At 41.4% G+C, this 125,807-nt stretch overlaps 2 protein-coding genes across 6 annotated transcripts in view; both read right to left on the bottom strand.

Annotated features, from left to right (window-relative positions):
• LOC125447175 (paired box protein Pax-6-like) overlaps window positions 1-44,623 on the bottom strand; it is a 79,305-nt gene extending 34,682 nt beyond the window's left edge. For 2 of the 5 annotated variants that reach the window (XM_048521368.2, XM_048521367.2), the window contains exon 1: window positions 44,087-44,140. In XM_048521368.2, coding sequence (XP_048377325.1) covers window positions 44,087-44,104 — 18 coding nt within the window. In that variant the 5' untranslated portion in view covers window positions 44,105-44,140. Of the gene's footprint in view, window positions 1-3,430; window positions 3,600-44,086; window positions 44,141-44,329; window positions 44,393-44,461 lie in introns of those variants that run through there. The other 3 variants (XM_048521370.2, XM_059640759.1, XM_048521371.2) reach the window with 3 other exon arrangements.
• Window positions 44,624-70,517: 25,894 nt separating this feature from the next.
• On the bottom strand, window positions 70,518-115,451 carry LOC125446947 (F-box only protein 47-like). Its single transcript, XM_059640832.1, has 10 exons — window positions 115,247-115,451; window positions 114,243-114,404; window positions 111,393-111,469; window positions 100,340-100,417; window positions 97,310-97,418; window positions 87,032-87,214; window positions 85,867-86,010; window positions 84,646-84,788; window positions 83,699-83,858; window positions 70,518-70,630 (listed from the first exon to the last, which is right to left on the bottom strand). The coding sequence occupies exons 1-10, from the start codon at window positions 115,449-115,451 to the stop codon at window positions 70,518-70,520; spliced, it is 1,374 nt and encodes a 457-aa protein (XP_059496815.1).
• Between the last annotated feature and the right edge of the window lie 10,356 nt (window positions 115,452-125,807).

Below are 125,807 nucleotides of genomic sequence, written 5' to 3' on the forward strand. Positions count from 1 at the left end.
TGTCAGTAAAAAAATCCCCACTTCTGACCTGTGATGGAGGGAAGGTCAATGCTGAAGCAGTGAAGGCTTGTAGCTAAATTAACTGAACTCCCAATAACTATAGAGATAACAAGGTGTAGAGCTGGATGAACACAGCAGGCCAAGCAGCATCAGAGGAGCAGGAAAGCTGACGTTTTGGGCCTAGACCCTTCTTCAGAAATGGGGGAGGGGGAGGGGGAGGGGTTTCTGAAATAAATAGGGAGAGGGGGGAGGCTGATAGAAGATGGATAAGGGAGAAGATAGGTGAAGAGCACACAGACAGGTCAAAGAGGCGGGGATGGCGCCAGTAAAGGTGAGTATAGGTGGGGAGTTAGGAAGGGGATAAGTCAGTCCAGGGAGGACGGACAGGTCAAGGGGGTGGGATGAGGCTAGTAGGTAGGAGATGGGGATGGGGCTTGAGGTGGTAGGAGGGGATAGGTGGGAGGAAGGACAGGTTATGGAGGCGGGGACAAGCTGGGCTGGTTTTGGGATGTGGTAGGGGGTGGGCAGATTTTGAAGCTTGTGAAATCCCAATAAGTACGGCTATGTTTACGTCTCCTAGTACCACTCCACCTAGTGGAGATTTTTACCTCTGCTGCTCATTGACTCTAGTTTTGCTAGGGTTCTTTGAGGCTACACTCAGTCAAATGTTACCCTGATGTCAGAGGTGGTCATCCTTACTTCCTTTCTCAAATTCAGGTATTGTCCATGTTTTGACCAAGTGATGGGGTGAGGGACTGAGTGGGCCTGACACAACCCACATGAGACATCAGTCAGCAGTCATCGTTGTGCAAGTGCTGCTTAATAGAACTGTCAACGACGCCTTCTATTACTGATTGTTAAGAGTAAACAGAAGGAGCGGATTTTTCCTGCTTTTTATGCATAGGATATACCTGGGTAATTGTCCACACTGCTGGGTAGATGCCAGTGTTGTAATTGTACAGGAACAGCTTAGCTAGAGACAAGGCTAGTTCTGGGACACAAGTCTTCGATACTATTGCTGAATGTTATCAGGCCCATGGCATTTGCAGTGTCCAGTATTTTCAGACATTTCACAACAATCACATTGATCAATATCTGCTATTTGTGATACTAGGGATTTCAGGAGGAGGCCGAGATGGATCATCTACTCATCACTTCTAGCTGAATATATATCCAAATGCTTCAGCCTTTCTTTTGCACTGATTTGCTGTTCCTCCATATTTAAAGATTTGAGTTGCCTCCTTCCGCAGTGAGGCTAGAACGTGTGAGGACGACAGACTTTTCTTCTCTAAAGGGCAATGGGTAGGCAATGTCTACTGGAATTATCACTCATTTATTAATCCAGAAACTCAATTAATGTTCTGTGAACTTGGGTTCAAATCCCACCAAAGCAAATGGTGGAATTTGAATTGAATAAAGAATCTAGAATTAAGAATCTAATGATGATCATGAAACCGTTGTTGGAAAAATCCATCTGGTTCACTCCTATCCTTTAGGGAAAGCAATCTGCCATCCTTACCCAATCTAGTCTACATATAACTCCAAACCCACAGCAATATTGTTGACTGTTAACTGCCTGCTGGGTAATAAATGCTAGCCTAGCCAGAAGGAATAAATAGTGAATTAGATGGGACTACAACAGTTTCATCGTCAGATGATTATTTTTAATTCCAGTCTTTAATTTATTGAATTTGTCCGTATATTTGCAATGTTGGGATTTGAACTCATAACCCCAGAGTGTTACTTTGGAGTTCTAGTCCACAGTGCCACCACCTCTCACTCACATGTTTGCTATTACAATATACAGTCAGCTATACTTTTGGTTACAAAGGGTACATTGTTCCCTGGCTCTTTGATCAATGACAGGACTTAAAGGATTGAATGATACATGGTTAAGGTCAAAGTCAGTATTCCCTCCATCAACTGGTATTTTTGATTTAACCACTCCACCCCTCTCCAATGTGTGTCAAATAACACAAAGTTTATTGTGTTTTTGTCTGCATTTTGTTTGCTTTTATCTTTCTAGAGTCTTAATGAGTCATGTCATATTTCCAACGGCTTTATTGTGCCAAAATTAAACCCCATCAAATATTGTTTCCATTACTTATACACAATTTAAGATTACCACCACCTAATCACTCCTCCGAATGTTTCCAACAATTTTCTGTCTCTTTCCAGCATTGGTGAAGTCCTGTACACGGTCCATTGTCCCTTTGCTCAATGATTATGCAACATTTTAACATTCTCGGCTGGATGTGGAACCGGTTGACTTAGCTATATTTTATTAAAGCTGCCGCTCCTGCCATGTACACTTCCAATGACAAACAGCCCCTGGCAAGTTTAACAAGTCATAATCAGCATTTAGTTATCAAGAAGATGTCGCATTTAAATGGTGCATTTCCTGAAGTGCCTTTGAGCCAATGACGTACTTCTTGAGTGTAGTCAGTCACATTATTAAAAGGTTGGCATCAATTGTGCACAAAGGAAGTTCCTTCAAACACCAATGTGAAAATTAACATATTAGCTAAGGCTCAAAGGATAACACCTCTGCTCTTCATACATTATTGTGTAGAATATACAGCACAGGGCAGGCCATTCAGCCTAACTAGTCCATGTCATTATTTATGCTTCACTTGCACTTCCTCCAAATTCTCTATTGAATCCCTTCTCCCTCACTAATCTATTATCTTTTTTCACAGTATGCGGGTGTGATTAGCTAGGCCAGTTTTATTGACTATTTCCAATGCCTTTGAGAAGATGGTGGTGAGCTGCATGCTTGAATTGCTGTCGTCTGTTGATGTAGATACATACACAGTGCTGTTAGGGAGCAATGTTCACGATCTTTGCTCAAGTGGCTGATCCTAAGGAAGCAAACCAAGACAAACATTTTTTTTAATTAATTTAATGGGGTGTGTATGTGACTGGCTGAGGCAGCATTTATTGCCTGTCCATAACTGCTCTTGAGAAGGTGGTGGTGAGCTGCCTTCTTGAACTGTTGCTAAGCATTTGTTGTAGATACAAACAGAAGGCTGTTAGGAAGGGAATTCTAGGATTTTGACCCAGTTTCAGCAAAAGAATGGCAATATATTTCCGTGTCAGGATGGTGTATGGCTTGGAAAAGTTCTGGCAAGTGGTGGCGTTCACTCTAGCAAAGAGTCATCTGGACTCGAAACATTAGCTCGCTCTCTCTGCATGGATGCTGCCTGACCCACTGTGATCTCCAGCACTTTTTGCTTTCAGTACAGATTCCAGCATCTGCAGTAATTTGCTCTTATATGGTGTTCACTTGCATCTGCTGCCCCCATCTTTCTAGATTGAAGGGATGGGATTTGGACAGCTCAAATTCCTAAGGGGTTGCTACCAGGAAGGGAGAGAAGAGGGAGATATCAAACCAAACACTGATAATGCACAACAAAAGTATGCTATTTACCTCAGTCATGAGATCAGTGAGAATATTTACAAGCAGAAGATTAGACGATGCAGCAGCCTCAGTAATATAAACCTCAGCAGACAACCATAAGGAGGAGTACTGCTCTCAACCAACTTTAGATTCTTCTTTGTGAGGTTACATGAACGAGTGGTTGCTGGGACCTTTAAAACTGGAGACAGATAGACATTTAACATTAGCTTTGTTAATTTTCCTTCAAATTAATATTTTTAAGGCAACAACTATAGGTCATTTGTAAACCATTGTCATCTGGCTCTCTTCTGTTCAATCGATGATATATACATATCAGCAGATTTTAAATATCTTATTTAAGAAGCTAATTTTTACGTGCAAATCAAGAATGAATGAATGGCTATTTGACTGAAATATCGACTTCTCTCAGGTTCCTACTACAGGTCACTAAATGGTGATCCTTGATCATCGACAACAAGGTGTTGTGCTCCTCTTACATCCACAACTAGTCCTCAAACCCCTGCCCTCCTTTACGCCTCAGTGTGAGTCAGTTTATTCATCACAGGGAATGGATGAAAATTTCAAGTGTGCTGTGAAACTCATATTCGGGGCAACATATGTTATGGGAATTATGGCGATCAACACACAACAATATGTAGCTTGGATGGTGGTGAGAAAAGCCTTTCCCGTTGGATCCTTCCTACATATCTGGAGTCTTAGTCACCCTGCACTTTGCCCTCAAGGTAGTTGCAATGGCAACATAGTCATGGTTCACTCCTTTCTAGTTTAGGCCATTGCAAAAAAAGGCCCAGAAAGACACACAGTAAGTTTTGTGGAGGTTCATCCTGAGCAGTGCCATGATGCAAGGCTCTATGGTCTACAACCTCTTCCCAGGGATTTACATGAAGACAAATATCAATTATATTTGTTTCATTCATGGGATGTGGGCTTTGTTGACTGGGTCAGCATTTATTGCTCATCCCTGGTTATCTTTGAGAATGTGATGGTTAGCTGTCATCCGGAAATGCTACAGAGTTTTTGATGTAGGTACACCCACGGTCCTGTTAAGGAGGGAGTGCCAGGATTTTGCCCCAGCAACATTGAAGGAACTGCCTTATATTTCCAAGTCAGGATGGTGAGTAACTTGGAGGGAAACTAGCAGGTGACAGTGTTCCCTTGTATCTGTTGCTCCCTTCCAAATGGAAGAGGTCATGGGTTTGGAGGTTGCTATCTTGGAAAATTTCTGCAGTGCATCTTGTAAATGGTATTTACACTGTAGCCAGTGAGTGTCGTTGGTGGATGGAGTGGATATTTGTGGTGTGGTACCAATCAAGCAGGCTGTTTTTTCCTGGATGGTGACAAGTTTCTTGTTACTCTCCTGGTATGTGTCTGGTAGATGGTGGACAGACATTGTGGAATCATCAAGTGAGTCACTTGCTGCAGAAATCATAGAGTCATATAGCACTGAAACAGACCCTTCGGCCCAACTCATCCATGCCAACCAAGTCTATAGTCAGCAGCAAGGAATTCTTACCCATTGGCTCTGATCTTGGTCAACTTGAGGTCTTGTCTGTATGTGCTGTTGTATCGCAGGACCACGTGACCTGTTGGTGCTGCGTCAATTGCAAACTCCTCTTGGGGTAGGTCACTCAGTGGAGGTCATCATCCATTGGAATCACATCTCTCAGCCAATAGAGATGATGCTGACACAAGGGGCCGAGCATATTGAGTGCAGTCCCTGCACACTGGAATACACCATATTCAGCACTCTGTCCTGTCAGCAGATACTCAATATTCACCTCATGACTTAGCTTGAATTTAGCATTTAGGACTGGTAAAGGTAAGTTCGCCACAAACCCAAAGGCTTCTATCAAATTATGTTGAAGAACTGAACCCACACTATTGGTATCACTTTGCATTTCAAACAAGCTATCTAGCCAACTGAGTTAAGCCTGGTCTTAACATATCTAATTCTGCGGCCTGCATTCAAAGTATTGCTTTGAATCAGATAAATAAATCCCCTCTTTTTAACTTTAGCTCAGCATCTCATTGCAACAAAAGAAAACCAAAGAATTTCAGATGCTGGAAATCAGAATCTCATTGCAGCATATGGCTTCAGGCCAAGATGGCCTATTGAAAACAGGGAAACTTGTGTGTTCTAGTAATTCACAGGAATATTAAAGATTCCCAAGGGTACTTTTGTCCGACCAATTCTCATTTTTAAAAATACAGATAAACCACTCATTCATCTCATCTGCTGTGGAATTTAAGATTACACAAAATGGCTGCTGCATTTGATTATATAATAGCTGAGTCTGGAGTTCAAAGCTGGTCCCTTTGAGGTCAGGAATGTTTCAGAGTAGTCCCAACCTGGTTCTTTCTTTCCCTGATGTAAAACTAACCTTGGAGTTCTCCACTGTGTCAGAACAGTTGACTTCCTTCATTTGTATGGCATGTTCTGAAGGTTTGACGATGAAACCATTATTTGCCAAAATATATTTGGCTCTTTGTTCTTGCAAAAATACTGGAAAACAAATTCCCTCATTGGCTCAGGTCAGCATGGTATGGAACAGCACCAGAGGGTTGAAATTTGCTGAGTGCAACTTTCCTGAATTTAGACCATGTGGGGACATCTGGGTGGAGAACCAAAGGGATTTCCTGTCTTAGCAATTCCTGGCTGGAAGTCTGTGCATCCAGAGCCCAACTGAGCTGATTTAGCCAGCCCTTTATTTTGTTGTAGACTGCCAAAATTCACAGATTCATCCTTGTCAGAAAAGAAGGGGGTTAGATATGGAGGGCAGCCTTAGTTCTAAAACTAAAACTGACAACCAGCAATGGATTCATGGTGATTATTAAACTCTTAATTCAATCTTAATTTAATTTAATTTAATTTAATCTTAGTTTTACATCAGGGAAAGAACTAACTAGTTCTAAAACTGTTTCCAAACAAGAACCAGAACCAGGAGAGTAGCACACAGACCTGCAATCGACCATATATTGATTATCTTTGTAAGAGTTATAAAGGGATTTCAATGCTCTTAGAAAAGCCATAAGAGGCAGAATTATCTAGATGAGCCTTGTACACCAACAGGGCTGATATTAACCTCTCGACAGGCCCTGGGAATCCTAAAGGATTAATTGATTAGCAACAGAAGAGGAATGAGCAAAAACAGATATGAGTTGAGGGTTAAAGCAAACAATACCAGGGATGGAATCAGGCAAGGTGAAGATAACATAGTGTAGAGCTGGAGGAACACAGCAGGCCAGGCAGCATTAGAGGAGCAGGAAAGTTGATGTTTCGGTTTGGCACCACTCTGCTTGGGTTACTAGAGATGTGCACCTTTGAACTGTAGATATCTACTTACAATGTGACCATATACTAGCAAAATTGGAATTGGAATTGTGTACATGACTAACTGTTCACGGAAAGATGGTATTTCTGTAATCAGAGTTTTGCTTTAGCTAGTCTAAGACAGACTCTCCCTGCATTCACTTAAAAAGACAATTGCTAACCCGTACCTGAGTCTCCTGTGCTCGGTCCTTTGAAACAACTATAACATCTCAATTTGCGTGTACGTACAACAATCAATCATAAGGCAAATGCTTGTAGCTTAATATTACAGGAGGATTTGGAACCAAGAGTGAGGAAATCCTAGCCTCTGACCAGCTCTTGCAGCCACAGTATTTATTGTCATGAAACCAGTTCAGTTTCTGGTAAATGGGGAGGTGATGACCCAGTGGTATCATTTCTGGACTGTTAATCCAGAGACCCAAGTAATGTCCTGGGGACGGGGTTCAAATCCCTGCCACAGCAGCTGATGGAATTTGAATTCAATAAAAATCTGGAATTAAGAGTCTAATAATGACCATGAATCCATTGCTGGTTGTCAGGAAAAACCTATCTGGTCACTAATGTCCTTGAAGGAAGGAATTTGCCATTCATACCTGGCCTGGCCTATATGCAACTCCAGACCCACAGCAATGTGGTTGACTCATAACTGCCCTCTGGGCAATTAGGGATGGGCAATAAATGCTGGCCTAGCCAGCAACACCCTCATCCCATGAATGAATAAAGAAAATAAAGATAATCCCCATGATGTTGATATGATGGGAGATTCAGTGGTGATGATGTTATCGAATGTCAAAGGGGGATAGTTGAATTCTTTCTGTTGGAGATGGTCATTGTCTGGCACTTAGGTAGTGTGAATGTTATTTGTCACTTGTCAACCTAAACCAAGACATTGTCCAGTTCTTGCTACATTTACACAAAGACTGCTTCAGTATCTGAAGAGACATTAATGTTGCTGAATATTGTACAATCATCAGCAAACATTCGCACAGCTGACCTTAAAATGGAGGAAAAGTCGTTGAAGCAAATGAGATGGCAAGGGCTCAGACGTTACTCTGAAGAATCCTGAAAAGATGTACTAGATCTGAGGTGACTGATCTCCAACAACAACCATCTTCCTTCACACTGGCTATGTCTCTAAACGTTGGAGAGTTTTTCCCCTGATTCCCATTGAATCCAGCTTACCAGGGCTCATCAATACCACACTCAGTCAAAGGCTTTGATGTTAAGAGTTGTTGTTCAGAGTTGGAGTTCAGCTTTACTTTCCATGTTTGAGCCAATATTGTAATAAGATACTGACCCTGACTAAACCCAGACTAAGTGTCATTGATAGGGCAATTGCTAAGCAAGTGCTGCTTGACAGCACTATTGATAACCATTCCATCATTTTACTGATGCTTGAGTGTAGACTAATGGGATGGTGAATGGTTGAGTTGGATGTTCCAGTCTCCTGCATGCAGAACACACCTAGGAAATTTTTCACACTGTTGAGTAGATGCGTGCATTGTAGCTCTGTTAGAACAGCTTGGCTAGAGGTGTGGCTCATTAGAGAGCACAAGTATTCAGTACTATTGCTGGAATGTTGCTAGAGCCCTAGCTTTTGCAGATCTACTGCCTCCAGACATTGCTTGACATCACATGGAATGAATCGAATTGGCTGAGCACTGGCACCTGTGATGCTGGAGACCTCTGATGGAGGCAGCAGTGGATCATGAATCCACCACTGCTGGCTACGTTTTGTTGCAAATGCTTCAATCCTGTCTTTTGCACTGAGGTGCTGGGCTCCCCTATCATTGCGCAGCCTCCTCCTCAAGGGAGTTGTTGAATTGTCCACCTCCATTCAAGACTGAATGTGGCAGGACTGCAGAGCTTAGATCTGATCTGTTTAGCAGAATCACTTGCTGCACATGCTGTTTGGCACATAACTAGTCCTGTGCTGTATCACTGGGTTGGCACCTCATTTTAGGCAGGCTGGTTCTGCTCCTAGCATGCCCTCCTAGACTCTTTCTTGAACCAGTGTGATCTGGCTTGATAGTAATGGTAGAGTGGGGAATGTGTGGGCCATGAGTTTGCAATTTACTGTTGCTTAAGTCATAGAACATAGAACTGGGCCTGTTTTCTATATAATTTGGAAGGTTAAGGGGTGATCTGATCAGAGTCTTCCAGATAATAACAAGAAAAGAAAGGTAGATAATGATATACTATTTCCATTGGCTGGGGGTTATGGAACTAGGGGGCATAGTCTAAAAATTAAGGCCAGGCCAGGCAATTCAGAAGAGATGTTACAAAGCACTTATGCACACAAAGGGTGGTAACAGTTTGGAATTTATTAAGCAAAGGTGTTAAGGAATATGGACCAAAGGCAGGTATATGGAACAAGGCCACATATCAGCCTTAATGTAACTGGATAGCAGAACAGGCTTGAGGGCCTATTCTTTGCTGATAGCCCACAATTCGTCATGGAGAGACCATTGAACCTCATGGATTGCCACAGGATCTGAGTTGCTAGATCTGTTCAAAACTATCTAATTGAGCATGGTGGTAGTGCCACCAAACTCAATGGGAGGTATCCTCAATTTGAAGACAGAACTTTGTCTCTAAAAGTACTGTGTGGTGGTCACTGCCAGTATCTTTTGCATCTGCTGTAGACAGACTGGTCAGCATGAAATTAATTACATTCTTCCCTCACTTGGTTCTTCCTCCAAAAACTGCAGACCCAGTCTAGCAGAAACATCCATTAGAACTTGACTAACTCAGTCTTAGTATTGCCGAGTCGCTCTTTGTGATGGGCACTGACATCCCCTCCAAGAATACATTCTGTACCCTTGACAGCCTTAGTGCTTGGTGTTCAGCATGGAGGAGCACTCACTTGTCAATTTGGAGGGAGTCGGTACATGGTACACTGTAGGTGGTTTCTTTGCCGATGTTTCATCTGATTGCATGAGATTTTAAGGGCTCTGCAGTGATTGCCCACCCCAACAGTATACCACTGTGCCACCATCTCTGCTGCGCTTGCCCTGCCAGTAGAACAGGACATCATTGGTAAGCCATGATTCCATGAGCATACATATGTCAGGCTTAGTTTGTCTGTGAGGCAGATCTCCAAATTTTGGCATTAGGTCCCAGATGTTGGCAAGGAGAGTTGACAGAGCTATGTTTTTTGCTGTCTAGATTAATGCTAGGTAGTCATAGAGATCTACAGCACAGAAAAATTACCTTCAGCCCATCAATTTTGTTCCAGTCAGAAACAACCAGCTAACTCTTCAAATCCCATTTTCCAGCATTTGGCCCATAGCCTTGTCTGCCTTGGCATCACAAATGCAGGTCTTAAATGTTATGAGGGTTTCTGCCTCTACAGTCCTACAGGCAGTGAATTCCAGATTCACACCACTCCAAGGGTGAAAAAAAATTTCCTCATGTCCCTCTAAACCTCCTACCACTTAAATAAAATCTATGTCCATGGTCCTTAATCTCTCCACCAAAGGGAAAACATTTCTTCCTGTCTACACTATCTGTGCTTTTCAGAATTTTGTACGTCTCAATCATATTCCCCTGCAGTGTTGTCTAACAAACAGCAACAGTCTATCCAATGTCTCTTATTGAATCATGGAGTCATACAGCATGGAAACAGACCGGTCCATGCTGACCATGTTCCCAAACTAAACTAGTCCCATATCCCTCCAAACATTTCTTATTCAAGTACTTATCCAAATGTCTTTTAAAAGTTGCAACTGTACCTGCATCCACCAATTTCTCTGGCAGTTAATTTCACACATGAACTGCTCTCTGTGCAAAAGAGTTGCCCTTCATGTCCTTTTTAAATTTTTATCCTCTCACCATAAAAATGTGTCCTCTGAACACCCCACCCTAGGGAAAAGACACTTGTCATTCACCTTATCTATACCTGCCATTATTTTACAAACCTCTATAACGTCACCTTTCAACCTCCTATGCTCCAGTGAAAAATGTCCCTGCCTTTCTAGAATATTGTTATATCTCAAATCCTTCATTCCCAGCAACATTCTGGTAAACCTTTTCTGAACCCTTTCCAATTTAATAATACCCTTCCCATAACAGGTAACCAGAACAGTACACAGTACTCCAGAAGAGGTCTCACCAATGCCCTGTACAACCGCAACATGATGTTCCAACTCCTAAAGGACTGAGCTATAAAGACAGGCATGCTAAACACCTTCGTACACACCCTGTACACTTGTGATGCAAATTTCAAAGATATATGTATCTGAACCCCTCGGTCTCTCTGTTCTACAACACCACCTGGGGCCCTACAATTGATTGTATAAGTCCTGTCTTTGTTTGTAATATCTGAAAATTTCCAGACCAGGCAACACCCTATATATCTCCTCTGCATCCACACCAGTGATGGACTGGACAAATTGTCTTTTGAGCAAACAGGTTGAGACTCTACTCACTGGAGTTTAGAAGAATGAGTGATGATCTCAATGAACCATGTAGGATTCTTAAGGTGCTTATCAGGGTAACTGCTAACAGGATGTTTCCATCATGGGAGAGTCTAGAACCAGAGGGCATAGATTCAGAATAAAGGGATGGCAATTTAAGACTGAGATGAGGAGGAATTTCTTCTCTCAGAGGATTGTGAGCATTTGGAACTCCTTGCCACAGAGAGCTGTAGGTTTTTTTGTATATTTAAGGCTAAGATAGATAGCTTCTTGATCAGTAGGGAATCAGGGGTTACAGGGAAAATGCAGGAAAGTAGGCATGAGGAATGTCAGATCAGCCATGATTCTGTTGAATGGCAGAGCAGGCTCAAGGACCCAACAGACTACTCCTGTTCCTATTTCTTATGGTCATATGGTCAATCACATCCCTCCTATAATGTGGGTTCCAAAACAGCATACAATGCTATAGCTGTGGCGTAACCAACATTTTATACAGTTCTAGCATATCCTTCCTGCATGTAAACTCTATGTCTCAGCTAATAAAGGCAAGTATCCCATTTGCAATCTTAACCAAATTATCTACCTGATCTGCTAACTTAAAGGACCAGTGGACATGCACACCAAGGTCCCTCTTGATGCTTCCCAAGCATCTACTGTTCATCATGTATTCCCCTCCTTTGTGTGTCCGGCCCAAGGGCATCACCTCACTCTTATCTAAATTCCACTTGTCACTGTTCAGCCCATCTGACCAGCCTGTCTATATCTTCCTGTACTCTAAAGCCATCCTCCTCACTATTTACCACCCACAAATTCTCACCATCATCCGCAAACTGACTGATCTACCTTCCTACATTCAAGCCTAAACCATTTATGTACAGCCAACACTGATCCATGTGGAATTCCATTGGACACAAGCTTCTAGTAAAAAAAAAGACCCTTTGATCATCACCCTCTGCTTCCTTCCACTCAGGCCAATTTTGGATCCACTGAGCCAAATTTCCTTGGATCCCACAGGTTCTTACCTTTACTATAAGTCTTCCATGCGAGCCCATATCGAACTCTTGCTGAAGTCCAAGTAGACTACATTAAAAGAATTTCCCTCATCTACACATGTGGTTTCCTCTTCGCCAAATTCGACCAAGTTGGTCAAACATGACCTCCACTTAACAAAACTATGTTGATTGTTGTTGATTAATCCCTGTTTCTCCAAGTGCAGATTATTCCTGTCCCTCAGAATTATTTCCAATAGTTTCCCCATTTATGAGGTTGGATTGACTGGCCTGTAGTTTCCTGGTTTATCCTCAGGTCCCTTCTTGAATGAAGGTACCACATTGACTATCCTCCAGATCTCTGAAACCTCTCCTGTGACCAAAGAAAATTGAAAATTATTGCAAGAGCCTCTGTTATTCCCTCCCTCGTCTCACTCAACAATCTGGGATATATTTAACCTGGGGCCTAGATATTTATCTGTTTTTAAACCTGCCAGACCACTCTGAACCTCTACATTAGCTACACTACCTTCTTGTGAGTATATTACAATTCTTTCCCTGATCTCTCTATCTTCCTCACCCCTTTCACTAGTAAACACCAACACGAGATATTAATTTAGAATCCTTCCTATGTCCTCTGGCTCCACACACAAAACACCAAGATGATCCTTAAAGAGCCCTACTCTTTACTTAGTTATCCTTTAATCCTTAGTGTACTTGGAAAATAATTTAGAATTTTCCTTTATCTTACCTGGCATTATTCTTTCGTGTTCCCTTCATGCTCTAATTTCCTTGTAAAGTTTCATGCTGTACTCCTTGAGGGTTTCTGCTGTTTTGAGACCTTAGTTTCTGCCATAACATTGCTTTCTCCTCTTTATCGAATTCTGCATGTTCCTTGATATGTAGGGTTCACAGGATTTGTTGGAAATACCCTTTGTCTTCATTGGAACACAATGGCCAAGCACTCTATCTGTTTCTTTTTTGAATGCATCCCACTGTTCTGACACAGATTTCCCTAAAAGCATCCATACCCAGTCCACTCTGGCCAAATTATACCTGATCTTACTAAAACAGCCTACCCCAGTTTGCAACTTTGATTTCAGGCTCTTTCTTTTCCTTTTACACAAGGTAATCTGTCTGGCTCCAAACATTTTTTGAGGCTTTGTGGCAGCTAGACCATTTTTGAGGATTGTGGAGTCAAATGCAGGCCAAAATAGGTAAATACAGCAAAACATCCTAAAATAAACATCTGTGAACCCAACAGTTTTTTTAAGACAATCATCAATGGTTATCATTAAACTCTTCATTTGCCAAGTTTTCTTTTTTTTAAACTCAGCTGCTGTTCTGAAATTTGAAATTGTTCCCACATCACTACCTGAGTCTCTGGATTGCTAAGCTAGTGATAATACCACAATGTTATCAGCTCCTCTGCTACTGTTGTGGGACCATGTGCCCTGCGTGAGATCTTCAAAGTCCATCAACAAGCGTAACCATTCCAAACCGAGCTGGTCAGGATCTCAAGGACATAGCAGCTAGACTGTATCTGTGGCAGCTGTTGAGGGAACTGACCAAGAGGGAAAAACACCCTTGACTGCCTTTGCACCGACCTACCTGTATCTGCCCACTACAGTATCGGTAGGAGTGACCACTGCTTGTGGAGGTGAAGTCATCATTGTATTGTGTGACATTATCACTAAATGACACAGAGTTTGAACAGATCTAACAACTGAAGCTTAGGCGTCAATGAGGCACTGCAGGCCATCAGCAGCAGCAGATTTGTACTCCAACACAAACTAGAACCTCATGATTCGGTATATCTTCCATTCAGCCATTACCATCAAGCCATGAGATCAACTGCTATAGGAAGATTATTATCAAACTGGAAAGGGTGCAGAAAGATTTACAAGGATGTTGCCGAGACTGGAAGGCTTGAGTTATAAGGAGATGTTGCATGAGTTGGGACTTTTCTTCCCTGGAGCATAGGAGGCTGCGGTGTGTGTGCGCGCGCGCACACGCACGTGCGACACGGTGTAGGGGGACCTAATAGAAGCTTACAAAATCATGAAGGGGAATTGCCAAGGTCTTTTCCCCAGGGTGGGAGAGTCTAAAACTAGAGGGTATAGATCTAAGGTGAGAGGGAAAAGATTTAAAAGGGACCTGATTGGCAACTTTTTCACACAGAGGGTTGTGCCTCTATGGATCGAGCTACCACAGAAAGTGGTAGAGGTGAGTAAAATTACAACATTTAAAAGGCATTTGCACTGGTCCATGGATAGGAAAGGTCTACAGCAATATGGGCCAAACTCAGGCAAGTGGGACTAGTTCAATTTAGGAAACCAGGACAGCACGGAGGAGTTGGGCCAAAGGGTTTGTCTCCATGCTCTATGACCCTATGACACTGACTCTGGTTCAATAAAGAGTCCAGGAGGGCATGCCAGGCGTAGCACCAGGTATATCTAAACTGAGGTGCCAACCTGGTGAACACAGAACAACTTGTGTGCCAAACGGCATCAACAGCAAGTGATAGACGGAGCTAACCAATTCCACAACCAACAAATCAGACGTAAGCTCTGCAGTTCTGCCTATATCTAGCCATGAATGTTGGTGGACAATTAAACAACTCACAGGAGAAGGAGGTTCCACAAATATCCTAATCCTTAATAATTGGGGGGGGGGGGTGCAGTGCAAAGCTGATACTGAAGCATTTGCAACTGTCTTCAGCAAGAAGTGCCAAGTAGCTGCTCTTTCGTGGTGTCTTCCTGAGATGCTCAGTTTCACAGATTCCAATTCTCAGTAAATTTGATCACTCCACATGATCTCAAGAAACAGCTAGGCGGCTGTGGATCCTGCAAAGGCATTGTACCCTGACAACATTCTAGCAACTTGTACAGAGGCCATGTATTTTCCATGCTCCTAGCCCATCTGTTCCAGTACTGCTACAACATTGGCATTTACCCAACAATGCAGAAAATTGCAAGTCAAGTCCTGTACACAAAAAGCAGGATAAATCCAACCTATTAAATTACCACCTTATCAGTCTGCTACAGTGTGCAAAGAAGCCATTCAATCCATTGAGTCTACTCCATCCCTCTAAAGAGCATCCCTTCCAGACCGAGCCTGCTACCCTATCCCTGTAACCCTGTATTGCCCATGGTTCATCTGCCTGACCTACACACTACAGGGCAATTTAGCATGGCCAATCCACCTAACCTGCACGGCTTCGGACGGTGGGAGGAAATTAGACCACCTGATGGAAACACACACAAACACAGGGAAAATATGCAAACTCCACACAGACAGTCGCTCAAGGGTGGAATTGAACCTGGGTCCCTGATGCTGTGAAGCAGGAGCGATAACCACTAAGCCACCATGTCACCACCACACCACCCCCCCCCCCACCCTTTTATGGAATCTGTGTGGAAGTAGGCCATTCAGCTCATCAAGTCAGCACTGACCCTCCAAAGACCATCCCACCCAGGCCCAGACCCAGAGCCCCACCTTAACACCATAATTCCACATTTACACCACGTAACTTGTATTAAATTCATATCTCACACATGACTGCTACGTTACTGATACCATAGCTCAAAGTGCTCAAGAAATTTAGAATGAGGTAAGATACCTTATTAAACTCAACTGAATGATTCCTCGTGATTCAGAATTAAGTGTAACATTCAAATTATTAGTTAAACTCCAATACAAAGAATAACTATTATGATTATTCATGAGATTCATACAAATTGGTTTGATGTTGATCCAAGTTAAACTTGCCTCCTTGGACCTCCAACAATCCTGTGTTCTGTGCTACCTCCTCATCTTTATATACTCTTTCTTCGATTTCAATTGTGTGATACCTGAAATGTGCATTGAAGCAACTTCCTGCACAGCCAAACTCTAGAATTGACATCATTGCCGTCTTCATGGTTTAACTGGTGAAACAGTTTGCATTACAAAGGGAACAGGATGACGATAGACAATCCCAGAGACTAAAGTGATACTCCTCAGGTGCTTTCACCGTTCTGACCAAAACTCAAGGTGTAGTCACCAACATTTTGCTAGCAGCCATATGCAATTCTGACTAATCTTTGATCTTAAAACAAATCCAAATTGTGTTGATCACACTGAAGCACGATTAACTTTGAACGGAGGCAGGCAAATTTTATGGCATGCTAATTTTAACTGCAAGGGGGATGGAGTATAAAGGAAGGGAAGTCTTTTTACAACTGAATGCAGCACTGGTGAGACCACACATAGAGAACTGTGTATAGTTTTGATTAACAATGCATTATTAAATGGCATAGCATGCTTAAGCTTTCACAGAATCCCTGCAGTGTGGAAGCAGGCCATTCGAGTTCACACCAAACCCCCAAAATGCATCCCACCCAGACTCACCCTATCCTACAATCCGTATTTCCCTTGGCTAACCCATCTAGTCAGCACATCCCTGGACAATATGGGCAATTTAGCATGACCAATGCACCTAACCTGCACATCTTTGGACTATGGAAGGAAACCGGAGCACCAGAAAGAAACCCATGCAGATACAGGGAGAAAGTGCAAACTCGACACAGACAGTTGCCCAAGGCTGGAGTCGAACCTGGTTCCCTGGTGCTGTGAGGCTGCAGTGCTAACCACTGAGCAACAATGCTGCTGTGATGGCAACTCCTATTTTTTCACATTCTTAATAATAATTTACAAGGATGTCTGCAAGCAAAGCCTCAGGTAGACCAGGATCAGGGTTGGTGCATGGGAGGCCCTCTCTACTAACCTGAGTATCTGGAGACAAAGTACCTTGGTCACCCATGAGGTTATCTATTTTGGTAGGAATAACAGAAAAATTGACTATTATTTAAACAGTAAAAAATTGCAGCATGCTGCTGTGCAGAGGGACCTGGGTGTTGTTGTGCGTGAATCACAAAAAAGTTTGTTTGCAGGAGCAGCAGGTATTTCAAAAGGCAACTAGAATATTGTCCTTCATTGCTAGAGGAATGGGCTTTAAAAACAGAGAGGTTATGCTGCAGCTATATAGGGAGCTGGCGAAGCCACACCTGGAACTGTGTACAGTTTTGGTCTCCTTACATGACAAAGGATGGACTGGCACTGGAGGGGGTGCAGAGGAGGTTCACCAGGTTGATTCCAGAGTTGAGACGGTTAGTTTATGAGGAGATTGAGAAGAATGGGACTATACTCATTGGAATTTAGATGAATGAGGGGAATGTTATAGAAACATATAAAATTATGAAGGGAATAGATATGATAGAAGCAGGGAGGTTGTTTCCACTGGCAGGAGAAACTAGAACTAAGGGGCATGGCCTCAAAATAAGGGGGAGCAGGTTTAGGACTGAATCAAGGAAGAACTTCTTCACCCAAAGAATCTGTGGAATTCCCTGCACGGTGAAGCAGTTGAGGCTACCTCACTGAATGCTTTTAAGATGAAGATAAATAGATTTCTGAACAGCTAAAGAATTAAGGGTTATGGTGAAAGGGCAGGTAAGTGAAGTAGAGTCCACAGAAAGATGATTATCCATCACCTTATTGACTGGCAGAGCAGGCTTGATGGACCAGATGGCCTACTTCTGCACCCATTTCTTATGTTCTTATGAGACAAACAATCAGGAAGATTTCAGACAATGCAGAAAACAGAAGAAATAACCAGATGGAAGAAAAGAGAGCCTGGTAGAAGCAAAAGACATCAGTTGGCTTGGGCCATAGATAGCTGGGGAAGAGCTTGCTACTCAGGGTCAAAATATGCGCTGTCAGTGTAAAAGCAACATTCACCAGAGCATAATCTCTTGTCTCCCAAAACGGGCAGATGCCACCAATGTTAATATGTCACATAATTGTTTGGGCCTCTGTTTTGTACCCAGATCACAGCCAGAATTGGATTTAATTCAATTACTCAGCCAGACTGTTTGCGTCCAATAAACAGTATGACACGAGGGGTCATAGGTGCAAGATAAATTTGGAAGAATCTTTTCATGCGGCAAGTAGTCATTATCTGCAGTAGTCTGTCAGAGAATGTCATTGGTCCAAAGGAGCTGTTAAAGAGGGAATTAAACTGTTTTCTGAAAGGAAAGAATTGGCAGAGTTACAGGAAGAAGGTGTCAGAAAGGCACAAGGTGCAGTGTTCCTTCAGAGAGTTGGTACAGACATGATGGGCTGAATGGTCTCCTCTTGTTCTTTAAACATCCTATGATTCTGTGGGAGATTTAGGGCAAGAGCAGAAGAACTAACTTCACTGAAAGGGTTGTGAGGTTATGGAGGCAGAACTGCTGGTGGTTGAATCAGAATCCCTAGTATACAATGACAAAGTGGCAATGTCTCCAGTCCATCCATCCTCTCCCACACAAAGATGAAAACAATACACACACTTTCCAGAACACATGCAAGTGATTGCTCAGGAAAGCTAAAACAAACAAAAAAAAAATCCCACTTCAATTAAGGCAAGAAAATATTCTGGGAAATTTTTCTCTGAATCCCTTACACAATCAAGCCAAGTGACCTCTCTGGCTCTGATAATTTTCTACAATATGCACCTTCTATATGAGGTGTTCTCTGACCCAGCCAGACACAGATAATTTCAGATGGATGCAGGAAGGGAAAAAGTAAGGAACCTGGTAGCACATAGTATTAAGGTAATTACTTGTTATACAGTTTACAGCAACACATAGTGACAGAGAAGTTTCCGCCTTGCAATTTCTTGGTAAATCCATTACCCAATGCAAAGAGGAAACAGCAATGAGGAATAAGAGATTCAATTTTGAAGAATTGTAGGTAAACAGGCAGAGAAGCCAGGAAATCTGACAGCAAGAAGAAAGACTAAGATTTAGCAACAAAATATTTACCAACCTGGTAACTGTATGAGGTATAAGTTGATTATTCTTACCAAGAGACAATTTTTTCCGAAGCCATATAAGTGCCATCCTGTTTCTCAATCAAATTCTGTCTACTTCAGATGGCACAATGAGTGCAGGGTGTCCCGGAAGCTGGCTGGAGGGCCGGTGAGAGGACCCTGAGTTGCCTTTACCACCAAACTACATGCAAATCAGGCAGTAATAGGCCTTCCCTGGAATCAAGATCCCAGGGGCAGAAGTCCTCTGAAATAGCCCTAGCAAGCAACTCTGTTCAAGGGCAATTATGGATGGGCAACAAAGGTAGCCTTTGTCAGCAACATCCAAAAAAGAATACTAAGACAAGTTCTCAGCACCTCAAAGAACACAGTTTACCCCCAAGTTTTAGATGGTCTGAACCTTCAATCCACGAGACTGCAATTAAAAAATTAATCAGTATGAGGAGAGCTTTCAATACTTATACAATGCCAACCACAGCTGGAAGATAGTTTTACAGACAATGAATTAATATGTGGGACGACTTGTGGGGAGTGTTCCCAACTCTAAGGCAGAAAATCAGGATTTGTGTTCCCCAATGATAACCACAAAAGATTCATAAGGTTTCAAAAGTAATTCATGCCAAGGATTCTCAGCGTATCCTCTGTTCTCCCAAACAAATTCAAATGGGAAAACAAATTTTGCATTTTGATAGAGTTTTCAGCCTAGGGAAATGCCCCAACGTGCTTCACAGAAGTGCTGTCAGAATTTAACAGAAATTTCTTGGATAACTCAGGTGGGACAGCATCTGTGGAGAGAAAGCAGAGTTAACATTTCGGGTCCTTCTTCAGAACATAACCCAAAACATTAACTCTGCCTTCTCTCCACAGATGCTGCCAGACCTGTTGAGTTATCCCAGCAATTTCTGCTTTTGTTTCTGATCTGCAGTTCTTTGCTTTTTTGCTGTCAGATTTTAATTGACCTGAATTATGTCAAGAGAGATCACAAAGACAGCAAACATGCCACCCAAGGTTTGGTGAAAGATTGTAGATTTTAAGGACAGAGTCCAAAGTTGTGCAGGTTAGGTGGATTGGCCATGTTAAATTGCCCATAGTGTCGAGGGATGTGCTGGCTAGTTGCATTAGCCATGGGAAATGCAGGCTTATAGGGATAGGGTAGGGTGGTGGTTCGGGCTGGGATTCTCTTTGGAGGGCTGGTGTGGACTTGATGGGCCAAATGACCTGCTTTTGCACTGCAGAGATTCTATGAGAAGTGAAAGGGGGCAAAGAGTTAAAAAGGTGTGGATAATAGTTCCCTGGTTCTTTCTTCATGGCAACGTATTGATTGACATCTCAATCAGAGTTGACATACCAATAAATAAGCACCCTTTTCTCATGCAGTATAAATTGCTGGATCCCTTGAAATTTGGCATTCTTGCATTTGTCCTGATCACTGCAAGGCAAAAAAATTGACAATGTCTCTCCTTCTTAGCAGTTCGAAATATTCAAGATACTGATTCCTCCAATATATTCTTGAGAATATACTTAGTCATTTTTTTGGTACTTTTAAAACGGAGAAGAATCGACTAACCAGTCTTGTGCTGCCTGCAAGGACATGTTTTTGAAATACAGGGAACTTTACTTCACATTTGATCCATCCTGTATCTAACTTTGCAATACTTGGAGTGATAATGTAGAAAATATCTCTGTCTAAATCCATCTAACCCCTGCCAAAACTGACCCAGGATAATTTGCGTGATGCTGAAAAGATCTCACTCTCCAGATTCCACATCAAACAAACAGAATCATATGGCACAGAAGGAGACTATTCAGCCCTCTTTCTCTTACTAGCTTAAAGAATTATCCAATTGTTTCTCTTCCACCAACCCTTTACACACGAGTAGCTATTGGCTTGTATGGCTCAAAACATTGCCCTTCAAGATCAGGGAGCTTGAGACAGTTACTTTAATCACATTTGCTGTTACCTAGAATCATCTATAATCAAGGACATTATCTCTTGTATTAATAGTCTTTGAGTCATTACAGCACAGAAAGAGGCAATATGACAATTAAGTCCATGTTGGCTCTCTGTAGAGGAATTCAATCAGTTAGAAAGTTTATTTCCATCAAGCATTCATTTTGAAATTATTGATCATCTCTGCCTACAACATCCTCATGATCTCCAGGCAATTAAACCATGGCTGATAAAATATGTTTCATCTGCACTCATAAACAACTTATGAAGGACTTGACATCTTCCTCACAGATCCTATGGCATTGGCCCTGTGGGTCCAGTGGGGGAAATGATGTCATTATCATGTAATAGGACATAGAACATAGAACAATACAGCGCAGAGCAAGCCCTCGATGTTGTGCCGACCTGTGAACTAATCTAAGCCCCTCCCCCTACACTATCCCATCATTATCCATATGCTTATCCAAGGCCTGTTTAAATGCCCCTCATGCGGCTGAGTTCACTACATTGGCAGGCAGGGCGTTCCATGCCGTTACCACTCTCTGAGTAAAGAACCTACCTCTGACATCTGTCTTAAATCTATCACCCCTCAATTTGTAGCTATGCCCCCTTGTACAAGCTGACGTCATCATCCTCAGAAAAAGACTCTCACTGCCCACCCTATCTAATTCTCTGATCATCTTGTATGTCTCTATTAAATCCTCTCTTAGCCTCTTTCTCTCCAATGAGAATAGATCCAAGTCCCTCAGCCTTTCTTCATAGGGCCTGCGCTTCAGACCAGGCAACATCCTGGTAAATCCCCTCTGCACCTTTTCCAATGCTTCCACATCCTTCCTGTATGAGGCGACCAGAACGGCATGCAATATTCCAAATGAGGCCGCACTAGCATTTTGTACAGCTGCAGGATGACATCACGTCTCCAGAACTCAATCCCTCTACCAATAAAACCTGACACACCGTAAGCCTTCTTAACAGCACTATCAACCTGGGTGGCAACTTTCAGGGGTCTATGTACATGGACACCAGCATCCCCCTGCACATTAACACTACCAAGAATCTTTCCATTGACCCCGTATTCTGCCTTCCTATTATTCCTCCCAAAGTGAATCACCTCACACTTATCCATATTAAACTCCATTGGCCACCTTTCGGCCCATTTCTGCAGTCTATCCAAGTCTCCCTGCAACCTGCAACATTCTTCCACACTGTCCACCACTCCACCGACTTTAGTGGTAATGTGCCTCATCCACATCTTCCAGGCAAGCACTTAGTACTCAGTGAATGTACATAGACCTTCACTGGGAGCAGGGATGGGGGAGGGGAATTGAGATGCGTCAGGGAATCCAGCAACTCATGAAGAAAAAGTAGGAATCAGGTTTGAGAAGGAGAAGGTGATCTGGGAAAGGATGGGATTGGGGGCAGGGACTGGAGCAGTCAGTGAGTTATAAGCATGAAAAGTCTTGTAGGAGCATTCAAGAGGAACGTTAACATGTCAAGCCACTCATTGCAGAGACATTACAAACTACCCCAGGGCTATAAGGGTTAAATTATGAGGTTGCATAAACTTGGTTTCCTTATGGTATAGAAGATTGAGAAATGGTCTAATTGAGGCATTTAAGTATTTTAACAGGCTTAATATGGAGAAATTATGTCCTCAGGTAGGGGAATCATATACAAAGGGCAAAATGTTAAAACTACAGCTCCTCAGTTTTGAGGTCATGCAGCTTGTCACACTTAAGAATACAGTAGGAAAGGATTGGAACTCTGTATCTGAGGGGTGGTAGTGAATAACTGAGCTTTCAAGACCGAGATTGATAGACTTTTGTTAGGTCAGAGCATCAAATGATATGCAGAAAGGCAAATAAATATAGTCAAAATGCAAATAGTCATGAGCTGACTGAATGTTCCAATAGGCTTAAGGGCTGAAAGGCCTCTCCTATTCCGGTTGTCCTTATATCCCACTGGCACAACAAGTGCATGACGATTAATTAAATATTTTAATAAGATCCATAATTATTTTGGTTGAGTCAACCGCTAAGACATTTTCTTTACAACAATGAAGCTCTGCGGGTGCAGTTTGTTATGTCGCTACCTATGAGCCAAAAGACCCACCTGTTCCAGAGGTGGGTGATAGCAAGCCTGAGGAGGTTGAGTAAAACGACTATAAAAGATTGCTAGAATATTTGTCACTGACTGTTTGGCTTGGCAGTTTTCTGATGCTACTGCAGAAAAGAATTCAATTGGCTGCCACCCCACCTTACACAACAAATGAGTCAGGTAGAACTTTGAGAAGCATAGCCTGAAAAGCAACTCCCATTACCACAAATCACCAACAATGTTTCTCGATCAGCAAGGAATCACTATGCCCTTTAAGAAAACTCAATCTCATTGGGTGTTCTCAGAATCTCCCATGTTAAGTTCTGTGCACCCACAGCAAAAGTCCGTTGCAAAGAAAAATCTCCATGGCAACTAACCAAAAGGTTAACTGATCAAAGTGAAAGCTACTGCCCCCTAGGGTCATTGTCTCAGGTAGCAACCCTACTTCAAAGTTAGAAATCTGTTGGAACAAGTCCCACTCAACAGCAATGTATATTTATATAAAATACACATTTGATTAAAATGATCTAAGGAGTTTCAAATAGCATTATACATAAAATGTAACACCAAACCACATTAAGAGGTATTAAAGCAGACGGCCCAAAGCATTGTCAAAGGGTTAGGTTTTCAGGGATGTCTTGAAGAAAGGGACAAGTTCTATACAGGCTTACGATGGAGTGAAGGCGAATTTCACAGCTCCGAACTGAAGCGATGGTGGAATCAAAATCAGGAATGCTCGAGAGTCCAGAGGAAAAACAAAATCCCAAGGGATGTAGGCTCTGATTTCAGAGATTGGATGGGGTAGGGTTATGGAGGGATCTGTGAACAAGGACGGGAATCTTAAAACAAGAAAATTGCTTGACTAGCAATCAATGTAGGTGAGTGAGTACAGGGGTGAAATTGGGACAATTTCCAGAGATCAAGATTTAGGTTAGCCTTCTCAGTACAGTGCTGAGGGAGTGCAACAGCAATGGAGATGTTAATGTCTGGATCTTATGTTGGATTTTCTCATGTCGGCACAGAAGAACCTATGGTGTTGGGTCATGTCTCACAGATAGTATGCAGTATACCCTCAACAGTCACGTTAGTAATACTGTCACTGCATCAGATCATGAGATCTGATGATGTACAGGTCATAGATTCCATCTTAACTTGGTTCACTTGTTGATGGATGCGTGCACCTGTTTGGGACTGAAAAGCTCAGTATTAGCCTGGACATTAAATTGCCAGTGACTGTAAGATATCGAAACAGCTGTAATAAACTTCTGTTGATTCTTTTAGTATCACATTAAGCATTTCTGATTCTTTAGACCTAATATAAGTATTGCCTCATAAAGTACAAATACCCTACTGGAGGCAAAGTCCATACTACCATGGCAGATCATATGTCACTACAGTACTAGAAAGGAGTTAATTTTCTTACCCTTGACTGATATTTATTGCTCACACTTCATCTTAAAGTATATTATGTGGTCATGTGGTTTGAGGGGTTTGCTGTGCACATATTGGCTGCTGTATTTCCTGCATTATTATAGTGACTACACATCAAAAGTAATTAATTGGCTGTAAAGTTTTTTGAAATATCCTGAGGCCGTAAAAGGCATCTAGGCCCGAAACATCAGCATTCCTGCTTCTCTGATGCTGCTTGGCCTGCTGTGTTCATCCAGCTCTACACCTTGTTATGTCAATATAAATGAAATCAGTTTTTTTTAACATTTAACCTTTAATGATCCTTTTAATGTTGGGCTGCATTTGTGAACTCAATCTTGAAACATACACATTGAATCGCAACCTTTATTTATATTACGTTAAACAAAAATTCTCAGCAACAGTCAAGTTGCTTATACCTTAATAGCCTACCTTCAATATCCAGTTATGTTTTAGCAGATGTTAGGTACACGATACTTGCAAACTCAAGTCACAAACATCAATTGAATTACCCAACAGCTGAAGCATTATAGTTGGATTCAGTAACTCTGAAGAAATAAATCAGCAGAAATTCCTCACAGCTATCCAGCAAATCCTGCTAGTAAGGATGGCATGTATGGATGAAGAATGAAAATAGAGCAGAGCTGGCTGTGATGCCTGTCACACTGAGTGAAGATTTATGTCTGAATGGCCAAGGAATGGGTAGTGTTGTTGCCTGAAGACCCACTTTCAATCTTCTTGCAATATGTTATTCAGCATAAAAGATTTCACAGCACCACTTATAAGAAGAGCAAAGAGTTCTCCCCAGTGTTGTCGGCCAACATTCACCCCTTAAACAGCATTATAAGAACAGATGCTCTGGTCATCACACTGTTTGTGGGGACTTTCTGTGCACCATTTGATCACCACATTTCCTATATTACAACACCTCAACTGTATTTTGTTGGCCATAAAGAACTTTGGGATGTACTAAGGTCAAGAAGGCAATACATAAACGCAAGATTGATCTGCTCCCCTTCCCACCCCATTTGTTAAGCTGTAGAATAAAATATGGCATCTAATTTTGAGAGTCCAACTTTAGAAGATTTTAAAACTATCATGGGGGTTCAGGAAACTTTCATGAAAATATCCTAAAACAAGACTCTTTAGTTACAAGACCTGGCTAAAAAAAAGGGCTCCTTCTCACAGGTACTAGGGAGGTAAGAAGAATTTTATATAAGTGCCCAAAGCAATACTTCAAATAAAGCAATCAAGAAAAACATTGGTCAATCATGCTGTTTGTGGGGACTTTGTGTGAGCTAACTGGGCACCACATTTCCAATATTACAATTGTAGTGCTGCTATATCCAGTCATGAACGGTGGTGAGGACTTAAATAAATAATAGAACAATGATGGAGGATACCAGTGTATCAGTGCAAAAGACAAGACTGGAGCATTTGCAACCATCTACAAAGGGAAATGCCAAATGGACAATTGATTTCAGTCTCCTCCAAAATTCGCAGCATCGCAGGTAGCAGTGTTCAGCCAATTCAATTGATACCACATGATATCAAGAAATGATTGAAGGCACTGGATACTGTGAGGACAATGGCTCTGGTAACTTTCCAGCAATAGTACTGAACTAAAATGCTCCAGAACTAGCCGTGCCCTGAGCTAAGTTATTTGGGTACAGTTACAAAACTGGTATCTATCTGCCAATGTGGAAAAATCAGCACAAATCTAATTGGGCCAATTTTGCCCAATCAGTCCACTCTCAACAATTACCAAAATGACGGTTGGGGCTGGCGTCAGTGCAAGAAAGTGGCACATACTCAACAATATTCTGTTCAATGACATTCAGTTTGGGTTCTCTCAGGCCCGTTCAGCTTCTGACCTCATTAGAAACTCGACCCAAGCATGGACAAAAGAGCTGAACTCCAGGCTCGGGTTGAGAAAGACTGTCCTCAGCATCAAAGCAGCTTTAGAACACGTGTCATATCAAGGCACGCTAGCAAATTGGAATCAATGGGGTTCATGGGGAAAATTCATCGCTGTTTAGAGTTATACTTGGCACCAAGGAAAATGGTTGTGGTTGTTGGAAGCCAATAACCAACCACAGAACATCTCTGTAGGTGAGCGTCAGGGTAGTGCCCTAGGCAAGGCCATCTTTAGCTGTTTCATCAATGACCCTATCTCGATCATAAGGTCAGAGATGGGTTATTCTCTGATAATTAAACAATATTCAGCACCATTTGCAACTCCTTAGATACTCGAGAACATACAAGCTTAGGCGTCAGTGACAAGTAAAATTCGTACAACAGAAGTACCAGAAAATGGCCATGTCCAACCATTTCCCTTTGACATTCATAGACAGGATAATCACTGAATCTCCCATTATCAACGTACTGAGGGTTACCATTAGTCAGAAACTAAACTGAACCAGATATACATATACAAACTTGCTATGAGAGGAGGTCAGAAGTTGGGAATTCTGCAGCGAGTGACTCACCATCTGTCTTCCCAAATCTTGTCTACTGTTTACAAGGCACAAGTCAGGAGTAAGATGGAAACTGTCCACTTGCCTCATTCAGTACAGCTCAAACAACACTCAAAAAGTTCAAATCCAAATTAAATCCAACAACAAAGCAATTCACTTGATTAGCACCATATCCACCACCTTCAACAGTCAATGCTTTCACCATTAATATTCAGAAGCAGCAGTGTATACCAACTACAAGATGCACTGAAGTAACTCACCAAGACTCCTTTGACAGCACCTTCCAAATCTGCAATGTCTATCAGTTAGATATACAGGAGCAGCAGATACATGGGAACATCCCCACTTGCAAAATCCTCTTCGAACCACACAATATCCTGATTTTAGAACTGTATCGCCATTCCAATTCCATTGTTGATTCAGAATCCTGCAAGTGTACCTACACCACATGTAGAAATTCCAGAAGACAACTCATTACCACCTTCTCCTGGGACCATCAGCATGGCAATAAATGCTGACACAGCTAGTGACACCCACAACTAGAGAATTACTATTTTAAAAAGGCTTCAAAAGTGAAGTTGACAAAATATGAAAACAAAAAACGTTGAAAGGGAAATGAAATTAAGCGGTTACTCTTTGAGAAAGCTTTCAGAGGGATGGAAGCCAAACAATCTCTTCCTATGGCTCTAGTGGTAACAAGCTCACTATTGAGTGACAAGGTTAGTACCACATAAGCAAAAAAACAAAGAATAACACTGCAATATAGGACTGAGGTGCTGACTTTTAGATTAGGGGTTAAACTAAGGTCCCAATTCCTGCTCTGGTTGATAGAGAAGAGTTATATTTGTTCACTGAAGTGTGGGGAGTTCTCTCTGATAAACGAACAATATTTATCCCTCAATCAGCATTGCAAAAACAAATTATCCGCTCTTTATTGCATTGCTGTCAGTGGCACCTAGTTGCTTGTACATCGGCAACCACATTGGTTACTATACAACAACAACCACAGTTCAAAAGTACATCTGCTGTAAAGCGCATTGAGATATCCAGTCGTCATGAAAAGCATCAATATTGTAATGGTTTATAAAACAATGAGGAGTATAGATGAAAAGAAAGGCAAATGTCTTTTCCCTCAGGTGGGGAATTTCAAGACAAGGGGGCATATTTTTAAGGCGAGAGGAGAAAGATTTAGAAGACACACGAGGGGCAATTATTATTTACACACTGTCGTTTGTATGTGGAGTGTACTTCCAGAGGAAGTGGTGGGTGCGGGTACAGTTATAACATTTAAAAGGCATTTAGTTAAGTATATGAATGAGAAATGTTTGGAGGGATACGGGCCAAGCACAGGAAGATGGAACTATTATGGTTAGCATGGATTGGTTGGACTGAACAGTCTATTTCCATGCTATATAACTCTATGACTCTATAAGTCAAATCTTTCTTTTTTTTAACTGTGAAATTTAATCATTTCATCCTCAATACAGCAGCACTTAGGGCGGCACGGTGGCTCAGTGGTTAGCACTGCAGCCTCACAGCGCCAGGGACCCAGGTTCGATTCCAGCCTCGGGTAACTGTCTGGACGGAGTTTGCACATTCTCCCTGTGTCAGTGTGGGTTTCCTCCGGGTGCTCCGGTTTCCTCCCACAGTCCAAAGATGTGCAGACTAGGTGGATTGGCCATGCTAAATTGCCCATAGTGTTCAGGGGTGTGTGGGTAATAGGGGGATGGGTCTGGGTGGGATGCTTCAAGGGGCAGTGTGGACTTGCTGGGCCAAAGGGCCTGTTTCCACACTGTAGGGAATCTATTCTAATCTAATACAACACATCCCCAATAGAAATGAAAGCAGCTTAATTGAACAGTATCAGAGATAATGGGAACTGCAGATGCTGGAGAATTCCAAGATAATAAAATGTGAGGCTGGATGAACACAGCAGGCCAAGCAGCATCTCAGGAGCACAAAAGCTGACGTTTCGGGCCTAGACCCTTAATCAGAGAGGGGGATGGGGAGAGGGAACTGGAATAAATAGGGAGAGAGGGGGAGGCGGACCGAAGATGGATAGTAAAGAAGATAGGTGGAGAGAGTATAGGTGGGGAGGTAGGGAGGGGATAGGTCAGCTCTTCCTCCGGTATGATGGCTCTTCCTCCGGTACATTGATGACTGTATCGGTGCCGCCTCTTGCTCCCCAGAGGAGCTCGAACAGTTCATCCACTTCACCAACACCTTCCACCCCAACCTTCAGTTCACCTGGGCCATCTCCAGCACATCCCTCACCTTCCTGGACCTCTCAGTCTCCATCTCAGGCAACCAGCTTGTAACTGATGTCCATTTCAAGCCCACCGACTCCCACAGCTACCTAGAATACACCTCCTCCCACCCACCCTCCTGCAAAAATTCCATCCCCTATTCCCAATTCCTCCGCCTCCGCCGCATCTGCTCCCACGATAAGACATTCCACTCCCGCACATCCCAGATGTCCAAGTTCTTTAAGGACCGCAACTTTCCCCCCACAGTGATCGAGAACGCCCTTGACCGCGTCTCCTGTATTTCCCACAACACATCCCTCACACCCCGCCCCCGCCTCAACCGCCTTAAGAGGATCCCCCTCGTTCTCACATACCACCCTACCAACCTCCGGATACAACGCATCATCCTTCGACACTTCCGCCATTTACAATCCGACCCCACCACCCAAGACATTTTTCCATCCCCTCCCCTGTCTGCTTTCCGGAGAGACCACTCTCTCCGTGACTCCCTTGTTCGCTCCACACTGCCCTCCAACCCCACCACACCCGGCACCTTCCCCTGCAACCGCAGGAAATGCTACACTTGTCCCCACACCTCCTCCCTCACCCCCATCCCAGGCCCCAAGATGACATTCCACATTAAGCAGAGGTTCACCTGCACATCTGCCAATGTGGTATACTGCATCCACTGTACCCGGTGCGGCTTCCTCTACATTGGGGAAACCAAGCGGAGGCTTGGGGACCGCTTTGCAGAACACCTCCGCTCAGTTCGCAACAAACAACTGCACCTCCCAGTCGCAAACCATTTCCACTCCCCCTCCCATTCTCTAGATGACATGTCCATCATGGGCCTCCTGCACTGCCACAATGATGCCACCCGAAGGTTGCAGGAACAGCAACTCATATTCCGCCTGGGAACCCTGCAGCCATATGCTATCAATGTGGACTTCACCAGTTTCAAAATCTCCCCTTCCCCTACTGCATCCCTAAACCAGCCCAGTTCGTCCCCTCCCCCCACTGCACCACACAACCAGCCCAGCTCTTCCACTCCACCCACTGCATCCCAAAACCAGTCCAACATGTCTCTGCCTCCCTAACCGGTTCTTCCTCTCACCCATCCCTTCCTCCCACCCCAAGCCGCACCCCCATCTACCTACTAACCTCATCCCACCTCCTTGACCTGTCCGTCTTCCCTGGACTGACCTATCGCCTCCCTACTTCCCCACCTATACTCTCTCCACCTATCTTCTTTACTCTCCATCTTTGGTCCGCCTCCCCCTCTCTCCCTATTTATTCCAGTTCCCTCTCCCCATCCCCCTCTCTGATGAAGGGTCTAGGCCCGAAACGTCAGCTTTTGTGCTCCTGAGATGCTGCTTGGCCTGCTGTGTTCATCCAGCCTCACATTTTATTATCTTTAATTGAACAATATGTTTGTTTTATGGCTCATTAGAAATAAGGCAAACTTAAAAACCAGCACAACCTCAGTGCTGCACTGAAAAGTCAGTGTCAATTTTATATTCAAATCTCTATGTTAAGGCTTGAAGATATACCCTTTTAACAGGGAGGCAATGGCCTAGTGCTGTGATCACTGGACTGTTAATCCAGAGACCCAGGTAATATTCGACCCAGGCTTGAATCCTGTCATAGCAGATTGGAATTTAAATTCAATTTTTTAAAAAATCTGGAATTAAAAATCTAATGATGACCATAAAACCATCGTTGATTGTCAGAAAACCCCATCTGGTTCACTAATGTCCTTTAGGAAAGGGAACTGCCATCCTCACCTGCTCTGGCCTACTTGTGACTCCAGGCCCACAGCTATGTGGTTGACTCTGAACTGCCCTCTGGGCAATTAGGAATGGGCAATAAATGCTGCCTGGCCATTGATGCCATCATCCCGTGAATGAGTAAAAAAAAAACAAAAACAAAAATTGCTGGAAAAGCTCAGCAGGTCTGGCAGCATCTGTGATGAAAAAAGTGAGCTAATGTTTTGGGACCAGTGACCCATCCTCAGATGCTGCCAGGCCTACTGAGCTTTTGCAGCAACGTCTGTCTTGTTCCTGATTTACAGCATCTACAGTTCTTTCAGGCTTTTATTTGAAGAAAAAATATTCAGATCTGAGAGTTCTACTACTGGACCAATCAGATATACAGAAGATGTAATATCAAGATACTGTATTTCTTTTCCAAATTGGTTTTGTATCCGTAATCAACTGTAACACTTTAAAGTATGTCAAGCGTTTTTACACATATAAACCATAATACAAGAGTTTGCATACTGGATTGATGATACCACTATTGATGACAAGATGTGGAGGTGCTGATGCTGCACTAGGGTGGACGAAATCAGAAGTCAAACGACACCAGGCTACAGTTTTATTTGAAATCACAAATTTTTGGAGGGTTGTTCCTTCATCAGGTGTGGTGGAGGGAAGCACAGAGGCACAGAATTTATAGGCAGAAATACTAAGATAATTCCAGGTAATTAAGATTATCAAAGGATAAGTACAAATAGTGTGAGTGGAGAATTGACAGGCTGCATGACAAGACTTTGCAGGTGACCATGTGTCAAATGGTGTCAATAAAGTGTCAACAGCTGATTAGCAAGTGATGATCTATGATCTGATTAATTAAGGCAGATTGATGTCAAGTCAGTTAAATTAAAAGGCCAGAATCGCACGAAGGGATAAAAAATTCCACTTGTGCACAAGCAAGCACCGAATCTCATCTTCATCTTTTTAAGTTATCTTTCAGCCTACGTGCAGCTATGTAATCCCCTGAAGTCAACAAAGTCTAAATGCAATTAAGTTCCTATGATTCATAATTGTGAGTTCATGCAGAGTTCAATAGAGAAGCTGCAGATATTTTGGATTCAGTAGTGTCTATTTCTGGGGAGATTTCCACTCCTTTACAAATAACCCTTTCTTATACACTTTTCTTTTCCCGAGTCTGATGCTGGTTAGCAGGGAAACACAAGACTAAAACATTCCCACCAGAAATCGCAGTCGCAAAGCAAAAATACAATTAAGGAGATGCTGCAAAAATACACAAAGGAATAAGTAATAAGAGATTAGACTAATAAGAAGGACCTATACTTATGCGCTTATAACATTGGGCAAAGAGAGGCGGAGGAAGTTTGTTTGGGGCAAAATATAGTCACAGTCTATGTAGAAAGGCCTTTCTGTATTGCAATTCTGTTAATTGTATGGGAATTTCATTCAGAGGCAATGCCTTGGGGCTTAAAATCAGCCTTTTAGATACTAGTGGCCTCTCCATTACAGAGAATCTATGTCCTATACAATTTTGGCCTTATGAATTAAGGACCGAAGCAGGTCATTTAGTTGAAAAGCGTGAAGCAGATCTAAGGCCTCAATTCTACTTTCCTGTACTCTTTGACTCCCTTGTCAATCAAGAATCTATTGAACTCCACGAATTTCTATCCTCACAAATTCTACATTTTTTTAAAAATTAACCTGTTCAGAGATGTTATTATGCATCTCCAAAGCAGGCCTTCTGGCTTAGAGGTAGGGACATTACCGCTGTACCACAAAAGCCCTCAAATTTATACTAACATATAAATTAGAAGCAGTAGGAGCCACTTGGCCTCTCAAGCCTGCCTGGCCATGATTTGTTAAGTCGGTTCATACTCAGCTACTTGGTTGGTTTTCAATACCATCATCACCTTGCTCTTCTCTCTTGTCAGAACAAGATGGTGGAAGAGATATTATCACCAGACTGGTAACCCTGAGACCCTAGCCAATGCTTGGGTGATGTAGGTTCAAATCCTGCCATGAAATTTGAATTCAGCTAATAAATCTAGAATTTACTATAATCTAATCTAATGGTGAACATGAAACTATTTTCATTTTTAAACAACCCACCCAATTCACATATATCCTTTAGGGAAAGTATTAACCAACTCCACAATAATAACACTGCTCTAAACTGTCCTTTGCAGTGGTCTAGCAAGCCACTCAGTTGTATGAGAGATAATGGGAACTGCAGATGCTGGAGAATTCCAAGATAATAAAATGTGAGGCTGGATGAACACAGCAGGACAAGCAGCATCTCAGGAGCACAAAAGCTGACGTTTCAGGCCTAGACCCTTCATCAGAGAGGGGGATGGGGAGAGGGAACTGGAATAAATAGGGAGAGAGGGGGAGGCGGACCGAAGATGGAGAGTAACGAAGATAGGTGGAGAGAGTATAGGTGGGGAGGTAGGGAGGGGATAGGTCAGTCCAGGGAAGACGGACAGGCCAAGGAGGTGGGATGAGGTTAGTAGGTAGATGGGGGTGCGGCTTGGGGTGGGAGGAAGGGATGGGTGAGAGAAAGAACCGGTTAGGGAGGCAGAGACAGGTTGGGCTGGTTTTGGGATGCAGTGGGTGGGGGGGAAGAGCTGGGCTGGTTGTGTGGTGCAGTGGGGGGAGGGGACGAACTGGGCTGGTTTAGGGATGCAGTAGGGGAAGGGGAGATTTTGAAACTGGTGAAGTCCACATTGATACCATACGGCTGCAGGGTTCCCAGGCGGAAAAATAACCAGCTTGTAACTGATGTCCATTTCAAGCCCACCGATTCGCACAGCTACCTAGAATACACCTCCTCCCACCCACCCTCCTGCAAAAATTCCATCCCCTATTCCCAATTCCTCCGCATCTGCCGCATCTGCTTCCACGATAAGACATTCCACTCCCGCACATCCCAGATGTCCAAGTTCTTCAAGGACCGCAACATTCCCCCCACAGTGATCAAGAACACCCTTGACCGCGTCTCCCGTATTTCCCGCAACACATCCCTCACACCCCGCCCCCGCCTCAACCGCCCTAAGAGGATCCCCCTCGTTCTCACATACCACCCTACCAACCTCTGGATACAACGCATCATCCTCCGACACTTCCGCCATTTACAATCCAACCCCACCACCCAAGACATTTTTCCATCCCCTCCCCTGTCTGCTTTCCGGAGAGACCACTCTCTCCGTGACTCCCTTGTTCGCTCCACACTGCCCTCCAACCCCACCACACCCGGCACCTTCCCCTGCAACCGCAGGAAATGCTACACTTGTCCCCACACCTCCTCCCTCACCCCCATCCCAGGCCCCAAGATGACATTCCACATTAAGCAGAGGTTCACCTGCACATCTGCCAATGTGGTATACTGCATCCACTGTACCCGGTGCGGCTTCCTCTACATTGGGGAAACCAAGCGGAGGCTTGGGGACCGCTTTGCAGAACACCTCCGCTCAGTTCGCAACAAACAACTGCACCTCCCAGTCGCAAACCATTTCCACTCCCCCTCCCATTCTCTAGATGACATGTCCATCATGGGCCTCCTGCACTGCCACAATGATGCCACCCGAAGGTTGCAGGAACAGCAACTCATATTCCGCCTGGGAACCCTGCAGCCATATGCTATCAATGTGGACTTCACCAGTTTCAAAATCTCCCCTTCCCCCACTGCATCCCAAAACCAGCCCAGTTCGTCCCCTCCCCCCAATGCATCACACAACCAGCCCAGCTCTTCCCCCCCACCCACTGCATCCCAAAACCAGTCCAACATGTCTCTGCCTCCCTAACCGGTTCTTCCTCTCACCCATCCCTTCCTCCCACCCCAAGCCGCACCCCCATCTACCTACTAACCTCATCCCACCTCCTTGACCTGTCCGTCTTCCCTGGACTGACCTATCCCCTCCCTACCTCCCCACCTATACTCTCTCCACCTATCTTCTTTACTCTCCATCTTCGGTCCGCCTCCCCCTCTCTCCCTATTTATTCCAGTTCCCTCTCCCCATCCCCCTCTCTGATGAAGGGTCTAGGCCCGAAACGTCAGCTTTTGTGCTCCTGAGATGCTGCTTGGCCTGCTGTGTTCATCCAGCCTCACATTTCATTATCTTCACTCAGTTGTATGTAACTGCCACAAAGGACAGTCAGGGATGAGCTATAATTACTGGCCTGGCAAGTGATGACCATATCCTGGATAGTTGTTTTAAAACTTACTCGCCACAGTACTGATCTTTCCTGGTTCCTGGTGGACAGGCCGACGAGCGGGGAGGCCTTTCTGGATTTGGTGCTCGGCAACGGCCCAGGACAGGTGTCAGATCTCGTGGTGGGAGAAGACTTTGGCGACAGTGACCACAACAGCCTCACATTTAACATAGCCATGGAAAGGGAAAGGAGCAGTTACCAGGGGAAGATATTTAACTGGGGTGAAGGAAACTATGATGCTATCAGACAGGAGTTGGGAAGTACAGATTGGGAGCAATTGTTCCACAGAAGGGGCACAGCAGACATGTGGAGGCTGTTTAAGAAGCAGTTGTTGCGAGTGATGTATAAATTTGTTCCTCTGAGACAAGTAAGAAGGGGTAAGATTAAAGAGCCTTGGATGACGGGTACAGAGGTGCTTCTTGTCAAAAAGAAAAAGACAGCGTACGTAAGGTGGAGGAAGCAAGGGTCTAGCACAGCTTTAGAGAATTACAGGCTTGCTCAGAAGGTGCTCAAAAGTGGACTGAGGAGGGCCAGGAGGGGGCACAAAAATGGCTTGGCAGGAAGGATTAGGGAGAACCTGAAGGCATTTTACTCATACGTGAGGAATAAGAGAATGATCAGGGAGAAGGTAGGGCCGATCAGGGATAGCGTAGGGAACTTGTGTGTGGAGTCTGAGCAGATAGTGAAAGCCCTAAATGAGGTTTTTGCTTCGGTTTTCACTAAGGAAAGGGACCTTGTTGTGTATGAGAACTTTAAGGAGCAGGAAAACAGGCTTGAACAGATCAAGATTGAGGAAGTTGATGTGCTGGAAATTTTGGCAAACATTAAGATTGATAAGGCCCCAGGGCCAGATCAGATTTATCCTAGGTTGCTCCGGGAAGCGAGAAAGGAGGTTGCTAAGCCGCTGGCAAAGATCTTTGCTTCCTCACTCTCCACAGGAGTCGTACTGGAAGATTGGAGGGAGGCAAATGTTGTTCCTCTTTTCAAGAAAGGGAATAGGGAAATCCCTGGAAATTACAGACCAGTCAGGCTTACGTCTGTGGTCAGCAAGGTTTTGGAAAGAATTCTGAGGGATAGGATTTATGACTATTTGGAAAAGCATAGCATGATTAAAGGGAGTCAGCATAGCTTTGTGAGGAGGAGGTCATGCCTAACAAATCTTATTGAGTTCTTTGAGGAAGTCATGAGACAGGTTGACGAGGGTCGAGCAGTGGATGTGGTGTAAATGGAGTTCAGCAAGACATTTGATAAGGTTCCCCACGGCAGGCTCATTCATAAAGTCAGGAGATATGGGATACAGGCTGTCTGGATTCAGAACTGGTTGGCTGACAGGAGGCAGAGAATGGTTGTAGATGGTAAGTATTCTGCCTGGAGGTCAGTGCTGAGTGGTGTCCCGCAGGGCTCTGTTCTTGGGCCTCTGCTCTTTGTAGTTTTTATAAATGACTTGGATGTGGAGGTTGAGGGGTGGGTTAGTATGTTTGCTGATGACACAAAGGTTGGAGGTGCCGTTGATAGTATCGAGGGCTATTGCAGGCTTCAGTGAGACATTGACAGAATGCAGAGCTGGGTTGAGAAATTTCAGATGGAGTTCAACCTGGATAAATGCAAAGTGATGCATTTTGGAAGGTTGAACTTAAATGCTGAATATAGGATTAAAGGCAGGATTCTCGGCAGTGTGGAGGAACAACGGGATCTTGGAGTTCAAGTGCATAGCTCCCTCAAAGTTGCCACCCAGGTGGATAAGGTTGTTAAGAAAGCATATGGTGTTTTGGCTTTCATTAACAGGGGGATCAAGTTTAAGAGCCACGAGGTTATGCTGCAGCTCTACAAAACCCTGGTGAGACCACACTTGGAATATTGTGTCCAGTTCTCATCGCCCTATTATAGGAAAGATGTGGAGGCTTTGGAGAGGGTGCAAAGGAGGTTTACCAGGATGCTGCCTGGACTGGAGGGCTTGTCTTACGAGGAGAAGTTGACTGAGCTCGGACTTTTCTCTCTGGAGAGAAGGAGGAAGAGAGGTGACCTGATCGAGGTGTACAAGGTAATGAGTGGCATGGATAGAGTCAATAGGGCAGGATTGACTGCCACGAGGGGTCATAGTTTTAAGGTGTTAGGAGGAAGGTATAGAAGAGACATCAGAGGTTCTTCACCCAGAGAATTGTGAGCGCATGGAATAGTTTGCCAGTGGTAGTCGTGGAAACGGAGTCATTAGTGACATTTAAGCGACTGCTGGACATGCACATGGACAGCAGTGAATTGAGGGGAATGTAGGTTAGGTTAATTTATTTTTGGATTAGGAATATTCCACGGCACAACATTGTGGGCCGAAGGGCCTGTACTGTGCTGTACTTTTCTATGTTCTATGTCTATGTTCTCTGTTCAACCTTCTGTAAAAATTGTGTTCTTTGCTAGAATTCTCTTGTATATTTTCCCCATCCCATCTCTCTCCAAGCCTGACAGCCACCAGAGATCTCTTAGCCCATTCCGTTTTGGTTTCTTGTGCATCCCAATTTCTATTACTTAGCCATTGGCAGCCATTCCTTCAGCCACATGTCAATGTCCTAAATTCTCCAATTCCTTTTCTAAATCTCTACACCTCTCTCTCCCACTTTAATCCTTGAAATGTACTTTTTTGAGATTGTAAAGAGGGTTCTATTTGAATACTAATATGCAAACACATCTTAAACAAGGTAACAGGTCCATAAGAACACCTTCAGCACCCAAGCTCCCATCCAAATCATCCTGATTTGGAACATGGGTTTTATTAATGGGGAAATAGAATATAAAAGCAAGGAGATTGTGAAAATGTGTATAAAACACTGGTTTGGCCACAACTAGGGTATTGCAAATTTTTCTGGGTGCCACACTCTAGCAAAGATCTGGACGCATTGAAGGAAACAAAAGAATTTCACAAGAATGGTCTCAGAGATGATGAGACAATTTAGGTCTGTTTTCCTTGGAAATTGTTTGAGAGGGGAGTTGGTAGAGATGCTCAGAATCATGAGGTGTGTGGACAGTGCAGATAAGGAGAAACTGCTCTCATTGGTGGAAGGATTGAGAATGAAAGGGCACAGCTTTAAGTAATTGGCAAAAGGATCAATGGACACATGAGGAGAAACTTTCACACAGTGAGTGCTTAAAATCTGGAATGTGCTGCCTGAGAATGGAGGCAGATTCAATCAAGATCTTCAGGATGGGATTGGATTATTGTCTGGAAAGAAAGACTGGGCAGTGTTAAGGATAGAAGGTGGGGCAGTGGCAATAGGGAACATGGTCCTACTGAACAGCTGATGCAGACAAGATGGGCCAAATGGCCTCCTTGTCTGCTGCAGAAGTCCTTTCATGTCACACAATGCCTTCATTATTGCCATGCCAGAAAAACTAGAAACTTGATGTAGCACTGAACAGGCTGCAACAGTTTATGAAGGTTCACCATTACCGTCTTCTCCAAGATGACTAGAGATGGATATTAAATTGTGGGCTTCCTGGCAATGCCTGTATCTCAAGAATGAATAAACAAAGAGCCTGTCAGTTGGGGTTTAATGTATTAGAAAATCCTTGGTACCTGTCTGCCTAAAGCTGCACTTAATGTCACCTGAGACACACTTGCACCTTGATTTTCTGTGGCAACTTTCCCATTTATCTCTCCCTCACAGGTGGATCATGCTAAAGACCCTGTATTGTGTAGACCTGCTTCATTTTTTAAAAGTCCACTGTTGAAATAAGACAGCTTTACTATGGCAGACAAGAGAGATTCTACATCGTTACGACCAAGATGGGAGAAGTATACTGTCACTATAGTTCCATTAGTCCAGGGGTCATAACATCACCCAAGTGATTATGGACACTTATATGCTTCCTCTACATTACAATGAAAATACCCATCGGCCAGGTTTTAATATACAAAAGTAATTTATTATTGGTTAGCACACGGTTCATAATGTGATAATATAAATGTTTACTCCTGTTCTTACTCAAAACATACATTAAAACATGCAAATGTGTTTCATGTAAAGGTGCAAAAATTGGATTGCCCTCTGCAGAGATTAATTTTAAAAAGTAAACACTTTCTGGCCAAATACAGACAGGTCTTCAAGATGGGATTTGGTTACTATCTGGAAAGAAAGAATGGGCAGTGTTAAGAATAGAAGGTGGGGCTGTGGCAATAGGGAACATGTCTTACAGACAAATACTATCGTTACTGTTCACAGTACATCCCATAAACAAACAGAAAACAAGCGTGAACATTTTATTACTTCCACATATTTGAATTCTGAATCAGTCATGAGGGCGTATGAGTTCACACATCCCCTGGGAATATAAACCCGGACTTTGGACTACTAGCCAGGAACACAATCAGGACAATACAGTAGCCTTGCTGGGGTACATTGTTACCAACACGGCAGAATCACGCTGGTCTTTTAAGCCTATCCTAACGAGACAAGGTGCAAAATTCTACACATTATATCACCATCTCCTCAATTACAGCTACCCATCAGCATTGTAATCGTCTGGGAGAGGTACAAACCAAAGAAAGAAGAACATTAAGTGTGAAACACCTAAGGATATGTGGATGATTTCAGATTTTCTATTTAAGTAGGCATATTGTTATCCAGACTAACACTGGTAAGCTGAAGCATGTGGATGTTGGGTTACCAAAGGGTTGGGCTCAGCTGTGACACACCCCACCTTTTCCACAATCATGTGGCCCATCAGTCTGATTTGGTCAGAGTGAGATACAGGAAAGCCAAGGTTCACCTGGGAATGTACTGTGACACAGATCAACACATTAGAGGAGCACAGAGAGAAACAAAATTTTTCATCAAAAAAATTTGGGAAAAACAAGCCTTATCTCATCCAGAGACAAAAACAATTGCTGATACGTTACACAGAATTCTGCAGAACAGAAACAGGCCATTCAGTCCAACAGAATGTGGCTATTGATGAGGCTCCTCTTACCTTAATTACTTTATTCCATCAAGATATTCTTCTATCACTTTCGTTCTCATGTACTAACCTATCTTCCCCTTGAATACTGTATTCCTTCCCTAATGTATTAACTCTTAATGGCAAAACACAGTGAACTGAGCCAGGGAGATATGAGTGTCAAAAAAAATTGGAAAGAATGCTTCTTCTGTTCTCTTCCTAATGGTATAACAAGCCACAACATCATGTCCTTCACCATGAGTTGATAAGGGGACAGGTACCAAATCCACCGCAGCAGGAAAAGTGATCTGACTGTTGGTATTAGTCTGATCTATGCCAGCATTCCATCCAACGATTGCAACTTGGTGTGCCAATGTACACATTTGTATGCATAACATGGTTGACCAGGAATTTGTCCTGCTCTAACCACCTGCCATTGGTGTATGTTGGAAGGATTTTTAAGCTAATTTTCAATCTATTTGGACACATTATGAAAGTAACCTCCTCAGCCTTGAATGGTACTTGAACCCAGAATTTCTTGCTCAGAGGCAGGGCACTATCACTGAATGACAAGGCCTCCTGGTGGATAGATATGCATGTAATATTGATCAACAGGTCCTTGGGAATGGGCACTGCAGGCTGTAACACAATTTCACAAATTGACAACTGAGCAACTCAATAAGGTTATCTCCCTTTGCTGTTATAACTTCAATTTATTGCTATTTTGCCATGTACTACCATTCTGCACATGCAATGTATAGGGTGTTATATAAAATGTATCTAGACGTATTGTTGTGTGATATTTATCTTGTAAGCAATTCAGAAAGAACATTTGCATTGATACTGCATTTTTCACAACTACAAGATACCTCAAAGAGCTTTTCGGACAATGAAGAACTTTTTGATTTGCACTCGCTGTTGTAATATAGGCAACCAAAAATGTGAACTACAAGGTCCCAAAAAACAGCAGTGTAATAATGACCTGATGTGCCTGGAATCTGTTTTATTTTCTGACTTTGTTCGAAGGATAAATATTGACCAGGAAACCACGGAGCACTCAATTGCTTTTCTTCAAAATATTCCCATGGGACCACTTTATTGGCACTTGAGAAAGTACCTCACTTGAATGTCCCATCTGAAATTTGGTCCTTCCAACTGTGCAATCTCCTCATATTACTGTAGTGAAGTGTCAAATTCAATTGAAGAGGCCTATTTATCAAAATGCAAGATCTTAAATTCCCAGATCACAGCTTCAGTAGGAGATAGACAAAGTAACAGGTATTCATGTATAAAGCATGTTTAGCACGGTAAAGTATCTCGAGGAGCACAATAAAATTCAAATTGACACCGAACATAAGAGGGAGATATTAGAACAGATGACTAGAAACTCTGTAGAAATATGAACTTTTAACCATTCACACAATTTTTCCAGATTTTCTGCCAAACTCCAACTGAAGATTATCAGCAGCAATTCCAGGTATATTTTTTCTTTGGTTGAGAAGTCTGGTCCACAATAATATAAAAAGCCAAATTCTTATCTCATCCTGAAGCTAATATGTAACCACCCACTTACTCTTGTTTTTATTCGCTCCCTTCCTCCCTCTGAGTAATTCTCCACTCAGCACTCCTCACATTAAAATAAGAAACTTAAGCGCACAATGGAACCACAGCAACAAGCCCCTGTCTTACCACATCAGGCAAGGACACCCCAAAAAATACTTCAGTTTTCTTGATGCTCTTCAAGGTCAGAAATGTCAATGCTAGGGAATGGAAAATATACTGTGTTTTTATTCCACATCCATGTCAAGCTCTCTCGCTTCAAGCTACAGGATGATTTGACGCATGGGGGGTGGGGGTTGTGGCGTATATCTAAGGCTGAGAAAGATGGATTGCTAATCAGTAGGGGAATTAAGGGTTACAGGGTAAATTCAGGCAAGTGGATATTAGGAATATCAAGCATGATCCTAATGTTGACACAGCAGGCTGAAGGAGCCAAACAGCCTACTCCTGTTCTTATTTCTTATGGCCTTATAGGATACACATCCCTCTACTCAACGAAGTGCTTTAGCCCCTCAGAAGAATGCCCCACTGCATAAGTGCAACTCAGATTCTCCATTACCAGGCATTCTTCATCTATGGCAGTGAGGTTATAAAATACAATGTCATGCTTAAGGGCGGTTGCTCTCTGTCTATACTCTTTCAATTTTAAAATACTGTTACTAGTGCAAAGCTGTCCTGTCAGAGTGTTAACGGGATACATAGGGCAGCAATAACATTATATAGCTCCCTAAATGTAATAAGGTTCTGAAAAGATCAAGTTACAGAAAGCAATATGATCACAAGCGACCAAAAACCTGGTCAAGGAGGTAGATTTTAAGGAGCTTTTTGAATGAGCAAAACATAGTAGAGAGTTCTAGCAAAGAAATTTCATAGTCCTGATAAATTAGGAGTCTTCATAACTGTGTAATAAGTCAAAGCCAAACTGCATGAAATTACAGAGTCTCTAGCAGATAATTCAGCCCAAGTATTTTATACTAGGGTTCATGTTCAACATGAACCTCAGCTCACTATTTAATCCTGTATAATCAGCAAATTCTTCTGGAATATTGAAAAGTAAGGTGACCAAAACTGAGAGATGGAACAGGTGAGGAACAGGCCGTAGTGTTTGTGATATTACAGCGTAAAGCAGATATATTCCACTTAGAAAACTTCAAGGGGCTTTGATGTGCTATTTCCTCTGGCAAGAGGGTCAGCAAGTGAAGGACACAGAATTAAGGCAGGCAGCTAAACAACTAAGGGGAGATGACGAAACTTTTTCAACAGCAATTTGTTGTGATCTGGAATGAGCTGCCTGTAAGGTAGATTCAACAGTAATGTTTAAGAGGGAATTTAGATGCATATTTGAAAAAGAAAGAGGTCTGCAGGGCTACGGAGAAAGTTCAGGGCAGCTGGAATAATTGAATAGCATTGTGAAGAGCCAGCATCATGGGCAGAATGGCTCTCTCTTTCACTGTAAAATGATGTGATGGTAGTGCCAAGAGACACAGCACATAGAACTATATGAGGAAAGTGAGAGAGACCACTTTGCTGTGTCTGACTAAGACTCTGTTCTAATACAACATCAAATCATTGCTTACTTTGGTTTTGTAAAAGGGCTGGGGTTAGGGTTATCCCTCCGTGAAGGGATATTTGTATGCAGAATAAAACATTAGCTGAACATATCACATTTGACACATTTCTATATGCCACTCGTTAAAGAGAAATAAAACCCCTTTTAACACACAGTGCTTAAATATTTTAAATATATGGAGATGTTCTGTGAAGGCAGGAGACATATAAAAAGGCATGTATCATAAACAATGGGTTCTGCTGTGAAATTACACCAAACTGAACATTCTCTCCCTGAATCATTCCCAATGCAATGTTTGTTTTAATTCATCTTAATTTTTACAGGATAACTTTAAACTCTGCCTTACCTATAAATCAAAACTCACCTCTTCCATTGACTTCCCTCAAAACCATTTTAATCCAAGTTTCCCATTCCAAACCAATTTCCTTGCAGTTCCTAAATAAACTTTGGCACGAGGTTATTAAACAGTCAGTAAAACTGCAATATAATTACAAAGAACCGGCTCCATCTCCCCCCTTCCTCAATCATCCTCTCATCCACACACACGAACATTAAGCTAACCCGTTCCTAAAATTCCGACCAAATTGTCCACTAACTGCATTCTCAAAATCCAGATTCACTTGCTGTACGACCGAACATTAACATTTAACATGAAGTATTCAAAACTGACACCCAGATTGATCACGAAGCACCTTTTGGGTTATATGAATCGACGAACACACCTTTTAAGAAGAAAACCGACCATGCCTCAATTTAAAAATAAAACAATTGGCCCAACCATTTTAAAATAATATTTTTAACCACGTTTCCTTAGTGTGATTATTTTCTTCAGAATACTCACGTCAGAGGTGGCTACCATTAAATTTCGTTCGAAACATTTTTTTCAAACTCAAACGTTTTAAGTCTTGAAAAAATTACTAATCATTCCAGTTAGTTTTTAAGAACAAGACAAATTGAGTGTCCTCTCTCGTGTCACTCGCACAATTAAATATGTCACAGACCTTTCGTGTGACCACTTACAACTTACTGAATCATTGGTAATATTTTTAGACCATTTGTTACATTGTACAACTAAGATACATACATAATAAAGAAGGCCCTTATTTTTCGTTTTGCGGTTATATGTTCTGGTAAACACCATGCCTAGTTGTGCCTTTAAAAAAAACAAAAACACATTGAAAAACAAACACATGGGGCTTATAAATACGGTGCATACTCAGCCTGAAGCCGGATGGGTAACTCCTGTTGTAGGCAGTCCTGTGTCTATAATGCTGTTAGTCAGACTGATACTAAATACGAACTCCGTATGAATAAATAAGTTGTAGGAAATGCAAAAATGGGGAGATGAGTCTTTGTGACATTTGTTCGTAACATTAACGTCAACTTTGAACCTAATTCCCCAGAATGGGCTGCAAGAGTCTGGGGATATCATGTACGCTAGGATGCCTGGAAAGATCATTTGGAACATTCATGGCAGGCTTGTCACTTCGAGTCAACGCCTTGTGTTTTAAAAAAAAGTTGCCTGTTTGCGACAAAACAGTGGCATGATCGGAGGGGTCAGGCTGTCCAAGCGTGTACATCAAAGAGTAGAGAGAGAGGGGAGAGAGAAGAAGAAAACTGCATACAGTATTCCTGAAACTATTCTTTGGGCTATAGAGGGGGAGGGAGAGATCAAACAGGGAAGACTCTAAGACAACACTTGATACAATGGAAAGCTAATCAAACAGAGGCGGGAATCAGATGTTCAGAACATAGGCTGGGACAATGGTAACATTCAGGCAGGAAAGGTGCAAAGATTTCTAGATTGTGTTCAAGAAGATTTCTTATTGCAATATGCACCAATCCAACTGGAAAGGATGCAGTGTTGGACTTGCTTCTTGGAAATGAGCAAGTCAATCAAGTGCTGGCAGAGGAACATTTGAGGAGACAGTGATCACTGTATCACCATTTAGGCTAATGATAGAAAAGGTCAGTGGGTGATTCAAAGTGAGAATAACTAACTGGAGGAGGGCCATCCTCAAGAGCAGAGCTGAGCCAGATAGATTGAAACAAAAGGTTGACGGCAAAAAGTTGTAGCTGATCAATAGGTGACCTTCAAAGACGAGACAGTACTGGTACAGTCAAGATGTATTCACTGAGAAGGGAAAGGAAGGGGAAATAATGTCCCTGGATGAAAAAGGAGATGGAAATTAAAATAAAAAACAAGTTCTTTTATGACAGATGTCAGGTAGAAAATACAGTTGCAAACCAAGAGGAATACAGAGGTTTGACTGAAGCTAAAAAAGCATCTTAGAGAAGCAAAGAGAGACGATGAATAAAGACTGGCAGCCAACATACAGAGGAATCCCAATATCTTCTCTAGACACGCTAATGATAAAAAAAATGATGTGGAGGTGCCAGTGTTGGACTGGGACGGACAAAGTCACAAGTCTCATGACACCTGATGAAGGAGCAGTGCTCTGAAAGCTTGAGATTTCAAATAAACCGGTTTGACTATAAGCTAATGTCAAGTAAAAAGACAGTAGAAGGAAGTATAGGGTCAATTTCAGAACAAGAAAGAAATTATTTCATCTCTCGTACATCCTTTCAAGTTGGATTGTTGCATATTGCTATTGGAAATCTTCCTGAACACAATCTAGAATTGTTTGCCTCTTCCCAGCCTGAATGCTACCATTGCTCCAGTGTTTATTCCTAACATCTGATTTCCCACCTCTTGTTTGATTAGTTTTCCATTGTATCTTATGTTCACCCGGAACCTGGTCCCTGTTTGGTTTCTCCTTCACCCTCTATAGCTCATGGAGGCAAGAGGCATGGCTGAGGTGTTAATTTAATACTTTGCATCTTGTCTTTACTAAGGTGTCAGAAGCTACCCAGGTCATGGTGAGAGAGAAGCAAATTCTGACACTGCAGTTACGAGAAAGATTAAAAATTGATAAGAAAGAAATGTTGTAAAAAGGCTATCAAAACTTAAAGTTGGCAAGGTACTAGGGACCAGAAGAGAAGCATCCATAGATAGTGAAGGTTGTGAGAGTGGAAATAATAGGAACAGTGGTCATAATCTTCCAGTCTCACCGAAACTCAGGGGAGGTCCCAGATGTCTGGAGAATATCTGCAAATATCATGCCCTTGTTCAGAAAAGGTTGAAAGGGGGATATGATTGCCTAGTGATATTATTGCTAGGCTTTTAGCCCAGCTGATGAATCGGTACTCCTCCATGTTGAACACTTGAAGGAAACATTGAGGCTGGCAGGGCACAAAATGTACTCTGGGTTGGGGGATTTCAATGTCCACCACCAAGAATGGCTCGACACCGGGACTACTGGTTGAGCTGTTTGAGTCCTAAAGGACGTAGCAACTAGACTGTGTCTGCAGCAGGTGGTGAGGGAATCAACAAAAGGGAAAAATATATCCTTACCAAACTGCCAACTGCAGATGCACCTGTCCATGACAGTATCAGTAAGAGTGACCATTGCACAGTCCTTCTGGAGACAAAGTCCCACCTTCACACTGTGAGAATAACTTAGTCCAGAAGTTTAGCTAATGTTCTGGGGACCTGGGTTCAAATCCTGCCACAGCATATGGTGGAATTTGAATTCAATTTTAAAAATCTGGAATTAAGAATCTACTGATGACAACGAAGCCATTGCCGATTGTTGGAAAAATCCATCAGGTTCACTAATGTCCTTCTGGGAAGGAAATCTGTCATCCTCAACTAGTCTGGCCTATATATGACTCCAGACCCACAGCAATGTGGTGACTCTCAACTGCTCTCTGAAATTACCTAGCAGGCCATTCAGTTGTACCAATCACAACAAAGTCTCAAAGAAATGAAACCGGACGCATCATCTGGCATCAACCTAGGCACTGGAAAAGCTAATGGCAGAAACAGCCCTGTCAAGCCTGCAAAGTCCTTCTCACTAATGTCTGGGGGCTTGTGCCAAAATTACGAGTGCTGTCTCATAGACTAGTCAAGCAACAAACTGATGTAGCCATTCTCATGGAATCATACCTTCAGACAATGTCCCAGACACAACCATCACCATGCCTGGATATGTCCTGTCCCATTGGCAGGACAGACCCAGCACAGGTGGCAGCACAATGGAATGCAGTCAGGACAGAGTTGCCCTGGGAGTCCTCAACATTGACCCCATAGCTCATGAAGTCTCATGGCTTCAGGTTAAACATGGGGAAGGAAACTTCTTGCTGATTAGCACGTACTGTCCTTCTTCAGCTGATGAATCGGTACTCCTCCATGTTGAGCAACACTTGAAGGAAACAAAAACCAAAAGAATTGCAGATGCTGTAAATCAGGAACAAAAACAGAAGTTGCTAGAAAAGCTCAGCAGGTCTGGCAGCATCTATGGAGGAGAAAACAGAGTTAACATTTTGGGTCCAGTGAGCCGGTCTGAGGAAGGGTCTTAACTCTGTTTTCTTCTCCACAGATGCTGCCAGGCTTGAAGGAAACTCTGAGGCTGGCAAGGGCACAAAATGTACTCGGAGTGGGGGATTTCAATGTCCACCACCAAGAGTGGCTCGACAGCAGGACTACTGACTGCACTGGTCGAATCCTGAAGGACATAGCTACTAGACTGGGTCTGCAGCAGGTGGTGAGAGAATCCACAAAAGAGAAAAATATATCCTTACCAAACTGCCAACTGCAGATGCAGCATCAATACGAGTGACCATTGCACAGTCCTTGTGGAGACGAAGTCCTGCCTTCACATTGTAAGAATAATTTCCATCATGTTGTGTGGCACTATCACTGTGTTAAATGGGACAGACTTCGTACAGATCTAGCAACTGAAGACTGGGCATCCACAAGGGACTGTGGGCCATCAACAGCAGCAGAATTGTACTCTAACACATTCCGTAACCTTATGGCTTGGCATATCCCCCACTCAACCATTACCATCAAACCAGGGGATCCACCCTGGTTCAATGGAGAGTGCAAGAGGGCATGCCAGGAGCAACACCAGGCACACCTGAAGATGAGGTATCAACCTGGTGAAGCTACAAAACAGTGCTACTTTAAGCAGCAAGTGATAGACAGTGCTAAGCGATCCTACGACCAATGGATCACATCTAAGATCTACTGTCCTTTCACACCCAGTGGTGAATGGTAGTGGACAATTAAACAAATCACTGGAGGAGGAGACTCCACAAACATCCCCATCCTCAATGATGGAAGAGCCCAGCACAATAGTGCAAAAGATAAGGCTGAAGCTTTCACAACAATCTTCAGCCAGAAGTGCCAAATGGATGATCCATCTCAGCCTTCGCCAGTGATCCCCAGCATTATAGACACCAGTCTTCAGCCATTTAGATTCACTCCACATCATATCAAGAAATGGTTGGAGACATTGGATACTACAAAAGCTATGGGCCTTGACAACATTCTGACAATAGTACTAAAGGCTTGTGTGCCAGAAATTGCCGCTCCCCTAGCCAAGCTGTTCCAGTATAATTATAACACTGGTATCTACCTGACAATCTGGAAAACTGCCCATCCATGTCCTGTACGTAAAAAGCAGGACTAATTCAGCGCGGCCAATTACTGCCCCATCAGTCTACTCTCAATCATCAGTAAAGTGATGGAAGGTATCATCAACAGTGCATTCAAACAGCACCTGCTCAACAGTGACATGGTCAGTGACACCCAGTTTGGATTCCACCAGGGTCATTCAGCTCATGACCTCATTACAGCCTTTGTTCAAAGATGAATAAAAGAGCTGAATTCCAGACGTAAGGTGAGAGTCACTGCCTTGACATCAAGGCTGTATTCAACCAAGTGTGGCATCAAGCAGCCCTAGCAAAACTGGAATCAGTGGATATGGGGGGAAAATCTGCAGTGTTTGGAGTCATACCTGGCACATAGGAAGATGGCCATGGTTGTTGGAGGTCAATCATCTCAGCTCCAGGACAAGTCTGCAGGAGTTCCTCAGGGCAGTGTTCTAGACACAACTATCTTTAACTGCTTCGTCAGTGACCTTCCTTCCAGCATTAGGTCAAAAGTGGGGATGTTCGCCAATGACTGCACAATGTTCAGCACCATTCATGACTCCTCAGGTACTGAAGCAGTCCATGTTCAAAGGCAAAGCCCAAAACGTCAGCCTTCCTGCTCCTCTGATGCTGCTTGGTCTGCTGTGTTCATCCAGTGCTACACCTTGTTACCCCTTATCGATGATTGGGACAATATTCAGGCTTGAGCTGACAAGTAGTAGGTAATATTCATGCCACACAAATGTCAGGCTATGCCCATCACCAATTAGAGAATTTAACCACTGCCTCTTGGAATTCAATGGTGTTACCATCAGTGAATCCCCCATTATCAACATCCTGGGGGTTACCATCGATCAGAAACTCAATTGGACTCACCACATTAACACAGTAGCTACAAGAGCAGGTCAGACACTAGGAATACTGTGGCTAATAACTCACCTCCTGACTCCCCAAAGACCAATCACCATCTGCAAGGCGCAAGTCAGGAGTGTGAAAGCTTGCCTGGATAAACATAGCTCCAATAACACTCAAGAAGCTTGATACCATCCAGGACAAATCAGCCTGCTTGGTTAGCAACACATCCATAAGCATCCAGTTTCTCCAACATGAATGCTCAGTAGCAGCATTGTGTGCTACCTAAAAGATGCACTGCTGAAATTCACCAAAAATCCTTAGAAAGCACCTTCCAAACACATCACCACTTCTATCTAGTAGGACAAGGGCAGCAGATACATGGGAACAGCACCCCCTGCAAGTTCTCCGCCAAGCCACTCACCATCCTGACTTGGAAATATATCATCGTTCTTTCACTGTCACTGAGTCAAAATCCTCAAGTTCGCTTCCTAATAGCATTGTAGATCAACCCACAGCAGGTGGACTACAGAGGTTCAAGAAAGCAACTTCTCAAGGGCAACTTGGGACGGGTAATAAATTCTGGCTGGTCAGTGATGCCCACATCCCAAAAATAAACAAAAAAAACAATAAACTCAGCAATTATAGACTACCCAGTTTAACTGCAGTGGCAAAGAAAGGTTCAGAAAAGTATTACTTAAAGAATTAGTGGTCACATGGAAAAGGGTGTTTTTTTTAGGAAAAGCCAACATGGATTTCTAAAGGGGAAAACTGTATTTGACTAAAACTGTTGGAGTTTTTTGAGGAGGTAACAGAAAGCATCAATATGGATAATGCCGTTGATATGCTGTACATGGACCATCAAGAAGCATCAGTGTCACAGAACAGACTCGTGAAAAATGAAACAACTCATAGAATAATAAGGACAGTAATAACATGGATGCAGAACAGGTGAGTAATAGCAAACAAAGAGTAGCAGGCTGGAGGAAGATTTGTAGTGAAGTTTCACAGGGATTAATATTTGGACTTTTGCTTTTCCTGATATATTTTCATGATGCTTGGCCTTAGTGAGTTGGGACAGTTTCAAAGTTTGTTGATGGTGCAACATGGGGAAGCATTGTAAACTGCAGGACTTGCAGAACTCCAAAAGGACATAGAGGCAAGGGTTGTACAGCAACTTGTCCAAGGTGACCAGATATAATCTAATCTCATTTGCCATCACTTGACCCATATCCCCATAAACCCCCTTCATATTCATGTACCTATGCAGATGCCTTTTAAAGGTTGTAATTGTACCAGCCTCCACCACTTCCTCTGCCAGTTCATTTCAAACACGGACCACCCTTTCTAGGAAAAAGTTGCTCCTTAGGCCCTTTTTAAAACTTTCCCTCTTCACCTTAAACCTACATCCTCTAGTTTTAGACTTCCCTACCATGGGAAACATGCCCCTCATGATTTTATACATCTCTATAAGGTCACCCCTCAGCCTTCTACACTCCAGTCTATTCAGCCTCTCTCTATAGCTCAAACCATCCAAGCCTGGCAACATGCTTGCAAATCTGTTCTGAACCCTTTCAAGTTTAACAACATCTTCCCTGTAGCAGGGAAGTCAGAATTGAATGCAGTATTCCAAAAGTGCCCTAACTAATATCCTATACAGTTGCAACATAACCCCCTTACTCCTATACTCAATGCACCAACCAGTAAAGGCAAACATACCAAATGCCTTCCTCACTGCCCTGTAAACCTGTGCCTGCACTTTCAAGGAACTATGAACCTGCACCCCAAGGTCTCTTTGTTTGATTACTCTCCCCAGGACCCTGCAATTAATTGTATAAGTCATACCCTCATTTGCCTTACTGAAATGCAACACCTCTCATTTATCTAAAATAAACTCCAAATGTCACTCCTTGGTGCTTCAATCCATCTGATCAATGCCTTTGTCGTGCTCTGAGATAACCTTCTTTACTGTCCACCACATCACCAACTTCAGTGTCATCTGCAAACTTACTAACCACATCTCCTATATTCACATCCAAAAAGAAGTTATATTGGACTCGAAACATTAATTCTGGTTTTCTCTCTCCACAGATGCTGCCAGACCTGCTGAGATTTTCCAGCATTCTGTTTTTATTCCAAAGGACATAGCTAAATTGGTGGAGTAGGAAGATAGGTGGCTGATGAATTCAAAATGGAGAAGTGTGGGGTGATGCATTTTGATAAGAATGTGGACAGACAGTCTCAAATACCGGTATAACAAGAGCAAAGTGACCTGAGTTTGTATGTGCATTGATTGATGAAGGTGGCAGAACAGATGGAGAGGGCAGTTAATAAAGCATACAATATCCTGGGTTTTATTAATAGGGGGATAGAGTACAAAAGCAAGGACTAAATAGGTGTTAGATCTCAGCTATAAATTCTGGGTTCCACGCTGTCATCATTGGTGGTCCTTCGCAGACAATGATGACTCTCTTCCACTCTCAGGGTGAATCCATAGGTGGTTATAGAGACCGACATAGCTTCCATTGTCTCTGTTACACTGTTGGATGGATGTGATTGCATTGGCAGGACTGCAGAAGAAATTTACAAAAATGCTTCAGGGATAAGAAAGTTCATTTCTGAGGATAAATTGGAGAGGTTGGAACTGTTGTCCTTAGAAAGGAGAAGGCTAAGAGGGGAAGGTCTGATAGAAATGCAAAACCATGGCAGGTATGAATAGAGTAGACGGAGAGAAACTTTTCCTGCTCGTAAAAGGTTCAATAGCAAAAGGCTACAGGTTTAAAAGTGGTGTGCAAACATAGTAAAAGTGATATGAAAGAAAAGAAAAATCACATGGGTGGTTCACATGTGGACTGCACCACCTGGAGGTTCATAGAATCCTGGCAATGTGGAAGCAGGCCCTTCAGCCCAACAAGTCCACATTGACCCTCAGAACATCCCACCCAGATCCACCCCTCGATTACCCACCTAATCTACACAACCTTGGACACTATGGGGCAATTTAGCATGGCCAATCCACCTAGCCTGCACATCCTTGGGCTGTGGGAGGAAACCAAAGATCCTAGACGAAACCCACGCAAACAAAGGGAGAACTTGCAAACTCCACACAGACAGTCAGCCAAGGGTAGAATCAAACCCGGATCCCTGGTGCTGTGAGGCAGCAGTGCTAACCACTGAGCTACCGTGCCGCCCACAGTATGGTGGAGGCTGATTCCATTGAGGCATTCAAGACAGCATAAGAGAATTATTTGAATGGAAATGATATGCACGGTTATGGGGAAAAGGCAAGAGTATGAAGTCATAAGGCTCTTTATAGAACTAGTACAGACATGATGGGCCAAATGGCCTTCTTCTGCACATCACACTTCTCTGATTTTGTGATTCTGTGATGAGAAAGTGCTAGAATAAGAAGTGAGAAATGAGGAGAGACGGAAGACAGAAAGCAAGGAAGAGAAAAATGGAAGAGAGAAGAGAAACGAGAAACAAGAAACAAGACAGAAACACAGGACATTTCCCTTTAGTGGGCCAGGTACATTTTCAGACAAGTAACTGTATAATTTATGTCTGTTTGACACATACAGATTCGTTTCAGACAAGGCGCAGTAGATTCTATCTGACAATCTCCCCATTTTCTCGGCATCTCTCCAGCACTGGCACAGACATCTGAAATCCTGCTCTAGGCCAGGGGCAGCGACACGCGCCCAAGCATGCTTGCAAAAAGGGTTTTCGGCTGTGCGCAGCCAAGAAAAATCAAAAATTGAAACAATATAACTGGAGGCTCAGACCGGCAGGCACAGATATTTTAATGAGCTCAGCCATAATGTGACAAAAGAGCACAGAATCTTTATAGCGATGACAGTGATTCTGGTTGGATTTCATGCTCTGCCACCATCATATTAGTGAAAGAACCTCCATTTGTTTTATTAAAAGGTAAATAACACATTAGACTAATGCAGGGTTCTGTGCTTCCAAAAGCCAATATTTTAGCTGGAGAATGGTGAATCAATACTCAGAACCCATGTACTATTCTGCTTGAAGAATGATTAAATAATTGTGCATAGTTAACTTTAAACAAATATAAAGTTTGCATTTATATACTGCTCTTTTACAACTTCAGGATTCCCCAAAATGCTTTACAGCTTTTTGCCCATGCCCACTATTATGTACTATATGTCAATATAGAATTGCTAGGAAGGTTTCTTGACATTCCTGAAGCATTTTATTTAGCCTGCCTTCTACTGGTGGCATGGTGACTGTCTCACTGCACCAGGGAGTCGGGTTCAATTCCAGCCTCAGGTGACTGTCTGTGTGGACTTTGCACATTCTCCCTGACTCCAAGTGAATGGGGCTCCCCCCACAGTCCAAAGATGTGCAGGATAGGTGGATTGGCCATGCTAAATTGCCCATAGTGTCCAGGGACATGTAGACGAGGTGGTTTAGCCATGGGAACATGCCAGGATTGCTCTTTGGAGGGTCAGTGTGGACTTGATGGACAGAATGGCCAGCTTCCACATTATAGGGATTCTGTTATTACTGGGAGCAAGTCTAGGTTTGTTTATGATACTAAACACCCCAGGATGCTGAATGTTGCCATTCAGATTTTTTTGTTCTCAGGGTATGGACATAATTGGTAAGAGTGGTATTTATGATACTAAACACCCCAGGATGCTGAATGTTGCCATTCAGATTTTTTTGTTCTCAGGGTATGGACATAATTGGTAAGAGTGGTATTTGCTACCCTTTCCTTCAACTAACCTAAATGCACACAAAACAACAGATTGTTAAATCACTTAAGAGGGATTGAAAGAGTCAATCACATTGAGGCATTGAAATAAGACCACATCTGTCTTCTTAGGTGTTCATGACAGGTCCTGCAGCAGAGAAAGATAGGGAGTTATTTCAAATGTCCTGGTTTATATTTAACCTGTAAATAACATCTTCAAAGTAGTTTATCTAGTTGTTATCTCATTACTGTTTGTGGGATGTTTCAATGTACAAGTTGGCTGCAGTGATTCTCTCAACTAGTACATTTTTAAACTGCTTTGCTGGCTGTAAAATTTCTTTGAATGTCCAAAATTCCTTAAAGATTTTTAAAAGCACAAGCTATTTCTTTCCTACTGCCCCATTAAACACTAGCATTTGCATTCAATTTGCCAACCTTATTACATCATTCTTGCAGCTTCTTGAAGACGCTCAAAATTTGAGGTCCCCACCCTAAATATTTAAACAAATCCATGTCTAAAATTTGCACCTGTGTCTGTGCTGTTCCCAGTGATGAAGTATACACAGAGTTTGGAACCCTATTGTCTAAATACTGTCCCTACTTGAACATATTGGTAAGTAGGAGATTCTACCTTGGAGCTTAAAGTGAAAAGTGGCAAGTAACATTCACAGCAAACAAATGCCTAGCAATGACCATCTCTAATAAGGGACAGTCTAACTGTTGTTTCTTGATATTCAAAAACATTACCATCACTAAATCCCCTCAGTACAATCTCCTGGGGCTTACCACTGACTAGAAACTCAACTGGACCTGTCACATAAACAGTGTCTACAAGAGCAGGTCAGAGGCTAGGAATCCTGCAACAGGTATTCTTGACCAGACTCATGAAAGACTGTCCACCATCTACAAGGCACAAGTCAGGAATGTGATGGAATATTACCCACTTGCCTGGATGGGTGCATCTTCAATAACACTCAAGAAGTTTGAAAATATTCGAGACAAAGCAGCCCACTTGAAGGGCACCACATCCACAAGCATCCACCACCAACAGTCAGTAGCAGCAGTGTGTACTATCTACAAGATGTACTGCAGAAATCCCCAAAACTCCTCCAACAGCACCTTCCAAACCCACAACCACATCAACTAGGAGGTCAGGGCAGTAGATACTTGGATGCTCTACCACCTGGAGGTTGCCCTCCAAAGCACTCACCGTCCAGACTTGCAAATATATCACCGTTCCTTCAGTTTCACTGGATCAAAAGCCTGAAATACCCTACAGCATTGTGAGACTATCTACAGCACGTGGACTGTAGCAGTTCAAGAAGACAGCTCACCACCTTCTCAAGGGTAACTAGGGACAGGCAATAAATGCTGGCTAGGCAAAAATGAGTTTAAAAAAGGGGGGAATAGGTAAGGTGGAAGAAAGAAATAGCACATTTGGTAAACCACAAACAGTTATGAATACACATAAAATATGCAAGGCAGCATCTCAGAGAGAATGAGGCAATTTCTCAGATTACTGATAAAAACACCTTTTTCATAGCTCTGAATATTGAATCAATGTACAACAGAGGGTCATGCATCAAATACATATTGCATTGATGGGCACTGCATTGTAAAGAGTAGGGAAATCATAAATCTTGGTTGTAGTCTACCTCTGGGAAGTTGTATAAAGGTTAAAATTGTGAGGAAGTGAACAAAAAACCATTTCAGCTAGTCTTCCTTCATAAGAGGATCATGGATCTTATGTGCAAGAGCTAATCTAGGTCTTCCATCCCTTGGGGCAGAAGACTCTCCAGAAGACATAATGGACAGACTCTTCACCACAACAATTAAAACCTGGGAAGCTTACAATGTTAAAGATGCTATCTAAATGCAGGTCATCAATGTTGTTGTGGTTGACTTTCAAAAAGTGATTTAGTGAAGAGAAGTTTTTAAACTTGAATGAGTCATCCATAAAAAGGATTTTGTTTTTAACATATTTACTGAATACGCACATAAGTGAAATCTACTGTACATCAAGTTAGATCTATTAAAAAAGCTACATGGAATGACTCATGTGTGAACAGAGCCCCAGGCTACACTTCGTTACTGTCACAGTGAATACATCGGATTTGAACTGTAGAGCAAAGCCTACCATTTTCAATCTAATACTTATGTCGTGGTAAGGAATGGGAACCAATATTCTTTACTCACATTACGAAATCCAGTTACATAGAACTGCCCCAGCCAACATTCATAACTATGTGGGTATGTGAAGGGGAATTGATAGCAGTGCTAACTGTGCTCCCTAACAGCATTGAAAGTTCTGCTCAGCGTATGCACACAAAGTGTTCTGCACATATTATATTTTCAGCTTATCTGGTCAAGGTTCAGCAGTTCTTATGGCAAATTACTGTTGACGACCTGAAGATATTGAACATGCATGTTACCTCTTTGGTATGATTTTTTCAAATCCACATAGACAAAGGTTTTGCCTACATTTGTCCTAAAGCAGCAGCCTTCGGGAAAGCGACAAGTACATGTTCCCAAATATTTTACATATAAACTCGGTGAGCTCTGCTGATTGGCTACCAAGAGAAAAAAAATAGTGAAAGGACAAAACAGAGACATAAATAATTTTCATTAATCATATGGAATATGCAGCACAGAAATAGGCCATTCATATATGCCAGCATTTATATACCACTTGAACCTTTTCCCATCCCATCTAACCTTATCAGCACAACTTTCTCTCTCTTAAGCTCATCTAACTTCTCTTCAAATGCATCTATAATAACTTCAACCACTCCCTGTAGAATGATTGTCATCTTCTCACCATTCTCTGGCTAATGAAATTTCTTCTTAATTACCAGTGAGATTTCTTGGTGACTGTTTTATGTTGCTGGACTCTACTCTTGCTCTTCCCCATTTGTGGAACTGTCTCTTGTCTGCGTCTACTCTACCAAAACATCTCATTCTTCCAAAGATATCTAACAGATCACTCCTCAGTCTTCAGGGTTTCAAGAGAAAAGAGAATCTATCTATTCATTTCTCCTTGATAGATATCACCTCAGATTTCTGGCGTCAGCCCTGGAAATATTTTTTCAGCCTATGTGTCTTTATATCCTTGATAAATGACTAAGAATGGCCTGACAAAGATTTGACACAAAGGTTTTCTAGCATAGCTTCTCCATTTTGCAATTTGATCCCACTGGAAATCGACTCTGGTATCCAGTTTACATTTTTTTATGGCCTTATTAACCTGTGTTGTCTTTTATTGTGAGCTGTGAAATTTTTCTATTCATTTATGAGACATGGGTGTCACTGGCTAGGCCTGCATTTATTGCCTAACTTAATTGCTCTTGTGAAGGTGGTGGGGTTACCATCTTGAACCACATCAGTCCATTCTGTATCAGCACAGTACTCCTAGATTCCATTGCTCCTCTACCCTATTTAATTCCTTTGGTCAAAAGTAATAAATGACCTCTTTTGGCTTTCTTATCAAAATGCAATACCTTACATTTTCCTGGGTTGAAGTCAATTTGGCATTCAATACACCTATTCGTACCGCAGAATTAACTAGCATTGACCATCCATCTCCACAAATGCACTTGAGTATCGGGAGAAGAACTAGGTCTCTCAAACCTGCTTCACCATTCAATAATGTCATAGCTGATCTGTCCTTGACCTCAATTCCACTTTTATTTATAACATCCGTCTATTGGCCATCCCTAATTGCTCAAAGGACAATTGCATTATTGTGGGGCTGAAGAAATATGTAGGGCAGGTCGGGTATGAGCAATAGATTTCCTTCCCTAAAGGTTTGTTTTAAGACAATCAACAGTGTTGACATTAGGCCAACTTTTTAGTCCAGATTTTTATTGAATTCAAATTTCAACATTTGCTAACAGCTCCTGAGAATGAGCTAAAGCATTTGGATTACTAATCCAGAGATAGCAAGAACTGCAGATGCTGGAGAATCTGGGATAACAAGGTATAGAGCTGAATGAACACAGCAGGCCAAGCAGGATCATAGGAGCGGGAAAGCTGATGTTTCAGACCGAGATCCTTCTTCAGAACCTTCACTCTCTTATGCTAATCTAACTTATCTTCAAATGCATCTATAATAACTTCAACCACTCCCTGCAGGTCTCTCTGATCCTCAGTGCTTCCATGGTCTTACCATTTATCATGTATTTCCTTGCCTTGTTCGTCCTGCCCAAGTGCATCACATCACATTTATCAAGATTGAATTTGATTTGCCACTGATCAGCCCATCTGACCAGCTTGTCTATATCCTCTTGCAGTCTAAGGCGATTCTCCTATTCTCCACTGTAATAATGTTTTAATGATGTTGACTGAGGAATAAATGTTGGCCAGGACACAGACGCTGTTGTATTTCAATCTAATTTGCATCAACGGTTCAAAGGATCCCCCTTTGGAAATAAGCCAATGTGCACTCCAATATTTTCGATAGAATGGAAATGAGGCAAATGGGACAATATGGGATTATCAGCCAAACAGTGAAGATGAAGATTTTCCTCAATAGTCAACATTGGTGTTAAAAAAAATCACCCCATTGGAACACTAATCTTCACTATTGGTTTCACATCTGTTAGCTAAAACACCACAGGTGGAATTGGTCTTCCTATCCTAAGAAGTCAATCATTTTGGTAAAACAGGTGAGAAAAAGAGAATCAGAGCAAACAGGATAGGTTACTGCTATCAGGATCTGTCAGATTTTTCTCAAAATCAGATCACAATTCATCAGCCTTCTGAGCTTCAAATGTGAGCAAATATTTCTCTTTTTATAAGAGGTCACTGGTTATCAGTTAAGTGTCAGCTCCCTTTAAAGCAACTTGCGCACTTATACCCCTACACAATGTAATGGAAATTCACATTCGTAAACGGTTCTGAGCATTTATATCAACAGAAGGAGACAATATTTCACAAACAATCAAGGATTTCTTTAGGTAGTTTGGGAAGGCTGTCATCTCCGATCTACTTGTTTCAAATTTGAGATGGACGTGTTGAAGCAGAATACAAAATGGTAAGGCTGCAAAAAATATTTACTAAGTTTTCAACCTCCTGCCTTTCTAAGCATCATGTCTCCATTTTCATTGGGTTGTGTAGAGTTGGTATTCTACAATTGCAACATCTTGTTAAATGAAAACAATGCTCAAATATGGAATGGCCTCAATCTCCACGTTTCTCACCTCCTTCCCTGCTTTTCCTGAAGGCATTAAAACTTCTTGTGTGAAGCAGTTCAAAGGATGCTGGACACCCTTTGATATCAAATGGGTGTTCTTCATGTGTACCTGACATTGAGTTGGTCACCCAACTGCAGGAGCAATCACAACTGAAAGAGAACATTTCATTGAACGAACCCAGCAGACCTCACTCACGGATGGGCATAAAGATGAAGAATGGGTATTTGGCAGTTCCAAAGACATTTTCTGTGGTAAATTCAGCACAAAATGAGATGTTGACTCCAGAAAGTAAAATTGGAAAAAACTGAATTGGAGAATAAGATTTCCAATGTACCAAGCAATTAATTTATGGTCACTGTTTAAGTTTACCTTATAAAATACACCAAATTACAAGTTCTTCTCCATTCTTTCCCTGTCCAGCAGGGAACAGCAACAAAGCAGAGGTTAGAAAATCACAATAAATATGCATTTGTTTCTTAGTGTAACAGGGACTATGCACCTTCTAAATTCAAAGCCTAATATTGCTGAAGCCCCACTTTCTGAAGCTGATCCATTTTGTTTGGTGATAACAGTATTGAAGCCCAATTTCCCTCAGTCTGGTTAGGACACAACAACTATGCGAACACATAGCAACTCTGTGCAATCCTTCACACTGATCTGATGAGGAGGCACTGGGCTGAAAACATTAACTCTGCTTTCTTCCCACAGATGCTGACAGACCTGTTGAGTTTCACCAGCAAATTTTGTTTTTCCTTCACATTGAATTTCTGGCCTACATCTAAATGTTGTCAGTCATGGCTCCATAGGTTTGTCTCTAACACAGATGTTTGTAGGTTCAAGTTCCACTCCAAAAGTTGAACACAAAAGTCTTGTCTGACATGTTCAAAAAAAACAGTACGAGAAACAAAGTGTGATAAAACGTTTTGTCTGAGGGCAGCATGGTAGCTCAGTGGTTATCACAGCTGCCTCACAGTGCCAGGGACCTGGGCTCGACTCCACTTTTGGGCAACTGTCTGTGTGGTGTTTGCACTTTCTCCCCATATCTGCATGGGTTTCCTCTGGATACTCTGCTTTCTTCCCACAGTTCAAAAACGTAAAGGTTAGATTGATTGGCCACATTAAATTGCCTATAGAACATGCAGGCTAGGTGGATTAGCCATGGGAACAACAGGGATAGAGTAGGGTAGAGGGTCTGGGTTGGATGATCTTCAAAGTGTCAGTGTGGGCCCAACGGCCCAAATGGCTTGCTTCCGCACAAAAGGAATTCTCTGATCAACTGGGGAACAGATAGATGTTTCTATGGCCACAGACATGGTATGTTGACTTCTTGGTGTCAAAGTCGAGAATAACACTGAGCAGCTGCAGGCCATTCTAAATGAGGAGGGACAATAAAGAGAGAATGTGTCCATTTCAGTCCAAATAACCTAGTGAAAAGAGGGACAGGGTACCGCAACCAGAATGTAGGTAGCTAGAAAATTAATTAAAAAACAGAACTCATAGGTAGTAATTTTGGAAAGTTAGGGATCTTAAGTGGGTCCTAATTTTCTACTTAATTATTGGCTATTCAATAAAGTTCCCAGTGGACCTTCCCACCCAATGCTTAATTGATGAGGTGATGAACAGGGCAGTGAGTTTCTCTCCAGGACCAACTTGCCCCTTTATTATCTCAAGAGAGGGGAAGATTCCACTGTAAGGCTCATTTGTTTATAATCCTGGAGAAAAGTCTTCAGGGAATTAAATAAGCTGCAAATTGTTTCCTTTCCTTCAAACATGTTCCTTTGCTCGTCATAAAACTAGTGCAGATGGGCAGGATGCTGCGAAACAGTTTGGCAGAGTCAGGTATGATATTATTGGGTAACAAGTCTGCACTGTCCAATTGTTGGGGGATAATGGCCAAGAGGGAAATCAAGGATGGAGATCCACTCACCTCTAACATCCTTCCCCAACCCCAGATCCACCATCCCATAAAGATGGGGCCGGGTTGTTAGAAGGCTTCCGACAAATACTTTCTAAAACATACTCATCTGGTATTGGCAGCCTTAGTAAGGCAGCTACTTGTTTCATTATACAAATGACAGATACAACCTTCTTGTCTGTCAGAAGCCATCTTGTGTGGTTTTATGGACTCAAGTCTAGGACATGTTTAATAATCCAATGTGGGAAGTGTATTTGGAGTAGCAGCTGGACAAGTGTATTGTCTCATCATATTAAAAACTGAGACAAATGACTAAGAGATGAGCAGGAAAAAATTATTCAACAATTGACCCAATTTTCAATGTGGTAAGATAGTATATACAAAGTCTATTATTCTGAACCAATATGGTTTTATAATTTCTAAAAATAATTATTTACATTCTCTGCACATTTGGCCTTCTCAGTCTAATTTTGTTTTTAGCTTCCCCGCCCATCTTTCCTCCTTTAAGACAACTGCTTTGATCAAGAATTTGGTTACTTTTGCTAACATCTTCTTTAGTTTAGAGTCAAAGTTTGTCTGATTATAGCTCCAAAAAGCATTTCAAATGTTTTACTGGGTTCAAGGAGCTACAGAAGACCAAGTGTTGCTAAGCATTATTCTCCAACTTCATACCGCCTACAGAGGGATGATTCAAGGTAAGGATTACCTCAAGGAATCTCATAGGGCAAATGTATAGCTTAAAATCACTGGTCCCACTTTTATTCGAGTATATCTCAAACTGCTGACATGAGCAGATAATGATGTTCTTATTGAGGATCTATCCTCAAGCAGCCCTCTCTGAATTCAAGGCTCACAACATTCCAACAGGGAAATCTAGCAGGTAAGAAAGAAGAATAAATAGTATTTAGAAGAGATGGAGCCGAGCTACCAAAGTTGAAATCATCTGCAAGTCATCCATTGTCTGCACATGATGCAGCAGCTACTCACTTCACAACTTTGTCCTCAAAGCATGGTCTACAGATAAGGACGGGTATCTTCAGTACTTTCAAGCTTCCAGTTCCAGCTACACTAAGGCTCACACAGATTTTAGTAAAACATTTAATATTTATTTACAGAAGTGAGAACGTATTTGCAGATGGATGTCACTTGTGCTACTAATATGCCCTCAAAGTGTTCCTGTTTTTTGCCGCTTGCTATGTAATGCAGTCCTGGGGTCTTCAACTGAGGTAAAGGATAAGGTCACAGAGAAGCCAGTTATAGACTAGAATATCGACACAGTGTGGAAGCAGGCTATTTGGTTCATTAAGTATACCCCAACCCAATCCCTGTAATCCTGCATTTCTCATCGCCAATCAATCTAACTTGCACATCTTTGGACTGTGGAGGAAACTGAAGCACCTGTAAGAAACCTCACACAGACATGGAGAGAACGTGAAAACTCCACACAGTCACCCAAGGGTGGAATAACCGCTGAGCCAACCATACAGGCCATTTCTGAAGAAGGGTCTAGGCCCGAAACGTCAGCTTTCCTGCTCCTCTGATGCTGCTTGGCCTGCTGTGTTCATCCAGCTCTACACCTTGTTATTTCAGATTCTCCAGCATCTGCAGTTCCAATTATCTCTGGCCCATGTTGGCCTTGCAGTTTTGACGACCCTGAGACATTTGAGTCCAGACACACCAGTTGCACCCTCCTCTGCTGGAACTCCTGCAAGGCCGAGTGTGGCAGGCTCATGGAGGTGACTTAGCCACCTCTGGTGTGGCCTGAGAGGAGACTCTGGAGATCTATCTGTGGGTCCTCCTCTGGCGGAGTGCATTCTGGCACTGCTCTGTCTCATTGCAAGGATGGGACACCTGGATTAACCAGGCCACTCTGGTGACCAATGGCTAGGGCAATGGAGTGCCAGTCTGTTCCCATATCCAATAAATTTTAGGACTGGAGGACCTGGCTGTCCATGGAGACAGCCAGATGATCATATGGCTGGTAGCACAGCTCTCATTGCATTGCTGCATTCCTTCTGTTGATGAGCTATGGCATCCATTGCCCACAAAAACCTGCCTGCTGCTCCTGTCTCTACCTGTGCATTTATATGAAATCTCCATCACTAACACCATGAGGTCTCTCCTGCTTGAGGTTGAACGGGTACTTGGTCTTTAGCAGAGACCTGGGGAATTTCTTCCTCAGCTAGCTGCAGAGACATGGCAGTGAAGTGCTTACCAGCAGGTGCTTAGACTCTAATCTAGAAAAAAAAACCAAGAAAGCATTTGTATCTGAGCTGGTAGAGGGAACACAAAGAAGCGTTGCCAATTGGATCAGCAGTCTGTTCCTCAGATGCAGAAGAGGGCATTTCTTTTGGTACAGGTTTCTTCACTGCTGACACCTTGGGCATATTGCCGGTACCTGAAGGAGATGAGAGAGAACATTGTGACCAAAGGATAGTGTTTGAGCATGTCAAAATTAAATGTACAGGGGAGGTAATGGGAGAAGACCACACAATATACATATAGCTGCTGTGACATAAAGGTTTCTATGTCCACAGAACAGCAGTCCGGATCTGTGCTGGCCAATTCAAAATCCTCTTTGTATGGGGTGAGTAGGCAAATGTTATGTAAATCAGTCATGTCCCTTTGGGCTTTGTTATGGGCCATTTAATGAAATGGATTGAGTGACATGGAAGTGGTTGGCACAGCAGTTTGTAGTGATGAAGGTGGGGAAAAGGTGATGGGATGTCCCAAGTAAGTAAGCAATGAAGAGGAATGCAGAGTTAATAGTTTTGGGCAGGGTGGCGGAATTGTGGTGGGTGAAAGCAAGTGAGGGAAGATGTTGCATGCAATACTTAGAGCGGTAGAGAATGAATGTTGGAGACAGTGCAATACAAAAATAAATTGAGAGGTAACAGTCAGATGGTGCTACTTATCCTAATGGAGTGGAGACGGCCATTTTCTTCCTTTCTACGTCACTGGGTATTGCTCCAGACTGAGGACTACACTGAAAAAGGCAGCAATCTCAGACAAGGCCAACAGGTTTCGGTGATATGGCCTCCTCTGGCAACCCTCTAGGAAGAGGGTGGCTTTCTTCTGCACATTCCCCTCCAGCAAGACCTCAAAGTCCAGGTTGGAAAGTAGGGTGCTAATTTGATTTTATCTTCCACGCCCTGGAACAATGTGTGAAAATGTGGAGGGCAGCTCCAGAATGCTAATACGCATGACACCAACACAGGAATGCTGATATATTCCAAGACATCTGTGAAGTGGCAAATACTTCCAGCCACAGCAATTCGGAGAATAGACCTAGTATTGGATGAGAGGGGTGCCATAAGGACATCCAGGTAGATAATGAGACAAGTTTGAGATGATCGCGTGAAGTCTCATAGATAATAGATCTCCACAAGAATCGAAGAAATATTCATCAAAATATGGTTAAGATTCAGCCTTGTGTTTCCTTATTTTCTTGTTCACTGATTGTCGGTTATCTGATAATGTAATGTGTAGCGTGTGGAAGCTCCGGTCTGCAGCACCATGGAAACATTTTAAACTCCAAATGGCGAGCAAAGCTATCATCAAGATCAGCTCAATGAACCAGAATAACTAATCCATGCCAACAAAAGAAAGCAAGTCCAATAACAAGCAGATCAGCAAGATGTGTAACAGCAAAGGACAGGGGATACTGTGTTACAAAAGGCAAACATGGATGAGATTGTTAAGTGAGTGGGTACAGAGAAAAAGTATTGGCACAAGATTTGGTGTTGGAGAACTTTTAACTTTGAAGTCAATGAATTACTCGCAACTGCTGGCTTAAAACACACAAGCTGCATTTCCATATGCCGAGTCTAATAATGTCATATCAGAATATTAGACTAGTGAAGAATACACAGTTTTACACTGAATGATACGCAATACTTGTAGAGTGACTACATGTAAAATATGTTTACCAGTACTGGATGTAAGACATTTTCTGTTATAGTGACTGCACATGATTGTTGCTAACACAATATACATGGGGAATTCCAGAGATAGTAGGAACTGCCGATGCTGAAGAATCTGAGATAACACGGTGTGAAGCTGGATGAACACAGCAGGCCAGGCAGCATCAAAGGAGCGGGTTGAGACCCTTCTTCAAACAAATTTTTTTTTCTGAAGAAGGGTCTTGACCCGAAACGTCAACTTTCCTGCTCTTTTGATGCTGCTTGGCCTGCTGTGTTCATCCGGCTTCACACCGTGTTATCATACATGGGGAATTAGCCTATTTACAATCAGTTACACAAGAGAACTAGGTAACTGGGCAAGGTACTGGAATAGCACCTTTCTGGAGGAACAGAGAAAGAAGCACTTAAAATGTCAACTTAATATGTTGACAATATTATCATAGTTGAATCAAAACACTAAATTCCACTTAAATATTTTAAGCTTTAATATCCATCAGCAACAAACATGAAAAATACAATCTCAAATCTATTTATAAATAAATAATTTATTTGGCATCTTCCTTTTCAAGACTTAAAATAATCTAAATTATCTCACATATAAATTACCAGATGCAAACATGCTAACAGATAAATAATAGTTATACCTATTTAAGTTAAAGTTAATTTCTAGCTGATATGTTTTACATTTGACCCTTGTACATATCTCTTTAAGGAGGTAGCATCATCACTGCTATTTCTTCAAAAATAACAGCCACCAAGAATTATGATTAATTTTAATGTTATGATTTTATTTGTTTCTGTTTCTCAGTGGCTTAGTACTACACAAATGTCCACAACAATTGAGCTGATACTCATGTCTTCAGTCATTTTATAGGAAAGGTAAAGCTGAATAAAAAGCCATACCTCCGCTACATCTTGGCCACATCTATTTGTTAACAAAAAAAGACAAACATATAATTCCTGTATCATTTCAACTGTGTGCATCTTGTTGGTCTCAGCAACTCCTCAGAAAAACTATTAACTGGTCAGTGCAATCAACACTGAATGTTTAAACAAAAGTATATATCCTATTAAACCAGCAGAAATGAATAAAATGGTATTAAAGTTCATTATAATTCTTTGTAACTCTGCTTGTATTAAGGAAGGAAGGAAGTCTCAATTCCAGATATACAGTTGGCATTTTGGAAATATTTGGAAGCACACTAATAATACATGTGGATAGGTTTCACAGTAGTGGTTTCACCTTGAGAAAGAGCATGGTTGTTGTTGTCAGGTTACTCATGACAATGCAGCACATTCTGGTCAGGCTAAAAATGTACATTGACACATACAGATTGTAAGTTAGACTTTCTTCTTGGAAAGAATTGAGCTATATCTTCAGCTGAGCAGGAATTCAGCCCTAGACTTGAGATATACCGCTGACCTCAACCAACTTTTCTAACTTCAGTTTAATATCTTTAGCAGGTGTGCTAGTGCCAGAAATTCTAACTAGGTTGGGGATAGTGCTTTGATGCCATAGCTTTCCGAGCAGTTGGCAAAATGGTAATTTTTCTTTTCTCTATTTCTGAACCATGAGTAATTGCATGGACTTTCCGGTTTTCAGCTTTAAATAGGCTTATGTGGCCAATGAACAATTCTAAAATGGAGAGTTATCTTTGCCATCCAGAGTTGCTAAGACACAATTGGAAGGGGAAATACTAAAGGAAGTACAGAGTTTATGTATTTCTCTCATTTGCATGTTATTCAGGTAAGATCATACTTTGAAGCAGGTGTATTGAAGGTTAATAATAAATGGAGATGGGAGGATGGTGCAACAACTTTTTGTTCCTATCAATTCAAACTCACAATTGGCAAGGGAAAGTGACAGATTCTGAGTGCTATGTTTTGCTTCCTTGCCTTCACTTAGTGTGTAAATTGCAATGAATACACAGGAACTTATTCCTCCACACAAATGTCCGAAAGTTTTCTCAGTGCTCCCCCACCACATACCACACTCCAACACTGCCAAAGTTAAGAAGCCCTCCAATACTGATATTTTCCAATTTCCCCAGCCTTTATAATGTGCAATAAGAAGATAAAGTCACCAGAGTCCAGGTGACCTTACGGCTGCTCTCTCATCAGAGACAGACAACTGTCGATGGTTTAACCTGAGAGTCACTATGCCTCAGACGAAGCTGAGAAGGTAGGAACTTCATGGTAATCTCAACTTCCAGTATGGGAATTGAATCCCTGCTGTTGGTGTCACCCTGTATCACAAAGCTGCCGTCCTAGTAGTAGGCAACAATTAATGATGAACAAAGGGTTGCAAAAATGTTATAAGCAACAGCTCTCAGTATGTGCTATTATTAATTTTAACCATGTCATTCCTGTGTCAAGAAGGTGTACAATATATTAATTACTATGGCAGAGAATCAGCATTTTTCTACAGTAATGGCTTTTTAATATTGTTACTGTGCTAGTCATACACTATTAGTCAAGGGATGCAATTTCTGCACCTCCAACAGCAATAAAATTCAGGTATTCCCAGAGTCCTATCAGTAATCGTCAGTGTCTCCTTCTTACAGGATCTCACAGGTTCAAAAGGGATTACTGACATGCAAAGTCCAGAGGCTATGGATCTGTACTTAAGTCATTGTATCAACAAAGCTATGTATTAAAGTATCATTCCTTGTTCACAATGTCGCACAGGTCAAAATTCTAACCTCAGCTTTGTTGCTGAAAGGAAAAGCACTCAGCAGAGCTCTGTTCATTTGCCCCAGCGGGCAAGGCAAATAATTGGAAGATAGAGATAAAAAAGGGTTTTCTCTGATACAACTGCTAGTGGCTAGTTTGAGCTGATGCATTGCCAGGAGATCAGGAATAGGTTGTTATGTATGGCCTCTCAGCAATAAAATGTTGCGCAGTTTTGGAAGGGAAGGAAAATGTATAATGTATAAAATTTTGCACGCGCATCATGCACTCCTTATTTGGGCTTTCACAATTCTTTGATGCACCAAGCATGCCTGCAATGCAGGCAACTAATAGTTGTTACAGGTCCCCACACCAAACACAATGTATTCCTATTGATCGGAAGACAATTACTGCTTGATGATTTACTTGGGCTGTGAGAGATCCACCAATAATTTTGGGCTCAAAAAAAAAATTAGTGCCAGTAACTAGATACTGAAAAGTGTTCTGGTCCCATAAGTTCCATGTATTTCTTTTTGAAGAGTTAAGTCAAAGTTGTGCAGTCTAAGTTCCATTGGACACTTTAGTTAACAGATTTGTATCAAGTTCCAATGTGTGTGTTTCAACAAAATGATTAAACCATTTACTTTAAGTATATTATTGACTTGGTTAAAATAACACATGGGGACCTTATATGAAAACATTAACCAATGCTTTAAGTACAACAAATTTTTAAACTTCACCAAAAAGTCACCCTGTTTCTCCACATTGCACTACACCATCAGTTTATTCTATCTACTTTTCAGTATCAAATATCAGATTTATTAAACAGTAAAGATGAGAGAAGTGGTGTTAGCTCAATGAAGATGTCAGGACACTAGAGTTAAGTTCATCACAAGATGCAGCCAATTTCTAAAGTAACCCTACTAATCTAATTTTTAGCTATCTTGGCAGCAGCAGTAACAGCAGCTTTGAAGCAGAACAAAAGGTTTCGAGAACCAAAAAGTTTAAGGTTGTAGAAGGGCATGGCTAGGGAGGCTGAATTGTAGAGATTGGCCATTGTATACTCCATTATTCAATTTTATTGACTTCGATAGGCTGCAAATGCAATTCTGTCTACTCTGCTTCCCCATCAGTATCCAACACCTGAAAGTGACTTCCAATATCTTCAGCCAAATGAGACACGCCTCATGGCATGCCAAAATCTACTGTGGGCAAGTCACAAAGGCTCTGCAGCATTTTGCCCCAGCTGTTCTTTGGACAAAGATATGTTGTGTAATATTTTATCTAACACAACCATGTGTCATACTTTCCAGAGTTATGAGTTGATACTTCTTTTTATTTATGAGCATTTGGTTCACAGGAGCACGGGTTGGAAAATTGGATCAGAGATCCCTATGGCTAATTCTCCAACTGCTGATTTTACTGACTAGAAAACCAGCAGCAAAATGGTCAGTGAATTAACCTCAGTGCCCAATCCTTGCATCCAAACTCCATATAAGCTAGACATTACCTTAACCTATCTAAACATCAGGATCTCAACAAGCATCGTAAGAACGTCAGATGTTAGACATTACAGACAGTTTCTATAATGTGTTAATAGCACTACATGTTACATAGTGAAGTGCATACTGTAGCATGTTAACTCAAATGCGTGTTATGTGAAATATTTGCAAGCATCAGCACTTCCAAATACACATCTGATGTACAGCACAGCTGTCACATGGAGGAAAAGCTAGATTTCCTGATTTGGAATATAGGGTAATATATTAACACAACAGACTGCATATTTGTCACCCCAAATCCCTAAAGTAACTTCTTTGAGGAAAACATCTTATAATGGGCAAGGAATGGATTATTTATTGAAAGGTTAATGTCCAAAAAGATTAAAATCATAAATGATTGAAAGCTAAGCTTTGCATTCCAGATTTTGCTTTTTGCTTTTTTGTTCAATCCATTACTGGACACTCATCAGCTTCACATCTTGGCATCCTGGATGTAGGTTTGCACATTTGATTTCCCATTCAGCCATTTTGTCAGTATAGAAGCCTGTGAGAGTTGAGACTTCACTCCATAAAGAGGAATAGAATTGATGATCATGAGTTGGTACCGTTTTGTGTCAAGTGTTGGATTATATTGGGAACCAATACCTAAGTTTAATTGCCTTCCTGCATTCTTATGGTGTAGAAACAAGAAAGTCAGTATAAAAATAATAACTATTGGAAAGATACCTACTTATTGACACAGTTTAAGGTTAGGTCTTCAATTTAATCCATGTGCGCTTGAATCAAATTGTAGTGACGAGAGATTGCAGCTTCACCATATTAACTGGAATAACTTTTACCCTTAAAAAAGGTTCAAAATGAACGCTAAGTCAAGGAAAGCGATCTTATTTTCTCAATTGCCAGGGAAACGGCAAAAACAAAAAAATGTAGAAGGTTGCTTGTTCTGGCCATAGGTTAGGTTACGTAAAGTACGCCTCTTAGTTTCAAGAATGCCTTTCATGTTAGGATGCTGCTGAAGGCACAAAGCATGACTTCTTTATGAAACTCTGCTTGGGCATTCACCATATTGTACATATTATACGTTACGCCTTCATCCTCATCCAGGCCACCTGCAATACAAACAATGCAGCAACAAATTAGCTTTTATCAGATCAACAATTTAATCAGTTCATCTCATTTGCTAGATAAAACAAATATTCTAAAACAGCTACAAAGTCCATTTGTTAATTTCTACAAAGGTGGAATCAACTTAGGTAGAAACACAAAATTGATGTCACATCTGCCAGTTTATACATGCCTCTCAACACTCAGACACAATAACGTCAATGGAATTGAATGCAGGATTAAATATAAAGCTGTCATCAGATGCCAGATAACTGGAATTGCAACCCTGTGCTAGTTGAATTTAATTTTCTGTATTTTTCCCACCATTCTTCTGAAGATTAGTTTGCTGATTTGTAGTTTCTTGATCTTAGCAGATGCCAGAACCTCATCCAAATAGATCCCAGGCAGTAAACATTGGTAGAATATTAGACCATGAAGTGTCAAACATGTTGAGCATAAACCCATTCTCAAAATATTCAGAAGGTCTTTTCTTGCAATTCACTCGATAGCAATCAGGAATATGAACACGGTGTGAGTGATTTTTCTTTTCGTCTGAGGTTTTTTTGTTGACTTAATTGGAGGAATTGCTTGATATTGTTACTTAGCTTCACAGTACGAGGGAAATAGATTAACAAAGGCACAAATTCAGCCGTTAACTTGGGTTTATTTCAATGATCATGTCAACTCAGCTGTAAGCAATTGTAATGTTAATTGCTTTCATGTTGTCAGGCTCAATAACTGTTCTCTATTGGCTATTTCTTTTCTGCTATTAAAGCTATTGTCTGCGCTAAATAATCAACAAAATCAATATGTAAAGAGGCAATTTACAACCTAGTACCAAAAAATACAAAAAGATTGAGCATCAACCTGTAAATCATTCCAACACACGCCAATGGCAAGTAGCAAAAATGGGAAAGATTCCCAATCAGCCATGTGATGAAAAGAAACTTGAAGCATTTATCAACTCCATCCACAACACATATGTAAAAAGTGCATGTTGCCACAGCAACAAAGAGTGAGCCATTACCTATCACGATCATTAGAAAAACAACTGAAAGTTGTTTGATTTTTATACTTTCATGGGATGTGAGTGTCACTGGTTGCGTTATCATCAATCTCTATTGCCTCTTAAAAAGTGATGATGAACCATCTTCTTGAGCCACAATACTCCATGCGGTGCAGATATGTCCACAGTCCTGTAAGAAAGCGATTAATATAAATTCCATTTGTTCAAATTGCTCCTTAAGAAAGGGAGTCCTTCTGTCACTTTAGCAAGTCTAATCTATCCATGTGGTAGTTCCTATTGAATATTGGGTCAGCAAGCCACTCAGTTATAAATTACTCTGATAAAAGTCATTCCTCTAGATTGCATCCGCAACAAGTAATGAAGGAACTAACAAGACGGAAAAATATATTTAACCTCATCCTCACTAACATGAGTTCATTAGGTGCATCTGTATGTGACACTGTCAGTAGGAGTAACGATCGCACAGTCTTTGTGGTGGCCAAGTCCCATCTTCACACTGTGGATACTCTTCATCATGTTGTATGACACTAACAATGTGCTAAATGACTTCAAATAGTTATAACATCTCAAGACTGGGCATCCATGAAGTTCTGTGTGCCATCAGTGGGACAAAATTGTACTTAAACACTACCTGCAATCTCATAGCCCAGCATATATTCCACTCTACCATTATTAATAAGCTGGAGAACATCCCTTGTTCAATGAGAAGTATAGGAGGACATGCCAGATGCAGCACCAGGCAAACCAAAGCATTAGGTATCAACCTGATGAAGCTCCAATGCAGGACCACTTGCACTTCAAACAGCATAAACATCAAGTGATACACATAGCTAAGTGATTCCAAACCAACAGGTCAGGCCTAAGCTCTGGAGATTTGCCACATCCAGTTGAAAATGGTGGTAGGCAATTAAAGAACTCGTTGGTAGAGGAGAGGAAACTTCATGAATATCCCCATTCCCAATGAAGGGGAAGCCCGGCACATCAGTGTAAATGCTAAGGTTGAAGTATTTATAACAATTTTCAGCCAGAAGTGCTGAGGGGATGATCCATCTAGTCACCTCCGGATCTCTCCAACATCACAGATGCCGGTGTTTGCTCGATTCATTCAATATGATATCAACACATAGATGAAGGACACTGAATGTGCAAAGGCTATAGGCTCTGAAAACATTCCAGCAATACTATGGAAGACATGTGTTACGGAATTTACTATTCCCCTAGCCAAGCATCCCAGCACAGTTACAAAACTGGCATCTAACCAACAAATGTGGAAAATTACGATGGTATGTCCTGTCCACAAAATGCAGGACTATTAAAACACAGCGAACTACTATCCCCTCGGTCTGCTCTCAATTATCAATAAAGTGATGGAAAGATCATCAACAGTGCTATCAAGCAGTATTTGCACCGTGATAACTTACTATCGTGGCATCAAGGAACCCTAGCAAAACTGGAGTTACTGGGGAATCGGGGGAAAGATTTCCATCTGTTGGGAGTCAGACCTGGCTCAAAGGAAGATGGTTGTGGTTGTTGGTGCTCAGTGATCTTGGTTCCAGACATATTTGCAGGAGATTTTCAGCGTAGTGTCCTAGGCTCGGCCATCTTCAATTGTTTTATCTATGATTTTCCCTCCAACATAAGGTCAAAATTTGGGATGTTTGATGATTTTTGCACAATTTTCAGCACTATTTATGACTCCTCAGATAACAAAATAATCTATGTTTAAATGCAGCATGATCCAGAGCAGACCTAGATTTAGGATGACAAGTGACCAGTAACATTCTTACCACACAAGTGCCATGCAATGACCAGCTCCAACAATTTAACATTCATTGACATCACCATCACTGAATTCCCCCACCATCAACATCCTGGAGGTCAACATTGATCAGAAACTTAACTGGAATAGCCATATAAATACTGAAGCTGCAGGTGCAGGTCAGAAGCAAGGAATCCTACAGGAGTAACTCATCTCTTGACTCCCCAAAACCTGTCTACCATCTATAATGCACAAGTCAGGAATGTGAAAGAGTCCTCTCCATTTCCCTGGATGAGTGCAGCTCCAATAACACTCAGGAAGCTGGACACCAAAATCTTCTAACTTTTTCCCTAACAAGACTGTGAATGTAGCTGCACCAAATGAATTGCAGTGGTTCAAGAAGACTGCTCACCACCACCTTCTCAAGAACAATCAGGGATAGGCAATAAATGCTGGCCTAGCCAGAGATGCTCACATTAAAAATATATAAAAATAAAGTTAGAAAGAAGATTACAGTTAATTAGTTGCATTAGGGATTAAAAGAGATTTGTGTTGCTGCAAAAGACCAAGTTTGCTCAAAGACCACGATAAGACAATGCTGCCATAAATACCAGTTTCCACAAAATCATCATCAGACAGAGGCAAAATGCAGAAATGTTTGAAAACCACAAGCACGTAAGATGATACAATTCATGGTGACACTAGCTTGCATAGGTGACTGAATGGAATGAAAACCTATGGTCATTTCCAAATGTAACAGCACACTAAAAATTAAGTTCCCAGTAGAGGTTTCTGTGCATATCCATACAATGGTTGAATGTATAAGCTTAACGCATTGGGAGTAACATTTACATGTGGAAGGTTCCAGGGATGAGGAACTTCAGTTATCAAGATATTTTGTTGAGGTTGAGAGAGAAGTAGGCAACAGCAGATCTGACAGATGCTTTCAAAATCCTGAACGGACTGGATAGAACAGATAGGGAAAAACTGTTCCTGCTCGTAAAAAGAATGAGAACATGGCAGCATAGATTTTAAGTGATCTGCACAAGAAGCAAGGGAAGCGAGTAGTTGAGGTATGGAATCAGGTTCAATTGAGGCAATTGAGAGGACATTGGATGATTCTTTTTGGATAAAAACATAGGTGCATGTAAAGGGAAAAACAAGCAGGTGATTGGCACTAAGTAACGGTGCTCATTTAACATACTCTTGCCAGCACAAGGGGCTGAATGGCCTCCTTCTGTGCTGTGATTCTGAATAGAAAATTAGCTGGCTATCAGGCAGCACAGAGTAGGAAAAAGTGGGTCTTTTTCAGGCTGGTAGAATGTCACAGGAGTTGGCACCGGGGCTTCAAATCTTTACAATTTAGATAAATGATTTGGATGAAGGGAGTGAAGGCACGGTAGCTAAATTTAATGATGGCATAAAGATAGGTAGGAAAGTGAGTTGTGAATAGGACATGTGAAGGGGAAAAGAGGGATAATAAAAAGCATTTAGATGAATTCTTGTACAAATATATTCTACTTCCATGCAATCATTCAAACAATCTTGCCATTTCCTGTTATACATAGTTTATTAAGCCGATTGTCATAATTGCTATCATATTTTTCCGTCGTTTGTTTTAAGAAAGGGAAAGCTGCAAGGCTGCATTGGAGGGAGTAGGAGCTGTCAGTTCAGATTACTGTGACAGTCAGAACGGCTTTTTTACTGTGTTTGTTAGAGGGTATAGACTGACATGGTTTCACAATTAGAACAAGATCTCTGAAAATATGAATAAAAGAAAGAGACTGAAGTGAAATTACTAATTATTTTGCCAGTAGTTTCATTTATTTTCTCACCTAATGCTTCAATTTCTGGAAGAAATACTACCAGCAAAATTTATCCAGGACTGGAGTTGGAATTGTACAAAATGGAAATAGAGAAATGACAGCTTACTTTACACTCCACCAAATTTTCACGGTTATTGGTGAGGAAATTCATGTGCAAGTGTAAAATATGTTGATTTGTTAATGCCATTTTGCACAACTTAAGATGAATTCAGCTCTGATGAATTAAGGGAGTAGATGAGAGGATCTAAAACAGACATGAACTCAAATCATAAACAGGCAAAATGAACACAGCAAAATAAATGTTTATACATTAATACTACAAAATTGCACTCCACATGGCTGAATTTTACCAAATGGACAGCCCAACGTCGGTGAGGAATGCACATTGCCAGCATGTGTAAGCAGCTGGCAAGGCCTTCTTCAGAATCACAGGGTGGCAGCTAATCAGCAGAATCACCAGGAGGCCTGCAGCCTACAGAAGGTGGGAAAATGATTTTATTTAAACATGTACAAGGCTCAGAGCTGGAGGGGAAGAAATCTGGAGAAATCACTAGGGCTGTGGGTGCTGCCTTCACAGCTCGCAGCCTCAACTTTCTTTCTAAAAGCAGCTCCTTCTCCCACCTCAGGCTGTGCTGGAAGACTGCCACCATTTAACCAATGACCTCTTCTGATAGCACCATTAAATGGCCCCATAATTTTTATTTATTCTTTAATAAGGCCAACATTTGTTGCTGTTGCTCATTACTAATTGCCCTTGTATTGCATACTAAATAGCTTATTAGGCCACCTCAGAAACCAGTTAAGAATCAATTACATTATTTTGGGTCAGGAGGCACATGTAGGCCAGACCAGATAAAGACAGCAGATTTTCTTCTCTGAAATACATTGGGGAAGGGTATGGGTTTTTACAGCAATTGGCGATAGCTTCTGGATTACCATTGCTGCGACTACTTTACAGTTCAGATTTTAGACTTTACTTTTTTTTGAAGTTCCACTGCTTGCAATAGTGAGATATGAACCCATATTGCCATTGCAATTACTTGGTCTTCTATCTTACCAGTCCAGTGACATTACTATCATGCTATCTTGTCCCCAGTTGGGTCATTATTTGTACAAACTGTCTGTCTGCCTTCTTGGGCTGTTGGCCTTTCTGATTCAGTAAAATTACGTGAAGGCAGGGCATGGTTGAGGAGTCATTATTTTGTGGCCCAACCCACTTCCTAGGGTTTAGTAAATTTCAGCCCCATTAATCATATCAACTTCTTTTTTCTCCAGTGTACTTTTCTGATTTAACTGCCATTATTTCCCAAAAACAGAAATGCCAATTTAAAGAAGTTTTAAGATAACCTGTTTCAATGCTCTGACATCTAGGACTGGAGGATCTGAAATTTCTTTCAATTAAATATTAGTAGAATTGGAGCCAATGCGATGATTAGGCACCAATTCCATCGTTTAAGTTGATAAATCTCTTAAACATAATCAGACTGTTTGCAATCTTTGTGTGATACTTGACCTTGAGATGAGCTTTCAGCTACATATTTGTGCCATCACTAAGACTATTTTTTTTAATATCTACAACATTGATTGTATTCCTGCCTCAGCTCATCTGTGCTGAGCTCCTCATCCGTTCCTTTGTTATCTCTAGAGGCGACGCATGCTGGTTTCTCACATTCTGTGCTCTGTAAACCTCTGCTGCTGTGACTGGTTCATCTAACACCTCTGATTTTACCAATTCACACTGGGTTCCTGTCAAAAAGCATTGTGATTTTAAAATTTTCAATTCTTTTTCAGATGTATCCATGGCTTCATCTTTCCGGTATTGTAACCTCCTGCAGCCCCACAACTCTCCAAGATATCTCTGCTCATATTATTTGCACTACTGACGTGGCCTTGTATTCAGTTGCCTAGACCATGAGCTCTCGAATCACTTCCAACACATCTTCGAAAATAAACTCTTTCTCCTTTAAGGCACTCCTTAATACCTCTTTCACTAAGTTTTGGATCATCTGTATTAATAATGTAGTTTAGCACCATATTTTGTTTAGTAAAACTTGTGTGAAGTGCATTGAGGCACTTTATCACGCAAATATTACTAAATAAATACAAGGTGGTGGTGAGCTACGTTCTTGAAATGCTGTAATCCATTTGGTGTTGGTACACCCAAAATGCCATTAGGGAGGGAGTTCCAGGATACTGAACCAATAACAGTGAAGGAGCAGTGATATATTTCCAAGTCTCGATGGTGAGTGGCTGAGAGGGCAGGTAGTGGTATTCTACATTCCCTGTAACTTTCTTTTCCACTGCATAGACCTCCAAGGTCTATGCGATTTACTTTCTTATTCCTTGCAGATTTTATCTTACCCATGCCAAACAACCATTATCCATGCCAATTGCACAGGCTTCAATTTATTCATATCACAGATGATTGAATAACAGATAGTTAAAAGAATGTTTGATTTGGATTGACATGTCATTTCAGTTTTCTTTTATCAAAATTGCTACCCAGTTTTGGAAGCCCTATTCTATTCCTTTCACCCATTTGTTTTTCTTCTTAAATGCATCTTTAAATTGCCTCAGTACTTCCGGAAAGAACATTACTGCCACATTCTAACAGGTCCGTTAGCTGGTTTGTAATCCTGAGTGTTGCCAATTTTGTGGGTTCAATTCCCACACTAGCTGAGGTTACCATGAAGTACTCTCCTTCTCAACGAGTTCTGAGGAAAGGTCACCAGGCCCAAAATGTTAACTCTGTTTTTTTCCTTCACAGATGCTGCCAGACCTGCTGAGCTTTTCCAGCATCTTTGTTCCTGATTTACAGTATCTGCAGTTCTTTTAGTTTTTACTCTCCTTCTCAACCTCTCCAATCACCTGAGGTGCGGCGACATTCAGGTTAAACCACCAGCATTTGTCTCTCTCTAATGAGACAGCAGACTTCGGGAATTATAATCACTTTACCTACTCTGCGCATGAAGAAGTATCTCCTTTCCTCTTATTTTAAATTCACTGTTTGAATTAAAGGCCCGACTGTAGTACAGATTTCAAAAGATCAGTTTATATATTTTCCTGTTTTGAACATTGCTAATGAAACATGTGTCATAACTCAGCAAGGAAAGTCTATTTTGCCTGTGGGATCACACAGCCATTCAATCAGCATGGCTTTCTTTAAGCACCATGGCTACAAAAAAGCTCACTTTGTTGAAGTTTTGTTTGTTAATTCACAATCATAAGCAACTCTGAACTCTAAAATACTATTCTGGATCTTTAAAGCTGATTCTTGTTTTCACTTCTTTCAAAAATGTCAAGGTTTTGGAGAGGGAGCAGCACAATTCCATTACAATGGGACCACAGAAGAGGGCCTCCAACTTCAAAGGGATGACTAGAGGAATTGGGATACTTACCCCAGAGCAGAAAAGGCAAGCAGAACTAAATATTTAACATAGGTGTTCAAAATTTTGAAGTATTTGGGAGTATCTGTCCAATTGCAGGTGGAAGGTAATCACAGAATACTTACTGTTACTCATTCAGGAATGTGGGTGTCGCTAGCTGGGTCAGCACTTATTATTCGTCCCCATTTGCCCTTGAGAAGGTGGTTGTGAGCTGCCTTCTTGAAATGCTGCAATCCATTTGGTGTTGGTACACCCAAAATTCCGTTAGGGAGGGAGTTCCAGGATTTTGACCCAGTAACAGTGAAGGAACAGTGATATATTTCAATGTCTGGATGGTGAGTGTCTGAGAGGGCAGGTGGTGGTATTCTATATTCCCTGTAATTTTCTTTTCCACTGCGCAAACCTCTAAGGTCTATGTGTGCCTGCAGCTTCCAGAACTGGAAATCAATGTAGTAGCATACTGATCAGCATGCGTGAAACCTCAGAGTGGCTTGCTTAGAGAAACAATGGTGTTTCTATTTCTTGGGGCCCCTTGTCCTTCTAGATAATAGCGGGTGTAGGCATGATTTGAAAAGTCCTATATAAGGATCCCTGGTGAATTTCTGCAGTGCATCTTGCAGATGGTATATGTTGCTGCGACTGAATATTGTTAGTGGAAGAAGTAAATGTTTGTAGATGTGGTGCCACAGAATGAGCTGCTTTGTCTTGGATGGTTTCAAGCTTCTTGAATGTTATTGGAACTTGATTCATTAGGGCTAGTTGGGAGGATGCCATCATACTCCTGACTTGTGCTTTGTCATGGCAGCAAGGCTTTAGGAATCAGGATAAGTTAATCATTGTGGGATTCATAACTTTTGATTCAGTGTTTTTTTGCTTACTAAGCAGTTTTGATCAATGGTAATCCTCAGAATATTGACAGTAGGGAATTCAGTTATGATAACATTGTTGAAGGGCAATGGTTGAAAGTGGTCACTGCATTGCAACTGTGTGGCGCGACTATTGCTCGTCACTTGTCAGTCTAAACCTGGGTATTGTTCAAGTCTTGCTGCATCTGAACACGGAATGCACAGTATCTGAGATATCATGAATGGTTCTGAACATTGTGCGTCATCAACAAACATCCCCACATCTGACCTTATGAGGGAAGGTAATTGGTGGAGCAGCTAAAGAAGGTTTGACGGAGGACCACTTCCCTGAGGAACTCTTGTAGAGAAGGAAGCAAAATACTATGGATACTGGCAATCTGCAACATGCTCAGAAAATGCTGGAGAAACTCAGCTAGTTTGGCAGCATCTGTGAAGACAGAAACAGAGTTAGCATTTGAGGCCTGTATGACTTCTTCATACTAGATGAGTTTCTCCAGTATTTACTACATCTTTTTTGTAGAGATGTGAGAGCAGAGTGACTGACCTCCAGCTACCATAGAAATAACTAATTATAATGTAAGAATTGGCCAAAGACCCAGGGGATATAAGGAGAATTTTTTTTACTTAATAAGTTGTGTTATCCGAAATGTGTTGATGGTTTATGCTGATTCAATGGTAACTTCCACAAGGGAACTGCTTAAAAAGTTGAAAAGTGGAGAAAATAGGGAAAAGGCAGGGAGTAGATATAATTGGCAACTTTTTGCAAAGAACAGGCACAAGCACGCTGGACTGTTCAGCAACGTTTTCTGTTGTATGAGTCTATAATTAATATATATACTGACAACTGACGGTCCAGATGGAGATTGTAGTAGTTTAGCAGATTCTGAGTTATACAACCGCAGTTGCCATCTTGGTAATTAAGAAAGGTTACCAGAGAGTAAACTTCCACTTGGCTTTCAAAGTCAGACTGTGAAACAATGGGCTGAATTAGTATCAGAGATAATGGGAACTGCAGATGCTGGAGAATTCCAAGATAATAAAATGTGAGGCTGGATGAACACAGCAGGCCAAGCAGCATCTCAGGAGCACAAAAGCTGACGTTTCGGGCCTAGACCCTTCATCAGAGAGGGGGATGGGGAGAGGGAACTGGAATAAATAGGGAGAGAGGGGGAGGCGGACCGAAGATGGAGAGTAAAGAAGATAGGTGGAGAGAGTATAGGTGGGGAGGTAGGGAGGGGATAGGTCAGTCCAGGGAAGACGGACATGTCAAGGAGGTGGGATGAGGTTAGTAGGTAGATGGGGGTGCGGCTTGGGGTGGGAGGAAGGGATGGGTGAGAGGAAGAACCGGTTAGGGAGGCAGAGACAGTTTGGACTGGTTTTGGGATGCAGTGGGTGGGGGCGAAGAGCTGGGCTGGTTGTGTGGTGCAGTGGGGGGAGGGGACGAACTGGGCTGGTTTAGGGATGCAGTGGGGGAAGGGGAGATTCCACTCCCGCACATCCCAGATGTCCAAGTTCTTCAAGGACTGCAACTTTCCCCCCACACTGATCGAGAACGCCCTTGACCGCGTCTCCCGTATTTCCCGCAACACATCCCTCACACCACACCCCCGCCACAACCGCCCAAAGAGGATCCCCCTCGTTCTCACACACCACCCTACCAACCTCCGGATACAACGTATCATCCTCCGACACTTTCGCCATTTACAATCCGACCCCACCACCCAAGACATTTTTCCATCCCCACCCCTGTCTGCTTTCCGGAGAGACCACTCTCTCCATGACTCCCTTGTTCGCTCCACACTGCCCTCCAACCCCACCACACCCAGCACCTTCCCCTGCAACCGCAGGAAATGCTACACTTGCCCCCACACCTCCTCCCTCACCCCTATCCCAGGCCCCAAGATGGCATTCCACATTAAGCAGAGGTTCACCTGCACATCTGCCAATGTGGTATACTGCATCCCCTGTACCCGGTGTGGCTTCCTCTACATTGGGGAAACCAAGCGGAGGCTTGGAGACCGCTTTGCAGAACACCTCCGCTCAGTTCGCAACAAACAACTGCACCTCCCAGTCGCAAACCATTTCCACTCCCCCTCCCATTCTCTAGATGACATGTCCATCATGGGCCTCCTGCACTGCCACAATGATGCCACCCGAAGGTTGCAGGAACAGCAACTCATATTCCGCCTGGGAACCCTGCAGCCTAATGGTATCAATGTGGACTTCACCAGTTTCAAAATCTCCCCTTCCCCCACTGCATCCCTAAAACAGCCCAGTTCGTCCCCTCCCCCCACTGCACCACACAACCAGCCCAGCTCTTCCTCCCCACCCACTGCATCCCAAAACCAGTCCAACCTGTCTCTGCCTCCCTAACCAGTTCTTCCTCTCACCCATCCCTTCCTCCCACCCCAAGCCGCACCCCCATCTACCTACTAACCTCATCCCACCTCCTTGACCTGTCCGTCTTCCCTGGACTGACCTCTCCCCTCCCTACCTCCCCACCTATACTCTCTCCACCTATCTTCTTTACTCTCCATCTTCGGTCCGCCTCCCCCTCTCTCCCTATTTATTCCAGAACCCTCACCCCATCCCCCTCTCTGATGAAGGGTCTAGGCCCGAAACGTCAGCTTTTGTGCTCCTGAGATGCTGCTTGGCCTGCTGTGTTCATCCAGCCTCACATTTTATTATCATGGGCTGAATTTTCCCAGCCTCTGAATGATATGAAGAATGGTAAGAGAGTTGGGAAAATACTGCTAGGTTGGAAATAATGAGATTCTTGACACTGAGGAAAAAAAAGTCTGATATTGCATCCAAAATGTGAAATGTGACTAATTCAAGGCTGTCATCCATTATCAATCCAAGAGTTGGACACAGTCAGATAGGCACTTTGAGCAGACAGGGTCAGGGATTCTGCATCATTACAGTCTGGGAATAGGACAACATCAGGCCTGCAGGTCCAGTACAACTGAACAGTAAATTTGTGGCTAGTAAGGAGCTTCACTGAGATGAGACAGAGGACTGGTCCATCATCAGTTGGAGCTGTCTTTCCAATTTTTTATGGCAGGGTGGGGGTAAGGAAACAGTCAGTCTCGACTAATGACAAAGATGTTATGTTTTGCTGGGCATGAGGGAAAATGTAACACTCCCTTAGAAAGGGTTGAAATGTGGTATAGCACAAAGAATCATACCCTGTGTCGCTTGATTCTTGCAGTTTGCAGCTGCTGTAATAGTTGATCAGACAGGTAATGATATAAAGTGAGAATACATTTACAAATGTGAGCTTCCATTTGTTGTGAAGAGTCATCTGTACCGCCAATGTGCCTTCAGAGATTTTCTTTTTAACTTCCCTCCCGCCATGGACACTGTGAAAGTCTATTCCTGGCTGGCAGCAATAACCTGGCACACAACTAGGCTTTAAATCTGGTTTAGTAGCAGAAATTCTGGAATATCCCAGGAATGATGAGTACTTCTGCAACTGGGGAACACAGCTGTGGTCCCATAAAGGTGAAGTGCATCCATTCTTAATGTGAGCAAAGGAGAATTGTGTGGGATAATGTGCGAGAGCTCATGGAGAGTTGAAATTTAACAGATATTTTCTAAAATTCAAAAGAAGAAACAAGTGAGAAGCTTTTTTTAAAAATGAATTCATAGGATGTAGGTGTCATTTGCTAAGCGAGCATTTATTGCCCAGCATCTCTAATTGTCCTTGAGAAGGTGTCGGTGAACCACTTTCATGATCCGCTGCAGTCCCTGTGGTGTAGATGCACTTGCAATGCACTGTGGAAACGATTTTGATCGAGAGACAGTAAAGAAACAAATGATATTGTTGCAAGTCAGGATGATGTGTGGCTTGGAAGGGAACTTCCATGTGGTGGTGTTCCCATTTATCTTCTGCAGTTGACCTTCCAGATGGTAAACTTTGCAGGTTTTTGAAGTTGCATATTTTGTTTACGATATTGTGAACTTACCCACTTTTTGCTAGACAAACGCCTGCCAAGCACCTTGGCACGTTTTTTAATTTTATGAAAATATTATATAAATACAAATAATTGTTTCTCTCATGGACAATGTTGGCAAAACAATGCCTTTGTTTAGAGACGTTGCTCAGCATTAGCACAGTAACTAAGATACCCCCTCCGTCAACCAACTGTACCAAGAAACCATTCATTCCTGCAAACTAATTAAGAGGTACGTATCAAATGTACTCACTAAACATTAAAGATTCGATCATATCCATGGTAACCCGTGCGAAGACCTTTTCAATAGCCTGTAGAAAATTCCACCTGCTTTCACTGCTAGGTATCACCTTGCAGATTCTGTGAACCATCTTCACAGTCCAGTCCATGCAATACCCATCCTTTTCACATACCTGCACCCAAAATTTAAAGGACTGTAAGTGTCAGTATCAACAAGGACAAGGACAAGGGCAAGAAGTAAAACCTCCATTTGCAAATGAAAACAGAAAATCCTGAAAATACACTCTAGGATACTTAACATTTGAAACAGAAAGACAGAATTAACATTCTAAATGTGACCCTTCTTCAGTGTGAGAAGCAAATTAGAAATCAGAGGTGAAGTAAAGCTACCTCCCCTCTGCTGCAACAATATGTCATAAACCCATTCATAGAAGAATATCACCTGAAGCAAAAATGTCTGCATTTCAACTCCCATTCTCAGTCAGCTCACTTTACAGTCGCTCCTAGTACAACAGTCAATTTAAGCCCAATATTATTTATTTGAGGGCATTTTGTGCTGAGCCCCAGTGGGATTTCTACAAAGTCATTCCATATTGAGGATACACAATCAGCAGTGAAAGATAAATTTTGTCCAATTAATTCTTGACATACCGAACTCAAATACACATCATAAATTTATGACTTTTTTTAAAAACTCCTAATACACATACGTGTCACAATTTGGATTGGAGCTGTGAAACTAACTTTCCACTCACATTTTAATTTTCATAATCTCTCTTAATAACTATGTCCGTTCCATCTCACCAAAGGGTCTTAATCCTCTTTATTAAGACGCATATCATGGAAATATATCAGCTTAGTTAAACATACATCTTCCAATTGCCTAAGGATGCCTAAACGTAGCAAACATTTTTTCTCATGTCTAATACAATCTAATTCAGTTAATTTTATTCTACTTACCAAAGACAGGAACACAATGAGTGTGGCAAGTTCATTGAGCCTCCCATTTACAGCTTTATTGGCCAGGAATGTAAAGCACATGTTATTCCCACAACAAATCAGAAGACGAGCACTATTCTCCAAAAGCCATTCTTGAGGAAACCCTGGAACAGATGCACACTATATCACCATCCTCTTAAATTATTCTAAATTTCTCCTCTTTGTAGGTCTCTTTTCCTTAAGGCATGAACTCCTGTTGGGATTATATTTTTATGAGCACCAGCAGATGATCAGTACCTTGCCCCAGTGATCATTTCTTATACATGAGGTTGGACAATGAATTTGAGAAGACTATTCAACTCAATGGGCTTCATATCCAGGCTCCATTCTGTCTTTGTTTGAAGTGCAGCCATCCAGTGTTTTCAGAAATCACTAGATATCTCATGATCTGAAATCTGGGCTTTTTTTTAACCTTTCTAAATTGAAACCTGTCAAAGTCAATTGTAAATAACAATCTCTAATGACAAAATCAAAACCACCTAACATAGTACATAAAATGAAAAAAGCCTGAGACCCACTCATTGCCAATACATGTAATATATTTCTGTTCTGAAATCAGGCCAGCGCACAGACAATTCTTCTAATTACCAGAATACAGTGTGTGAAGTTGAAGTGCCATGTAAAACTAGAGGTTCTATAGAACAGAGGATACATTGCCTAAACTTCTAACAGCAACATTCCATGTTTCGTTTTCGATACATTAGAAAACAAACTGCCGGGTTACCAACATGAGCTGAAGATTAGAATAAGAATTACAGACATGGATGATCAGATTCTCTACAGGATATTATGGTCCCTGCGCTGCTGGGATTATAGAAATGTCAACCATAAACTTTATCTCCAGGATGCCTTTAAGCTCAGTTTCTTCAGTTCATGTCATTCAATTTGTTTTCCCCTCAGTAACTCTTAACTCTCCACCACAGCATTTCTTTCCTCTATTTCACTTCTAACATCAAGCTGTGTTGTTCTGAATTAATTTATTTTACTTTTTCTGAGCATGAAATTATTAAATGTCTTCTCACTCAATTCTACAATAAGATTTTTTTTCAAACGAAACAGAGTGTTGCCATAATCATCTGTTAGTTTTATTCAGGCTTCCCAGGACTTCAAAATGTGGAATTCATTATATTTCAGTCTTTCCCTTCTCTTCCAATTTTCAGAATTTTTACAAAGGTCAATTACCTGCTAATTCTTCCAACAGGGTGAAAATGTCATCAGCCGTCCATTCCTTGGCATTTTCATGCAGCAATCTAACTGCTGCTGCAAGACCCTTTATGCTGTCCTCACTTGCAGGTAACTGGGTCATATGATGCCAGTGGATCTGACCTGAAAAAGAAACAAGGACAGACAACAACATTTTGCATGTATAAAGGACATTAAAATTGGTAGATGCCATAAGAATTATCAAACACAGAAAAGTGAATATTGAGAAAAAGTCATATCAGCCATGATCTTATTGAACAGTGGAGCAGGCCCAAGGGCCAAATGGCCTAATCCTGTTCCTATTTCTTATGGTCTTGTAGAAAAATAAATGCTAACTACAAGATGAAGAACTGTGCAGTACACTATCCAAGCCAAATATTCACTTTCATTACAGAATTATAGAACTACACAGTGTAGTAAGAGGACATATGGTGCCTGAAGTGGGTGATAACTCTTTTGAAAAACATTCCAGTTAATCTACTCCTCTGCCCTTTTTCCATATCCCTACTAATCCTCTCTCATTTATCTAATTTGCTTTTGAATGCTATTATTGAATCTGTTCCAGTGCATTCCAAGTTTATGCCATTCTGCTCAAAATAAAACATTTTTCCCCAAGTTATTTCTAACTCTTTTACCAATACTTTAATTTACACTACATAAACCCTTCACAATTTTAAGTACTTCCCTCAAATATCCTCTTAGCCTTTCCCAGTCCAACGACAGCAACCCCAGCTCCTCCAATTTTACCATGCAACTGTAATCTCTAATCACTTGAACCATTCCAGCAAACTTTCTCCAAATCCTTCAAATTCATCCCAGAACTGGACCACTGCAACTAAGGCCAAACCTTTAGTCTAAGCAAAAAAGTACTGATTCTTGCTGATATAGTCCAGCGATTGTACTTGTCTTGTTGTACCTCACTCAACAGGCGATAAAAGGAACATTCTGAGATATCCACCACTATTAATACACTTACTGACAAGATTTACACAAGAAGAGTTATCATTTGAGTGAGGTATTAGAGAGCTGTCTGCACAATAACACAATGCTTCAGCCGGAGTCAGGCACTTACAAAATAGATGAGAAAACTAATTTTTTTAAAAATAGCATACAGTATTAAATTGCCTAACCATTCTATGCTAACCCTTACCATCACTGAGAGACATAGGACCATACAGTAAGTACAGCAATCTTGCTTGGTTCACCATCGGCCATGGCTTAAGGATGCGAGTCAGCCAGAAAGCTATATCGCATTGGTGCTCCCAATGATCCAAAAGAACCCGTCGGTAATACAAACGGATCTGTAGCTCTAGCTTTCTAGTCGCACCTATTTCAAGTACAACACAAAAACTGTTGTAGAAATTCTATAAATCCCAAGACCATGATGCATTATATGTGGAATTTAGATTACCAGAATAAATATTTATGCACTATTAAATCTTGATCTTCCAATTGAAAAGCACTATGCGGATTTGTTGAAGGTGGGGTGTGGACAAAAAGACAGAAGAACAAGATATTGAAGATTAAACGTTGACCAAAGGAGGCCTGCATATTCTCTGTATATAGCTGATACAACTAGATATAGAATCTTTTGGGCTTGCCTGGAGCTTTTAGAATATCACGTGAGAGAACTTTGTTGGGCTGGAAGAAACAAATTTAGTGAGTTAATTTTTGCTATCAAGGTCTCAGAACCTTTCAGGCTGGTTGGTTCTGCTGACTTTTAAGGTTACGAACCTCTTCTGCATTCATTCGGATGCAAAAATTCCAACACAGCCAAATTCACTGGAATTATGTTAAAGGGTGCAACTTCTTGACTAAAAATGGGAAAAAGCTCTAATCACAAACCCAAACATACGTATGAGGCATTTATCTGATGGGGCAGAATTCTTCCTCTGATAAACACTTAGGTGTGCGTAAGCATAAGGGATGAATGCTGAATGTGGCATTAGCCCACACAAGCAAGTCAGTCAATTTGAGTGACAGTAGAAAACTTGGGGATTTACAATGAAGAGCACTCTACTGAAAAGGGGACTCAACATAATATGTGGCTAGGTGGAAAAGAATTGTAGGGAATTGAATTTCAAATGCGGGTTTATGGAAGGACGCTGAGGAAGGTAGGGAGATAATTAGGATGCAAAGGGAAAGTCACAGTGATACAGGCAAGGGGAACACAGGAAGGTGGGAACTGCGTATTACGATGCACAGAAGGTTGAAAATCAATGCACACAAAGTGACTTTTTTTTTCATTTTGTTTCGTACCATTATGTGTTGGTGCCAATTCAGCAGCCACTGTTGAGTTTAAGGAAGCCTGCTGACTGTTTTGTCATCATGCCACAAATGACTGTGATGTGTTCTCTGGGATCCAAAGCCTAGAGGACTTCAGCATGCTGTAGGTCTCCTGTGCAGGTGCAATGTCTATTGCCTGACCTGACAGAGGTGTTTAGTTTACCGGCAGAAGTAATATGGTGCAGTCAGCACCTCTAGAATGTCCTGAGATAACAAATCCTGGATGTCTGATTGTCATTTCTCCATATTGTCATAGTGGCACCTCTCTGCTAGGCACCTGGAGGAAGGTCAAGATCCCTGTCCCATCTTACCGGACTATTCTACGTATCCATGGTTTGACACAAGCTTTATACAACAATTCTGTAATCTTTTCCAATCTTTTAAGGCTTCTGACTATTTAGATTTTCCCTGTAGACTACCATAATAAAGTGCATAAGGGTAGTAATCACCCGAAACGCTCACATGTACATCATGTGCTAAGGTACAAACAGTACTGAGTCCCTCATTCACTGTTGTAAACTGACAGGAACATTATCTTAGGAAAGTGAGATGGTTAAGTTTTGGGAGACAGTTGACACAATTTAGCGCCTTTACATCATTTCAGTGATAAAGGTTTCCATACTGTATGACTTTATGACTCTCTGAATGCTTCTTACAAATGAAATGTTGAGCCATCTCAGTACAGTGCCCATGTAATCCTAAATAACTCATATCAACACTTTGGTCAGAAAATTCAACAGAAGGTTATTGCAGAAAGGAGAACAAATAAACTTAAAACTTACACCAAAAGAGTAGTTTAATGTTTTAAAGTTATAAATCAAGCATTCTCTTGAAGGCAGTTCTTAACATCCACATATTTAATGCAAAATAATTTGATCTTATATCCAAGCACTGTCAGGTTCTCTTGGGCCTGTCTGCCTTATCTCACTATTGCCTGAGCTTCCTCAACATCAGCTTGGACTCCCTCCTCATCTGAAGAGAATGATAGCCAGTTCATTATCCCCACTTCTAAGTTCTCACCCCATCATTAAGCTAGGTTGTGCAAAACACAGTAAACAATCACTACTCTGGAAACCCCTGTACAATGTGTATTTAAGTGCTTGTGCTGAATGGACCTGACAATGGAAATGCACCTTTAGAAGACAAAATTATCTTTTCACTGATGGATTTACGGACAATACTACAATACTGTTTGGAATCAGAATGGGGATTTTGCACTGGGGTTATTGGCCATGTCTTCTGAAGTATCCTCTGTTACCACCAACTAGCCCAAGGGGAGATGATGAGGAAAAGCAGTAATTCACAGAACCTGAGAATGTGCAAATAGTAGGCATAATGATAACTCCCTGAATACTCAGTGCACACCTGCAGGAATTGCTGCCTTTGGTTGCAAATAAGCTGGACACAAGAGGTTTAAATCTTTTCCTTTTCAGGATGTTGGCTGAGCGATGCCATAAAGCTCTAAGCATCTCATGTGCAGTCAATATCCCATTGTACATAAGAATTTCCAATCAGGGTACCATGTTCAGGTCAATCCCTGTTTCCCTGCTCCAGTAATCCACCACCAATCCGGGACAGCCTCAAAAATCCACCTGTGTGCTTCCAATTACAGACATTCCCTGGGTTGCAAATGGGTACCATTTTGGAGTCTGTTAACAAGTTGATTTGAACACAATTTGGAACACGACGCACCTCAATATAAGACAGCCCTTCATAAGTAAAGGAAATGTTCATTGTTTCAGATCTTTAAAATTACACCCCTTTATGACATAGTGTTCATAAGTACGAGCACTTGTACGTCAGATATTTGTAAACCAGAGACCTCCTATACAGAAAACATACATTCTCACCTTTGTCAAATAATAGGATCCAGGAAGCTTGTCTATCTGGAATTGCTCTGATTTAACTTCTAATAGTTAACAAAGCTGCATTAAGCTACTTAAGTTGCAATAAGCATTATTATTGAAATCTCTGACAATGTTGTATTAATATAGCCTTTGCCAGTATATATACCGCTTATTGGTAGAGACATGTGATCCTGAAGTCATGTGTTACATGGCACTTATTAAAACTGGCCTAACAATAATCTGTTGGGCTTGTAAATGCCAGAAGTGTTCAACTTGCACAACTGTAGCCCATTCTTGCAGACAAGAAACGGTGGCTTCCAATTTGTGATTACGCAGCCCTAATGCAATATGAAATTTGAATATGGATAGCCCAAATATCATGAAGCAACAATTCTTTATTCAACTGGTATCAAATCATTACAAACAGGAAGGAAAATTAAGGATATAAGCAGGGTACCATTTAAACTACATACAGAGCATGACCGTGTAGGTTACATTGAGGTAAGGTATTCCTTTGTCTGTCTGAGCTCCTTTCATACCAGCCCTTGTTACCAAAGTCACATTTTATTTTCTGGCAAGATTCAATTTGATTGTTCCAGCTGCACACTCACCACTGCCTCTCCCCCACATGCTGGAGGAGATCCCAGAAAACTGCTCAGCTCTTTTGCTCAGTGCCCTCTATCATTGTCCTCTTCTGCTGCTGGAGGTCCCATTATACACTTTCCTGCTTGAAACTGGCAACTGGAAAAAACAGACTGTGACTATCCATTAAGTAGTTGCATGACTAACTGGTTCAATAGTTCCACAATGGCTAGGTCATGCCGAACAAATCTACTGGTATTTGTCAAGGAGGTGACAAAGTGGACAAGGATATGGCAGTTGATCTAGTTTATGTAGATTTCAGCAAGGCCTATGCCAGGATTCCACATGGAAAACTGATAAGAAGTAAAAGCTCATGGAATCCAGGATAATTTGGGTAGTTGAAGCTAAAATTGGCTTAGTGACAGGAAACAGAGGATGATGGTAGATGCGACTGGAGCCCAATGTGCAGCGGTATAGGATCAGTGCGGGCCCCTTATTGTTGATGATATTTGTAAATGATATAAATTAGAATATGGATGGGACGATAAGTTTGTTGAAGACACAAAGATTGGCTGGGTGGTTGATAGTGAGGAGGTAGATTGCAGGGGGATATAAATGGATTGGTCTGGTCAGTGGCAGATGGATCTTAATCCTGAAATGTGAGAAGATGGACTTTGGAAGAAAGCAAAAGACTAAAAGACAGTGTCTGTTTTCTAGTAGTTATCCAAGTGTCAAAAACCTTGAGTGTTCCTTCCTCCTTGTGCTGAAGGCCCTAATCAGTGCAGTACTCAACAAAATGTTACCCCTATCTACTCTAAATCACTGAGAGAAGTCAATGTCTCTGCATAGAATGAGATGGGGTACAAGGTCTCAAATGTTGCAGCTTCTGGGGCTTGTAATTGCTTCATCTTAGAAGTGTGTTGCAAGATGCTGCTATTCTGGCTTAGGAATTAGATCCAGAGGCTGCACAGAGGAACATAAACTTTGTTATCGTCACAAGGTTTAATGATGTTGCTGTTTCAAGTGCTTCTGGGAATAGCTGCATTAGGGCTTTGTCAATTGATTGCTGTCGATACATATTCTCCCCTTCAGCACAAATATGTTTCCCTTGCTCTCCTGCCAATTCAGATGCCTGCTTACTGAGGAACCTTATATCAGATATTCCACCCCATACCCCATTCACATCCATGTCCCGAGCACATTTGCACAAGCTGTGCATATTCCTCTCCTGCAAAAGGACAGACACATTAGAAGTACATTAGCATTAGCTATACAGAAAATGAAGTGTCATTGAGCCTGCAAACCTCAGAGCTATGATGATCCATGTATAGTATAATAAGAAGAATTTTTTTGGCTAAAATTAGGAGTTAAAGGGGTCTGATTGAATGGTGATTTGATGTTTTCAAAGAGCTAGAGTTGATGCAAATCAATAAAGTATTATATGATGTGTGAACCCGAGATACATGTGAGATGTTCATCCCAAAACCATCTTTGTAGCTGTGTCTTTGTCTCATGCAAGACATTGAAAAACAGCCATCAGAGGTGCACATTCTCCTAGTTGTGATGAAAGGTCAATGAGCAGATGATGCGTAAGTGGCTGAATGCTGTAGCTATTTTTGTTTTAAACTTGAACCCTGGAAATATGTGACAGCTAGGAGCACCATGGTGCAATTAGAGTTACAGTGGCAGCTGTAATGAAGTGACAGACATTGATTGCACATGAGCATCTGACGGAGATGCCTGGCAACTAATCTTGTGTGTGACAATGCTGTGCAGTGGCAACCTTATGAACACATAAGGGCGTGAAGCACTGAGTAGACAGTGGCACTAACTCTGGCAGATTCTAACAAGTAATTTATTCTTTTTCAGCACTGAATCGAGATTTTCTAGAGACACCTCCACAGCCACTTTTGTCCAAGTTATCTTCATCAGTCAGGATAACCTCTTGTTGTCATCCCTCTGGAAAAGCAGGGACTTTCTTTCCTGAACAGCTTTTAAGAGAAACTCTAGAGAGGTGTTACTGAAATGCGGCACTGTTTTATACCAGGTCTCTGACATTTCAGAACTGGACAGAGATGAAGAGGAGAGGTTCAGTGATGCTTCTGGGTTGCAGAAAGTGAAATGCTGTCCAGGTGCCTTTTAAATTTGATATTTAGCATTCGGAGCCTAGAATATCCCTGAAGCAGAACTTCCTGCCCTCTGTCCATCAAAATTTCATTTTACACATACATGAATAGACAATGAGCTTAGAAGACTGTAATTGCATGAGAAAACCTATTCCCCCCGAGCAGAAGTACCTCTTGCTTTTGGGCCTACCTCTATGCTTAGTCTCAAAATAACAAGATTTCATCTTTGATTTGCACAACTGAATAGAAAACCTGTACAAGTTGCTCTGCAAGTAACATGCAAAACCTCCTTTCCAGGTCCAACCTTCTTCCCTACCCTAACCAATAATAAAAAAAACTGTGAATAGTGATGTTACCAAACAGTCTGGCAAGATTTTCAAAGTGGGCTTAGGAACACAAGACCCAGGTGAATTCTAGTTCTTGAACCTGTCACAATCTCCATAGAAACTGATAAATTTTAAAAATAAATTCAGACTTCCAGTTAATAGCTGAAAGGATAACAGCATAGATTTCATGTTTAAGGCTATTACTATAACAAAGCACTAAAAGCTTTATTAAGTAAACTTTGCAAGCAACTTATGCAGTATTTTAAGTATACAATTCATAAATATACATTACACAATACCTTAGGTAGATATCAAATTATTTCAGAACAAATCATAGCGTCTTAGATCTCAAGGGTTTACTCCTGTTTTCTTTTCTCAACCTGAAGGGACGTTTTAATCTCAGAACTGTCTTTCACAGTGGGTTTTTCTTTTGCTCTAATGAAAGTTAAGCGAATTCTTCCAGCCTTATTTCGGCTCCTCAATAATTCAGCCTTCTCCATCCTAACAGGAACTTCAAGCACATTTCTATACAGAGAACCAACTGTCTTTCTGTCACGGCTGCTATCACAGATCTTAGTAGACTAGCCATGCCCATGAGTTTCAGAAATATCCTAGACCCTTAAACCTAATCAGTACATTTCTATAGCAACATGAATTTGCATGGGCCTTGTACAGAGGTAGTTATGATTAGCTAAACTTGAAACTCCCAACTCACTTTTATTCTGAAAGAAAATGCAGTTAAAAGCACAATCGCTTACAATAATACCATTCTCACACAAGGTACTACCATTCTTTCCAAGTGTAAAATCTTGCAATTTCTTCCCAAAAAAACCTGTACTTTCCTCTAATCATTTACCAGCCCTCGGCAAAAATTTTAGGCCAATAGCAAAACAGGTCACCTGGCAGTTTTTAAAAGCCAATTTTACTTTAAACACAGCACATGGTCAAAGTGACATACAAGTTGGCTGAAACAGGACTCTAAAATGCCAAGCAGGGAGACCTTGAGCCACAGAAATCACCAAAACACCTTTATTTTAAAAATGTAAACAGCAGAAAAATTAATGCATTACACAAACACCTATATATATATATAGATACAAAATATGGACAAATTCTTTAGCATTTAAAACTGTGAAGTGATCACATTTCCTACAATGAATTGAGCAAGTTCATGCTACCTACTAATGCAAAGTTCTGTTGGTGTCTTAAAAATTCACAACAAAAGCGCAATGTCAGTCTAAGACAGTGTTTCAATTGTTACATGTGATTTGAGGTAGTGAGGTAGCCTGAAGTAAGCACTGTGTTTCAGTTGCTCAGTTACAAAGAAGGTATGTGCCAGTGGCAATGAAGCAGAACAGGAGGCATTTTCCCTGAATGAGAAAGCTGGGTGAGTTCCCTGGTTGCTCCAACATCATCTTTTATCAATCAGCTCATGAATAACTTTGCAAAAAGCCTGGGAGCAGGCTGCCTTACATTTTAAATGACAATTTACATGGCAGAAAATGGTCGGATGCACAGAAAGATCTCAAAATAGGGACAACACCTTTAAAACACATTCAAACTGACATTTGTGCATGTGATATGGAAAACACCAAGAGTTTCTGTTTGGATGGAGATCTCCCAACTCACTTTTATTCTGAAAGAAAATGCAGTTAAAAGCACAATCCTCTTCCATGGGCTAGATTAGCTGTCTTCTAACAGATATAATCATTTCAGGTGGTAAAATAGGATGCGCAATGTCAGGAAGAGAGGCAAAAAGAAAAAGAATGCATTTATATATAACATTACATCACTTCAAGGCATCCCAAATGCTATACAGCTAACGAAGTGTCATTGAGCATAGAATGGTCACAGAATAGGAGGTAATCATTCAGCCATTCACATCCATATCAGCTGTCCAAAGAACAACTCACCTAGTCCACACCTTACCTTGTTGTCCCTTAAATATTTTCTATTCAATAATTATTCCTTTGAAAGCCACAACTGAAAGCCACCACACACTCAGGCAATGCATTCCAAATTCTAACCATTCACTGCACAGATTTTATGAAGTAAATTAGTTGCTTTAATGTAAGAAGTGTTGAAGTCAATTTGCACACCACAATATGGTAATGACCAATTTTTAGGGTTTGGTTCAGGGTTAAATCTTGACCAGAATAACAGGGAGAACACTCCTACTTTCTTTGAAACAGTGCCTTAAGACCTTTCATGTTTGCCTGGTTGGTTGTTTGAAGAAAAACCTGACTCCACTCAGTGGCATCCTGCTGTTGTTCCAACAGTAGTGTGATGGAGATGAGAACTCACCATGTGAGGAATCACAAGAGTGCAAATGTTAGTCTGATCAAGCTGGCTGCACAGTGCATCAGTGCTCTAAGGAAGCCTACTGCTTAGGCTGTGATCAGATAGGTAGGTCATTCCCTCACAAAGCAGACTACACAGTGACTTTAAACTTATGTCTTTTGACAAACTAAACAATTTTATATAATGCTGCAGCAGCCTCTGGTGGTAAAATTACATGCTACACTTGAAAAACTTACTTAAGCACAGCTGCATTCCAGTGGTATGACGACCGATAATAACCTATTTCTGTTCAGACCTTATGAATTCATTTGTTTTAATTTCATTACTTCAATCACCAAAATATTGTATTTGGAAAATCAAGAGCTTACTATTATCAGAATTTTACTACTGCAATTAAACCACATGACAGTACATCCTGCTTAGAAAAGGATTTTGCCATCAGGCTCCTTAATTCAAATCAAATAGTTACAAAAGATTAAACTTTTCATTCTATTATATTCTTTTCTTGATATACGTGCCTCTTATTGGTGCCAGTTACCTTTAGGATTTTGTCCAAGTGGCAATTCTTTAAATGTAAGCCATTGCATGTAGGTGCTGACAAGCTATTCCATCATACTGGGAATCTTAAATCACTGGAAAATAATTAGGGGTAGGAACAATGGCAGATTCTTTTCCTGCACAAATGAGAGATGATGAGGTCAACTGTAGGCCCATCTGGAAGTCAATTCTTCAAGTATGCTGTAGTAATTAAATCTGGGACCTTTTTGTTGTATGGCTTAGCACCACACCTGGAGTCATCAACGTCTGTTCAATGGGCCCTCTTGTGATTCAGTGGTCAGATCCCTACCCCTGAACCCAAGGGCCTGAGTTCAAGTTCCACCTACTCAAGTGTAATAAGATCTCTGAAGAAGTGATTCAAAAAATAGGTTAAATAATTTTTTAAAAATCAAGCATGCAGGTACAGCAGGCAGTGAAGAAAGCTAATGGCATGCTGGCCTTCATATCAAGAGGAATTGAGTATAGGAACAAAGAGGTCCTCTGCAGCTGTACAGGGCCCTGGTGAGACCGCACCTGGAGTATTGTGTGCAGTTTTGGTCTCCAAATTTGAGGAAGGACATTCTTGCTATTGAGGGAGTGCAGCGTAGGTTCACGAGGTTAATTCCCGGAAAGGCGGGACTATCATATGTTGAAAGATTGGAGCGACTGGGCTTGTATACATTTGAGATAAGAAGGATGAGAGGGCATCTGGTTGAGATATATAAGGGACTGAACACAGTGGAGGCAGGAAGCATGTTTCTGCCGATGGGTGAGTCCAGAACCAGAGGACACAGTTTGAAAATAAGGGGTAGGCCATTTAGAACACAGTTGAGGAAAACCTTCCTCACCCAGAGAGTGGTAGTTATATGGAATGCCCTGCCCCAGAAGGCAGTGGAGGCCAAGTTTCTGGATACTTTCAAGAAAGAGATGGATAGAGCTCTTAAAGATAGTGGAATCAAGGGTTATGGGGATAAGGCAGGAACAGGATACTGATTGTGGATGATCAGCCATGATCATAATGAATAATGCTGGCTCGAAGGGCCGAATGACCTACTCCTGCACCTATTGCCTATTGTCTAATATCTGTTCATATATTTTCATTAAATAGTGACTTCGCTGCTGCTTCTGTCTGCAAAGAATTGTTGGGCCAAGTGTTGCAAGGGTGCTGAATTAACAAAGCAGAGCTGGAAAGACAAGTTCACTGAAGCAAGTTGCTAATAATGGTAATATCGCAATACATTCTCTGAGATCCCTAACCCCTTCAAGCTTAGCAATTTTTCTCAGCCATTTCCCCTAAACCTAAATTGACCTAGCATAGTTAAAATTATGTTTCTATCAATTTGACTGTACATCATACCTTGCAATATACTTTAAATGACTGACCTTGTCTGCTGCATTGTAATTTGATTAATTTTACCTGGTCTACTGCACACCACACTTTGCATTTTCCGTGGCAGATTTGCATTTTCATTCAGAAAGTTAAACACACGATGGCACTCCAGTTCATCCCAGCCTGCTATAAGAGTCTGCAGAAAGGCAGAAAAAAAGTTTAAAAGGTAAAGCAAAAGTAAGTTTACTTATTTCCACCCTTGATTTACTTCATTGCTTTTTTATCCATCGGAATTCTCCTGATTTCACAATAGAGATGGGGGATTATTTCTCCAACAAATAATCTCTAAATATCTAAGAGGATGAACTGGAGCTGGTACATTAACTGTCCCTCCAATTTTCTCTTCCACTCAAATCACATCCTCACACATACTCTACTCAGCAAAAATCAAAATTTTAAAAATGCTGCTATTCATTACTAAGATAAAAGTTAGGGAGGGCATAACAAGATTGCAGGCAGGAAATAGAAAAATATTAACTGGTACAGATGGGCACCTCAAGGCACAATATGTGACAAAAACAGTTCATTTATACGTGTTCCATTAACTAGAAAGAACACCCACCACAGTAATAGGCATAAAAATCAAGTAATCAGCAAGTTATGAACAAATATCACCTTAAGGATATTGGGTATCTGCTGATGCACAATTTTAATTGTTTCCATATAGATTAACTTCATCATTAAAACTGCATCACTTTCTTATGTTTCTAAAAGTAAATAACTATACCGTGAAAAGGCATAGCATATGCAAGAAAATCCAGCCATTCAGGCAATCTCCCAGCATAACTGACAGGTAGCTGACTTTCCAAAAGGACAGTGAAAATGTAAACCCAGTGTTCATTATGATATGCTTTGACTCAGCATCAAAGTCTCCAGGATTAGCTTTTAGAACTTTTTTGTGGTAAGGGCACAGTCCCCAAATATAGGTTTGGCTCAGTGAAAGATCTGAAATTCTATTCACTTTGTGAGATTCACAATAATTCACAGCGGGTGCTCATCAGCTCATATATGATGGCGCTCTGCTCTTCAGATTTATTTGGATTGGTGTGTAGCAAAGGCAAGTGTTATGGGATGTTAGTATTGCACAATACAGATGAGAAGTATTCATTTAAGACCTCACCCACATCGAATGGCTCCTCGCAGAGGATTCCCCTTTGGTCTCTATTAGGTCCCACTCTTTCCCTGATAATCCTCTTACTTTTAACACATTATAAAAGCCTCGGTGTTTTCCTTGATCCCATGTGCCAAAGAAATTTTTGGTCCCCTGTTTGTCTACCTAATTTCCTTTTCAAGCAGCCTCTTAACACTCTCCATACTTTTGAAGGGCTTTGTTTAAAATGCGGCATACCTGACATATGCTTCCTTTTTTTCAAACAAACTCTCAACATCCCTTGACATTCAGGGTTACCTGGACATGGTGCCCTTGCCCTTCACCCTTAGAGGAATATGCTGGCCCTGAATTCTCTCTATACTACTTTTAACCGACTTCCACTTTCCAAAATGAGACTTCCCTGCAAGTAGCTGCTCCCAGTCTACATTTGCCAGATCTTATCTCGTGAAATTGAAATCGGCCTTCCCCCAGTTTAGACTCTTAATCTCTGCACTACCCTTATCCCTTTCCGTCACTATCCCCCAAATGCTCACCCACAGAAACTTCAACCATTTAACCAGTTTCATTCCCAAGGATGAGGTCTAACACTGCCCCATCTCTCGTCGGACTATCTATGTACTGCCACAAAAAGGTCTCCTGGATGTACTTTAAAAATTCAACCCCGTTTAATCCTTTCAAACGATCCCAGATAACGTTAGCAAAGTTAAGACCCCTACAACTATAACCCCGTTTCTCTCACATCTTTATATGATTTACCTACATATCTGCTCCTCTATGTCCCTCTGATTGTGCGAATCCCAGCAAGGTAATCATATTTTGTTTTAATTTCTAAGCTCAAGTGGCCTCATTTGAAGATCCTTCTGGGACATGCTCCCTCATTAGAGCAATGATGGTTTCTTTTATCAATAATGCAGTACTTTATTGCGCCTGAAACTTTCATGCCCCGGAATGCTGAGCTGCCAGTCCTGATCTTCCTTCAACCATATCTCAGTGACTGAAACAATATCATACTCACATGCTGATCAACATTCATCTGCCTTACCAGTCAAGCTCCTTGCACTAAAACAGATAAAATTTCATTTTCTAGACCTCTCATGTGCCTAAATCTGTCCTAGCAATTCATCTGATTGGATCTTGCTCCTGACTTGACACCTACTCTGTGTGCCCCATGCCACCAAATCTTCCCCAACAGCACAAGCAAACCTCCCAACAAAGAAATCTGACGCATTCTGATTCAGATGCAACCCATTCAGCTTGTACGGGTCCCAACTTCCCCAGAAACTGTTCCAATAATCCAAAAAAATCTAAAGCCCTCCCTCCTACACCATACCTTTAGCCACATGTTCATCTGAACTATCTTCCTATTCCTACACTCAATAACGCGTCATACTGAAAGTAATCCAGAGATTACAACTTTAGTAGTCTTCCTCTTTAATCCACTAATTTCCTAAATTCCTGCTGTAGGGTCTCAGTTCATTTTTACCCATGTCACTGGTACCAACATGTACCATGACTGCCTGCTGTTCACCCTCTCCCTTCAGAATGTCCTGCAGCCACTCAAAGACATCCCCAACGCTAGCACCAGGGAGACAACATATCATTTGAGATATGTTTGCTGCCACAGAACTGCCTATCAGTTCCCCTTACTATGGAGTCCCTATGACTAAAGCCGTCCCAGTCTTTTCCCTTTTTTCCCTTTCCTGCTGTGCAGCACAGCCAACTGTGGTGTCACCAACTTGGATGTTGCTATCTTCTCTTGAGAGGCCATCCCTGCAACAGTATTTAAAACAGTGAAAATAAGGGTGAATAAATAATTGTCAAAAATTTGGGAAAATACAGGAAGAATAATTTCAATTCTACAGTCGATCATCGCAAACTTTTTAAACATTAAAATTTCACTAAAAACCTTAATGTGACATCTTTACTTATGGCTGCCTGAATCTTACCTGTAATAACATCCCAAAGCAAGCAAATCCTGAACACTGTATCAGCATAGTACAGCCACCCATCCTGAAGCACGGGTTCTGACAAGGAGAAAAAATAAGAAGCATCTTCAAAATTATTAACAGAGGAGCAGAGTGTATCGGAACAAAATACCCAAGATGAGATTCTGTGAGGGCCCTTTCAAAGTTGCCAGTGCTGAAACTGAAAGTTGAGTTTCCCATGAACACAGAGCCTTTAGTTAGTGCAAAAAGCAGAAAGAAAAACAACTTTCTCCTCAAAAGGCTGCGGCTACCTGTCTAAAAATGGCAAGATGTAAATTAAAGTTGTCTACAACAACAGAAAAAAGAAGTTTCACTTTATCCAATCAGCCCCCTCTCTCTCCCACTTGCCGACAGCTCCTCAATTCTCTCCCAGCCTTTCTTTGAGACAAAAAGGCGAGTGGCGCCTGGTACGGGCCTTCACCTTCCAGCTCTGAGTGCAGGCCTCACCCATTCTGCTCCTGGTGCAGGCCTCCCATCTAACCCCTCTCCCAACACTGGCCTTCATCCTAACGGGCATCGGCCTTCACATTGCTTCTCAAGCCCTATGACAGTGGCATGAGCACTAATTATGGTGTCATTGTGCATGATTAGCAGTAGCATAATTAGTGTTTGCATGGACACTTCCTGCAGTTTGTCTTGCATCAGCTGGATGCTGCCACAACAGCTAAGCATGTGGGCTGGCCATTCTGTGTTATTGATAATCATTGCAGATTGTAAACCACACTGAATGTCAACTTATCATTTCTCTTTCAGATGCTGATCAGCCTATGGCAAATTTTCTGTTTTCATTTCAGATATTTAGAATTGCAAATAAAAAACAGATTCTTCAGCCATGGAAGGAAGTACTGGAGAGGCGATTTGCATCTTAATCATACCATTTGACACAGCAGGCCCAATCCTACGTTTATGCTTCACATCATCTTTTCACTCTGCTTCATCCAGCTATATGGTACGTTTTTATATCCCTTTCTCACACAAGAATTTACTTTAGCTTCTCCTTCAAACTATTTATCTTACTCATTTCCATTACTCCATGTCATAGGAAGTTCTATACTGTCATCACTCTCTAAATAAAAGAAGATCCCCCAGATTCATTATTGGGCTTCAGAAGTACAGAATAAGAGAAGTGAGAATATAAATTAGAAATATTATTTTGAATGAATTTCTGAGAATAGGACAAATGTTCAAATTAGCAAAATGTAGATGTAGGAATGATATCAGGACATTCTTCTTCACATAAAGGACAGTAAATACATGATCTACACATCTAGTTAAAGTAGAAAAAGCAAAACCCTTGAATCACTTGTAAAGCAAATAAGGACAGCATTGGACACTGTATTTTTGAACAGAAAGAAGAGTGTGCTGGTCAGGAAATCTGTCTCACAGCCCTTGATTTTCTATCCATGTAATGAGCAAAAACATATTGGATATGAATTCTGAGCCATCGGGTCAAAAAGGCAGGATTCTGGGAAGGGTCAGCTCAGCTTGTCCCAGAAGTGTACAAAAGATTTTCTGGAGTAGAGTTGATGTGATTACAGCCTGAAGAGTAAGGGGGCAAAGAAAGGTGAGTCAAGTGTAAAGCAAAGCTAACCACCTAAATTCAGATTAAATAGCCTGTATGTTCAATGGAGCTAGAGGGAAGATTTTTGAATGGTATTAAAAAATGTAGACTTTTATATATGTAAGCATTTGAGGTGGGGTGTGATTTGTAGTCACAGCTTTCAGTTACATGGCTTCCCTACCAGAAATTTTTGACATCCTTCATTCTGGGCAGCTATCATTTGGTATTAAAAGCAAGTTTTCAAGCTTCACTTGATCTCATGAGGACAAAAATGCAATCTTTCAGCTATCAGTTGCACAAAAGACCTATAAATTAACATCGCTAGTGGTTATCAACTGACATTATTGCAATTAACTGGCATTAAATATATCACAGCATTCAAGTATTTGAAGGTTACCATCATTTTGTTTCCTCAATGCTATTAGGTGACTGAATGAGAAAATTTAATAAAGTCACAATGCAGTGTGGCATGCAACCTTCACCATCTTCCTAGTCCTGCAGGAGGAGTAGTTGAGTCTTATAAAATCTAGCATATTTTTATTTCTTTATAAGTCATTCAGACATTATGTAACAGCCAACAGCATCTGATGATTGCTTAGTAACATTTTATTTTAAAAGTCAATCTCAGGTTACATTATAGTGATGCTCACAATATTACAACATAGAGTATACATAGTAGGAGTAAAGTTCAGTGAAGCACCCATTTAGAAAAAAATGTAGGTTTTATATATATTAAATAACACCCACCTAAAAATAGACATGATATACAGACAAATAAATTTAGACGAAAATCAAACAAGTGAAATCAGTATCAAGGCATGCCAGGAAGGTTTGAAAGGTCAATCAAACCAACATTTCTTCTTCTGAGGAAGAGTCACCCAACTCGAAATGTTAACTCTGATTTCTCTCCACAGATGCTGCCAGACCTGCTGAGCTTTTTCAGCAATTTCTGCTTTTGTTTTAGAAATTTCTTGTGGCTTCTTCTTCGTATTCAAGGTGACAATTTCAAGGTGGACATTTGATAGCTGCACAAAACTTAGTGAGGCCAGCAGTCTTGATACATTTTTAATCATTTTAACATGATTAAGGGGCAACAATACAACTTCAAGATCCAGCCCGCTGTCACTGGTCATGCCAATAGTCCCTGACCCATGACAATGCTGACATGCAAACAAACATCTTTTGTGGAGTAAATAGGGATTGCTGCAAGCTGAGCAGATTTCACACTAAATACATCTCTGAAATGTAATTCCTGTTAAAGGGTCATTACAACATTTGTCGTCTGAACATCAGGCAACAGGTAACCTCCTCACCACAGCAACATATGCACAACCACAGTTACAATCTCAGATCATGAACAGTATGTACATTTCAGACATAATTCCTTACAGGAAAAATTTCCATCTTGCAAAAAAACAATTGATAAAATCCCATTTTCTCTGCAGACTATCAAAAGCTGGACACAAGCAAACCATAGACCTTAGTACAAAGAAAAGATAACAGGGTTTTTGGCACCAACCCTCCATTTCCCACACAAGATAAAAGTTCATTCTGGACTAAAGTCATAGATATCCTCTGCAACAGTGAGCAATGGCAGAATCACTTTGATGCTTGACACTTCAATTTTGCAAGTGATTGTAGAAGTTCAGCTTAAAATCAAAGGGAAATCACATACCAAGTTTTTAGGAATTCTAAATATAGAAGTGACAGCATTTGTAATCTGCATCACAGGCTTGTCAGCTGAATGAACAGATCTCAGCAACTTTCCAATAAGCTACTTGAAAGAAAATCAGCTGCTACCCCTAAAGCCTTAACTATATTAAATGAATATAATAACTAATGCACATTTATATTCATTTATTAATAAATGTAAAAGACAATTTATAGAACTTTGCAGTGGTGAATGATCACCCATCGATACTGTAGAAGTTCAGCATTTTCTATCCTCTTCCCTGCTTACTATGTAAATATCTATTACTAGAAAAAAGGTGGTTGCTGGTAGAAATCATCAGGTAGAATGCCTGCAATTGCATATTGAAGGATTTCTCCGTGATTCCTGCAAGATCAATCAACACTGTCAGGATCAATTGGAAATACCCTGGTATAACCCCTACCAGCTTCTACGATTTGTCCCATATATCTGCAATTAGGACAATTAAACTCTTCATTAAAACGTGTCACATTCATGACACAATCTTTTGTGGGTAAATTGCAGGTTTCACACATGGAGAATGTCTTTATATTGATTACTCCTCTGCAATGATCACAGGTAACATCAGAATCAAGAGTAAACAATTTTCAAGGTGTCTCACAACATAGCTTTAGGTGAGAATTAACAACGGTTTTGTTTTGTGAAACTGTCAAGAGTGACATTGCCCAAGTTCATTCACTTAGCTCTAGGGAGTCCACTGACAGCAAAGGAAATAACTAAAACAGTTTCTGCTAGACTTCTTGAGCTGTCCCTCATCGAATACCACATGTAAGAAATGTGATTAAGATTGGACAAGAATTCCCCAGGCTGGAAATGTTGCTTGTACAGACTGCCATCATAAATATCACTTACAGCATTTCAGCCTGTTTTTTTTGCCAAGCAGTTTATCTATGCAGGAGATCCTGAGAAAAATGGTCCCCCTCAAACAGGTCCTACAGTTGTTCTTCAACTGGGACTTCAATAAAAAGAATGGCAGCGCTGTCCTGCCATTCAGATACCCCCGACAGCTCAGATTTGCACACCGACTAATATCACTGCAGTTACTTATGTACATGTTACAGTGATCACAAATGAATCTTGAGTGGAGATTTCAGTCCAGTGACTCTGCTTCCGTGCTGTATGATTCCATGACTCTATAAATGATTCTTTAACAGGTACAGAAATGTACCATAAGATTGGAGGAAGGATTGTGCAACTTCAAAAAGACAAATCACCGATATATTCCTCAGAAAGTCTGTGCCTGAGTACAATGGGTAATTTTAAAAATGCACTTTCCAAGTAAGTAGGGGCACCTGCATAGAGAGGCAGGTTGTCTTCAGCAATTGCACGATTGGGAAAACCTCCATCTCCTGTTCCCAGTTCCTCTTCTAGCAAAGGGGAGATGTCTCATATTCCACTGAAATCATCTTCAGTGTTGACTACTGCAAAAGAAATAGCTGAGTGTAAGCACATGAACACATGCTGAAGAGAAATTGTATAGATCATCAACAGCAATGTTTCAATAGGAGTCATGGTTAAATTGGCACACAGATTGTACTCAAGAACAAAATCTCATGCTCCACAAATTACTCGTGATATGCTTTCCAGTTCAGCAACACACCTTCTTACCAATTAAGCTGTGCTGTGATCACAAATAAAATAAGGAATGACGTTAGCTTAACTAAATGGCAGCAAATCAGTGTATGGTAACAGTCTTAAATTGTTCGTAGCAAAATAGAGGATGCTGAGCGTAGTCTTTCCACCATCTTTCATTCCAAAGTACCTTTGAAAGTTGGCTGCAAGGATACCCTCTAGTATATCCAAAGTTGTTGCTTCATATCTGACACTATGACTCTTCAGGGCAGTGTTTCAAGAGAATGAAACAAGAAAATTAAACATAATTAAATAAAATTATATAGGTCCTTTTAGAACTGAATCTTCATCAGATCCAGAAACTAGCTTAGTAGTGGCATTCATCTTTATACATGTATAATGCCCTCCTGGGTTGTAACGGTTTCATTGGTGGGATTTGAGGAAAGGAATCCAACTGTGTCTTTCATGGCATCGAGAAAATCCATTAGAATCCCAGTTACAGGATAGGATTCAGCATAATCTAGTCATAACAGCAAAGACCATCAAGAATAAGAGATAAAAAGGTGTAGAGCTGAATGAACACAGCAGACATCAGAGGAGCAGGAAAGCTGATGTTTCAGGTCTGGTCTCTTCTTCAGAAAAATTCTGACCATAAAGAATAAGATTTTTTTTGCCTGTGGGCAATCAGCCTCACCTCCTAGTTCCAATTCCATTTCAGTCAGGAGGCAGACCAGCACAGCACCTAATGGTCTCTCATTTGCAATGTGAGGAATCATCATTTTCAATGAATTCCACCCTTGCATTTTGTAGCTCGATGGGTAACCAGTATACAGATAAGGTCATGTCAGGGCTCAGTACACCAGAATAACGGCCAACTTGTTGATATGAATGCAGAGAGACTTCATGTTCAACTAGATTCCCTTCAACTATATCACTGGTGGACCAAACAGAATCAAAAGCGTGGCCATTAATCCACATCCCAGTGATGGTTCTGATCTTCATTAAGCCTCTTGCACTTCTTGAAGATTCACCATCTTGTTGCTTGTGATACAGCAGAAAGCAAATTTTTGTGTCTAAGAGAGGGGTGATAAAAGCCTTGCCTTTGGGCAAAACTGGACCACATGAATTAACTAAGCTCACTTAAGTTTGAAATTAGATGAAATTTAACTAAAAATTTTTAAAAATCCAATTCTTGATGATAGATTTTTACAGTTTTTTTCAAACCTCGCAACCCCTTTGTTCTCGTTGCCATCCTGCGGTGAACTCCCTGTGTCCTCCCTATACCTGTTGGTCTCACCTGCAGCTTATGAAAGCATATGCTCCAACAGTTGAATCCTGAAGGACCTCTGACCCTGGAATGTGGCAGAGAAGCTCTGCTGGAGGGGTTCATTCCAAACAGTGGCAATTGCGGAACCATATGAAAAGACTGTGTTGGCATTTGCGAGCCAGGTGGAGCCAGTGAGTGTGATTTTGGCAATGGAGGGCTGAGTGTTAGGACAATGGCAGCAGTTACAAGCCATACAGGGGCAGGGGAGCCCCTGTATGTAATTTCAGGCATCCAAAGAGGGAGGTAACTGAATTATGTGTCAGGAAACTTTTGAAGAATTTTCTCACACAGAAGAAAACAGCAAGTACTCTGACCATTTTCACTTCCAAGCCCAGTAGCCCCATATTGTGGGTACCCTTGAGAGCACATTAACATCTCAGGCAGCCAGTAGTAAGCAAGGGCAAGTAGCCATTAGTCTAGAGCTAAGACGGTAGCATCAGCGACCCCAAATAAAATAATATAGCAGCCAATGATATTTAGGGGACCACTGGCCAATTCCTCAAGGCCAAATGCTGACTGTATCCTGGATGAATCCTCAGGGTTGCATATGGGCAAGGGCAGTGCAGCAACATTTTCACTTCCACACTAACATACCCAGCAGTATCTATGCCAAAGCTGAATTATCACATTGAGCTGAGTTGGCAAGCATTGAAACACATCTGGCTTGTCTGATTCATGACTAGGTGGAATAGTTCCTATGAGTCTCATTGCTTTTATGATCTGGAAGCTTTATTTTGTTATCTCCATTTATATAGTTTATTTTATTTATAGTTTACATTCTATTATTTTTTAAGAGTTCCTATGTTTGTGCAATTTTAGCAGTTTACATAGCTGTTATTTATATAGATTTTTAAAGTTTATTTGGTTTTGTGCCATGTTGACTTTTTGCACAAATGAAAAGGTAAATTATATGCTTGCATTATAATTTCCTTGTTTTTCTGCCTCTTGAAAATGCTGATTGTATTCAATGTCAACTGATGCAGCTGAAGGCTTCAATAATGCCTTCTGAGAGCTTTCTTGAGAGTTTCACTTCGAAAGATCTGAGGGGTTTCCATGTCTTAGTTCAACTTTCCTAGATATTTTTGAAAGCTTTGATGGTTTGATGCCAATGAGACCTTATTCAATGACCAAAATACTACTAGGTCTTTGGCATCCACAAACGCTGTCACTCATCCCAAAGAAGAGCCTTTGTTATCGGACAAGAAAGGCAAAAATCAATGTTCAAATTTTCTGGGAGATGAGCCAGAAGGAGAAAGGATTCGTGTTTACACAATGATTTTCATGGACTTAGATGCCCAATGCAGTTTACAGCCAATAAAGTATTTTTAATGTGCAGTCACTGTTGTACTTCAAGAAGCATAGAAACCAATTGAACACAGCAAGATTTCACTGACAGCAATGAAATAAAAGGCAGGCAATCTACTTTAGCAACACTGGTTGAATCTTTAACATTGTTAATAACAAAGAGGTAGCTCTTCTGCAGAAAATGCCTTGTAACCTTTTATTTGAACCTAAGAGGGCATGTGGAGCTTCAGCTTAACATTTCTTCAGAAATATAATGTCAAAATTTGGGCAAGGCTGGAGAAAACTATAGTCCTCCATAGGTTAGTAAGGCAGTTATGTACTGCTTTGATACCCCGCCTTAGTGCTTTTTTTGATATAGAAAGACAAAGTCCATCTTGCTTCAATTTTGAGCTTACTTCCACCACACAAACCAGAGTCCTAAACAATTCAAAGAAACTGAGATCCTGGAAGAATTTCAGGGACCAATAGCACAGTTTTTTTTAGTATTAAGAATTTTAAAATAGTTCCTTTCAAAAGTTTTCTAACATAATTATTATAATATATCAATAGCAAACCGTACTACTCATTTAGAGTCGATGAACTTACAATGACAAGCAAGAAATATGAAAACCATTCATTTAATTTCATTTTTTCCCAAACAGATAACTAACATTAATTATTGCGAGAGTTGAGCTTAAACATGCCTAAATAAAAGATTTCTCACTGAATTTGAACAATGGCACAGAATTTTCAAAATGTTTAGCTCTTATTAAATGTTTTCCCATTGCTTCCTTTTGAGTTTGTTTACAGAAACAGATGTATGTGCTGAATTTAAGATAGAAAATGCTGGAATACTCATTAGGTCTAGTTACAATCCTTCTCTCTCAAGTCCTGCAGCTACAGCCAGGATGCCACCTCTTGGACCTCTGAGGTCAAAAGAAACAAAGCCTCACCAGAAGCGGCGGTGTGGCTGCCTCTGACTCCCCCACCAGCCCAAACAGTGAACAACCTAACCGTCAGCCCAAAACAAGGAGTGCCCAGACTCCCAACTGGTGTGTGTCCATTTCCGCACCCACGTCAGTCTTACCCTCCCAGATTAACTACTATGAAGCCGCAGGACTGACCATGACTCACTCCAGAGTGAGCAGACACTTCACCGTGACCAGTCCTCTTGGCTAATATTGGAGGCTGTCCTTGACTTACTGTGCTAGGGTACCTAAATGAAGGGTGTTTCCATGAACATCAGTGAGGACTACTCTCCTAAGACTTTGAGACATGGCTATTTACTTGCAGCACATACAGTGTTTGCTTTATAAGCCAATGGCAGACAGTGCAAGTGGGAGATTAACATGGCGCACTACTGTATAGTAAGATGCCCAGCCCTTTACTGAGCATTGCTGACTTGCAATGCAAAGATGCTTGATTGCGTGACTGCTCTAATATATACAGCAAAGCATGATGCAAGCAAGCAGATAGTGAACAAACGCTAAGAGAGCAATCAAGCGGCCCTGAGATGCAGCCTGGTCAAATCTGAGAGCTGTATACCTGTCTGTAAAGTGTCCCTGCTGCAGGCTTTCAATGTAGTAGCTGAAATGCCCTGCACTCTGTTTCCAGAATGCCTTGCCAGTGTATCACAAGATGCCATGATGATCACTGACAGATGCAGATGCAGGATTCCAACATCCATCAACATAATGTGCATGCAGCTAGTGACCATGCATCATGCTCTGAAATGCTGCTTAGTCATACACAACATAGTGGTTGCTCAGAGCAAATGCTTAAGTGAACTGACCAGGTACCCTCTCTGGTTTCAATGTCAAGTTTTCTAGCTTGTTTAGTGGGTTTGGGAAGATAGAAAACTGAATATTAATGATATGAGTCAGGTCATCAAAAAGGTGTTTAACAACTAATAACGCCCCTCATGGTTAGAAAATTGGTTTGCAGACATGAAACAAAGACTAGGAATAAATGGGTCTTTTTCTGAACAGTGGGCAGGGACTAGTGGGGTACCGTAGGGATTGGTATTAGGACCCCAGCTATTCTCAATCTATGTTAATGATTTAAATGAGAGAATTAAATGTAATATCTCAAAATTTGCAGATGAGACAAAACTGGGTGGAAGAGTGAGCTGTGAGGAGGACGCAGAGATGTTACAGTGTGATCTGGACAACATGGGAGTGAGCGGGTGAATACATGGCAGATGCAGTTTAATGAGGATAAATGTGCTGAAATCCACTTTGGTCATTAAAATAGAAAGGTAGATTATTATTTGAATGGCTATAACAACAAGTTCAAGGTGTCCTCATGCAACAATTACTGAAAGTAAGTGCACAGGAACAGAAGGCAGCAAAAAAAGGAAACTGTATGTTGGCCTTTACAGCGAGAGGATTTGAGGACAGGAACAAGGGTATCTCACTGCAATTATGTGGGACACTGGTGCGGCCACATCTGAAATATTGCATGCAGTTTTGGTCTCTTTGTCTGAGGAAGAATGTTCTTGCTTTGGAGAGAATGCAGCAAGAGATTACCAAATTGATGCCTGGGATGACAGGATAGACATTTGAGGAGAGATTGAGTTGGTTAGGATTGTATTTACTGGAGTTCAGAAGAATGATGGATATCTCACAGAAATCTATAAAATTCTAGCAGGACTAGACAGGTTAGATGCAGGGAGCATGTTCCCAGTGGTGGAGGAGTTTAGGAGTCATAGTTTAAGGATAATGGATAAACCTTTAAAGACTGAGACAGACAGAAATTTCTTCATCCAGAGAGTGGTGATCCTGTAGAATTCATCTACAGCAAGTGGTAGAGGCCAAAACATTATGTGTTTTCAAGAAGAAGCTATGATCATAATGAATGGTTTGAGGGTTCAAATGACCTATTCCGGCTTCTATCTTCTAAGTTTCAATATTTAATTGGCAACTTGCCACAGCTTGCTGAGAAATTCCCTACAACTTGCAAAAAGCAAAGAAGATGGCACAAGTTGCTGCCAACCTCACTAGACTTCTTGTCTGATTCTTCCATATATCCTGTAATAGTCCATGTTGCTCAGATCCCTAGCAAATTGCCACCCATTAGCACCATACCACACAAAAGGAAAGTGTCCTTGACATGTCTCCAATTTGGCTATAATCTTCTCAGCACTCTAAACCTACTGCATCCACCTCACAGGCTGCCAACTTCACAGATTGCAGGATTTTGACATCTCTCCTTTAATGGAAAAAAACCTCAGGATGGGAATGAGTTAGGGCACCCAACATAAAGAATAAATCACATCCTAATGATGGGGCTCCATAATCGGATAAATACGGGATAAAAGGAACATCAGGGAAAACAGCCAATCCAAACAATCAAATGGTCAGTTTCTCTGTTGCATTGTCAAGGCGGGTGTAAATTCTGCACGGCAATGCCACACAATTCAAGCTGTAGTATTTTCTGAACTGGAAATATTATATCTAGACTTTGCCATTGCTGAACAGATTTGGCATTAGGTATTATTTATATGGAGCTTACCATTTAAATTGCATTAGTATAAATCAATATAATCATGGTATCTTACCTTTAATAACTGATTATGCACAAATTTTAGTCTCTCTTTAGTGGGCAAGAGAAGAGTACATCTTTTAAATAGCAAACCTGAGTGGGAGAAAACAAATATTACTATAGTGATAGTAATTGTGTGCAACATGATCAGGTCCACAATTTGAAAATGCACAACAATAATTTCAATCCATTTTTAGTCTTTTATAACTTAGATGATCTCAGTTGAAGAAGTTATTGAATGCTACAGTTGGCAGCAACTCCGTCATTAAGTTGGGGAAATTAGGAATGTTGCCAGTAAATGGAAGAATTATGGGGGGGTGGCATGTGGGGGACAGCACGTATATAAATGCAGGAATTGAGAATTTGCATCAGTACAGTCGGTTCTACTATAATGTGTGTTCTGACAATGCAAATTTGTTATAACGTGACTAACGTTATTTCTGAAACACGAATTTGTGTTGGTTTTAATGCAATTTGAACAATGGAGAGTGAGGATGTTGAATAGCCGCTTCAGTCCCACTGTGAAGACCTCTCTACTGCTGATCTACAATAACTTGTCGCTGAGGGGGAAGTGGAAGCTGGAGATTAATAAGTAATAGTCCAGGATGCAGCACCACGAGAACTTGCCACTTCTGTTTTGTCATCTATCCTGAGGGAAATTGTGAAACAGTTGCAACTCTTAGGGGATAACAATTACAATGCAGAATGCAACGGGGTAGCAGTTCATGGAATAAAATGATATTTGGCAGCCTCTGAACAGCTTCTACATGAAAGAAGAAAAAGGGCAAAGCAGCAGAAACTGCATGCCTTTTTTAAGCCAGTCCCAAGAAACAGTCAGAAGACAATGAACCACAGACAACTACATCTGGATTAACTATTTTTTGCCCCAAACCTGCAACCACAACTGCACCTGAAGGTGATGGTGATGATGACAATGACAGCCCTCAGCCCCTGCATTAACAACAGAGCAACCTCAAAACCTCACGCCCCACTTCATCAAGTCATTTTCACATTTTTTCAAGGCAAGGTGTTAAATTTACTTTTATTTCATTATTAGATATAAATTAAACATTTATTCAAAATGTGCTATCCTTTGTGTTATACTTTTGAGTGATTTGTGAGCAATTTTGAGTGATTTTTCCTTGGTGGTCTGCCCCTAACCCCGCTTTTCCCATAGGGCCTGTTATTTCTAAAGCTATTTTCTATGACGCAATGTTGTGCAGGAACGCAACTATCGCATTATAGCAGAACCAACTGTACATGGGAAACAAATGGAGAGCCGCAATAGCTTGTGGAATTAAGAAGAGCACCAGAACTGGAGTAGGGCCCCAGTAAATGGAAGAACTGGGGAAGATGCAGATAGGTTAAAGAAACTGAAATTGTTCTCTTTTAGAGAAATGAGAGAGATTTGGTAGAGATTTTCAAAGTCACAAGAGGGAATACAGAGACACTGTTGTATTTTGTGGACAGATCAAGAAGCAGATGACACCGATAAAAGGTAAAAAAGAAACAAGGTTACATGAGAAAAAAAAACTTTTTTTTTAAATACAGTGAATGGTCGGGATCTAGAATGCACTGACTGGAAGTGTGATGGAAGCATTTTAATTGTAGTTTTCAAAAGGGAATTGAATAAACACAAAAAGATTTAAAATATATGCAAGTTTATGGAAAAAAGATGGTGGAGCGAGAATAACTGGGAGTTCTGTTGCAGAGAGCTGTGGGAACTCAATGAGGTGAATGGGTTCTCCTCCTGTGATGTAACCATTCTATGATACCTACAATAAACTCCTTTCTCAAGAAACAAGATGGAGGTGGCCTGACAGACATTTTTAAAATAAATAGAGTTTCAGTAGACATAAAGATGGTTCCTTTTGTAGGTGAGCACAAGGGCGAAGGTCAAAAATATAAAATGGTCACTAACAAATACAGTAAGGAATTCAGAAAAATTTCATTACTTATACTGGAGAGAATCTGAAACTCATTACCACATAATTGAGACAAACATTAGACATTTATTTAAAGCAAGCTAGCTATGTAAATGAGTTAGAAATTAAAGGTGACTATGGGCGAATGAGGGTGCAACAGAGATCATGCCTACTATTAGACAGCTGGCGAGAAATTCACTCTATCTCCTTTGGTGTAGTTCCGCCAAACCACGAATCAATGCAAGCAGTGGAGAGGTCAGCAGCAGGCCTTTACCCAGGATCAGTACTCCAGAGGTGGAAGTCCTGAACACCGAGGGCTGCTGGCCAATCAAAACCTGGCAGATATTTTATTCAGCAGTGCCACAACAGACATGATGAATGACACCCACCAAAGGCCCAAGATGGAGATGGAACCCATGCCACAGACACAATGGTGGAAGGGGTTTTGTGGACTTGGGGCCTCAACCGGTGGGAGGTTGGGAAAGTCAACAATCAACCTTCCAATCCCGGATTTCATTGGCGTGAATGCACAAAGACAGTAAACTGCTATTCCACCTCCAAATACATCAGGAACAAGAGCAAATTGTGTCTGCACTACAGCTAATTCCTACCTGGAGCTACACACTATCATGCCATTTTGCTTCTCTTTCCTGATCTTTTTTGCATTTTCCTTTGTCAACTGTCTTTTAAATGTTCTAAGATGAATCAGCCCCTATTATCACATGCATGAAAATAATCTTCTAAATGTTCTCTTTATGCTTCTGTACACATTAAATTTATGCTGTATGAAGAGTGCCAATTGAGCAGGAGGCAATTTGTGTCAGTAGATTAGTACCCCAGCAAATTGACCTTCAGGTGTAAAGGAATAAGAATGAGTTGCAGGGTTCACGGGATGGTCGTTGGAACCATTCAGTAAGCCTTACCCTGTAATAAGGTGTTACCTAAAGATCTGTAGTGTTCCATCGCAATTGATTTCTTGGAAATATCAGTAGAGTGGAATCCCTCCAATAAAAGCCGTCTGATTCCAGATGATGTGCTGATATAACCCACAACCTGAGTGCCAACTACTTTTGATGCCATGCTCAAAACGCTGATATCTGTCACTGAGAAAAAAGGGTGATTAAAATAAGGTACCATGTTTGATCATTGTACTATCATATGACAATATATTATTTTTACAACATGCAAAAAGACTCTTCATTTGGTCTCCTTTGCACTGCACAATGTGCACAGACCTACCCATATCTTGCCAAGAAGCACAACTGGGCAATTTACTTCAGGCATTCTGATAATGTGCAGTGTTAGAAGGTCTGAAAGTGCACATTTGCCACCAGATGTGACAAAACTGGGCCAGAAATACAGGCAAAAATAGTAATATTGTTAGAGTTCCAAACATGACAAGAATTTTTTGCATTTTTCATGTCTGAACTGAGGCAGTGAGTGTGAGGGGAGCTAAGGAAACAACACCAGCTATATGACAGTAACTTCACTAAGTACAATGAGTTACCTAGTGTGCTACGGAGCCTAAAGACCTGAAAGATCCCAAGTCTGATTTACATTGCCTGGATGTTAATTGCCTCCACTGTACCTGGGTTAGGACAGAGTGAAAAATTTAGGTTTTCTTATCTTGATTAATATTTAATGGACCATGACAGAACATTAGAATGTACATGGACACCGTATGAGAGCACACCTCTGATGTCACTGACAATCAAACTGTTGACTATCACCTTCCAGGTTTGTCTGTAACACACTAGGAGGAGATACTGAAGATCTGCCTATGGAATATATTTCATCACAGTATAAGTTGACTTCTTTACAACAGATGGGAAGGAAGTTCGGATGGTCAGAACATCTGTAAAAGGAGCATGGGTGGGTGGGGGTCGGGAATTAGGGGTGGCGGATCCAAACATTTTCTTAAAAGCATACATTATCATAATTGTACCTGAAAGATAACACAACACCTTGTGAAAGATTTCAACCGGTATTATCTGGAAGTAGCCACAGTTATACTGTAGGTGAAAGCTTTCCAGTCTGTCACCATTCTTCTTGGATTGCAAATGTCTGCAACTTCTTCTGTATTTCTGGTTTGGAATCAAGGTGAAAGCATTTATTCCCAAAGGCACCTCATCTCCCTCCATGGCTTTCATCTGTCATTTGTAAAGGAAACATAAAAGTTGTGTTACAAGCCAAGTAAATTCAGTTTCCAACCATTTTTTGTTTCTTTTCCTCACCTACTAAGCTTTCTCCCCTTTTCTCCTGAAGATGGCAACTCAGATGGAGTATAACGACCAATGGTCCTCTTGTTCTCCACCAAATAGTCATTCATCATAGACGTAGCTTCAAAAGGATATTTTTACAGAAAATTTACAATACCAAGTTTAGTAGGCAAAACATTTAAACTACTTCTGGAAAATAATATGTCTGAAATATTTTCAGATTCCTTGAAGGCCATAATATGGGCACACTTATGCTAAGGATTTCTACTTCACTATTATATCAGAAGTAGAACTAATTTAAGTAGAGGGACTCTAGAATAGTATCAGAGATAATGGGAACTGCAGATGCTGGAGAATCCAAGACAACAAAATGTGAGGCTGGATGAACACAGCAGGCCAAGCAGCATCTCAGGAGCACAAAAGCTGACGTTTCGGGCCTAGACCCTTCATCAGAGAGGGGGATGGGGTGAGGGTTCTGGAATAAATAGGGAGACAGGGGGAGGCGGACTGAAGATGGAGAGAAAAGAAGATAGGTGGAGAGAGTATAGGTGGGGAGGTAGGGAGGGGATAGGTCAGTCCAGGGAAGACAGACAGGTCAAGGAGGTGGGATGAGGTTAGTAGGTAGATGGGGGTGCGGCTTGGGTTGGGAGGAAGGGATGGGTGAGAGGAAGAACAGGTTAGGGAGGAGGAGACAGGTTGGACTGGTTTTGGGATGCAGTGGGTGGAGTGGAGGAGCTGGGCTGGTTGTGTGGTGCAGAACACCTCCGCTCAGTGCGCAACAAACTACTGCACCTCCCAGTCGCAAACCATTTCCACTCCCCCTCCCATTCTTTAGATGACATGTCCATCATGGGCCTCCTGCACTGCCACAATGATGCCACCCGAAGGTTGCAGGAACAGCAACTCATATTCCGCCTGGGAACCCTGCAGCCATATGCTATCAATGTGGACTTCACCAGTTTCAAAATCTCCCCTTCCCCAACTGCATCCCTAAACCAGCCCAGTTCGTCCCCTCCCCCCACTGCACCACACAACCAGCCCAGCTCCTCCACTCCACCCACTGCATCCCAAAACCAGTCCAACCTGTCTCCGCCTCCCTAACCTGTTCTTCCTCTCACCCATCCCTTCCTCCCACCCCAAGCCGCACCCCCAACTACCTACTAACCTCATCCCACCTCCTGTCCGTCTTCCCTGGACTGACCTATCCCCTCCCTACCTATCTTCTTTTCTCTCCATCTTTGGTCCGCCTCCCCCTCTCTCCCTATTTATTCCAGAACCCTCACCCCATCCCCCTCTCTGATGAAGGGTCTTGGCCCGAAACGTCAGCTTTTGTGCTCCTGAGATGCTGCTTGGCCTGCTGTGTTCATCCAGCCTCACATTTTGTTGTCCGGGACTCTAGAATAGTTGGTTTCTAACTGGAATCTGTGAACACCTGGGGTCCACAGACATTCCAGGAAATTCATGTGATAATAGAGCAGCAGCCAGAGGTTGGCATGATGCCAGATGAGAAGTAGGTGTAGAGTACAGCCACCACATGTGCAGTGCAGACTGGACTGACTATCATCAGAGAAGGGAGCCAGTATGGAGTAAGATGGCATGAAGATCACCATTTAAACTTGCAGTTATTGAGGTTGACGATGGCTACTAGGTGAATTCAGCCTTGTTCAAAAGCAGACGTTAAGTACCAAATAATGTACGATATCAGACAGGCACACTCATCCGACTATTATCTGTCAGTAAATGCCTCTCTCTTAAAAAAAGCATTATTAAAACATTATTTATAAGCAGCACTTTATCAGTAGTGTATTGTCTAGAAATTTGGTGGGGTTAGGCTGTCTGGGATCGCTTATCCATTTGAAAGGGGACTCTACAGGAGTCATGGCTTTAAATCAGAAATTGCCAAGTACATTAATATGTCTCCATACCTACAATTTCAATACTAGAGTAGAGCAGTCTGCTTATTTGAAGATTACATAATACACAATCGTAGAACGGTTATCATAGAATCACTACAGTGTGGGATCTGGCCATTCGACCCAACAAGTTCACATCACCTCTCTGAACAGCATCCCAAACAGACCCATTCCCTTAATTTCCCATGTCAAACCCACCTGACCTCAACATCCCTGGGCACTATGGGCAATTTAGCATGGCCAACCCACCTACCCTGCACATCTTTGGAATGTGGGAGGAAACTGCAGCACCCAGAGGAAACCCACGCAGACATAGGGACAATGTGCAAACTCCACACAGACAGTTGCCCGAGGCTGGAATTGATCCCGGGTCCCTGGCGCTGTGAGGCAGCAGTGTTAACCGCTCAGCCACCATGCCTTCCACTTCACGCTATTTACAGTTGTACCCTTAGTTTAAACTATCTCTCCTCATTCGTCCTACCAAAATGTAAGTCTTCACATTTTGGCATTAAATTTTATCTATTTCAGGTCTGTGGCCTTTTCACCAGCCTGTCTATGTTGTCTTGAAGTCAGTCACTATTCTCCTCAAAGCTCATAACATTTCCAAGACCAGTGGTCACCTGCAAATTTCAAAATTATGGCCTTTACTTTCAAATCTAAGTTATGATTAAAGTTCAAGGAAAGCCGTGGTCATAGTACTGAGCCTTGGGGAACACAGTGGTTAAGAAGTCTTACCATAATGATAATGCTTTTGAACATTTACCTCAGATATTCTTTTTATGCTCAATATCAATGACCACCCCTATCTGCAAGCTCTCATTCCCTTTGAAACGTAGCAAATCTCTGCATGGACAATAGCTATACTGTGGTGAATCCAGAAGTCAAAAACAAATAGTTGTCACCTTATTGAGAGAACATGTGATTTTCCTTACTTCCAAGAACACCAGAATAAATAATACCAGATAATAGCTTATGCTACACACTAACAATGACTTCAATGTTACGAAACCTGAGTAATAAGAACAAATCTTAAACAGCAGATTTACTACGTAGGCAGAGGTGAATTATTTCTGCACAAAACTTAGAAATAACAATTAATTCAGAACCCTATAACTTAATGTAAAACTGGACCTGAAGTAGGGCCTCTGGCCATAACCTTACTTGGGTTTGCTGCTAACCTTCCCTGGAGCCACTTGGCCTGTATACTTCTGATGACTTCATAAGGACTGTTCTTATACTCCTAAGGTAACCCCTCAAAATCCTTTCAGCTTTGTATGGAACAAAGAAAATTAAAAACGTGTCTCTCAAACTCAAATAAGTTTGTAAAATGTGCACTTCACACAAAACATGTTTGTAGCTGAATTAGAGATAACAAAAAGAGTAGAGCTGGATGAACAGCAGGCCAAGCAGCATCTTAGGAGCATCTCTCCCACTGCAACTATCCATCTTCGATTCGCCTCCCCCTCTCTCCCTATTTATTTCAGCACCCTCCTCCTCCTCCCCCATTTCTGATGAAGAGTCTACGCTCGAAGCGTCAGCTTTTGTGCTCCTAAGATGCTGCTTGGCCTGCTGTGTTCATCCAGCTCTACACTCTGTTATCTCGGATTCTCCAGCATCTGCAGTTCCTATTATCTCTGCATTTGAATTGAATGCTTTTGCCTTTCTTCCTCAAAATATATTGACTGTTTCAAACATTGTGAATGAATTAAAATCGCGATAAGTAAAGTATTAGCCATGTTTTTTTGCACATGATACATCCCTTAAATATGTAAGCAGATGCTTCACCATATTTATTTGGTTATAACCAGATTTGGTTATTTATAATATCAAAACTCTCTTTGCACCACACATAGCATATTTAAAAAGGAAGCAGTAAGCTAATTCACCTGAAAAAAAAATGAAAGTTAGTTCATTTTTGACATTGTAACATTAATTATTTCTGTCACTTCAGTGAGTGGGGTGCCAACAGATGTCTCCATGCTACTTAGGTAGCTGTTTGATCAGTGAAACCTGAAGATAAGAGTATAAATAACAGTAGTACTGAGGCCTTACGTGCCTGTATTGCCTTTCAGTACCATCAATTTGTGGTTTTAATTCTTTTTTTTTTCTGCTCCCCATAGCCCTTCACTCCAAGAGACCAAAGATCCATCTTTTCTGAATCTTAAATATATTCAATGATAAAATATTCACAACAGTCTGGGGTAGAGACTTTCAAAAGTAAACCACAATCATTTGAGTAACAAAATTTCTCTTATCCTCAGTCCTACATGATTGATCCTTATACGAGACCGCATGCTCACATTCTAGACTTCCCAACCAGAGGAAGCCTTAAAGGGCAGAATCTGCCCAGTCCCTGACCAACGTGAGCATTGATGAGAAAGTTGGAAAAATCATGAGATTGGTAGCGAGGATTGTTCCCTGGCATTGAGAGTAAAGGGTCCCTTTTCCAAACAAGCATTGAATAGAGAGAAACTTGTGTGCGGCAAAAGGCCCGTTAGCATGCTTTTAACATCTCATTATATCATCTCGCCTCACTGATTTGCAGTTTCCCATTCTTCCATCCATTGGATGGAAATTTGGTGGCAACAGTTTCCAACACGAAAGTTAGAGCAGTAATATGTCAATTCCATCTTTCCACTTGCTCCTCCACAGCTCCCTCACTCGCCAACGTCTCAGGGCACAGTCCGTGCATTACAACCACACACAACATGCATCCAGCAGGATCTCCACGCCCCCACCAGCAGAGTCCCATTACTCTATTTAGGTGACAGCCTTTCAGTTAAGATTCAGCCTTCAATGTCTACATTAGTAAGCCCCTCAAAATTAATTAAAACACGTCATTCTGCTAAAATCCAGAGAATAAGAACCTATTAATCACTGAGAAGAAATAGTAATGCAATACATACACACAGAGATTAAAGATAATAGTTGAGTCTAAACTGATAAAAATAAAAAAAAATGGATTAGTCTCTAAATTGTCCATAAAAGCAGATTCAAAGATATTGCAGCTGTCACAGGACGACACCAGCAGCATTTACGCTGACAGTTTACTCTGAGGTTTTTGGTTTTGAAGGTTGATTAAAATTCCTTTGTCCTGATTCATTTTGAACTGGCAGGAGCACTGAGTGAAACACAGTATTTCTCTATCTTTTACTTGCAGTGCAGAAGTGTTTAAATGGCGGTTTTCAAAGCTGTGCACCTCATAGCACTCTAGTCCACAACTTGGACATCAAGCGAATAACACACACAGATTAGTGTTCTGGTCAGTTTTTAACCCCTTTTTTGTATACCCCAGAGGATAAAATAGAGGAAGGTGGCTTTCTGCTAACAGGAAAGATAGCCAGTCGTCCTGTTACCTCTTCTGGTCAGGTCTTTGCCCCTGCTTGAAGTTTCCCTTACATTTTATACCTGCAACATTCCATTGGCTTCACAGAAGACTGCCAGACAGTCCCAGAACTTGTATCTGCAGTTTTCCTTTACTTACAGTAGTCTTTTCTAAACAAAAAGGGCATTTTGGAATAAAAGTTTTTTAAAAATCTAGAATAATCCAGGCTTCTGATGGGTTTTTGTAAAACATCTTATTATTGCCTAATTTTGCCTGATTTATATACAGTTTGCTCCAGGCAGTGGAGAGAAATTAGACATCGACAATTTCCAACAAATCTGAATGGGTACCTAGCAGCAGCAACTCATCGGTGTCTTCTCTGGATATCTACCTTGGCTAGTATTCTCCAACATCTCAGGGCACACTCTGTGGGCAGCAACTGGCTGCATCCTCTATCTACTGAGGCTGGCACTGGGCCAGCATCAGCCTCACCACAGCATCATGGCACATCTCTGACTCACTTATAATATAGTTTACCAATTCAAAAATGCACTTTGGCGCTCACCAGCACCTTTTCATTGTAAAGCTACCACCAGGGAACTTTGCACACAGGAACACACAATCATCTTGTGCTTCAGAACAGGATTCTACTCTGGGCTTATGGCTTGCTTTGTTAGTGCTCACTCACTTTGTGCCTACATGACTGCTCACAGCATCTCTGCCCTCCTTTCTTGTGCATTGGCACCTCGTTCAGAAATTAAAGTCTCACAACACTTCTGTCTTTCCTTTTAGTGCAGACACAAAGCCAGGCAACTTGTCACATTTGCCAGTAAAACAGCAGAAGATCCACAGTTGCTCAGCTTCAATGAAATGCCCTCCAGATGAGAAAGAGGCAGTAGCGCAGCTGAATAATGTCCTGGGACAGTATGACTAAATCATGGAATCTACTATAGCATTCTAAGTGTAGAAGGCTATCCTCTGTTCAGTGGCAAGGGTCTAAACATCATGACGAGGCCCAGCGAATACACAATGTAGTACCATCTTCTACTGCAGCCAAAAAGATCCCGAAGATGTCTGCTCAACATGAGGGTCCCATGCTTGTCCTCTGGGGGTTGTTGCATTACAACGCTGACGAGACACCACTTAATCCTTACAAAGTTTGCTCTAGACAACTGGAGCACACAACAAAGGTATGTGATGAATGGGGAAAAGCCACAGCTTTGTCCTCAGTAGAAAAATGAGATGTTCATCAGGAGGAATTGCATTTTCACTACCCTACACTGCAACATCGTTAGTCACAGTAGCCCAGGCAGAACTATTTTAGCAACCGTTTTCAACGGAATTGTGTAAAGTTAAGCCATTATTTACTAACTGTACATGGATTGATGCTAAAGAGGTCAGCATCTTTTAATTATTCCCAAACCCATTTTACAGTTTGTTCTATTTTTGGTTTCCCTGTTATAGAATCATACAGCATGGAAACAGACTCTAAGGTCCAACCAGTCCACTGTGAACATAATCCCAACTAAACAAGTCCCACCTGTCTGCCCCTAGCCCATTATCTCTCCAAACCTTTCCTTTTCATGTACTTACTTAAGTGTCTTTTAAACACTGTAACTGCACCCACATCTACCACTTCCTCAGGAAGTTCATTCCACATGCAAACTACCATCTGTTACAAAAAAATTTGCCCCTCATGTCTTTTTTAAATCTCTCTCCTCTCACCTTAAAAATCTGCCTCCTTGTCTTGAAATCCCCCATCCTGGGGAAAGACACCTATCATTAATCCTATCTGTATCCCACATGATTTTTATAAACCTCTTTAAAGGTAACCTCTCAACCTCTTACACTCAGTGGAAAAAGTCCCAATCCAACAGCCTTTCATCAAAACTCAAGCCTTCTGTATCCAGCAACATTTCTTCTGAACCCTCTCCAGCTTAATAATGTCCTTTCTATAACTGGTGACCAGAACTGGATAGGTACTCCAGAAGAGGCCTTACCAATGCACTTTAAAACCTCAACATGACTTCCCAACTCATATACCAAAAGGTCTGAGTAATGAAGGCAAGCGTGCCAAATGCCCTTTTAACCACCCTGTCTACATGTGATGCATATTTCAAAGAATTACATATCTGAACCCCTACATCCTTCTGGAAAACAACACTAACCCAGGCCCTACTTTCAATTGTAGAAGTCCTGCCCTTGCTTTTTTTTAACCAAATGTAATACTTCACATTTATCCAAATTAAACTCCATCTGCTACTCCTCAATCCAAATTGATCAAGATCTCTTTGTAATCTTACATAACTTTCTTCAGTGTCCACTACACCACCAATTTTGGTTCTATCCACAAACTTACTAACCATGCCTTATATATTATCATCTAAACCATTTATATAAATGACAAACAAGAGTTCTCTTTGGAGCACCACTGGTAACAGGCCTCCAATCCAAAAAGCAACCTTCCACCACCACTCCGTCTCCTGTTGTTAAGGCAATTTGGTTTCCAATTAGTAGTTCACCCTGAATCTCATGTGATCTAACTTTACTAATTAGTCTACAAGGTGGAACTTTGTCAGAGGCTTTACTAAAGTCCAAGTAAACAAATTCAACACTTTGCCACACTAGCTCCATGTCCCTTAACATCCAGAAAACTTCGGCCGTGAGCATGCTAATGATTGGAGTTTCTACAGCTTTCTAGAATAGAAATTTTCAAATATTCATTACTCCCTAAATTAAAAAAATTCATCCTCATCTCAGCCATAAATGGCCTACCTGTTATCCTGAGATTACGTCCCCGGTTCTAGATTCATCTGTCAGGGCAATATCGTACGTTATACAACCTGGAAGAATCCTGTAAGTTTCGCTGATAACACCTCTGGTTCTTCAAAACTTTACAAAATACAGACCCAGGACATTTTTTTTACATGCCCCATATCAATCAGTTTGCACTGAGAAATTATTTACTTTCTTCTCCCTTTGCCTACATAGTTTTCCTGAATATAACCATTTAAATTAGACTATCTGGCTGTGCTTTGCATTGATGTCATTACTGTTCTATTACTGAATACAGTTGATATTCTTTGTGACTAATCATTAACTGATAGGAACAATCAACAAAAAAGACTGACATTCAAACCCTGCTCTGCAGCATGTTCACATTGGTACTATCAAGAGTATAGAGGCTTATGATTACCTACCTTGTCAACTACAGACTGTGTTCAGATTAGCGAGATCAAAAGGCAGAGGCAGGAATGAAGGAAAAATTAGGCACAAGGAGATGTAAACAAAAAAGCTAATATTTCTATTAGTTAAACTATCCATGGATAATTAATTACTACTGGTAACGCATATAAAGATGCTGACAGGCTTGGAAGAAACTTTAGAAACATCATTTCAAAACACTGCAACATGTGCTACAGGAAACTATTTACAAACAACTTCCGTCATATTTATAACTGCAATTTTCATGTTATATATTAACACAAATCCACAGTAAAAAATACGACAAAGTTAAATAAGAGGTGTACAGAAAGGCAAAACAGTTAACATTGCTGCAATTTGCATTTATATAATTTCTTTAATACAATAAACCATTCAAAAGTAATTCACATGGTCATTAAATAAATTTAATTCTGGGTCTCATAACAGACACAACAGGGCAAGCGCAAAATGCCGCTGATGCTGATAATCCAAAATACAAGCCAAAAATGCTTAAAATGCCAAGCAAGTGAGGCAGTATACCTAGTGAGGGAAAAACATTACAGTTGATTGAATTTTCACCAGACCTGTAAAAATTTAAGGATGCAAATCAAAGGCAGGGAAAGTGGGAATGGAGTGAAAGTACAATGTGGCCTCAGCCTCTGGCATTGTTCCAATGAATTTTGAGAATCAACACACCATCCTCCAGTGAAGCGGTTTACAGCCTTCTACATTTAACAAACCTTGGATGAACTTAAGTTTATCGATGGTGCAATTTGGCCAGATCACTGCAACCTATACACACATATCAAGTGCATAGCAAGTATTTAGGTACGTTTATAAGATTGTAATGAGGATTTTATGCAAAATATAACCATGATATTTCAAAAACCAGTATTTTGCCTTAACTGAATTTACTTTAGATTACAAATTTTAAAAGGCTATGATTGATCCAATGCAAATATTTAAATATTTTCAGTTCTTTGCAACACAAGTTCTGACTGAACTAATTCATAAGATTTGGATTTTTAACCCAATATGAACATATCTTTAAAAATGTCTCTCATTTTTTACAATCATTTCTTGTTTTTATTATTACTTTCTTCCTCACCTCTGTTAAGTGATGTCTCCTAAACTGAATAGATTCGTTTCTTTCTGTTTATTATATTTTTTGGAGAGAGAGCTTCTTTGTGGTAAATACTGTGATTGAAATTACGGCAGTTGGAAAACAAGAGCCAATGAGCAAGATGACATGGTCTAAGCTCCCATCGCCTTCGCCACACGCTTTCGGACAACACCCAACCCACCACCTTCCCGCCAAACGCGGCCGACCAATCAACGCGGGATCTCGTGCCAGAACCGGCAAAGTGACTGGGCGCTCTCCGCGGGCCAATGGGCGGGAGCCGGGTCCCCTTTCTCTCATTCCCATTCGCTGTTCGGACGCTAATCGTAACTGAGCCCATCGGTGATTGATGAAGGGTCTAGGCCCGAAACGTCAGCTTTTGTGCTCCTGAGATGCTGCGTGGCCTGCTGTGTTCATCCAGCCTCACATTTTATTATCTTGGAATCTCCAGCATCAGCAGTTCCCATTATCTCTCCATCGGTGATTGGGTCGTTCAACTGTCGATCACCAGTCAAAGCTGATGGTGGGGGCGAAGCCCTATGCGCTGTCACCGTTTTTTTCACTCTCTGGCCCGCCCAGGCTCTACGTGTCGTCGTCAAAATGCTGTAGAATAGAGAACTGCTGTGGTCATGTCCCTGCCTCTGAACCAATGAGGCTGATGTTCAAGTCCCATCTGGTCGAGGATTGTAGAATAACATTTCACAACAGGCTGATTAGGGAAATAT

Source organism: Stegostoma tigrinum, chromosome 38, assembly GCF_030684315.1.
Source record: "Stegostoma tigrinum isolate sSteTig4 chromosome 38, sSteTig4.hap1, whole genome shotgun sequence".
Taxonomy (NCBI): Eukaryota; Metazoa; Chordata; class Chondrichthyes; order Orectolobiformes; family Stegostomatidae; genus Stegostoma; species Stegostoma tigrinum.

Excerpts from the sequence above, each read along its gene's own strand:
- LOC125446947 (XM_059640832.1), bottom strand. The coding sequence starts at position 115,451 with ATGAAAGCCATGGAGGGAGATGAGGTGCCTTTGGGAATAAATGCTTTC. Across the intron at positions 87,215-97,309 it reads TGTGGTGTGCAGTAGACCAG|GTGCGACTAGAAAGCTAGAG; the intron begins GTAAAATTAATC and ends TACTTGAAATAG. Across the intron at positions 84,789-85,866 it reads CCTGTTGGAAGAATTAGCAG|GGTTTCCTCAAGAATGGCTT; the intron begins GTAATTGACCTT and ends CATCTGTTCCAG.